The sequence below is a fragment of the Salvia splendens genome, chromosome 20 (assembly GCF_004379255.2).
Source record: "Salvia splendens isolate huo1 chromosome 20, SspV2, whole genome shotgun sequence".
Classification (NCBI taxonomy): domain Eukaryota; kingdom Viridiplantae; phylum Streptophyta; class Magnoliopsida; order Lamiales; family Lamiaceae; genus Salvia; species Salvia splendens.
The window spans coordinates 23,086,453-23,227,596 of NC_056051.1; the positions used below are offsets into that span (position 1 = coordinate 23,086,453).

Genomic DNA, 141,144 nt, shown 5'->3' on the forward strand with positions numbered 1-141,144 from the left:
AGTCTGATTCCTGAAAACTGGGATCACATCCTTCGCACCTGCAGACAACGTCACTATGATGACGATGGTGATGGAGATCGTTGAGAGATATGCATTTTTGCGAAAGCTCAGCTTCTACTGTGCAGAACGGTTCGCTGCTTCTCAGGTATACTTTGCTTGCATTGTAGCAGATATATTGTGAGTGATTGGTGGTTGTGGTTGTGGTTGTGGAATTAAAAATAGATGAGATTGTTGATAGTGATAATGGGAGCAGAAGCACGAGTTAGTGCTCCTAATAGGAATTCAATTCAAGAATCGTTTCGCCGCTTCCAGATTAGTTGCCCAGCTATAATTTGCAGGAGAGATGATTCAACAGAAATGTTCCATTTTTTGAATGAGAAAATGTGAATCAGAATCCACTTTGTGATGAAATATGTGGCTGTGGTGGCAGCTACTGCTTCAATATCACTCTCTCTCTCTCTCTGTCATGAATATTCAATTGGCTCCACCTTCAATTTGTGACAAGCATACAAAGAATTGTACCCTTTGGATGCTTGAACTAATAACGGCAGTGACATCATTTCTTCACCGTCTTTTTCACACTGCCACTCACTGTTTTCTACCAACTGAAATCATCCAAAACATCAGTTTCTTTACATCTAGTCTTTACCAAACAACCACTAATGCTAAACGTGATACTATATCACAAACTTTGTGGGATGAAAGGAAATAAAAATATGAGACAAAATTTCTGGTACAAATGGATAAGTATTATCTTGGATGATAGTATAAATTAACTAACAATGACAATCAATCACTAGAATTATGAAAATTAGATTTTGGATGGATATAAATTAACCAACAATGAGAATCAATCACTACAACTATGAAATAAGTATTAGTTAAAGAGGGGGAGTGGCGTGTCGCATTTTGCTTCATATTCTAATCCACATTGCTCTTTTGATAATTTTTCTAAATTAACCAACAATGACAATCAATCACTAGAATTATGAAGATTAGATTTTAGGAAACAAATTCAAAATAGTATAGTAGCTTATGGAACTAAGTCAAATATACAATAGAAAGTATACTACTAGGTTATGGAATTACCAAACATAGTATGAGCTTTTTTAGGTTATTTCCAAACTAAACTCAAAATCACATGTTAATTTGTCATAAAAGTTTCATTAATCTATTTTATACCAATAATATACTTATTAATAAATTAATTTGTATAAATTTAATTTAATTTAGTTTATAATATAAGGGCAATATGTACATATACATTTATATTAATTAACGATGAGTGTATATTTATAGCAGAAAAAGAGGGGTAATAGCTATCTCATGACTTAATAATTATACGAATTTTTTCTCAAAAAAAATAATTATACTCCATGACTTAAATAATAATGTCATGGTGTAAGTTGTTATTCATGGAAATTTGAGTTGAATCCACATCAAACAAAATTAGGTACACGATGGTACGTACGATTCAAAGGTGTGGGGATGGACTAAATGTCCAAATTTGCATACCTCATTCTCTCATCAATCATTAATATTATGAAAAACATTTACTTTTCTTAATGTCGCGTTTGTGCTGCAAAATGGATTATGACATATGCATAATTAAGAAAATGGGCACCACCATTTTCTTCTTCTTTCTATAAAGAAGCTTGTTTTTCTTGATTGATTTACGCCATTTTTAGGTCTTGGTTTTGTGCCTTTTTTTCTTGGGAAAATATCATGCTTCTTTTTTCTTTAATTAAATCAAACAGTTTTGTTCGATTCAGTATTCGTACTCAAATTTTGATATTTGAATACTAAAATCTAAAATAGAATTTTAATTGATATTCAAATTATTATAAACTTTAAGAGTATTTGATATTTATGGAATCGAATACAACGACGATATAAGAACAATTTAGCTATACAAATAAAAATATTATTTGCTTCTTTGACATATCTAGTTTTGCAGAGTTTATGTCAGAAAACGTGAAATCAAACTTCATTTTGTCCATGTGAAAAAATAGATTGATGCATCAAAGAATGATTATATAATTGACTCTTAAATGAAATTAATTTGAAAATTGGAATTTTCTTTTAAGCAACAAATTTTATTGACAAATATATTTTCATATTAAATAGTCAAAATTTTATTCAAGAGGTTCGAAACCATTATAAGATATACATATAATATATGTATAACGTAAATTTTGGTCAAGAGATTCGAGACCTTCATCCCATGTTATCTGTATACGTGTTTAATATTAATAAACGAAACCCTTCTTATTTTATACAATATTATACGATACACTTCAAATAATATTCTACTCAAAAATAAGTAAAGTACAAAAATATCTCTTCTCTTTGAATCATTTTTTGAACAACGAAATCCCTAATGCTAAAAAACGGATTCTATCTGCTTTTTTTCTTTGTCCCCCAACCCAAGAATCTTTTTCTTTTTCTCAAATTCGAATATGTAATATCATAATAATAATGGTATAATTTTCATTCTTTTTTTGTTTTGTTGTTCTATACAAAACCCTATGACCTTAATAAGTCTAAATGACAGAATTTCGTTTCTAGGATTGTTTTATTAATTCATTTCCATTTTGATCTATTGAAACTTCTGATTTAAGTGGAAAATTCTCTTTATTTCTTCGTTCATACGTAGTTCAGACGTTTCATTTCAAATATGAGGTTGGGTCAAATTTCATGTGATTCAGTAAACAGAATAGAAATTCCATCGGTGCTAGACCGTCGATCTAATTCGATGAAGAATGTACTTAATAATATAATTCGAATTTAATGGGATTTTTTTATAAAAGGGAAATTCAAAATGCTCGGGGATGCAAACGAGACAATGTCTACAATACCTGGATTTAATCAGATACAGTTTGAAGGGTTTTGTAGGTTCATCAATCAGGATTTGGCAGAAGAACTTTATCAGTTTCCAAAAATTGAAGATACAGATCATGAAATCGAATTTCAATTCTTTTTGGAAAGATATCAATTGGTAGAACCCTCAATAAAGGAAAGAAATGTTGTGTATGAATCACTCACATATTCTTCTGAATTATATGTATCCGCAGATTAATTCGAAAACAGTAGAAATATGCAAGAACAAACTATTTTAATTGGAAACATTCTTCTAATGAATTCCCTAGGAACTTCTATAGTAAATGGAATATATAGAATTGTGATCAATCAAATACTGCAAAGTCCCGGTATTTATTACCGGTCAGAATTGGACCATAACAGAATTTCGGTCTATACCGGCACCATAATATCAGATTGGGGAGGAAGATTAGAATTAGAGATTGAAAGAAAAGCAAGGATATGGGCTCGCGTGGGTAGGAAACAAAAAATATCTATTCTAGTTCTATTATCAGCTATGGGTTCAAATCTAAGAGAAATTTTAGACAATGTTTATTATCCTGAAATTTTTTTGTCTTTTCTGAATGATAAGGAGAGAAAAAAAATTGGATCAAAAGAAAATGTCATTTTGGAGTTTTATCAACAATTTGCTTGTGTAGGCGGGGATCCGGTATTTTCCGAATCCTTATGTAAGGAATTACAATTTGCTCGCACTTTTCTTTTTATGTCGTAAATTTTGGATTGATTTTTTTGTCGTATAATATAAGTAGTTTGACAAGAATCGAAACAGTAAAGTGCAATTAATATGTGACAGATGGAATATAATAGATTCGAGAAAAATGGGGTACTATATAATATTTTGCTCAAAGCACTAAGCATATATGTACAAGTGGAGATATCTAGACTTTAGAGATTTAAGGACTTTTAATAAATTTAATTAATCCAACGTCAGAAACAGAAAGTAACTCAATCTTTTAAAGCAAGTAGTATAATAAAAGGTATGAAAAATATCATAATTTTTAGACTAAAGTCCAATTTTGGTCCCTTACATTTGCCCTAAAATTCTTTTTGATTCCTTACATTAAGTTTGTGACCTTTTAGTCTCTTACGTATTGGTTTGGTACATTTTGGTCCCAAACAAGATTACGAACTTAATGTATGGGACACGAAAAGAATTTTATGGAAAATATAGGGGACCGAAATTGGACTCTAGTCCTAGATTATAATTAAGTTATTAAATTGATCAAACATTTTGACTATTAATTTTAACATAAAATGATTATTTTGGATCAAAACAATATGTTTGGGACCAAAAGATACAAAAATAATATGTTAGGGACCAAAAAGTCACAAACTTAATGTAAGGGACCAAAATTGGACTTTAGTCTAATTTTTAATTTAAAATATCCAAATATGTTTGGGTGAAACTTCTTATATTAACTCGTGAAAAATAGATGATAATAGTGAACAATATAAAAGTAATCTTACTTGAAATAATTGTAATGTTGGGAACGTGGATGATTTCAATCTCAGTGAAATCTAATTATAACACCATTGTCTGTGATGACTATGGAGCAATTAGTATAAAAATCTGGCGTCCCATTGATTAAATCAACTATGAATGTTGAATTTTGACCAAATATTTTGGTCATGAACGCATGATCACTTTGCGAAAATAATGAGTGTGACACGTTTAATGTAAAGATATTATTATTTAGATAGTAATAAAAAGAATAAAAGTTGGAGTTGCTTTACATTTACGTATAAGTGAATATTAATGTATCAATCCACAATTACTACTAATATAAAGTAATCTTGGTCCCTTAAAATTTGGGTACGTGACACGTCTATAAAAGTTTCGAATTAGGTTCTTTTGCTCCCTTAAATATTGATCATCATTTCCCCATTTTTAGTACTATATTTTCCTCAAAAACATTGTCCATTTGATTTTTAGTAACTAGTCTACCACCACCCTTTACATAAATATTTACTACTCTTAATTAAATACTACTACTATAATTCATCAACTATAACTTATGAAAAAACAAATGATCCTTTATTTGAGGTACGAATAAGTGATAGCACTACAGTATATGCTTATTTTGTAGTAATTCGTATGTTCTAAATATGCAAACTCATTTTCATAAACAGTAATGTACTACTAATAAACTTAATTAATGATATTTCCTTATATAACTATTAGATTAACTCTTTAATATTAATTGATCTATCATCAAAACAAATATAAACATTAAAAAACTGTAACAAGATTTTTTTTCAATTTATTGAGAAAATTTCTGTCAACATATATTAATATAATTGGGAGGAAGAAATAAAAAAGTCACTTAGTCTAGTTGATAAGCATCCATATGCACTGCTAGCTGTAGTCTCCATCTTAATTGACTTAGAACATGAAAGTTAAATTAGATCATTCTCATTACTACAACCTCTCCTCCTCGAATAAAATTCAGTAGTCCGAACAAATTATCACAGGGTGTATCTAACTAATCACAATTGCATAAACCACTTCTCTCATCTCTTTGAGTCGTATGAGCATCCATCATTTGCCAAATTATCACAGGGTGTATCTAACTAATCACAATTGCATAAACCACTTCTCTCATCTCTTTCAGTCGTATGAGCATCCATCATTTGCCAAATTAGTTAGACACACACGTGACAATATGTCCAGACTCATCATCTATCTCACTTGTAGGTGCGTCTCCCATTTGCTGATTAATTAACTTAGCAACTCAATCTGAAAGAGTAGGGTCCCATTAATTATTTATCTTACTTTAAACTCTTCTGTAACACACCAATGCAAAACCAATTTAGTGACGATTTCACTTTCACTAAGCACTACCACACTCACGCATGTGCCCGATTTAACAACGCTTTTCTCATCAAATCACACTAATCTCTGACTCCAAATGTACAAATTATATACATACACTCTATCTCCTCTTAAAATAAAATAGTAGTACTAATATTTCTACACAATTCCTTTTTCGTTTCTTTCTTCCTGCTCCCAATTCTTTAATCCTAGAAAACATCTGCATTTTTATACCAATATTTTTTCACACAGTAAAGAAATCTTTATTGCGTGGGATCCCACAATGCAAGGTCAGATAGAACTACTGCAATTCCTCTTTTTTGAGCTTTCTTTCTTTAATGGCACTTGACACATAGTGGGTAGATGGGAATGCATACATTACATACATATCTTTTTGGCATGTTCGTAAATAAGAGTATGTTCATTTTTATTAAAAATGTTAATAGACATACTACATTGTACTAACTCATTCTATTCTTATTTAATTTAAAATGAATAGAAGTACATAAGTGAGATCCATAATTCACTGATTTTTTTCATCTATTTTTCTTTTTTTTTTTACTTTCTTAAAATCGTGTTAGAAAAAAATGAGATTCTTAATGGTGGACGGATATAGTATATATCTACGCATCCGCATACATATACAAGCTCCACCAAAGAAATCCATGACATAGCTTTTTGCATCATATTATAATGCTTTTGCTTACGTAAGATATAAGCGCACTCACTGCACCGATATGCAGTGCTAATGCTTAGATTTGCTTTCTTCATTTTCAGTCATTTCCAAGAATTTAATGAAATCTAACTCTAATAAAAAAATAAACCTAACAAATCATGTCCACAAATGACCCTTTGTCATCGTCAAGGATCAAGACAACCTATTACGTCAGTGTTTTAAAAACCGGACCAGACCAGATTACACAGTTCGCTTACCGGTCTGGTTTTTTAAAACCTTGCTTTACATAAACCCCTTCTTCTCATTCAACAACCTCACAATCTCCCCCTTGCTCAAGCTCTCCAAGCTTCAGTAATGGCAACTACCACCACCACCACTACCTCCAAATACGAACACGAACGCGCCAGGGACATGTGGCGGCGCTGTTTGGCGTCGGCCTTCCGCACGGCGCTGGCGTGCACCATAGTGGGCGTGGCCACCCTCTACGGCCCTGCCTACATCAGCCGCCACGTGTCATTCCCGGCCTTCTCCTACGTCACCGTCATCCTCATCGTCACCGACGCCACGCTGGGCGACACGCTGCGCGGCTGCTGGCTGGCGCTCTACGCCACCGCTCTCGGTGTCTTCCCGGCCATCCTCAGCCTCTGGCTCATCGGCCCCGGACGCCTCACCACCACCACCACCACCACCTCCGCGGTCGTCGCGGTCAGCGCCTTCGTCGTGGCGCTGCCCGAGAGCACCCACCTCGTCGCCAAGCGGATAGCCCTCGGCCAGATTGTTCTAGTGTACGTCATTGCTTTCGTCATTGGTGGCCGCACCGAGCCCGTCATGCACCCGCTCCACCTAGCCGCCAGCACCGCCCTCGGCACGGCTGCCTGCGTTTTGGCCCTCCTGCTGCCCGTCCCTTGCCTCGCGTACCGGCAGGTAGCGCCATGCATGACAATTGCATGAAAAAAAAAATCACGATAAAAAATTCTGTAGTCAGAACATTTTGGCTTTGGCTTGTGGTATGTCCAGGTCCAGTCAATTACAATTTAAGAAATATAGCGAATATTTCTGCAATTGTGATTGACTGGTCACACCATAAAGCAATATATTCAGACTGCTGAAATTTTTATTCGAAAATCACATGCACAAACGATCAAATGTTGAATAGTTATATATATTTATTGAATTTCAGGTGACAGAAAACTGCAAGCTGTATATAGATAATGCGTCGAAGAGATTGAAACTGTTCATCACGGCATTCTCTGCAGACGACAAGGCATCGCCCAAGATGTTGATATGTCAAGCCAAATCTCTTACCAAGCCAGCAAATAAATTTCTTCATTGCATCAAATCCAAAGAAGTACGTGTATTAGTCTAGTAGTTGAGTGGTTAATGTCCGAGTCCAGTCTTTAAAGTTTCTATTTATTGATGACAACTGATTATTTGAGCAGGAAAGCATGCAGTGGGAGAGAGAGCCAATCAAGTTTCTGAAATCATACAAGAAGAATCCAGGAGAGCCATTGCAAGGCCTCGAAACAATCCTGAGAGGAATGGAAAACGCTCTCGAAAACTGCTCCGAGTTCCCAGTCGCATTCATGAACGACGACGCACAACTCAAACACGACTTATCGTGCATCGAAGAGAAAATCATGAACCAAGTGAGCAACATGGCCTTACAAAACTCAGTCCTCCCACAACCCGACGACGACGAAGAACAGAACAAGTTCCTCCAAACACTTCAGCCCTCATCACTAAGTCTTAACGACTTGCCCTCTTTGTTCTTCGTCTTCTGCCTCAAGCTCCTTCACTCCAAACCATCGCCAAATCAGACTAAAACACCGAAAGAGTCAGACAAAGAGAATCAGCCCTTCCTGGTCAAGCTGTGGAATACCAAACCAACTCTGATAAACAGAGGAAGATTAATGCCAGCACTAAAATGCTCGTTATCGTTAGGATTGGCAGTGTTTTTCGGGCTGTTATACAGCAAGGAAAACGGATTCTGGTCGGGGCTGCCAGTGGCGATAAGCCTCGCCTCATCAAGGGAGGCGACGTTCAAAGTCGCAAACATCAAAGCCCAGGGGACAGTTTTTGGAACAGTGTATGGAGTGATAGGCTGCTTCGTGTTCGAAAGCTATGTGAAGATAAGGTTCGTCTCTCTGCTTCCGTGGTTCATCTTCAGCTCTTTCCTGCGGCAGAGCAGGATGTACGGCCAGGCCGGGGGAGTCTCTGCCATCATCGGAGCCTTGTTGATTCTTGGGAGGAAAAACTTTGGCACTCCTAGCGAATTCGCCATCGCTAGGATCACTGAGACGTTTATCGGGCTGTCATGTTCGATAATGGTGGATATTCTTCTGCAGCCCACCAGGGCTTCTGCCCTGGCGAAGGTGCAGTTATCTGCGAGCCTGCGCTCGTTGCATGAGGCCGTGGAGGCTGTTAGCGTGGAGTACTTGTCGGGATTGGAGGAGAGGCTGAGGAAGCTGAGGGTGGATGTGATTGAGTTTGGGAAGTTGATTGAGGAAGCGCAGGCCGAGCCGAACTTCTGGTTCTTGCCATTTCATGGCGCTTGCTATGCGAAGCTGAATGTGTCTCTGTTGAAAATGGTGGATTACTTGTATTTCGGGAGCCAAGCGCTTGGATATTTCGAGGAGGAATGCAGAGATTTGAGTAGTAAGACAAAGGTGGAGTCTGAACTAAAGGTATTCAAGGATGTTGTTTGTTGTGGGGTGAAGTGTCTTGAGGAGGTTATTTTGGTAAAATCGGTGGCGGGGCTCGTGGGGGAGGGCGGGGTTGATCTGGAGATGGGGAGGCCGGGAAGGGACGACGAGGAGATGATTAAGAGGGCGGTGTCAATTGTTAGGGAGGGGGAGAGTGGGGAGTTTTTGAGTTTGGGGGCATTGGTTTATTGCATGGATGGGATGTTGAAAGAGAGCAAAGAGATTGAGAAGGGGATCAAAGAGGTTGTACAGTGGGAGAAGATTTGAATACAATTGTGTGTAAATTAGGAGCTTTGAAGAAAAGTGTAACAAGTTGAAATGGCAATTCATATTTGACAGCATTTGCCAATAATAGTACATTACATTTAACCTTTAATGATTAATGCACACAATTTCGTAATTGCACTTGCAAGTAATGAAAGATGAACTCTGTATCTAACTATGTAGCAATGGCCTTCTTCAATGTATAGTTCTAAATCCGACTCATCCATCCATACAACAAGAGGTTATGGTTTCGAATAACTCTCTACTTCGACTATGAGTTTCTCTCATGATCCACAAGATGGAGTGAGATGAGTTTGTGGTCGTTGGATCAACTAGTAGTTAGTTCTTTTTTTTCTGGTTAAATAGTTAGTTTTCTTGGAGATTAGTTGGTTTTGTTAGTTGAGTTGTTTGTGCATGAGATGTAGCCATCCACAATAGTGGATGATCGAATCGTCCGAGCTATCATCCACTATTGCAGCTCCTCGCCCCAACCCCTCGCCCAGTCCCCAGACACCTGCCCTCCACCAAGGTCGCGCCTTAAGGCCGGCCGATAGGTTTTCCGGGCTATCGTCCGTTATTGCGAGCACCTGGACGATGAATTTTGTGTTTTTTTTTTCATTTTTCACTTTATATATAAATCTCATTTTCACCTTCATTTCTCACTCCTTTTAATGTTTGTTGTTTTGATATTCTATTTTATTTAGTAATATTGAAATTTTTAAAAAGATAAAATAGTGGTGAAGTGAAAAATAGGGATAGGGACGGTGTATGGTCCGGGCTATCACAGGTATATGAGTTGGAAGATAAAATACTGACTTTGCAGAGAAAAAATGGAGATAGGATAGTGTAAAGACTATTGTAAATGCCCTAAGAGCAAATTAAATCTCACTTGAATAAGTACCACTAATAGCTATGTAATGAATTCTTAAATATATCGGAATCTATAAGCTGGTCGATCAGTGATTCAGTATACAGAAATATATTAAGATGATTTTATGAGTTTTGAGTTCTAAAAATTGTTGAATAAATTAATACACTTGCAAAAAAACATAGCAAAACGATTTCATCCAACATAACATAGCACCAATATATCATGAATCATCAATCATGATATATCAAAATAATTCGATGAATATCTAACACTATTGATTTTATGGTTTGGGCATGAAATCAGAGATTCGGTCCTTATTTACATTAATGGAGCAAATAATTCCAATTTCATTACTACCTAGCGCGTTGAACGTTAGAATTAGTATACAAGATCACAAATAATTGTTTATATTATTGAAAATCAATTTGAACTCATCTTATGATCCTATCTATATGCGCAGAAAAAAAATCAGTACATTTACAAAATGCGTAGAAAATTGCTTTCCCATATTTTTTGTCCAAACAAAGGGATGTCATGCGATTAGAACTTATAATTTGATCTTATTATATTCCTTCCTTCCGTTCCATTATAAGTAATTCATATTCCATTTAAAGTGATGAATTTCAATTTTTGTTTTTGGCAAAAATACACACATCTAATAATACTTCTCAAAACAAAAGTAAACAAGAATAAATACAAATGGCAAAGTTGGTTGGAATGGTATGAAGAGATATAATACATGTAACGATTTCCTATAGTTTGGAGCATTTCTGAAAAAATGATGCGTCGTTAGGTAATTGTCATTTAGTATCTATTGTTTATTTTTTAGAATAAAATGTCACGTAGAACTTCATGCAATCGGAATATTGACGTGGCAGCCAAAATTTTACATCAATTAACCATATTACAAGTTGATTGTCTAAATTTACACATTCAATATCCAAATTATACGTGGAGTTGTAGATTATCCAAAATTGCACATGGATTATTCTATTGAAGTGTAATCTCGACTTATCTTAGCTTTTAAGATTTTTATCGAAATAAGGAGTGCATGCCACTTTCTAGTTACCTACAAGATACAAGCTATTTACGATTTGATTTCAAGTAAACGAGATACAATGTAGTAACATTCCAAGCATGCCAACAACCCTCCCTCCAATGACTACCACCTACAAGATACAAACAAAGCTAATAAATCAAATCGCCCGCACGGGCTTAACTCAGTTGGTTCCTGGGTGGTAGATTGTCCCTAAGCAGACAGGATCGAATGCTGGCAGCCGCAGTGTGGGAGTTTCACCACTGTGGTGGCTCCTTGTGTGCTGGTTACCAGTGTAAGTTCCTCCCACCTAATGAGCCGCTGAGGTACCGTGTTTGAACCCCTCCATAGCGATGTCGGGCCGGGTTATGGGGGCGCCTGGGGTGAGCGAATCACCTTTTGTCCCTAAGCTAATAAATCAAATGAGGTACCAGAGGCTAGAAACCAAGTTAAGTAAGAGTAGGGGACAACTGCACTCCCACAACCGAAAGTTGCATAAGAAAGACAAGGCCATTAATTATTCCATGAAACAAGCCAAATTGCAGTTAAAGTTTGCTGAGAGGATTTGCTGCAAGAAGAGAACAAAGTACTAATACAACAGCTCCATTTAATTCCTAGAGTACACCCCTATACTACCCCAAGAGAACAACCAACATATAGCAAAGTAACAGATTCACTCCTGCACACAATCTGCTTTACAGATTTTTTTTTCAGTTACAAAACCTCTATATATGTATGCCCCCACCCAATACCACTCCTTTACCTCAACACTGCAGTCAGAAACCGAGAGAGAGAGTGAGTTTGTGTGAAAGGGGCAGTGAATGGACTAAACTAGCAAGAGCACATCAATTTCTCTTCCAGTTTCATCACCACAGCAGGTAACTCACACAAAACCCTCCTTGTAACTCATTTTCACCCATGTAGAACGATAGCATCTATCTCATGACACGATTTTTGAACCCTTATACATGAACCATAGAGCTTTAGTTCACTTCTAATAAACACCACCATACCCTCTACATCATATAGATCAAGTAGAGAGCACAAGAACATAGAGTTCCAATAGGATCCTCACATCAACATTAGCAAATCCATCCAAATCCTTCCACAGTAATTCATGTATAGGGTGAGAACTCACCACAGTGCGCTACACGCTCCCAAAGGAAAATCAAAACTTTAATACTAATAGCCATCATCGATGAAACCTTGTGACCAAAACAATAAGAACAAACTCTTCCCCAAGATCAAAACTTTAGAATACTCAATACCCCAACACCACATGGATACTGCCATAACTTATAGAAATTGAGTGAAAAGGGAAAGGGGGAAGAGGACTTAGCTTAGGCGACGGGATGTCCGGCGTCGAGCAAGCGCGAAGCGGCGGAGGTAGCGCAGGCAGCGACTCTGCTCGCCGAGACTGACTGCGCGACGGAGCGCGCGGCGCTGCTGTTCGCCGAGGATGTTCCTACCGTTGCGAGAAGTTCCCACTGTCGAGGGAGAAAACTCGACGGGGACAGGGACCCGCATCCGGTGGCGGTGCTGCGATCGCCGGAAAAGAGGGGTTTGGCGGAGGAGAAACCGCCGCTGTTTCGTTCAATTTGGGAATCCCAAAATTGGAAATTGGGGATCTTCTAATTTTCGCTAAGAGTGAGAAATAGAGAAGGGAGAGAGACGCCGGAGGGTGTGAACGGCGGTGGCGATTTCGCCGAGAAGAAGGTGAGAGAGATTGGAAATGCGAGGCTGTTTTTCTTTTAGGTCAGGTTTGGTTGCCAGGATTCTGTCTGGGAAAGTAATCTGATTCCTTAAATTTTAAATTCTTGTGTTTGTTTCTGTTTTTAATCAAACTGAGAAAGTAATCAAAATTCTGAAACAATAAAAGTTAGTACAACTTTCCAGGATTCTGAATCCTAACCCTTCTTAGTTATTCTTTTTCCCAGTTTTAGGATTCTTACATATTTAATGCAATATAGTATAGTGTTATTATTATTATTATTATTATTATTATTATTATTATTATTATTATTATTATCATTATTATTTTTATTATTTTTATTATTATTATTATTTATAATGTTTTAAAAATAATTTAAAAGTATAAACCATACTTAATTTCAGGATAATAAATAACAATAATTCAAATTATAATAATTATAACTATATTATTAATATTTATATTTAATTTTTATTATCATAATAATATAATAATTATTACTTTATAAATTAGTAATTAACAATAAAATTGAAGTAAAATTTTAAATTATAAAATTTATTCAATTAAAAATTAATTAAATATAATAATAATAATAATAATAATAATAATCTTTTATTATTATATTATTATATATTATGATGTATAATCCATATTTAAACTATCCATCGTAATAATAAATAAAATAATATAATTATTATCATTTGTAATTAATAATTTATTAAATAATATGTATTATTATTTTTTATAAATAAAAAATGATAAGTATATTTTTAGTTTAGTGTTTAAATCAAATATAAACTTTAAAATCTTGATATTTTCCAAACACGGGAAAGTAAAGTTATTAGAAATCAAATTCCCAGGATTCATTTTCTCAGGAATCATTTTCCTTGCCAACTTTACTTTCCCGCCAACCAAACATGGCATAAGGGATTTCAATTGGTGAGGAATGTGAATTTGAGAGAGAAGCGCCGATGGATTAAAGTCAAAGGAGAAGGAAATGAGGCTATTTTTTTAATTATTGGGCCATAGTGATGAAATAAGACAAGTGGGCTGTCTCCATTTTATGTTCGAATGGGGCCAATTAATTAAAGTATGGGATGTTTTAATTAATGAGTTGAGCCTTTTAATTAGTTGGGAATTTGGGCTATAATGTAATTGAAGAAGAGTGCTTGTTTGGACCAAGATTTAATTTGGAATTAATTTAAAGAAATTGAGCTTGAAGCTTGATTAATTTCCGGATAATTTATTTAATTTCTGAAGATGGAAGATATTTAAGTTGGAGGCACGAAGGGCAGACCGGCGTCACCCTGCGACGCCATGGGTGGCCTTAAGAAAATTTAAAGGAGATAATTTTAATGGATTTTTCCAAGAATCCATATTTAAAAAAAAAGAGTGCACAAGAAATTGTGTTAGAGAAAATAGAATTTCTCCAGATTTAATTAAAGTAAATAATTAAATTCTGCAAAGTAGTAAAGCCGAGGTAGGATTAAGAAAAATCCTATAAGACTAGACTAAGATATAAGTGCTATCCAATAGGATGCATGCATTCTTTTCTAAAAAAAATAGTTCAAGTACTAATTAGCGTACTCCGCTATTTATTTTCAAAGGATAAATTGCTCAAGGGCAAATGAGGCCAAAACGAGTAATTGAGTTGAGGATGGTGGGCATTCTTTTAAAAAATGTGATTTTTAGCATGAATATGTGAAAATTTCTGTACATGTTTGTCATGTCATGTTTTGATCTTTTATGAATACCTATCTGTTTGGTTATGCCAATTATGTTAAATCGAATTCGAGTCCCAATAGGGCCGAAAACCCTACTTGGACTAGTGTACACATATGGGGATCATGAGCTAGCTTTCGAGTTGGCTGGTCCAGTGACTGTCGTGGAATGTGTCCACATTCCCGGTTCACACACGTTTCAGATATGGTATCTATGTTTATGTGATTGAGCAATCAATATTATGAACTAAAGGCATATTTTAGTGACGCGAGCCCTTTTTAAGTAAAACCTTGTGTTCACTCAACTGTGGCTAATAAAACTTTAATGGAACGTATGACTTTTGGCAATATGTCCACTGAGTATATCAAATACTCAGCCCTGCATGTTTCTTTTCTAATGTACAGGTTGAACGTGAAGGAGGAGCCGAAGGTGCTGAGAAGCGGTAATAATAAGTAGCACTAGGTAGCCCAAAGAAGTGTGTCTTCACACATACTTCTTTGTCTTAGTCTCTTCCGCTACATTAGGAATTTTGTATTAGGAGCTTATAAACCTAATTAACGTACTCTGATTTTTTTTTGTTTTGCCATGTATCACTTTCGCTTTACGAACCTAATGTTTGAACTTGACCTCCCATTTATGCTTACCTCTTTTATCTTCAAGTTTATTTAGTCACGCTCACTATCACTAGTAAGATGTGGTCGTGACAGTTTGATCGCCCAAAATATATTGTACTATGACATATTCCTAAAAATAAATATATAATTACTACCAAATAGTTAAATATTTTCCAATAAATATTTTAAATAATAGGACAAAATCGACCATTTATCTTTTTATAGCTACCAATAATATGTTTTGCTATTATTCATATTTTTTTTATCATTTTTAATGATGAGGTACATATAGCTATTCCGTCTGATCTAAGTTTAGTTATTTTATTTTTAGCTATTCCATCTAATCCATGAGTTTATTCATTACTTTAATTTATATAGTATTCTTTTCATTCCAAATTATTTAAGACATTTTTGATGCACAATATTTAAGAAGTTAAGTGAAAAAAGTACAACTAAATTAAAGAAAGTAAAGTACTAGGAAAAAAACATAGATGAGAAAAATTTGTCAAAAAAAATTTGTATTAGGACAATTAGAAACGAAATACGCAACATTGGAAAAAAGGAAAGTAGAAGTGTAGAACTACATCGACTCTTTAGTAACAAATCACATACCCACTTGCCACTTGCCACTTGCCACTTGCCACTTGCAATGACTCAGATTTCTATAAACTAAAATACAGTTTGTCACCTGGTATATCATATATTTAAGGATTAAATTTGTTCTCACTACAAAAATGAATAAGATTTCTTGTCTTTTTTTTTTTCCTTTGTCGAGAACAAAGTACCATTTTTGCTTGATAGTAGTACATGTTAATATGTTATTGCTTGAAATGTAGGGATTTGAATTCTAAGAAATTTTCAAATTTGATTAATAGACAAAATGTTTATGTCAAATCATATGGCGAATAAGATGCGTTAATTCATGATTGTACTCATATCCAAATTCAAGTTCTTATTCAAAAACATATTGAGCTCAAATCCAAAGTCAGTGTATTATAAATTTATACTCCCTATAATTGGATGTTATATAGTACTCCCTCTGTCCATGAAAAATAGAGTGCATTTATCATGTTTGGTTGTTCATGAAAAATAGAGCACATTTAAAAAAAAGTTTTCAACAACTTCTCTCTTACTTTTTCCATTCTCTCTTGTTACTAAGAGCTTCAGCAGTGGCGCGGAATTCCCAAAAACACCTTTTGCCACGTCATACGGACTTCCCACTGCACTGCCACGTCATAAGGACTTCCCACTGCACAGTGGCAGACATCCCGAAGGACTTCCCACAATTAAAAAAACCACAAATTCACAAATTAAACAATTTCCGGAATTAAAATTTCGACACAAATAGGGGAAAAAATTCCATCAAATAAAAAAGTCTGAAAAGTACATTTCACCAAATTAAAAAAAAAACATTTCAATAATTTAAAACTACATCAACGACGACCCCTCCATTGCCATACTTCTTCAATAATATCGTTCTGGAGCCGAGCATGGGCTTCTCTTTGGCGCATGTCGGCAAATGCACGGACTCGATCGACATCGTCATGGGGTATCCCCATGCGTACATTGCTAGTGGCCACGCCGTGGCTGGGGGATTCAGACGCATCATGTGTTCATAATGCCCTCCACTACCACTACCACTACCACTACCACTACCACTACCAGCCATTCCAGATATATAAAAGAAATGTAGAGAGAGATACTCGTTAATACAAGTGGTGCGAATGAAATAAAGTTCAACGGGACGTATTTATAGAAATTAAAAAAAAACATTTAATGCAATAAACGGGAATTCTGCGCGGACGTCCGTGGGAGTCAACGCAATGGCGAACGTCCGCGCGGCGTCGCGACGGAATTCCGCGTAAACGCCGCGAAACTGCGGTGTCCTCGGCGGAATTTCGTATCTGTGCATACCATGCATAATGGCGGACGTCCGCCGCGGAATTCCGGCACGCAGATCGGAATTCTGCTGGGACGGGCGCCATTGCTGATGCTCTAATAATATGGACCCCACTTCTACTAACACTATTTCTCTCTTACTTTTTCCCATTTTCTCTTACTTTTTCCCTTATCTCTTACTTATAATATGGACCCCACATTCCACTAACACTACTTTTCTGTTACTTTTTTCCCTTCTATCTTACTTTACCAATTTCACATTATAGTGAACTACATAAATGATACATGATCTTTCACTTTCGCACATAAATGGTACCTGATTTTAATTTTTTATCGTTTTTGGTACCTAGTGACAAAAATAACCTTAGGTACCAAATATGTGATTTTTTTGTTATATGAGATATTTTTGGAAATTTTCAATTAAATAGTACCTAACATGTGATTTCTTTTTTCTTCATTTTTTATTTCTTTTTTTCGTCTTTAGTTTCTTCTTCTTTCTTTTTTCTTCATTTCTTCTTTCTTTTTAGTAATTTATCTTCCTTTCTTCTTTCTTTTTTTCTTAGTTTATGTTTCCTTTTTTCTTTTCTCTTTTTTTTTCTTCTTTCTTTTTAGTGTTTTATACCTACATCTAATTGCATTCACAATATAAATCAAGAACAAAGTACCTAATTAAATTAATTATTTAAACTAATTAAATTAATTGAATATTGAAGTGAGGAATTTTGCACGTGTGTCGTGTGCACGTGTTCCCCCTTTCAACAAGATTTATAATTTTCCCACTAATGCAACAAATATTACGAAGTATAAGCGGCAAGAACGGGGTCGAACCACTGAGACTAGGGACCTACTCGAGATTGTTTCTACGACACATTCAGAAAAGTGATCGGCTGTTGCCACGCAACGAGAGGGTTGAGTTTTAACTCCTAGACCTGGGAAATTAAACCTAATCTATTCTATCTACTGGGTCCAGAGAATGGAAATTGCTTGAAATATAAATGTATACATGATTCGAAACTGAATTTAACTTTGGAACATTCACCGAATTTCCTGGGTCAAGCAAATAAATTTCCTAAAATAGCCAGACAACAGATTGTAAGAAAAGCAGCAGAACAGATTTTCCTAAATAGCCTGACAAAAACTGTAAAAGCAAAAAGCAAAAGCAAAGCAGATCTGATTCTCTAACCAACTTCCCACTTCATCTTCTTCATGTAACTAAGCTAAAACAGAGTGAAAACAGAGCATTGAACACCATTGACGAAATAAAACAGAGCATGCTTCAAAACCTCTCGTAAACACGAAATTCAAGCTAGAACTAACAGATCTACTTTCCTGGGTCAAGCGGAAAGCAGAATAAACACAGATATATCTTGCATGCATCACCTAAACTAACAGATCTCAGAAATCGAGCACGAGAACAACTAGATCTCAACCTCTAAACTACTGGAAATCATGTAAACATCATGGATCTAAACATCTAAGTCATCAATTGCGAAAAGCATCCAAGAAACATAAGTAAAAACATCATCAACATGAAAGTAAACACCAAAGCTTAATAAAACCAGAAATAAGTCGAGATCCAAAGGCGGAGTCGTCAATTCCTCCTATGAAACTCGAGATCTTACTACATCGTCTCAAAAACGCTAAAGAAAGCAAGGATCCAACGTTGGAGGCGTCAATTCCACCGTCGAAACCATTGAACTAAGCTAAGAAATCAGCAACCAAACTAAACTAAGCTAAGAGAGCAGTGGCGTTAAGCGCCTATGAGAGTTTTCTACCTAAACTACAATATATCAATTTTGGTTTATTTGTCTCAATGTACATTTCCTGGAATCAGAAGTTTTTATTGATAATTGTTTCTCTTGCTGTATTTTAATAGGTCCCAAAGTTCTAGCTATGGTCTCTTCTTGCTTAAAAGAGGATGGAGATCTATCGTACTCTAAGGATATTAGTGGCAACAATTTCCCAAGTTTTCAAGTGTTAAATGAGATCTTAATCGGCTTGGCACATTGTGTAGCTTGCTGTGGGAGTGCTACTGCTGAGGTAAGCTGATCTTTGGGAAATAGTATACTATTCTAAAGCTGCACGATAAGAAACTAGATTATTGGATATTCACTGCTCACCTGGTTATCATCTGACCAGTTATTTGACTCTGCTTGGTGGGTGCTTTTGTTCTCCTTGCTGCATGCGGTTTAGATTTATCAGAATGAACAGTTCGGTCTCCTAACCTGTACTTTTAATTGATCATATATCTAAATTCTGCTTAACTTTCAGGAAATGAAGCTTCGAAGAAATGCTATATCTTTTCTAGCTTTACTAGGTTCGTCAGGAAAATCCGGATTTGAGATTTTACTAAATCATAGGCTCCCAAAGGGCTCCAATTTCCTTGCCGTCATTATGCAAAGCATATTATCAGATTTGGACCTTCAGGAATCAAAGTCTGCTAGAAGATCCAGCATTGTCCTGGAACAGTAAGTTTCTGTATTCAACCAAGTACAACTATATTTATTAATTCCATCAGGAATTCTTTTTTATGTTTTCTGACTGTAAATTGTAGCCTCTATAATTCATATTTGTACGTTTAATACAGTCTATTATTCACTGATGTTTTGTCACCATAATATGCTGATTTAGGGCTCAAAGAACTTGTTCTGCCAGTGCTTTATTGAGGATGGTCTCCTTTTTCTGATGTCAAGTTCTTTTGTTTACCTTTCATCTGTCATGTATAATATTTTTGTTGGTTGCAAGTCCAATTGCTCTTTGGTCATCTTACATAAAAGGAACATATTCTTAGCTTCCAGTACCAGGATCATAATTTTTTGAAGTTCCGTAAGAATAAGCAACTCCTCAGAGTTCATAATATTTTAAGTTTGTGTAGTCTTTTACTCCTACTATTTATTACGAACTATGTTTGTGACAAGTTGCTTATGCTTTTCGACTAAATCCTTCCGTTTTGCGACTGAATTTTCATTTCTGCAGAAGTTTGGTGATACGAGAGGCGCTGATCCTCTTGAATAGACTTGTGTCCCATCCTCAATATTCCATCTCGGTTCTGAATGCCCTGACAGCAACGAGAGACGCAGCAAGCATGGCCGTGGAGTTTGGTAACCGGTTAACCCATAAAGGCAAGTTACTGTGGCAGGAGGATAACACTACGAAGCAAACTAGAGAATCTGAAATTTTGGAGTTGGCTCGCGTCTTCAAAACAAGAGTTTTCATTTTTTTAGGAGATAGTGTTTGTGATGGATGAAACATGAAATTGCAGTTGTAGATATCTTTTTTGGCAGATGAGGGCAAATGTTATCCTTTGCCCTTAAATGTACGAGGCTTTTATTATATGATCACCCACGGCCATTTTCCCATCGGCTTGGCTTGCTACTCCTTTTTTGTCGGCTGTTTATAACTCGAGCTTCTTGTCATATTCTTATGCCTCATCTTGCTTGGCTATTCAAACCTTGTGGAAATACTATTACTAGATTGAAATTTTGGCAGCCTGGTGTTCGATTTTTTTACTATTCGATTTTCTGTGTTCAACTTGGTCACCGAAGTAGGTCGCTGACCGTCTAGTGCTATGTTTAAAAAAATAATACGACTCAACTATATTTGATGGAATAACTTGATTATTTTTTTGAACTCGTAATTGGATTTATAATAACGGTAAAAAAGTCAGCTTTGGATTTTATCTACATTGTTATTCGATATTTAAAAAAAATCTTAGTAGGAAGAAAAAAGTGGTCAAAACGGCATTATTAAAACTCATTTCATTAGAGAGAGAATTTATTACAAATAAATAGAGATTAATTTTCAAATAAAAACCAAGTAGAATAACAAGACTTTTTTTTGAACAGACAGTGCTACTAATTTTAAATTTCGTTTTAAAGCGAGAAAATGCAATAACATAAATATAGCAGTAGCTGATATTGACCTATATTTCCTATTTCTATAATTTTTCTAATCAGATTTTAAGTGCTAGAAAATTTATTTGCTAATTAGTTAAATTCGAGTTGAATATATGCAGGAATTGAGTTAATTCCAAAATATGCATAATATTTCCATTTTGTCCCGCCTCGCAATAAAGAAGCACATTCACGACTGTCACTTCTCTCTTTCTCTCATTCTCTCGCTTTACATCAAGACATCTTTCCTAATTTACTACTCCTTGGGAGTTTAGGCGCGCAGTAAGAGTCGGTGGCTATGAATCGGGGAAACGATCCCAATCCGTTTGATGAGGAAGAACCTGAAGTCAATCCATTTTCGGTAACCGCATTTCCAAATTATTCGGATCTGCCTAAATATAACATTACATTCGTCAATTTCTTCAATGTTGCTTATTTCTAGTGTTTGTAGAAGTTGTGATTATTTGGTTCAGATCCGATGCCTACGGCTCTATTCGTTCGGTTAAATTTGAATTAAATTGGAGGAGTGACTCTATAAGAAATTAATATGAATGCTGTTTTTGTTATCATTATTTCTAATCAACGGTTGCGTAAATCGATTTTGGATTTATCGCTAATTAATTCTTATATGGTTTTTTAGTGTAAGGTAGCATATGACACTGAATTTGATTAGAAATGGTTTTAATTCTCAAAATTTTGCACATCTTTAAAACGGATGGAAACATCTTGGCCTAAATTCTGATAACATATCTCAATATCGCTAATAAAACGTTTAAATTTCTTTTCCTATCTCCTAAGAGAAATAGAAAAGACTAGACCACAACAAAAGTAAGGTATCTTTTGACTGCATTTCTCATGTTCTTAAGCAGTCTAATTCTTACAAATGAGAAGAATGATGTAGTATGACATATTTTCCATTTGTTTGATTCCAAAACCGAGTTTCTCAATGGTGAAAGGTGCTTCTAAAATATAAAATGCAAGGCAAGTATTTGGTTGGTGATGCTTCGGCTGACCCAGGCACCCTCTGGATCCGCCAGTGAGCTTGACAGAGTCTCATTTTACGTGATGCATACCATAAATATTTATGACTTCTTGTGGTTGATTTGAAATGTTTGTTGATACTCATTACAAACTTCTCCAGTTATCCATGTGGCTCGACCAACTAATATGTTTTTTTTCTTTTTCTCCAGAATGGCGACAAGTCAAAATCTCGCATTCCCAATGTGGTTTCAAGTGCGCTCGGTTTTGGTCAGAAACATGAAGCCACTGTAGATATACCATTAGATGCTATGAATGTAATCTTTTTTAGAAGTATACGTTTACCCATGTCTTCACTGTCATTTTGAATTTTTATCATAACTCTGTTGCCTAATATTTCAGGATTCAAAGAAAAAGGAGAACGAACTTGCCGCATGGGAAGCAGATTTAAAGAAAAAAGAGAGGGTAAGTTTATATTACAGCAAGCAGATTCCAAATGTTTCAGAAACCTTCTGATCATTTTTATTATGTTGCCCAATTTTGGCCATACATACTATGTATATTAGGGTTGTAACATCAGTAGTCTATTTGCATTACATCAGATTTTATGCAATATTTGTATCTGACTAAAAATACCCAACGTGATCTGTCTTTTCTATACAAGAAAATGAACTAAACTGACAATTCATGATGACTATCCATTTAACTGATGTAGGTAGTTATAAATGTCAAGAGTATTATTTTGGCCATAGACTTTACTTCTTGAACTGGATGACTCTTAATCTGCAAAAGCCATTGACTTGAGCTCTTTATTTCGGGTGTTTGTGTGCTGCCATATCTTTACGCCATTGTAATCATGCAAATAAAAAAAGTACTTATTGGCTTTTGTCCTGCAGGAGATTAAACGGAGAGAAGATGCTGTTAACAATGGTAATCTATAAGACCAGGGCTAACAGACTTGTTATTTTTTTGTTCTTATGTTTCTAATACATTTAGCAACACTTCCATTCAGCTGGTGTTCCTGTCGACGATAGAAACTGGCCTCCATTTTTTCCCATTATCCATCATGATATAGCCAATGAGATACCAGTTCATGCTCAGAAGTTACAGTATCTGGCTTTTGCAAGTTGGTTAGGTGGGTATGCTCTTCTTGTTATCAAATGACACATTCTATTAAAGTGTGGTATGGGTGCAATTTGTATCCTTGCAAATAGTTTGGTTGAACTGCACCATAGTTTGGCTTAGACTTTTAAAATAATTGAATTATACCGTTGTTTCAAATACACCAAGTACCTTGTTTTCAGGATAAAGTGTAGCTGTCTGTTGGTAACTTCATTTGGCTCATGTAGCTTGCTCATTATTAGTTTCTTGTTTTCTAAAAAGAACTGATCAGCTCAATGTTATTCCATATCCTATTGTTTGACTTTGGTTTTCAACTCTGATTTTTGCTGGAGTAATTACCTTATCTTTGTGCATTTTTGTTACAGGGATTGTACTTTGCCTTTTATTTAATGTTGTTGCAGTCACCATTTGCTGGATAAAGGGTGGTGGTAAGTGTGTGTTGTGTGCTTTAACTTTGTTGGTTGCCAATTTGGAGGTTATAGTCTAATGTAAGAAATGTCATTTACTGTCTGCAGGGGTCAAAATCTTTTTACTTGCCATAATCTATGCCCTAATGGGATGCCCGCTCTCATATGTGCTCTGGTACAGGCCTTTGTATCGTGCAATGAGGTACTTGAAACCTGTTTTTTTATTACTCTCTGCAGACTCATAGCATATTGGAATTAATTTCTCTTGTCATACTTCTGGTTCCCATCCTCAGGACTGATAGTGCACTGAAGTTTGGGTGGTTTTTCATGTGCTATATGGTATGCTTGGATGTTGCACCTTGATATTATGTGTATATGTCTATATGATGGTAGATTGTCCATATTGATGATCTTTGATTCCATTACTTTACAGTTTCACATTGGTTTCTGCATTGTTGCTGCAATTGCACCTCCAATCGTCTTTCAAGGGCAATCATTAACGTAAGCAATTTCAATTTTCTTGTAAATCTTTCATCTGAAGCAGAGCTTATTATAGCATTTATTTATTTGTTTTCCCTTATTCTTTTGTTTGCTGTCTCTCTCAGTGGCATCCTTGCAGCTGTTGATGTGTTTTCGGACCATGTCTTAGTTGGGGTGAGTTTTCCTTTGCTACTTGTGAGTTGTACGACTTGTGAGTCCTGTATAATTTTCTGCATTCTCAAAGATGTTATAATTAACTTAGTGGTCATTCCTTGTGCATTCTCATTGAGATGTTATAATTCTCTGCATTCTCATAGAGATGTTAATTTTGGACAGAATTAATTCCAATTTATGATTGCCTGTAACATTAGCATGGCAGGATTTCCCCATTGTTATATTTCTTTTACTTTTGCTGAAGAAGAGAGGAAGACGGCGAGGGAGAAAAACAGTTAGATTTACATACGGATAGTAACTATTCCGAACTTCTTCTTGGATATGATGCACGAGCAAGTGACGGCTAAAGTCATGCATATTATATAATGTTACCTTCGTCGTGCTTGCAATTTCTTTAGGAATCAATCTGTTTATACTTTATGCTTTTTCCCAAACTAGTTTCTTTGTATTAAAGATGATAAGGAGATAATAGATATAGAGAAGAATCTCAAGTTACTGGCAGAAGAAATCTCCATTTCCTAGATTCACTTAACGATCGTTGTGTATCATTTTATGTGTCACAGTCCTAATTATTTAATGATCCATTCTGTTGCAGATCTTTTACCTGATTGGGTTTGCATTCTTTTGCTTGGAAACACTGCTCAGCTTATGGGTACTCCAGGTAAGACTCATGCTATATTTTTATGAATTTCTGTGATACAACCGAATTTCATTAACGCAGGACGATGTATATTAATTCGATGATTCCACTATATATATATATATGTTGAGTGTGTGTCCTCTTAGTATTACTTGCATGATGCAATGAAATCTGAACTCTTCTACAAATAGCGAATAGAGACGTTTGTCGTCTGTAACCATTTATTGATCTCTCTCTTCTCCACCTTGCAGAAAATATATGCATATTTCCGGGGACAGAAATGATAGTAGTACTATATCGGAAGTCATCCAAGGGCTGTATCCCTGCTTGGTTGATTCCACCATTTTTGTATCAGATTCTATTACTCCTACGATGTAGAGAAACTACAGTAAAAGTTGATTTCAATATAAATCTTTTATGCTACTCTCCACAAATTTTATACCGGTAATGTATTTATTTCGGTTTTACTACTACTTTTAGAGTTTTTTTTTAATAGTAAGACCTATCAATTCTAATCGTAGATTAGAAAATCAACAAAATGCAAATCAGAACTTACTCTCTGTCCATGAAAAACGGGTAAAGAAGTGATGACGGACTTGTTTAATAAAATTTTACTAGATTTTTGTTGGAGTATTATTTATGTACATAACAGTAAGGAATAAGTTCTAGTAGTAAATGAGGCATATTACGACGGACATGAAAATATGAGATAAATATTCACGGAAGAGAATATTGTATTATAGTAAACCACATAAATTAAACTGCATATACATAGTAGAAACAATGTTGAAATTCAGATGGAAGTGGGATCATAAAAGGTCCATACTCCCCATATCCTCACACCCCTCATACCTTTGCAACCCATCACCTCATCGCCACGTGGCACCCAAATATCCGAACTTCAAGATATCACCATTCCTACATTTATCACAAATATTAAAATTCAAAACAATTGCCCAGGTAGTAAATTTGAGAAATGACAAATTGACAAAAAAACACCCCAAGAGAAATCAACACTTCCCACCACAAGAACACCATCCCCTCCCTATATATCTCCCATTTTTTCATGTAAACCAAGAAAGAGGAGAACCATTAGCAATGGCAGTCTCCACTATATACTCACTCAACTCAATCTCCACACCACCAAAACCCCACTCCCCCTTCTTCCCCCAAAAACACATCCTCTTCTTCACCACCACCACAAAAAGACCACCCCTCAGAGGTCGGCGCTCCGCTCTGATATCATGCTCTGCCGAGGAGAAGACCGTCGTGATCGGCCTAGCCGCCGACTCGGGGTGCGGGAAGTCCACCTTCATGCGGCGGCTGACCTCCGTCTTCGGCGGAGCAGCCGAGCCCCCGAAAGGCGGGAACCCGGACTCGAACACGCTGATAAGCGACACGACGACAGTGATATGCCTGGACGACTACCACTCACTGGACAGAACCGGACGGAAGGAGAAGGGCGTAACCGCACTGGATCCCAGAGCGAATGACTTCGATCTAATGTATGAGCAAGTCAAGGCGTTGAAGGATGGGACGGCTGTTGATAAGCCAATTTACAACCACGTTAGTGGTCTACTGGACCCGCCGGAGGTAATCAAGCCTCCCAAGATCCTCGTTATCGAAGGCTTACACCCAATGTGAGTATTCCTTATCCATAATTCTATGGTTTAGGAATTTTGCTTTTGTCCATGTCAGCATATCTGCTGCTGACCCCATGCACTCTTTATCAACGATAAATCCAATCTTATCATTTTCTCCCCTTTAACTATTTATCATCATTTTTATAAAATGAGTACATAAAATTAAAAGTGATTACTAATGTGGTATGGAGAGAATAGTCGACTAAATCATAAAATTTCATTTTGTTCAATTTCGTAAGAAAAGAAAATGGAAAGTTAAATAAAGAAATTTCATTTTTTCCTTTACTGTCACATTTCTGTATAAAAAGATGTCTTTTGGTAATGCATAAACAAGGTCGTTTCAATAAACTAATTCTTTATATTTTCCTTTCTTTATGTATTCTATCTTATTTTAAAAAAATCGCTATTTGAAATATCACCAAAATATTTATGATTTGATATTTCACTTTCATATTTTGTTAGACAGGTCAAAATTTTATCAAATTTATAATTAAAATGACTAGTATTTTTTGAATGAAAAAACTAATACTCCCTCCGTCCCATGCTACTCGCACTTTTCATTTTAGGCCGTAAATTTGGGATTGATTTTTTTGTGTAATTAAAAAAGAATTTTAGGTGTAATGAGACATCACTTAATAAAAGAGCTCTTAACTTAAACTAACATATTAATTAAATGCATTAATTCTAACTTAAATTATAAATAGTGTAAGGACTTTGTGACGAGCCGAAAAGCAAACGTGCGAGTAGCACGGGACGGAGGGAGTACGTTTTTGAGTTGTGATCAAAATAAAATTAAGAGGGAACCTCTTTTTTAGTACACCAACCGTCCCAAATGAGCAAATTTGATCTGTAACACTTCATAATATCTTTTAAGGTCCATCAACTATAAGTTAATATCAATTCAACTACTTTTTGGCTATTTCCAATATTTTCATGACCAAAGTATCCTTAAGGCAATTAAGGGCAATTCAATCTATTTATTCATCCACTTTTTTCTTTTTTTCTAATTTATTTGGGATTAACTTTAATAGATCTTATACTATTATTACTAATATATACCATACCTTATTTGAATACTATGATAGTACTTTCTAGTGCTAGTTAGTACTTTTATATGATTACATTCTCAATTATTTAAATAAAACTAAGATAAATATTTTATTTTAATTAATCTCGTAATTTTATTAAACTGAAAATTTAAGTTAATCATAATATATAATATATACTACGTTGAAATAAAAATTTAATAAAGTAGAAAAAATATGATTCACGAATAGTAAAGGGAATAGATATGGGAATTATGAACAGTTTCATGATGTTGTAAATGACCTAATGATAATATTAAGACGCGACATTGTGATATTAAACAATTGATAGCAACTATTGATTTTTTATTTAATTAAACAATCATAAATTTAAATTAATCATATATTCAACTAAGAATGTCATTGTCTTTTTTATTAAATTGATTATTGATAATTTCAACTATTTTTTTAGACTACAATTACTACTTAAGAGTAGATAAAATAAAACTTAGTTCTTTGAATTATTTAAGATTCTATGTATGTTAATAAATTTTATTTTATTTTTAATTATCAATTTTGTATTGTACTTAAAAATAACATATTCTATGTATAGCTTTAAGATTGAAAAATTAATATTCCATCTAATAAATTGAACTACTTTTATATACAAATATTGTATAAGTATAATGTTTACATATATTTATATCTAAGTTATTTCACTATTAATATTAAATATAGTACAATGATTTAAAATATTACAAATAAGTAAAACTAAACGTAAATAATTAAAAGTAATGGAATATTACTATCATTAAGATATTTTTATATTGAAATTAAAATTAGAGGGAACATCTTTTTTGGTACATCAACTATCCCAAATTACATACTACTACTTTAATGAAAATGAGAGGGTAAATAGATTGAATTGCCCTCATTGGCCTTAAGGGTACTTTGGTCATGAAAATATTGAAAATAGCCAAAAAGTAGTTGAATTGATATTAACTTATAGTTGATGGACCTTAAAAGATATTATGAAATGTTACGGACCAAATTTACCCATTTGAGATAGTTGGTGTACTAAAAAAGAGGTTCCTCTAAAATTAATTCCTAATGCAAAATTGCAGAACCAAAACAGGAAAGTTACTTTTCAGAATCATTTTAGTCCATTTAGAAAATTCGAATTAGAAAAACATGAGGTGATCATATCAAAGTATAAGTTTCTTAAATGAGCAAAAAAAATGTTATCTAAAAATGACCTCAATGATCTCCATGTTTTATAAATTAGAATTTTCTAAAATGAATTTAAGATTGAATTTTACATATATCATAATCCTATATTTTTTTGTGTACTAGTCTTCAAAAATTAGTTTTATATCATAATCCTATACGTATTTTTTTTGTGTACAAGTCTTCTAAAATTAGTTTTATGTTATGTGTGAAGGTACGATGAACGTGTTAGAGACCTCTTGGACTTCAGTATTTACCTTGACATCAGCAATGAAGTCAAATTTGCATGGAAAATTCAGGTAATTTCCCCTAAATAGGAAAAAAAAGCAAACCTTGATCATAATTTTCAAGTAGGTAATTTTGGGCATGATGAATGGTGCAGAGGGACATGGCTGAAAGAGGGCACAGCCTTGAAAGCATCAAGGCCAGCATTGAAGCCCGAAAACCGGACTTCGATGCTTACATCGGTAAATAACCCTAACAACTTCCTCTGCATCTTCACAAAACACACATTCAATAGATGGTGATGTTGATGATGATCTTGAACTAAAATGCAGATCCACAGAAGCAGTTCGCGGACGCTGTGATCGAAGTGTTGCCAACGCAGCTGATCCCGGACGACAACGAGGGCAAAGTTTTGAGAGTGAGACTTATAATGAAGGAAGGTGTCAAGTTCTTCAACCCTGTCTACCTCTTTGATGAAGGCTCCACCATTTCTTGGATTCCCTGTGGAAGGAAGCTCACTTGCTCCTACCCCGGCATCAAATTCTCCTACGGCCCCGACACTTACTACGGCCAAGAGGTATGTATGTATCCCTTCATTTCCAACCTTGTTTCATCTCATAAATACCATTGAAATCTTATGTTTGTATTGAAATTTGTAGGTTTCTGTGCTGGAAATGGATGGGCAGTTTGACAGACTGGATGAGTTGATCTATGTGGAGAGCCATTTGAGCAACCTTTCGACCAAGTTCTATGGAGAAGTGACGCAGCAGATGTTGAAGCATGCGGATTTCCCTGGGAGCAACAATGGGACGGGGCTTTTCCAGACGATCGTTGGGTTGAAGATCAGAGACCTCTTCGAGCAGATTGTGGCGACCAGGGCGGCTGCTCCCCTCGCAGCTACAAAGGCATGACGAGTTGAGATAAGTGTTGGTGTTGTCTGTTTGTATTTATTATCTGAGTTCAAACTCTGTGGAGGCTTGTACCATAGAGAAACGACTTTTGCACATATTTGAAATGGAGGAATCCTATAATCATCATAAACACATCAAATCAAAATATTGATTTTTATCAAAAGAGTTCAATAGATTGGGAGAAGCAGCCTTAGATCAAAATAAAGAGTATAAACAGCAATCAACACAAAAGTTTAACCTTCCGACAATTATAACAAACAAACAAACTAATTCATCATCATTCAGATTTATACCTACAACAGGATTGACGCCAGAATCATTCCCACCCTAAAACAAAGATTCGAAATCGACTGACGCAGGTACCAAGTCGCCGAGGTCGATCCATCTCCCGATTCTGCAGATTTCACCACTGACCTTTTCTTCAGATGCGATTTGTTTGGAACAACGACCCGGAATTTCGATCCGAGAATTAGGGTTCATCGCGATTTCTCTGAGAAAATGCCATTCCTGGACATGGGGTGAAGAGAAAATGGTGGCGATTGGGGCGAAGAAGAGAGGGAAATGGAGGAAGTTGCAGACACAGTTTATTCCCGGGAATTTTTTCTTTTTAAATTTACAGTTTTGTTCGTTGCTTTTGTGGGTCCCTTCACTGGAGTATTAAACTCTGCTACTCGGCAATTTTTTTTAGAATGTCTATTTCATTTTTAAATAACTATTATCTCGTTATACTATTGAATCTTTTTTAGGTTTAGAACAAAAGTGCCAATTAGTTAAAAAAAAGCGTTTTTTTTCTACCAAGATTATGATTATCGTTAACTACGTGACTGATATTGGCTCCTAAATAAAAAATAAGCATGCACAATCCTTCCTATTGTTTTTTAAATTTTATTTAAATTATAAAATTATCACTTTTTTATGCTTGTATGATTATTTAATTGTTTTTATATATATAACTCGTGTAATTCTCTAAAAAAATACTTGGTGCTTGTAATTTGAAAATCACAGTGTATGCTAGCTTCAAATTTCGTACTAGAATTTTGTTAATTATCAAAGAAGTATCTTCTCTGCAATAAAAAAAAATATCTTCTCTAAATGTTGATCACCAAACTGTTTGACATGATCATTCGACTCATAACTCATTCCCTAACAAAGTAAAATTTACAATCAACACATATTCTAAGATATAAGTAAAACATGATTAGATACAATATTACATATACATACTATAGTTAAAGAATCATATTGACTAAGATTACGGGTTTTTTTTTCCAATTATTGAACTCTATATGCCAATTCTTAAAAAAGAATAAAATAAATAAGAGTCGTCGTTACGTGTGGACACAGTATGCATACAAGTTTATTTAGGTTTTATGAATGTGGTGTGCTAATTTCGATGCAAATATTATAGTTTGATGCGTAGATTAAGGGATACCTAATATAGATTATTCCTCACACTCTGTAAATTACAGTATATACATAGGACTCATTTGGTCGTGGTTGCGTTAGTGTACTAACTAATTTATAATAATAACTAATAATTTTTAATTTTTTGTATTAAAATTATCAACACAAAGATATAATTATCCATACAACATGTAAATTTAAATATTAACATAAAGACATAAGTTTATCAACACAAAAAGATTGATAAATTTATATCTTTGTGTTGATATTTTTAACATACAAAATTGATATTTAGTTATTAGTTATTACTATAAAAACACACACTATAATTGATTAATTGTTTTATGTCCAACTTTCAAGGGTCCACTATAATTGATTAATTGTTTTAAAATAATACTCCATGAGCAACTTGCATAAATTACTAAAAGAGAATAGAATTAATACCTCACGTTATGTTGCTTTTGGTAGAAAAAAAATAAACATTCCACTTTGCAAGTTCAATGATGTCTTTATATCTCTCTTTTTTTCCATTCCTTTTACCTTTCTCATTTGAATACATAAAAAATGACAACTTTCTAGGCTTTTGTTATACAAAAGAACATCCTATTATAAAATAATCATGTGTTAGTTGTTACAGAATTGATTTTTTTTTTAATGAAAATGAACTTAAAAAATATTCCAGATAAGCTTTGGGATCATGAGCTAATCTAAACTACGTTAACTCATAGTCAACCAAGCTTTGTCATCTGCAATAACCCAAAATCGCGGCGAACAATCAGCGATTTGCCATGATCAACCACCGCCTCCCCGCGGCGGAGCACCGCCAGAAAATCAAGAAACCCACTCCCCAAAAAAAAAGAAGAAAAGAACCTTTTCACACTTTGTCAACTCTACAAACCCAGAAATCATTGCGCCACCTCCACTAATAAACAAGGCACAATCACGAGCACAAACCAAAACCAGACATTTCCAATCCCCATCTTCTAAAATTCTTCTCTCTCAGTTACCAAATCCAAAAGCAACAAAAAAATTCGTCACTGGTCCCAATATTCCACACGACACATAAGCATGAGCAAATTTCTATATACTAATAATATTCCACCTAAAAATAAACTAGCCATTACCCATCATGACCCACTACTACTATAATCAATGTGCACAGATTGTATACATCCCATTAACTAGCCCTTTTCCAGAGCATAAAGACAAGGAAACAAGCCACCAAAAACACAATTTTTTCAGCAAATGAGGTGTTGTAGTTTTGTGATTGTGCCAATTAACAGCAATGGATAACCAAAACAGCATCTTTCATTTGCTACACTTTTGATAAAGTTCTGTTACATGACCTTTCTACTAACTACCTACTTTTCTTCTACTTCCTTCCTTTCCCTTTTCAAAAGATCACTTTTTTTTGTGTGTGTGTTTGAGTTGAGGAAATGGCGAGTCTTGGGGATATAGGGGTGTCGGCGCTGATCAACATAATCGGCGCCTTCACATTCTTGCTGGCCTTTGCCTTGTTGAGAATCCAGCCAATCAACGACAGAGTTTACTTTCCCAAATGGTACATTGCTGGGAAGAGGACCAGCCCCAGGAGCTGGGGTGGGGTGGTGGGCAAATTTGTCAATTTGAATATCATGACTTACTTCACCTTTCTCAACTGGATGCCTCAGGCGCTAAAGATGAGTGAGTCTGAGCTTATTAGCCATGCTGGGCTGGATTCTGCTGTTTTCTTGAGGATTTACACTCTTGGGTACTTGCAATTTTCCTTCTTTTCTGATTACTAGATTCTTGTGATGAAGTTTTCCAATGATGAAATTTGTAATCTTGAGTTGAATTTTGTGTTTTTATGGTTTCGATCTGTGGTCTTGCCAAAGTTTTCATCTTTTTTGTGTGCTCTGGAGTGGCGAGACTTTTTTACTTCATATCAGAAATGTATGATTTCTGGTATAAAAATTTCTTCTTTTTACAATTTTTGTAATTTAATGGTTTATATACCTGGTGGCTTAGTGCATCTTCAGAATTCAAGAAGAAGCTCATATGATTTTGAGGATTGATTCTTAAGATTCTTTTTGAAGTTGATTTTTACTTCATATAGTATGTAGGAAAGATTCCCATACCAGTACAATGTACAATGTATGTTGTTACACAGTTTCTAAACTCAGCTAATTTCATTTAAGAACATCACTTCAAATAGGCATCCTTGTACATACATTTTGTAACATTTCTAGGATGAAATGAGATACAAATTAGTGTTCGTAGTTGGTGGGATTCTTTTGACTGACTGTTTAAAAGGAAAAAAGCTCTTGAAAGTTTTTTTTAGAAAATCAGCAAATGTCCTGTTTTGGGGTCCAAGCATATTTTGATCAAATTTTGGTGTTTGCTAATAATGTTTTGATTTGTGTCCTTTTTACCTCTATCAGGTTGAAAATATTTGCACCAATAGCAACTGTGGCACTCTTAATTCTGATTCCAGTGAATGTATCTGATGGAATTCTATTTTTCTTGAGCCGCGACTTGGTTGTCAATGACATCGACAAGCTTTCAATCTCAAACGTTCGCCCCAAGTCTTATAAGTAAGTTTGTGGCCCTCTTCCCCCCCAAAAATGTCTTGACCTACTAAATAATTTCAAGTACATTTTGCATGAAACATAAAGCATAGTGTTTGGTGATGTCCATTTTTGCTTACAGTCTATTTCCTTTTCTTTTTTTACCTCACCTCACGATTTCAAGGCCGAGGAGATGAATTTGGTTGTTGAATCTCAGGTTTTTTGTCCACATATCGATGGAGTACTTGTTTACTTTCTGGATATGTTACATGCTTTATAAGGAATACAGTATAGTTGCTTCAATGCGGCTTAAATTTTTGGCTTCTCAAGAAAGGCGTGCTGAGCAGTTCACGGTTAGTTGTGTGGTCTTTTCTGTAACTCGAAACGTGATACTTGATCAAGAGTCAATCTGATGATATCATATAGATATAGGATATGCTGTATCATGAGACATTTACTTATCGAAGTTATTTAATAATCCACAGGTTCTTGTAAGAAACGTACCACATATTTCAGGACGCTCGATATCTGACAGTGTTCAAACCTTCTTCCAGAGAAACCATCCAGATCATTACCTATGTCACCAGGTGCTAGAATCTCTCATACAAATTTTCTTCTGAGCAACAGACTCTTGTTCATTACCTTTCATGTGCTGTTACCAGGCTGTGTACAATGCTAATAAGTTTGCCAGGCTCGTTAGACAAAGACACCGTCTTCAGAACTGGCTCGACTATCACCAGCTGAAGTTTGAGAGGCATCCAGACAAGAGGCCTAAGACGAAGGTACAATTCGTAAAAACAAGTTTCTCTGGCTTAAGACTTAGTCGAGCTTTACTGGTTTTTATCGTGTAGAGAGGCTGCCTCGGGCTATGGGGTAAAAGAGTGGATGCAATCGACTACTATAAGGGGCAAATAAATTATCTTGACAAAAAAGTAAGTCTGAACACTAAGCTAAGCTTGATCAACAACTTATTTCATCTTGTCCTGACAAGATACGAATTTTCATGCCTTGCTCTTAGTTGACGATGGAACGCCAGAAGATTCTAAAAGATCCTAAAACCATAACACCGGCTGCATTTGTGTCGTTTAGTTCAAGATGGGGAGCGGCTGTTTGTGCGCAGACACAACAGAGCAAGAACCCCACACTATGGCTGACAAATTGGGCACCTGAGCCTCGTGATGTATACTGGAGGAACGTTACCATACCATTTGTTTCACTCAGCATCCGACATCTAGTGATATCGTTGTCTGTGTTTGCATTGGTCTTCTTCTACATGATACCTATTGCTTTTGTTCAGTCCCTAGCCAATCTGGAGGGCTTGGAGAGAGTTGCACCTTTCCTCGAGCCATTAATTGAATGGTAAGTGTCGTTTTCCACATCAAAGCATATAATTTACTTCGTGTGCAGTTTAGTTTCTACACGAAAACGACATCTGTATGTCGATTTGCAGGAGTTTTGTGAAGTCATTCCTACAAGGTTTCCTTCCAGGTCTTATTCTTAAGATCTTTTTATACTATCTCCCTGCGATCCTAATGGTAATGTCGAAGATAGAGGGGCACATAGCATTTTCCGTGTTGGAACGAAGGACTGCTGCAAAATACTACTACTTCATGCTTGTCAACGTGTTTCTAGGCAGCATCGTGGCAGGAACTGCGTTCCAGCAACTTGATGCTTTCATTCACCAATCTGCTGAGCAGTAATGTTCCTTCCTTGATTCTCTCGTTGTTTCGTGTTGGAGGCTTCAGACTAATTTAGACTCGTTTTGGTTGCAGAATCCCGAGAAATATTGGTGTATCAATACCAATGAAGGCTACTTTCTTCATCACATACATAATGGTCGATGGCTGGGCTGGGATCGCTTGTGAAATACTCCGGTTTAGGCCTTTGGTGATTTTCCACTTGAAGAACATGTTCATTGTGAAAACCGAGAGGGACATGGAGTTGGCGATGGACCCTGGAGGTGTCGATCTCCCAGAGGCTTTACCGAGCCTTCAGCTGTATTTCCTTCTAGGCATTGTTTACATGGTCGTTACGCCAATCCTCCTTCCATTCATCCTCGTCTTCTTCGCCTTGGCATACTTTGTCTATCGCCATCAGGTGATCAATGTGTATCACCAGCAATACGAGAGTGCTGCTGCGTTCTGGCCTCATGTTCACGGCCGCATTGTAGCAAGCTTGCTCATTTCACAGCTCCTCCTGTTGGGCCTATTGAGCACGAAAGAGGCTGCAAACTCGACTCCGTTGCTAGTGATGCTGCCCGTGCTGACCCTGTCGTTCCACAAATACTGCAAGAATCGCTTTGAGCCTGCGTTCCGGAAGTACCCTCTTGAGGTAATCTGATTGAACTTACTTCAGGATCAAGAAATGTGGTAGTGTCAAATCGGGTTGTGATATATGCAAAACTCAATCTTAATAACAAACTACAGAATCAACACAAAGGTCATTATTGGTCAAATTTTTAGTTCATTTTAGAAAGGATGACCTAAAATGATCTAAAATGACCTCCGTATTTATAAAATCTGGATATTCTAATCAACTAAAAATAACCTCCGTATTATCCAAAAACGACAGTTGTGCAGTTTTTGCATTGGGAATTAGTTCTATTTTGATCACAGTCCGTGTCAAATATAACTTCAGGAAGCCATGTCGAAGGACACACAAGACGGTGCCTCTGCATCTGACGTGGACGTGAAATCCTACCTGGCAGACGCGTACCTACACCCCATCTTCCGGTCATTCGAAGAGGTGGATCTCGTGGAAGTGAAGGTCGACACGGATCCAACCCCGACCAAGGAAGCCAGCCCTTCTCCGAGCGAGCCCAGTTCGCCCTCCCCTGCTCATCATGAGCACAAAAAGGAAGAAGAAGACGAAGACGAAGACGAAGAAGAAGAGGTGTCGCACACTGTGCAGCACCATGAATTCGGACAGCCTCACGGCGCGTACCAGTATGAACTGGATCAGCATCATCAGGTGTATCAGTATGAGCTCCAACAGCCTCCTTACAATGGCTATCACTATCATCATGAAGTGGAATCACCCACCAATGTACATAGATATGATGAGAGTAGTGAGCCTCACTATCACTACTATCACTATTGAGGTATGGTTTCTGTGTAATGGTTTGGTTTTCAAATGTAAAGAAAGCTCTTATCAGAAAATAACTACCATCTGCAGTTACATATGTAAATGAGTTGTTCAATTTAATTACTCCATCCGTCAATAATCATCCCAATTTACCATTTTTGTCCATCCGTGAATAATTGTCTCTTTTTTGACTAACTTTATTTTACTCATATTTTATTATAAAACTAATATATAAAAATATGATTCCGTGATTTAGAATGAATGACTATTTTCTCATCATATGGACATAGTAATTTAACAAGGCACGCAAGATACAATTTATTTTATTATTGGGCCTTTATCGGCATACATTAGAAGCAATACTTGGCATCAGATCCAACACTTTATTCAACGTAACTTTAAAATTAAATAAGGAAAAAGGAAAGTTGGATTTGACGCCAGACTCCAAAAGATATAATTTTTAAGTGATGAAGGGAGTGCGAAGGACGTATCCACATTCATCAACCCAAACCCAGACGCGATCACAGCGGAAATCCTTGGTGACGGGAGTTCCGTCTAACAGGATTATCGCATGCACAAACGGATTCTCACTCTCTATCACAACGGCCGCCTCTTCGCCCTTCTTCCCCACTAGCTCTGGCCATGAATCCTTCCCTGTACATAGGCAAAGCCAATATTTCATCTCAAGTGATATACTACATAAAGACATATTTAATGAAAACGAAATGAAGAGAGAGTTAGGTGGTACTTGCCTAGACACTGTGATACATCCACAATTGATTCCATGATTATTTTTGTTGAGTTAAGTAGATGATTGTTGATGATATGTTTGCACAAACTTCAATCCATATTTATATAAAGAAATGCACACGTGTTTGAAAGTAATTTTTTTTGAAATTGGTAGAGACAAAGAGTATATGTATCACGTTTACAATGAAGTTTGGACAGTTGTTGATTTCAGTTGTTATGTAGTATTTGTGAGGAGATAGATGATGGTCCAAACTTTCACCCTTCTATCCATCACACACACAACTTTGATCTTATCCTTTTTCTATAAAATATCAAGATTAATTGGTAGTACTAATTGTTTTTTTATTTTTTTTATTTTGTTACTACAATTTTAGTTTTATATTTCAATTTTCAATATTCAGTTTTCGTTTTTCCGATTTCAATTTTATTTTAATTTATTCAGTTTAAATTTTTCTAAAAAAAATTGTTTCCAGCTCCACTACAAAAAAAAGTGTTAAATAGTAACGGAAATTAGTGATGGCGGTTGCTAGCTCAACAACTAGTGACGCCTATGTTTCCGTCAAGGGGTGGATAGTAACTTTAGTGCGGAAAATTATGTCACTAATATTTTTTGATAAAAAATTTTTAATGACGGTTTTGTGGAAACTTACTCTGTCACTAATTTGTTAAGTGAGGAAATTTTACTTATTAGTGATGGATAATTTCGTCACTAAATAGCGAGTTTATTGTAGTGTCTCCTTGTAATTTTTGAAAAAAAGTGAATCGAGATGAAGGGACTTCGATAAGGAACAACAATGAGACTAATTTGCGAAATAGTGTTATTTTTTGGAACATTTTGGGACGGTTTAAAAAAAACTAGAACTAATTTAATGGAATGGTCAAATAACTTTTTTTCCCAAAATGATAAAGTAAATGTCAATCCAAAAAAAAGTTAAACACGTTTATTAAGTCCATTAAATAGAATCCGACAGAGTCAAAGCCCTTAAGTTGTTCAGAGATTTAATTAGTAAGAAAATAAAATATATATCTTGTACTCCAGCAAAAATATTACAACTCCATCCATCAAAATATTATCTATTTATATTGTTTTATTTATATATTTTTATTTTGTTTTACCGCCTCTATGCTGTTCTTCCCCACCAACTATGGCCACGAATCCTTCCCTATATATACACACATACATTTATTAATAAAACTACAACTCAAAGTGATATATAGACCTATTCAATGAAAACAAGATGTAAAGAGAATTAAATAAGGAGATCTTGCCTTGACATTCATTTATTATCGATTGCATTTTTAATTCCTGCTTAGTGAAGTAGATGATTGGTGATGCAAGATTGGCATAGACTTCACACCATATTTATATATAGAGAGAGATATGATTATATGAACACGTTTATAATGAATTTTTTTAAAATGCGTAGATAATGAGAGTACATATTTCACGTTTAGAATGAAGGTAGGACAGTTGTTGATTGGTATTTTTATTTGCAATTTTGGTTGTTAGGGGTGTGATCAAATACTAACTTTTTACAGTAATAACTAATAACTAAATATCAATTTTGTATGTTAAAAATATCAACACAAAGACATAAATTTATCAATCTTTCTTGTGTTGAAAAATTATGTCTTTGTATTGATATTTAAATTTACATGTTGTATTGATATAATTATGTCTTTGTGTTGATAATTTTAATATACAGAATTGAAAGTTATTAGTTATTACTATAAATTAGTTAGCACACTACTAACGCAATCCTTGGTTGGTTGTTATGATGAATTTTGGTTGTTATTTGCAAAATTTGATCATATCACATTTCTAAGTAGCATTCTCCCCTTCAAACAAACAACTTTAATATATCATTTCCTTGCTATTCCATCTGTCCCTGAAAGTACTGTATTATAAATTTTAGATTGAAGTAAGTGAGGCCGGAAGAGAAAATATAATGAAAGTAGTGCTATAACGTTAGTGTAGAATGGAATCTACATTATTAGTAATGTAATTGAATTTTCAAAATTATACTTTATTATATTTTTCAGGAACGGACAAAGAAATAGTTCATACTTCTCATTTACGAATGGAATATGACTTAGCACATTTTTTATAAATATTTTTATCATACATATTTGTTGGTCTCTGTATTAATAGATAACTCTTCCCATCCTAGAAGTGAAAATATAATTATAATTTAAACATCTTGACATAGGTATACGCACCACTAAATATGTAGTACTAGTATCAACGTTTAAATGTGATTTTGTAACTAGTTTACGCAAGTATTTGATTTAACGCATTATTTTCTTGAATATATATATTATATACATGTAGAAATGTGATTTTGTCACTAGTTTATCCCGTATTAGATTAACGCAATATTTTCTTGAATTGTTTAGTGAATACAAATTGAAAACTTTACTTCTCACACAAAACATTTTTTTTTCTATCAGAATATATTCCTGAAAAAATGAATTCCTCGGTTTATGCCCATCCCCTTATAATTAAGAATACATAATAAAATCCACATTTTTTTAAATTAACGTCAATTTTGCAAAAAAAATATGCAATTCTCTCTATCTAGAAAGGCTCTACCCACTATAAAACTGAAAATATGATTAAAATTCAAAAATTTTAGCTTATATATACGCACCATTGTATATTTTCTTATAATTTTGTAATTAGTTTATCCAATATTACACTTAACGCAATATTTTCTGGAAATATTTACTGATTATAAATAGAAAATGTCATTTCTCACAACACTTGACATACATTAGGAGCAATACTTGACATCAGATCCAACACTTTATTCGATATAACTTTAAAATAAAAAAAGGAAAAGGAAACGATGGATTTGAAACCGACTCCAATGATATATGATTGTAGCTTTAAGTGATGATGGGAGTGCGAAGGACGTATCCACATTTATCAACCCAAACCCTGACGCGATCGCAGCGGAAATCCAAGGTGAAGGGAGTTCCGTCTAATATGATTATTGCATTCACAAACGGATTCTCACTCTCTATCACAATGGCCGCCTCTTCCCCCTTCTTCCCCACTAGTTCTGGCCATGAATCCTTCCATGTACATAATCAAAGTCAATATTTCATCTCAGGTGATATACTCCCTCTGTCTCATAGTAGGAGTCACTCTTATTATAGGCACGAGTTTTAATAAATGTAAGGCACGAGTTTTAATAAATGTAAAGAACAGTTGGTTGGAAAAGTTAACGGAATATGAGACTCACTTTTCATATTAGTTTTATAATAAAATATGAGTGAAGTGAGTTAGTGAAATATGAGACATACTTACCTTTCATGGTAAAAATGAAGTGTGACTCTTATTATGGGACGACCAAAATAACAAAGTGTGACTCTTATTATGGGATGGAGAGAGAATTAAGGTGGTACTTGCCTAGACAGTTTGACGCATCCACTATTGATGGTATCAGAGCGGGACGATTCGGGCTTGAGACTCAGAGCAATATCATCACCGTCTCAAGTACCTTTCCCGACCATTTGAACCTGCAAACACCAACCAAAAAAAAGAACCATGTCAGAATCCAATAACCCACCAATTACACTCTCAGCCGAACAATTCGCTGAGTTTATGAGATTGAGCATGTCTCAAAAAACCCAAAATCCACAGCCTTCATCAAACGAATCACTAGGCGAAGTACGTCTAGCCGAGAAGCTCAACGGAGATAATTATCCGTTATGGGCTAAACTGATGAGTCGGGGGATCCGAGGGAAGGGTCTGGCATCTCACATTACTGGAGTTACAGACCCTCCCTCTCCGACAGATCCAGACTACAACCGATGGCAGCAGAGAGACGATTGTTGCTTCAATTGGATCATAAGCAATATCGACGCCAGCCTCGTGAATGAGGTTTCCCAATACGAGACGGCTTACGACTTGTGGGATAGTCTAGCCACAACGTATGGAAGCGGCGCCGATCAATTCCAGATATCAGACCTGCACAGACAGGCATACAGTATCAAACAAGGGGACTTAACCCTAGAACAACTATGGCAGAAACTCCAGGATCTCTGGATATCAATCGATACCAGAGACCCAAACCCGATGGATACTCCGGCGAGCATAGAGAAGTACAATCAACACACTCAAAGACACCGATTGTACCAGTTTATGTGGGCACTGGATGATCACAAATACAGCAAAATCAAGAGGGAAATCCTTAACATGGATCCCATTCCAACCGCAAGGAAGGCATACGGATTGGTCAGGAGGGAATCCGTCAATGAAAAACTACTCAATCCAGATACACAGGAGCCTGGAATAGGAGCGGGTCTTGCGGTAGTCGATCGGAACAGAGCACAAACATCACAACAATATCAATCACCGAGGAACCCTAGCTACCACAAGGAGGATGATAAAAGTAAACTAACATGCAGCCATTGTGGAGGAAGAAAACACACCAGAGATACGTGTTTCCACATCCACGGGTTCCCCGAGTGGTGGGAAGAAATGAAAAGGGCGAGGCAGGCCCGAAATGGAGGACGAACCGGAGGAGGCAGAGGAGGCGGCAGGGCATCAGCCGCCGTCGCTCATAACCGCGCCACCAACGTCGAGGGCCCGACGGGCGGCAGCGGAGGCACCAGCACCAGCAGTAGCGGTGGCGAGGTCAAAACCGAGGAGAAACCACCCAAAATCGGCTCCGTGTCCGTCGCAAGGACTTGGTTCGAAGGTAAATCGGCAACCAATGGTGACTTCGCCGGGGTTACCGGCGGAGAAAGAGGAGGAGAAGGAGCTAGGGTTCCCACAGGCGACGAAGGGGGAGCGGCTAGGGTTTCCGAAATAAGCCATTTATCTACCCAATTTCCCCAAATCTCAAACCAGCCCCAAAACCCTTCCTTATCCCGGGAAAAACCCCACCCGGAAATTACCTCTCACAACCCACCCCTAAAATCTCCTATATTCCGTAATCTACCCCACCAAAATAATTCACTTCAATTTCAGCCCCACAGAAAACCACAATTCAGAATTAACCACCACAAAACACGAAAATTACACACAGACCCCTCCTTTGCAAAAACTTTGCAGATTACACCCCAGCCTTTGAAACACCTCGAAAACAACCCCACAATACCCTGCCAGAACTCTTTTGATGCCTTAGCCTGTTCCTCCACATCCACTTCCGACCAAAAAGACCCTCACTGGATTTTTGACTGCGGGGCAACCGATACAATTTCATTCGAAGCCTCAGATTTTGTATCCATTGCCAAATCAAAAAAATCGTATGTACAAACCGCCAGTGGGGACCTAGCAAAAGTCATGGGGGCTGGCACCATCAATATTTCGCCGACTCTGTGCCTCTCAAATTGCCTTTTTGTCCCATCTCTGTCACATAAACTGTTATCAATTAGTCACGTGACTAAAGAACTGAACTGCAAGTTACTAATGCAACCTCGCTTTTGCATGTTACAGGATATCAAGACGGGGACGATAGTTGGGCGTGGCACTGAGCGAAACGGACTGTATTATGTGGACGAGATAGCCCAACAGAGTGCTGCATTGATGTTGACTCCCGGACCAACTGACAGACAGGCTTGGCTGTGGCATCGTCGGTTAGGACACCCATCTTTAGGATATTTTCGTCTTCTTTTTCCTAATTTAGCTAGATCTTTAAACTCTTTTCATTGTGATACTTGTGTGCTAGCTAAAAACCATAGACATTCATTCAAGCTAAACAATACAAGAATGAAATCACCTTTTGCTTTAATCCATTCTGATGTTTGGGGTCCGGCACCCATTGCTGGGGGCCAAGGTTTCCGTTATTTTGTTCTCTTTATTGATGACTACTCCCGCATGACCTGGATTTATTTTCTAAAAAATAAACATGACGTGTTTGATAAGTTCGTAGATTTCTATACCCTTATTCAAACTCAATATAAACACACTATCCAGATCCTTAGGTCCGATAATGGGGGGGAATTCATAAATCAGAAAATGCAAGAATTTTTTAGGAGTAAAGGCCTAGTTCACCAAACCTCATGCACCTATAATCCGGAACAGAATGGGGTAGCTGAACGAAAAAACCGTTATATCCTCGAAATTACACGCGCCCTTTTGATTGAGTCCAAAATACCAAAATCCTTCTGGCCCGAAGCTGTCGCCACTGCCGTATACCTCATAAACCGTCTCCCAACTGGCATACTCCAGTTTAAAACTCCCCTAGATATTTTTTCCCAACATTTTGAAATCCCTTCATCCCTCTCTCTCGAACCTAGAGTCTTCGGCTGCTCGGTCTTTGTTCATATTCCTAAACAAGATCGCTCCAAATTCGACCCATGTGCCCTCAAATGTGTATTCCTAGGCTACGGAAAAAATCAGAAAGGTTATCGATGCTATGACCCAAAAACCCGTAGGATACACACCACCATGAATTGCGATTTTGTGGAGGGGGAATATTTTTACACCCAATCTAGTAGTCAGGGGGAGACACAAACCTCGGACAATAGCCCTCACAGTGACTTCCTAGATTGGCTGCCTAGTATTCAAAACCATCACTTAGGGGGAGAGCCTCAGACTGGGGATCCACAGACAGGGGGAGATCCACAGACAAGCCATGTCATAGACGTTGGTCCACCTGAGGCAGCTAGCAACACCGCCGGGCCGTCAAGTCCTGTAATACAAGACGAAGAACAAAGTGACATTGCCCGGCCGTCAACCCCGCCTTCGAATCCCGAGGTAATTAGTTCAGATATTGAGACTAACCTTGATAGGAACAATGAGGACGGTGGAACTAGTGGAGATACACGAGATCCATACGAGCTGCCCCCAAGAAGAACCAGAGGAATACCTCCCAGACGCTACTCACCAGACTGGAAAGGGAGAAAGGCAAAATACGCAGTATCCAATATTGCGCAAGGCCACCTATCAGAGATGGCTCGAGCCTTTGAAGCTGCGTTATATGAAGAAGAAGATATCCCACAGACATTTGAGGAGGCAAATAAACATAAGCACTGGAGAGAAGCCATGAAAAAAGAGATAGATGCCCTTGTGAAGAATGGCACTTGGGAGAAATGCACATTACCAACAGGAAAGAAACCAGTTGGATGCCGATGGATATTCACAATAAAAAGAAGAGCAGATGGTTCAATCGAGAGATACAAAGCAAGACTCGTGGCAAAAGGATACACACAGGTATATGGAGTGGACTATGAAGAGACATTCTCCCCAGTAGCTAAGATGGAGACTGTGCGGGCACTGTTATCTGTGGCAGCTTGCAAAGACTGGACGCTACACCAGTTTGATGTAACTAACGCCTTCCTTCATGGGGAACTAGAAGAAAACAAGGAAGTGTACATGGAAGTTCCACCGGGTTTTTCCGAGGAATTTAGCAAAGGAGAGGGATGCCGACTACGGAGAACTTTGTACGGGTTGAAGCAGTCACCTCGGATCTGGTTCGGAAGATTCTGCCAAGCCATGCTCAAACACGGGTTCCACCAAAGTCACTCCGATCACACACTCTTCACAAAAAGGAGGGATAACAAGGTGACGTGTCTGATTATATACGTTGATGATATGATTATCACCGGAGATGACGTAGAGGAAATCCAGAGATTAAAGGATAACCTATTCAAAGAATTTGAGATGAAAGACCTAGGGGCATTGAAATACTTCTTAGGAATAGAAGTGTTGAGATCCAAACACGGAATATTCCTAAGGCAGAAAAAGTACGTCTTAGACCTATTGACAGAGACCGGACTCCTCGAGTGCAAGCCGGCTAACACTCCAATGATTCCCAACCATGGTTTAAAGATCGAGGAAGGAGCAGAACTCGCAGACAGAGAAAGATACCAACGACTTGTCGGGAAACTCATATACCTTTCACATACGAGACCTGACATTGCATACGCCGTAGGTATTGTGAGTCAGTTCATGCACCAACCCCAAACAACTCATATGGAGGCAGCATTGAGGATCGTGCGGTACTTGAAAGGCACTATAGGATACGGAGTGTTCCTAGCAAAGAGAGAAGACTTGGAGATTGATGGGTACACCGATGCCGACTGGGCAAGCAATCCCGTAGACAGAAAATCTACGGGAGGTTACTTTACCTTCATCGGAGGAAATTTGATTACGTGGAGGAGCAAGAAACAAAAGGTGGTAGCTCTATCTAGCGCCGAGGCAGAGTTCCGAGGAATGAAAAGTGGACTCATGGAAATCCTTTGGCTAAGAAGGCTACTCACGGAGATTGGTTTCCCACCTACTCGGAAGAGTCAGTTGTTTTGCGACAACAAGGCTGCCATCAGCATCTCGGAAAACCCAGTACAACACGACAGAACCAAGCATGTAGAAGTGGATCGGCACTTTATCAAAGAAAAACTGGAAGGAGGTATTGTTGAATTTCCATTTGTCCGGTCTGAAGAACAACTTGCAGATATACTAACCAAAGCAGTCCATCCGAAGGTCTTCAAGGAAGTCTTGGACAAGTTAAGCATTGGGGATACCATTGCTCAACTTGAGGGGGAGTGTCAAACAGTTAAACATACCAAACTTGAGGAATTACCAAAGCAAAGGCATAATTGAAGGAGGAAGATTTGTAATTGATATGAATTTAATTTGTAGTACATTGCCTTAGAATAGGCTGATTCTTTTCCTAAAATACAGTGTACTCTTCCCTACTAAAGGGAGAGAAATCGATGTAATTCATACACAAGAAATAATACAAACTCTTCACTCCAGATTCTGCACTTTCAATATGCATAGCCATTCCGATTCTCTCGATTACCATCGATAAGAATTCCATGATTTATTTTTGTTGAGTGAAGTAGATTATTTTTTATGCTAGACTTGCCCAAACTTCACACCATATTTATAGAGAGAAATGCACACATGTTTAAAGTGAATTTCTTGTAAAATAGGTAGAGACAAAGATATTGAGAGTATAATTCACGTTTAGAATGAAGTTTGGCCAGTTGTTGATTGGTGTTTTTAATTTTTTTTTCTAATTTCTGTTGTTAAGTAGTAGTATGTATTTTTGAGGAGATAGATGATGGTCCAAACGTACACCCTTCTCTCCATCACACACACAACTTTGATATTATTTCTACAAAATATCAAAAGATTAATTGGTAGTACTAAACTACTAATTGTTTTGGCATTAGTTGACTTTGAATGTTAAACTGTTATAAAATCTTAGTTTCATTCACAGTTAACAGTCTTTAAAATATTAACACAGTATATCAAATTGAGGATTATGATAGTTTTAAAGTTATCTTGTCATTTGCTTTGATGTCGTGTGATGAGTTGTATTGCATCATCTTTTACCTTTGAAGAAAGTAGGATATTTGTGTGTTTTCTTTCAAATTTTTTATTTTTTGGATTTTGTTAGTACTCCTAAAAGAAAGTATGATATTTGTGTGTTTTCTTTCAAATTTTTTATTTTTTGGATTTTGTTAGTACTCCCTCTGTTCCTTCTTAGTTGAGGTGAAACTTTTTGGCACGAAGTTTAAGAAAGAAATGTTGAGTGTGTTAAATAAATCGATTAAAAAAGTAGGAGAGAGAAAAAAGTAGAGAGAATAAAGTAAAAAAAATGAATAAATTAGAGAGAATAAAGTAAGAGAGATAAAAAGATTACTATATATGGAAAAAAAACTCAACTATGAAGGAACTTTCTGAAATAGAAAAATGACTCAACTATAAGGGAACGGAGGGAGTATTCCTACAATTTTAGTTTTTTTTTTCAATTTTCAATATTCGGTTTTCGTTTTTTCTGTTTCAATTTTATTTGAATATCTTCAGTTTTATTTTTTTAAAAAGATTGTTTACAGTTCCTTACAATTTTTGAAAAAAAAAATGTATCGAAATCCGAATGCCAATACAATTGGTGAAGGGACATCGATAAGGGACAACAATGAGACTAATTTGCGTTAATTAGTTCTTTTTTTTTCGCAGACAAACATTTTGGGACGGTTTCAACTTTCAACAAAACTAGAATGGAATGTAGATATATACTTAGATTAAATGTCAAACAAACTTTTTTTCCCAAAATGGTTAAGTAGACTTCAATTAAAAAAAATAGTTAAACTGGTTTATAAGTCCACTAAATAGAATGGAAAGTAGATACATACTTAAGTATATTTCTTACTCGACTTCTGATGAATGTAAATCATGTAACAATGTAACTATATACTTCATCTGCCATGAAAAATAGTTCCCATTTTATCATTTTAATGTTTTTATGATATAAAAACTTTCTCTCATATTTAATCCAATTTTTCCCCTCTTTTCTCTTTTTTTCTTTCTTTCTCCTACTTTATTTATTTTTTCTCCAATCTCTTGTACTTTACCAATTTCTTATTAAAATTCATGTTGTCCACAAATAGAACTATTTTTTCGTAGACACATGGAGTACTAATGTTACACAACAGATGGATACTTTAATTGCCATGACTGTATTTTCGTAGGTTTAAATGCACATGGATATAAATTTTTTTCTACATACTTGTATGCTTACCTCTAATTATATGGTAGTACTAATATAGATGAGTCAAAATACTACTCTTTGATGATGAGACTACGAATTCCGGATTACATGTAAGCTATTAATAACACTTCGTAGCAGATTTATGTAAAATAAAAATTATATTATGATTTGTTCAAATATTACAATGATTCCAAAAAATCTTTCAATAGCCACCTCTATATAACTGTACTACAACTCACGCATTGGTACGATTTGTACAACAAATCTCTTGAAAAAGAGAAATTTTGAATTCTCAACTTTGATGCCTTGATGGTGCGTGAATATATATAGTTTTAGATTTACAAGAACAATTTCTTATTAAATCTAAACGCCAAATTTATTTCCCAATATCATTCACAATGTATTATAACAAGACATGCAAGATGCAATTTATTTATTGGACATTTCTCGCCCTACATTAAGAGCAACACTTTATGTAACAATACTTAAAATAAAAAAGGGAAAGTTGAATTTGAAGCCGTCTCCAAAGTTATGGAGTATAATAAAATATTCAAGTAATGATCGGAGTGCGAACAACATATCCACAATCATCAACCCAAACACAGACGCTATCGCAGCAGAAATCCTTGGTAATAGTAGTTCCGTCTTTCAGGACTATAGCCTTCACATATGGATTCTCACTCTCGATCACGATAGCCGCCTCTTCGCCCTTCTTCCCCACCAACTCCAGCCACGAATCCTTCCCTGTACATACACACATAAATTCATAGATATCAAATGATATAAAAGACATATTTAATGAAAGCAAGATGAACAAGGTGGTACTTGCCTAGACACCTCGACATATAAAAAATTATTGCATGCTTGATTCCTGACGAGTGAAGTAGATTATAGTTAATGATGGATTTACACACTTCACACCATATTTATAGAGATAGATTGAAAGAAAGAGATTCACACGTTTAAAATAAAAAAAAAATTAAAATGAAGAGAAATAGTGATACTTGGAGAGTACATCTTTCACATTTTTGAACAATTATTGATTGTTTATTTTTATTTACAATTCTTCCTCTTATGAATTTATGAGGAGACATATATATGGTTCAAACTTTCACTCTTCTCTCCTTCACACACACAGCTTTGATAATTGATAACAACTAGAGACAATTTTACTCACATTCAAAATACAAGTTATATATCATAAATTGATCAAATATTACTAAGATTTCTAACAATCTTTAAAATATCCAAGTTATTTAAATTAGACCACCTCTAAATAAAATTGTAATACAAAAAACCTCTTAATAAAGAGAATATTGAGTGTATGTGTTCGATTTCCTTTTCTTTTCTGCCCAAATTTTCTTGAAGAAAACATCTTCCAGGCTATAAATAGTCTGGGCTGGAGAATGTCTGAAGACAGTGAGCCCAAATTATAATTAATGTCACTTTAATCCAATAAGATATTGTCAATTACGTACCTCCACACCATGCCCTCTATACTTGAGAGTATTTTGAGCCGAAAAATATCAAAAAGTTAGTATAACAATTCTATATATGTATCAAAAATATATTTATATATAAAATTATAAATGGCTTCATAAACATATGTAATGTAGAGACTTTTCATCTTCTCATATTTGTATACGTTAGTTTATGAATCATATTTTTTCTTTATTGGAATTTTTTTGTTCACGTTATTTATAATTTTTATATAAATATATTTTTTATAATTAATGTCCTATATATGTATTTTATTTTTAACTGTCTCATTTAGTTACAAGCCATTTATAATTAAATAAAAATAATCAAAATTAAATGTTGTAACATGACATCTTGATAATTAAATTTATGATTTCAATTTTATATTTAATACTATATTTAAGAATTTTATAATATTTTAATTTTAATTTTTTACTTTCTAAACTTTGAAGAGAAAGAATAAAATAGGATTTAATATAAAGTGATTGAAAAATATCAATTCAGGTAAGGAAGATTATTAGTATTGGACATATATGTTAGGTTTCACTCTTCCCGTGTGTATGTCGGCCTTAGAAATTCGCAGCCGTTAAAGTTTCCATCATTCTTCGATCTTCTCCCACTTTCTGCACTTTCAGCCACATATATTCATATCGTGATTTCCATCTTATTCTAGTTTTATTCCAAATTGCCTCGCGGATTTCAGGACACATAAAATTTTGATTGATAAAAATGCTGTCTTTACATTTTTGAGGAGATACGCATCACAAGTAGTGTGGGATTACATTTCATATCACCTTATTTTGTGGTGCTTTTCGCAGATTCCTTTGTACTCTTCTGGCGCTACTTTAAATAGCCAAGAAAAATATATGCTTGTCTTAATTTAAGCATTTTAGCCTTTGATCCTCTCTGGTCTCTCCATGGCTGCATTGTCGAAAGCCCATGTTGAGTTGAGTGATGGGATTAATGAAACAAGAAAGTTGACAGAATCCCATCCTTCTTGGTATTCACCTCAAACAGGGATATATTCCAGCAAATACCCTTCAATCAACCTCCCTTCTGAGCCTCTTCTTGATGTTGTTTCCTTCATTTTCTCACATAAACACAATGGCCTACATGCACTCGTTGATTCGGCATCTGGGCTTTCGGTTCCATACTCAAAGCTCTTACCTTTGGTGAAATCCATGGCTGCTGGCCTCCACCATTTGGGAGTGAAGCAAGGTGATGTAATCTTGATTTTGCTGCCCAATTCTGTTTGTTTCCCTATAGTTTTCTTGGGTGCTTTGAGTCTCGGTGCAGTTGTGACCACCATGAATCCCTTGAGTAGTTTGTTGGAGATAAAAAGACAGTTTCTTGATTGTAATGCATCTTTAGCATTTGCTGCCATTGGTAAAGTTGATGAGTTAGTTAATGCCTTAGGGGGTTGCCATGTAGTTGGAGTGCCCGAAGCTTTAGATGTCAACTCTCTGTCTAGTGATGATTCCGTTTTCCATAACCTGATTTCTAGTGATCCTGCAATGGCACCGAGGCCTAGAATTGTGCAGCAGGACACTGCCGCGATTTTGTACTCATCGGGCACTACTGGTAGGTCGAAAGGAGTTATGTTGAGTCATGGGAACTTCATAGCTATGATTGAGCTTTTTGTGAGATTTGAGGCCTCCCTTTATGACTATCCCAGTTCAGAGAATGTCTACCTTGCTGTTGTCCCAATGTTCCATGTGTATGGATTGTCTCTATTCGTTTTGGGATTGTTGTCGTTGGGGGGTACTATTGTCACTATGAAACGATTCAATGCTATTGAAATGGCGAGATCTATTGAGAAATATGGTGTCACTCACCTTCATTCTGTTCCACCTATACTGGTAGCATTGACAAAGAAAGCTAAGAAAGGTTGTGCCAGTAGTTTTCGGAGTTTGAAGCAGGTTTGCTGTGGGGCAGCTCCGTTGAGCGAGAAAAGCATCACTGAACTGGTTGAGTCACTCCCCTATGTTGATTTCATTCAGGTATTTCGTATGCAGATGGCTTTATCTTACTTAGTTTATGGCTAATCCCTTTGTGATGATTTAATGGTTAGAACCTGCATATACTATAAGTAGTTTGTTCCAAATATATCGAGAATGACAATGATTTTTTGCTCAGGGTTATGGTATGACAGAATCAACAGCTGTGGCAACTCGTGGCTACAATACCATCGGAGCTCACAGATATTCGTCTGCAGGACTTCTTTCGCCTAATGTTGAAGCTAAAGTGGTAGATTGGGTCAAAGGCGCTCACTTGCCTCCAGGTTCCGTTGGTGAGCTATGGTTGCGCTCACCTGGAAACATGAAAGGTAATTGATTTTCCTCTTTGTCGTTAACATCATAAACTCAAAGAAGTTCTGTAGATATTGATGTTCGGATCATGTTGCTACAGGGTACTTGAATAATATCGAAGCAACGATGGTTGCACTCGACAAAGACGGTTGGCTACATACGGGGGACATTGTTTATTTCGATCAAGAAGGATACTTGTATGTGATTGACCGCTTGAAAGAGGTCATCAAGTACAAAGGCTTCCAGGTTTTCCTCCGTCTGCGCTAATTAAGCAACTCCAGTTGCCTATATTCATGAACCATAAAAGTTTGATGTAGAATTACTGCACTGTGGTTATTGATTCTGGTTTGGTCATTCTGTTATATTCAGATTGCTCCTGCTGATTTAGAGGCAGTTTTGATGACACACCATGAAATTCTTGATGCGGCTGTTACAGGGTAAGAGCGAGTTGTTGAAAGATATTCTGTCCATTAATTGATATCTATATTACGTTAAAGTTTGACATGATCTTATAGCGATGAACCTACGAAACCTGGTGTTTTTCCCTACTGGTTTTATACTTGAATTTGTTGATTTTGTGAGGAATGTGTCAGTGCTGATACTTGATATGGATTAGTATTTGGATTCCAGGTCAGAATAAATTGATTTATGTCGAGTATCACACGGCATATTGCTATGCAGGTCTGCCTGTCGTTGAGTCCTAGTAATTCTTGCTTTTGAGACATGAGGAAGTTTATGTGTATAACAGATGCTGTTGTTTTGATTCAATTGCTTGAGGGGTCATTGCTAGTTCATCTTATGCTCTGAAACGAAAACTCATAAGGTCGGATGACTTAAATGGATCTCGCTCAGAGTATCGTTGATCAGTGAAGACTTATCCTTTCTATAACTTTTTCATAATGTAGATCTTAATTGCCTAGCCATCAAATTTTCAGAAATGCCAGTTTTGTTACCAGATGAAAGTGCAATAGTTATCTCAATTTCTCTAACACTGATCTGATCCTTATTTCGCCAAAAACTCGTCTTGAAAGTCTTGTCTCCTCATCATGAAAACTCCTAGTTAATCTGGCTGTTGCTTTATAGATTTGTGCATACTGCAAAACTGCTGGTTTGAGTAAACAATAGTAATTCATGTGTTCCTTTGGCATGGACATTGTTTTCAAGTGACTCTGTAATTTCTACTAGTTAATGAATTCTGACCAGGACATTTTGACCCTTCGTACGAAGCAGTATGAAGGACGAAGAAGCTGGAGAGATCCCCGTTGCATTTGTTGTTCCCAGAGAAGGGAGTTTCCTCACCGAAGCAGCTGTGATGAACTACGTGGCGAAGCAGGTCCCATTCTTGCTGCTTTCATCAGCTAACCGATACTGTTATAGCTTTCGTTGTATTGTTGTCACAATTTAGCGTCGTTTGATGCAGGTTGCACCTTATAAGAAAGTGAGGAAGGTCTACTTTCGCTCGTCTATACCGCGATCGCCTGCAGGAAAAATACTAAGGAGAGAGCTCAGGAACATGTTAATTTCCAAGCTTTAGGCCTATATACATTTATACACAGAAGCAGTCTACATATATGCTGTGAAAAGATTGTGACTGAAGCAGAAGAAGAAAATTGCATTCTTTCATGTGCATATTGGGATCACCTTCATGTTTTATCAACAAAATTTGTGCATTGATCTTTTCTTTTTGCCATTGCAATGAAATTAAGATCCCATTCAATGTATTAACCAACAAATAGATATTTATGCAGTATTATAAAAGTCTATACAAGTTATTGCTCATAATCACTATTTTTAATATGCACTAGATAAATTTCCTATCGTGAAATAGTCCATAAATCACAAAAAGTACTACTATTTTGTAATTAATGTACATACCGCCTTCGTCCAAAAAAAATAAAATTTTAAAAATATTATAAATGTTAATGTAAAATTAATTAAGTAAGAAAACAAAAAATAACTTAAAATATTTTTTCATGTAAACCGAGACCAACACATTAGAGGATAACTTACTAAGTTACTATATATAGATAATGATTAATTTTGGTAAACTGCCCAAAATAGAAAATTATTTATTGTCGTGAATAAAAATACTTCATCCGTTTCACTGAAGATGACTCACTTTTTTTTGATTTATCAGAATCAAGATGACTTATTACTAAATATGGAACATCTTTATCTCTACCTTATTTTATACTCCCTCCGTCCCGGATAATTTGTCCCATTTTTCCATATCGGTCCGTCCCACATAATTTGTCCCATTTCACTTTTACTATTTTTGGTAGTGGACATCATATTCCACTAACTCATTTCTACTCACATTTTACTATAAAATTAATATATAAAAGTAGGACCCACATTCCATTAACTTTTTCAACTCACTTTTCATTACATTTCTTAAAACCCGTGCCCGGTCAAAGTGAGACGAATTATCCGGGACGGAGGGAGTATTTCTTACTTTAGTCCCTCTAATTTACACACAAAATAAAAAAAAACTGCATAAAATCTCGTGTTGTCAGGTATTTTCATTTTGATAGAAGTAGTAATAAATAAGGAGCTAAAGTTGGCCTAAGAATGGTCATCAGTCAAAGTCAAAATCAATATCGATTCGACATTATATATTTCTACATAACATGAATTGGAAAAGGTCAAAATTAACGAGTGTTTAAAGACTGTTCAATTAAATTAATATGTTTATGATATTGTATTGTCCCCCCTTGAAATTCAAAACAATAAAAACATTCCACTCCCATCTAAATATATAAATAAGGTCGATTTACACGAAATTCTCTATATAATATCAACAAACATAGTAAACAAGTAATCATAATGCACACAACAAATTAGATTACAAACAGCACCAAGTCCAAAACCACCGCCGCGAATGCAAAAAAAGCCCACGCACGTAACCCCGCCGCCGCACTATCAGGCGGCGGTGCCGGCTGCTCCGCCGCTGCATCAGGCCGCGCGAGAAACATGGACCTGTCGACGTCAACTATGTCTCCATCGGACTCCAGCCTCCAGCCCGACAAAACCCGCGCCGGGGACCCGGGAAACGGCAGCACCGTGAACATAACATACTCCTCCTCCTCCTCCGCAGTGAAGTTGAAGTTAAAGTTAAACACATCGCGCCCGATACCCACATTCTCGAACTCCGCCCGCGACTGCCCCGCCTCGTCGCGGTAGTATTTCAGCTCGCCGCTCCTCCATATAGCCGCCCCGCGCCTCCTCACCACCAAATTCCTCGAGCTCGAATCCCACTCCATAGAGTAAGCTCCCGGGGCCGGATCGTTCTCGGCGGCCCAAGAAGTCAGTGTCCAGTTCCTCTTGATGCTTCGTTCAACGCCGAGCCTACAAAATAAAAAAAAGAATGGCTAAGAAATTATTTTAATCCAATTAAAGGCGTCAATTTATGTTTATAATTATACCACCGACGTTCGTCTTTATTTTTGTGTTTCAACTAAATTTAGGGAAGACAAATGAAACATCCCAAAAAACAAAAAGAGTACTACTCCTAGTTTTTAATGATTTAGTTAAATAATAGGGTCCACTTACTTACCTAAAATGGGGAAAAAATGAAATTTTAAATCGCATAAGTAAAGCCTTTCTATAAAGTGGAGTAATTTTTCAACATAAGTGAGTACGTCTCTGTTTTTGTGTAAATACTACTAGTAAGTTTTCGTAGTACCTCATCCCTCCGAGGAGGGTGTCGGAAGGCTGGTCGAAGCTGTGCCAGAAGAGGCCGGCTGGCCCGTTCGAGTTCACCAGGAAGTTCCCCGTGTCGGTGAGTGTGGCCGTGACGTTTTCCACCTCGGATGATCGGCCAGCGTAGAGATCGATCGGCGCGCCGCCGTCGTCGTGGGTGATGGTGAGCTGGCCTCTGGCGCCGAGTGTTAAGGTGGGGTTTGAGTTGGTAGGGATAGGATTTCGTCGGTTTCCGATCCAGACGGGGGAAGAAAGCCTGGATCTACCGGTGAACCAGAGGGCTAAGTAGGTGGAGTTGGAGTTTGGTGGAGTGTAGAAGCGGAGGGAGAAGGCGCCATTGTTGGAGATGAGTTGGGATGTTGAGTTGAGATTCTCTCCTTGTCTGAGAGTGTCGATGGAGGAGACTTGGATGGCTAAGCAGTGGAGAGAGATTAATAGGAGAGTTGATGCTAATGAAACTTTAGGAGATTGCATGGTTGGAAAGAGATGGTTTGAGTGAGATTGAAAGGGGGCTTGCCATCCCTTTTTATAGGGTTCATAGTTGGATGAGTCGGTTATCTTGTTTGAATTTTTAGTTTGAATATGTCTCAGTAGAAATGTCAAATATATCAATCTTTTACAAACTCAAGCCATGCTATATTATTTAGACGTGTTGAAAGTCAAATTCACCACGACCGTACATAATGCGATCGATAAGTATGCAACTCAGTCTCGGTGTAGTTGTTTCTTAGTAGGTCGCTTGATTGATTAAGTCGGTTATATAATTATAAAAGATTATCATCATTAGCACTGTACAATATGCCGAGCCTTGAAATTATATAATTTCAGAATGAGTTTTATTTGTGATTAAAATAATCATAAGATAGTATGAGATTGGTTGAAATGAGTTTTATTTGTGATTAACTTAGTATTGGATTTTATGTCTTTTTGGTTGCCCAAATTATGTGTAATATTTATACTTTTAGTAAAGTGATTGGTAAACGTAATAACAAGATTAAAGAGTATTAGTTTCAATTTACTTAATACTATAAATTTTATTATACTCGCTCATATATTTGGGATGCCACTTATTTTATGCATAATTTGTAAAATAATGAAGAATGGGGCTCACTCCATTCGAAAGAAGAAGAAGTTACCAAAAGAAAAAAGTTTATTCATATGGAATGAACCAAAATGGAAAAAATCTATTTTTATAGAATGGGGAGAGTATTAGTTGATAGAATGAATATTAATAAATTTTATTTAATTATTGTGAAACAATAAATAATCGGTCAATAATAGCCCTAGCTACTAATTTTATTTTTTCTCATTTAGAAAGAATCAAAATTATCTACTATGAGCTCAATAATCGATAACAATAACAATAACATCGATGCTCAATACTAATATATTTTGTGTTGTGAATTATTAATGTATTAGAAAACTGAAATGATTTTCAATTCTCAAAGTTTTTACGAAAACCACCTATATTTGATTTCATGTTTTACTGAGGTCAACTAGAATCACATATAAGTGAAGCGTGTTGTGGCCTCACAACTAGAGTTGTTTTGATGTTACTCAAACCTCACAAAAAATGAAAAAACACTAATCCCCATCGTTTCCAAACACCGATGAGTGTGACTCCTTCAATTTTGCAGTGGATATGCATCACAATGTGTCTCGGCATCAAAGCAGTTTCCTCCATCGGCACAAGGAGACTATCTCGACTCGTCGTCTCAGCTAGACTCCCCCAACGGCCTCTTCACGCTACGCTTCTACGCCCCTGAATCCAACCAATCCACACCTCAAGATTTACTTAGCAATCGTCTTCAACAGCAAAGCAATCTGGATCGCCAACCGCGACAACCCCGTTCTCAAAAACTCCGACCCCCTGCTGACCCTCGGCTCCCGAGGCGACCTCACCATCACCCGAGATGGCGCCCATCCCATCCCCCTCTACACCGCCCGAGGACCAAACACCACTACAACTAACATAACCGTCACACTCCTCGACACCGGGATTTTCATCGTTCGCTCGAATCATGAACCACAACAAGTGTTATGGCAGAGCTACGATCACCCCACCAACACTCTTCTCTCATGAATGAAACTATCAGCAAACACCAAGATCACTTCATGGCTCACGCCGTCTAATCCTACGCCCGGCCCTTTCACTCTGGAGTGGGATCCGAGTCCAGGTTGATAGAAATCCGCATGGTTCCATCCTCAAACTTTTTCAGTTTCAGCCAGCGACCCGTTCTGATACTATGATAAAAAAAAATAATTCATATGGTTACACTAATATGGGATTCTTAAAGATGGTAATCGAGCGATGCGAGATTCATGAGGCTAGATTCAGAAGTAGAAGATGATTTGTATTTCTTTGTTATGTTTACAATAGAATTCAACACCTCAGTATATAGGTGTGATTATTTCCTATATATGGAAAATGCAATCAATCTATTCTAGGACAATATGTAATTGTATCAATCCTAGTCAATCAATTATTCTTCACAATCAATCTGCAATCTTCTCTCCTCTTGATATGTTTTGACCCTCCCCCTAAAGTTGAGCAATGGTATCTCTGATGCTTAACTTGCCCAATATTTCTTTGAAGACCTTTGGATGAACAGCTTTGGTGAGTATATCCGCAAGTTGCTCCTCTGAGCGGACAAATGGGAATTCAATGATGCCTCCTTCCAATTTTTCTTTAATGAAGTGGCGATCAACTTCCACATGCTTCGTCTTGTCGTGTTGCATTGGATTTTCTGAGATACTAATAGCCGCCTTGTTGTCGCAGAACAATTGGCTTTTCCGAGTAGGTGGAAAACCAATTTCTGTCAACAATCCCCTCAACCATAGGATCTCCATAAGTCCACTATTTATATATTTCGTTTCAATTGCCAACACAGGCGAGCTGGTCATCAGACGGCGGGGGATGGCGTACTGGAGGAGTGGACGCCTCGTGGACTTTCACGACGACGATTTGGGGAATGTCAAGAATTTCGAGAATTTCTATATGAGGCCTGATCACGACAACTTCAAGTATAAATTAACTAGCGGGGGAGACTACTTCATGTACACAGTGATCCAGGGCGGGACGTTGGAGAGCCGAAAGGCGACTTCAGGGTGGTTGCTGGACGAGACAGAGAACGTGTCGACCATCGATAAGGGTGTGAGCTGTGGGAGCTGCCCAAGTATAGGAACAGGAATCAGGTGTTTGATCGGCAGTCGGGAGATTTCAGGGACGTAAGAGGGAGATCGGTTATGCCAACTATCGATGGAAACGGGAGCCTTATCCTGAGTGACTGCATGGATAGCAGGATGGAGTGATTGTGAATGCCCGGGCTATGCGAATGATATGGGGCAAGACTATGGGTGCAGCTATTGGATTGGGGGAGATTTGGAGTGGCTGCAGGATAATTCTGGTGCCGATGACAAGATATATGTTCTTCAATCTCCACCAAAAGGTACATTGCTATATGCATATCATAACATTATAATTCTACTTCATTAGTTGTTCTGATACCATGATAAAATATATATATATATATATATAATCCTGAATAAGCTAACTTACAAAAGTGAAATTGTTTATAGGAATAATCCTTGGTGATAGGAGGAGTGTCTCGTTGGATTTATATACCCCTCCTTCTCATAATAGATGACACACTTAGGAATTGACACGAGATTTTAGGTGATGTTGTTTTGTGTATTAGGTAGGTGGAAAGAAAAAATAATATATTTATATTAATGTGAGAGAGAGTTTTTTCCAAAAAAAAAAGAAATGTGACATCTTCTGTGAGACAAACTAAAAAGGAAAGTGTGACATATATTATGGGACGGAGGGAGTACTAATTTCAGTTTTCTATTGACACGGATGGAAAGAAAGAGTGAGTTAATTATTACTTCATTTTCTTTCCTAGTTAGAGTTTGGAGGAGTGTAGAAACGGAGGGAGGCGCAATTGTTGGAGATGAGTTGAGATAGTTGAAAAATAGAATTGAATTGTTGAAATATAAATACTATGTCTTTTCTATATTATTTTTATTCTTACTTTATCATTTCTCCGCTTTAACTATTTATTACTACCTCCGTCCACCAAAATTCGTCCCAGTTTGACCGGACACGGGTTTTAAGAAATGTAATGGAAAGTGGGTTGAAAAAGTTATTGGAATGTGGGCTTGACTTTTATATATTAGTTTTATAATAAAATGTGAGTAGGAATGAGTTAGTGGAATGTGGGGTCCACTACCAAAAATGGTAAAAGTGAAATGGGACAAATTTTGAGGGACGGACGAAAAAGGAAAGTTGGGACAAATTTTTAGGGACGGAGGGAGTATCATTTTTATATGGTTGGATTGTGTTGAAAGAGATGATTTGACTGAGATTGAAAGGAGGCATGGAATACCTTTCTATAGCAGTAGGCTGAGTCGGCTATCTTGTTTGAATTTTAAGTTTGAATATTCCCAGGAGAAATTTATGTTGGTGCGGCCATTTCAATATCAATACCATTTTTAGAGTCTCACGCGCATGACTGTTGCATATATTGACTGTTGAAAGTCAGATCCCCTCTGGCCCATATCACAACCTTTATATAATTATAAAAGATCCTGATTATTAGCATTTAGCAGTTAGCAACATACATTATGTTGAGACTTAGAAATACATATATAGGAAAAATTGAAATAAATTTTATTAATACGTAGTATATCTATTTTAACCAAACCGGATCAATGAATTCTACTACTGTGGTAAAGAAATTAAGTCAATTAAAATGACTTAGAGAAGAGTATATGTGTAATGCACAATTGTCCGTTATTAACAAATCTTATGGACTATAAGAATATGGTTTGTGATTCATTGAGATTTTTTAGCCTAATTGAGAATTGGTATGATTTATCAACCACTCATTTTTGTTAAATGAGTGGTCCAGAATTTGTCACATGAAAAATATTTTTAGATTAATTAATTATGAAAGGGCATAATGATAATTTCATGGTACATTTTATTTAATAAATAATTTTTTTTAAATTTTTTTTAAATTTTTTTCCCACTATATATACAATTCATGTCAACTACACAAATATAATGTCAACTACATATATAATTCATGCCAACTACACAAATATAATGTTAACTACATATACAATTCAGGTCAGCCATACACATATAATGTCAACTATAAGTTGTTGACATTTGATGTGCAGCCTATTGACAATAATATCCCGAGTTGACATAATCTACTTGCAGTTGACATTTTGAAAATGTTGTAAATGAGTGGCTGAAAATGTATCTCAATTCTCAATTAAGCTAAAAAATCTCAATCTAACAGGACCCTACAACAATATTTGATTTAAGTTAAAAAAATAACATAGTAATAAATGATAGTACTGTATTGCAACAATCAACGTGGCAATAGTCAATATATATTTATGCATTATGATTTATGAGTAAAATTCAAACATAAATTGATGCATATAACATAAATTTATTTGGAGTATTTACCTATAGTTTACGTGGCACAATAACAAAATTTGCAGAGATGTACATCAGCTGATATTTAGTATACATGCTAATATGATATACATTAAGGCCATGTTTGGTTGGCGGGAAAGTAAAGTTGGCAAGGAAAATGATTCCTGGAAAAATGAATCCCGGGAATATGATTTCTAATAACTTTACTTTCCCGTGTTTGGAAAATATCAAGATTTGAAAGTATATATTTGATTTAAACACTAAACTAAAAATATACTTATCATTTTTTATTTATAACAAATAATAATACATATTATTTAATAATTATTAATTATAAATGCTAATAATTATATTATTTTATTTATTATTACGATGGATAGTTTAAATATGGATTATAATCATAATATATAATAATAAATAAGATTATTATTATTATTATCATTATATTTACTTAATTTTTAATTGAATAAATTTTATAATTTAAAATTTCACTACAATTTTATTGTTAATTACTAATTTATAAATTAATAATTATTATATTATTATATAATTATATAATTATAATTATATTTAATTATTTAATAAATTATTAGTATTATTATGATAATAAAAATAAATATTAATAATATAGTTATAATTATGATAATTTGAATTATAGTTATTTATTATCCTGAAATTAAGTATGGTTTATACTTTTAAATTATTTTTAAAACATTGTAATAAATAATAACGATGATGATGATGATGATGATGATGATGATAATAAACTGTACTATATTGGCATTAATATGTAAGAATCCTAAAACTGGGAAAAATAATACCTAAGAAAAGTTAGGATTCAGAATCCTGGAAAGTTGTATTAACTTTCCTTGTTTCAGGATTTTGATTACTTTCCCAGTTTGATTAAAAACTGAAACAAACACAGGAATTTAAAATTTAAGGAATCAGATTACTTTGCCAGACAGAATCCTGACAACCAAACATGGCCTAAGTACTAATATTACTCTTATATTTACTATTGTTATTCATCATTTCTTTTTTCGCCAGTAGGATGAGTCGGTTATCCGGTTTTAAACGTATTCTTCTTATACTTTCCAACCATACGAAGTGTGTTTGAAAAATAGACTACGTATTTTTGTTTCTTTTTTTAGTCGCTTAATATTAATTATATATAATCCGATATACAAGTACTAATTTGATTGCATCTTTCGTGTACTTTCTTATTTTTGGGTTGTTGAAGTTGACGTATGGCAATCTTATTATGAGTAGACCTAACCAAATTAAGCTGCTTGATTAGTTCCGTGTTGATTCTGTTTAATCAAGCATTTTGTCCATCTATGTTAGAAATGTCAAAGAAAGGAAGAATTAAAAGACCTTAAACTTTGTATTGCTTCGACACGTTACTAATCTCCATCCCCGTCCATCTATATATCCAACTGCTGATGATCATAAACATCCAAACCCTCATGATGCAGACTCCCAAAGCTTCATCCTTGAGATCAATTTTGCAGTGTTTATGTGTGTTGCTCTGTTTCAGCATCAAATCAGTTTCCTCCATCGATACTCTGAAACAAGGAGACAATCTGACCTCGTCGTCTCAACTCGATTCCCCCAACGGCCTCTTCACCTTACGCTTCTACACACCTGAATCCAATCAATCCACAGGCAACCTGTACATAGCTATTGTGTTCAACCGCGGCGACTCCGCTCACAAAGCTGTGTGGATTGCCAACCGAGACGACCCTCTCTCAAATGAATCCTCCCCCGAGCTGACCCTCGGCACCAGAGGCGACCTCACCATCACCCGCGATGGAGGCGATCCCATCCAAGTCTACACCGCCCGGGAATCCCAAACCACTACATCTAACATAACCGCCACACTCACGGATACAGGCAATTTCATACTTCTCTCAAATGGTACTCAAGTGTTATGGCAGAGCTACGATCACCCCACCGACACCCTTCTCTCTGGAATGAAACTATCAGCAAACACCAAGATCACTTCATGGCTCACGCCGTCTAATCCTGCGCCCGGCCCTTTCACTCTGGAGTGGGATCCGAGCCAAGGCGAGCTGGTCATTAGACGGCGTGGGATGGCCTACTGGAGGAGCGGACGCCTCGTGGATTATCACGACGACGATTTGGGGAATGTCAAGAATTTTGAGCATTTCTATATCAGCCCTGATCCTGACAACTTCAACTATAACTTAACAAGCCAAGGAGACTACTTCATGTATACAGTGATCCAAGTTGAAGGGCGGACGGTGGACAGCCGGAAGGTTACTTCAGGGTGGCTGCTGGACGAGGCGGGGAACATAACGACCATCGATGACAGGGGTATCACCCTGGTTATGGCCAGCGTTTGCTATGGTTACAACTCTGGTGATGATTTATACGACAAAGGGTGTGAGTTGTGGGAGCAGCCAAAGTGCTTGAAACGGCGTCAGTTGGTTGATCTGAGGTCGGGATACTTTACGCATGCCAACACGACACCAGTGGAACGAACATCTGACAGCAATGCAAGCCTTAGTCTGAGTGACTGCAGGGATGCCTGCTGGAAATGGAGTGATTGTGAATGCGCGGGGTATGCGAATTATATAGGACGAGACTCAGGGTGCAGCTATTGGATTGGTAGAGATTTGGAGTGGGTGCAGAATAGTGCAGGTTCCGATGAGAAGATATATGTTCTTCAATCTCCACCAAAAGGTATGTTTGATAATATTCTCACATGAAATGATCAGTTGACATCATAAAACATATCAGCTCGCTGACACATGAATATTAGTTACTACATTAGCGAGTTGATATGATTTTCAACTCTCAGAGTTCTCCTTTTAACAAAGTTATCAAGAGAACCAATCGATATAAACCAGTTACTTAATCCTGAATGAGCTAACTTGAAATTTTTGTGACAGCAAAAGCGAAATCGTATATAGGAATAATCCTGGGTGTAGTAAGTGCAGTTGTACTGCTTATGTTGGCAGTTGTTGTTTTGATCATGCGAAATCGTAAGGGTGAGCATGACATGTTTGTATTTCTTTCTTTCATTACCTCGAACTCAGTAATCTCAATTCTCATCCTATATTTGGATGGATGGTCATCAGTGAAAAGGGAGGAAGAATTACATGAACTCCTGACAATGGAGGGATACACAGGAAGTTACGAGCTCGATAACAATGGTCACCAACTTAAGCTTTTCACTTACTCATCCGTCATCTCTGCCACAGACAACTTCTCCTCCAACAACAAACTGGGAGAGGGTGGTTTTGGCCCTGTTTATAAGGTCAGATCATTCACATTTTAATGCACCAATTCTTGTCTACTTTGTGAAACATCCAGTAGTACTCCATAAACATTACTACTAATGTACAGGGTAGAACAGGAGAAGGCCAAGACATAGCAGTGAAGCTTCTTTCGCGAAAGTCGGGACAAGGCTTGCTGAGTTCAAAAATGAGCTCATACTCATCTCTGAGCTGCAGCATGTCAACCTTGTCAAGCTTGTAGGATTTGCATTCACAAAGATGACAAAATGATTATATATGACTACATGCCTAACAAAAGTTTGGATTGCTTTCTCTTCGGTAAGTCTCCTCATCCACATTTCATTCATCAAATAGACAAAGGTTAGTTTAGTGAATACAAATTTGCACAAACACAGGTCCATCCGGGAGGGAGCAGTTAGATTGGGAGAAACGGTTCAACATCATCGAGGGGACTGCTCAAGGGCTTCTTTATCTTCATAAGCACTCCCGCCTCAAAATCATCCATCGAGACATGAAACCAAACAACATACTACTTGATCAAAACATGACTCCCAAGATCTCTGATTTCGGCCTTGCAAGAATCTTCAAAGAAGCCGCTAGTGAAGTCAACACAAACAGACGCGTTGGGACTTAGTAAGTCACAGTATATGATTAACTCCTACACACCTTGATGCATAATTATTCCGAACTAACAAAATCAGTGTAATGTGTCGCAGTGGTTACATGGCCCCTGAGTATGCAATGCAAGGCATATTCTCAGTCAAATCCGACGTGTATAGCTATGGAGTTTTAGTACTAGAGATTGTGAGCGGTAGGAGAAACGGAAGCTTCCATGAGATTGAAGGCCCTTTGAGCATCGTGGAATACGTGAGTTTCGTATGATTTCATTACCTCTCATCAATTTGTGTCGAACTCTTGGAAACGAACGTGTTTAATTGCAGGCATGGGAGCTGTGGAGAAAAGATAGTGCACTCGAACTCATGGATTCCGATGTTGAGGAGGAGCATGTGTGTTTAGAGCAGCGCAGAAATGCTTTTCACATTGGGACTTCTGTGTGTTGAAAATGCATGCAGTGGATCACCAACCATTGAAGATGTTTTATCCATGCTCAAAATGAGAACACAACCCTGCCAATGCGCAATAAATCGCATCATTCATACCAGAAATAGTGTGTTTCAACAAAGCTGACAAGCTACACGCAGCAGTCGTCAGAAACATCAAGTCACACTTTCTCAGATGCCAAGGAAGATAGAACAAGAATAATTGTCCATTTTGGTGTATGTTGTATTATTTGTCTTCCAAAGTTATGGAACTAGCAAAGTCAGCTTCTTATTCTCTCCAATAATGTTGATATGGTTTGCTACCATTGTCTCAATTGTTGTTTACAACATCATCAACTATAATCCATCCATCCATCCATCCATCCTCAAAGCTATCTCACCACACTATATTGTCAAATTCTTCATGGCCAACACTAAGACAGCCTGGGATCTCCTCGGAACCGTTTTCTTGAGCATCACAGGTGCGTCTGCCTCGTGTTAGAAAACATTTGGTAGGATAGATAACTCATTTATTTTGGAGTTATATGACCAAAAATAAATCCAAAATATAGTACGTTCTTATTATGTTTTGTTTATTTATCGACCCTACCAAACTGAGTAATTTTTATCTATATAGGAGCTGATGCCATGTTTGCGGATTTGGGCCACTTCAATAAAAGGGGTATCCAGGTTGGTAACAATCACCTCTCATCCGTGCTTAGATTTCAATCATCTAATGGATTGTTTCTCCTTGTAGTTGGGCTTCTCTTTCGTAGTTTATCCGTCGTTGATAGTGACGTGCACGGGCCAAACGGCTTACCTATTGAAGCACCCTGAAAACATCGTCGACGCCTACTATAGCTCTATTCCGAGTCAGGTTTACTCGCCGATGTTCGTTATCTCCACGCTAGCTGCAGTTGTTGCGAGCCAATCTATGATCTACGCATGCTTCTCCATCTTGAAGCAGTCGCTCGCGCTCGACTGTTTCCCTAGGGTTAGCATAATTCATACATCCTCTAAACACCATGGACAAGTTTACTGCCCTGAGATCAACTATATTCTCTTGTTCCTGACTGTGGGGCTCGTTGTCGGATTCAAAGGCGGAGTCGAGCTCGCCAATGCGTACGGTGTGGTAGTGATATGGGTTATGATCATAACCACGTTTCTTACAAGTCTGGTGATGCTGGTGATCTGGAAAATGAATGTGGTTGTCGTGCTAGGGTTCTTTGTTCCGTACACTGTAATAGAGGGGGCGTTCATGACGTCGTTGCTCCAGAAGATCCCACAAGGGGGGTGGGTGCCGTTTGCCATTTCATGATCGTGATGATGTTGTGGACGTATGGAAGGAGCAAGAAGACGATGTACGAGGCCGAGAACAAGATGAGTGTGACGAAGCTAGACGATGCTTTGTCAGGAAGCAACGGCTTTTGCCGGACTCCAGGAGTTTGCTTTTTCTTTACGGATCTCATGTAGGCATCCCGCCCATCATCCGCCACTACATCCAACAAACGAACTCGGTGCGCGAGATCATGGTCCTTGTCACCATCAGGACTATGCCAATCAAAACCACCACGCCAATAGAGCGTCTCTATGTCCGGAAGCTACGACACCAGGGGGTGTATCAGTGTTTGATTCAGTTCGGATATAAGGATGTGGAGAACATGAACAGAGTTGAATATGCTGACATAATTGTCACGCCCGCATTTTCTAAGGATAGAAAACACGGTTGATCGCGACTAGGGGAGGGTTAAAGAAGCGGGGAAGAAAGGGGAAATCAACACAACTCAACCATAGCCCGAAACAAATGGGAATAGCTCGAATAAAATCAGAGTATCTCAACAATCAACAACTCAAAAGAAACAATATTTAGCGATACAAGAACTCAAAAGAAAGACAGCTACTTAGCGGAAGCATTTCGAGAGAAGGAATATGCCACGTGTGAAGACATGACACATTCTAAACACTTAATTTCTTCAACGTCTTGCTCAACACCCACCGCACCCGTCACGCTCAACCTGCAATTTTTAAAAGAAAAGCAGGGCTGAGTACTTGATGCACTCAATGGACTCATGCCGAAAACATTTTATAAAAAGTATTTATCATGCCACCATTGAGTGACCTTGGGGTTTTTAACTTTAGAAGTCGCCCAAGAACTAAAATCATTTCCATTGTAAAATTCGGTTGATCAACCATTTTCCCATAGCTATCTACCATATCTGATCTTATTGATACAAGGAATGTGGCCACATCCCAAGTCACTAGACCGGCCGACCCAAAAGACGGCTCACGATCTCCATAGGTGTACACTAAGCCTGAATAGGGACTCACTCCCTAGACAGACCCGAATTCGATTATCCATTGATGGCAAAAGCCACATCAGATAGGTTCCATAGAATAAAACAAAACACGGCATGACAAATATTCATATCATTTTCACATAAAAAATATACTTTGGGCATTGCCCTTATTTAAAAAGAAAGCCCACCTCATTCGTTTAAAGCCTTAACTTGTGTTCCGTTCTGTTCTCGAAAAGCGTGTGTGAAAAGTCTTCGTCACCATGAGTGCTCCACTTAGCCCATCTCTTTTTAAAATAGCCATATCATCCATTTTTTTTTAATTGAGGCCCAATCTTTTAGAATACCCATAGGCCCAAATCCTTATTTTCTTCCCCCATTGTACACGCCCATCTTCTTCTCTCCCAATCTCTCTCTATTTCTCTCTCTCCCGTCTCCATCTATCTCTCGACACCACGTCTCGAATTTCTCCCAACCCGTCGCTCCTCCAACTCCGCAGCCACCGCTGTCGATTCGTACTCGGCGTCCAGCCACCGCCCCGTTGCGGTCTGCACAGGGTCGTCGCTGCTTCTCGCCGCCATCACCGTCTGCACAGAGCCGTCGGCTGCTGTTCGCCGCTGCTCGTCTATCTGTCGTCGTCCAGCTGATCTCTCCCTCCATCTCCGTGCACTCTCTCTCGTCGACAAATTGAACAGTTTCTCCCAAATTTTCCGTCGCTCCGATTTGCCGCCGTCTGTCTTCACTGTTGGAGCGGAGGTGACCAGCCGTCGCGTTCACGCTGCTGCTGCCGCTGGTTGCCGTAGATGCGGTGTCTCAGCCGCCAGACTCTCCGACCTCGGTACGTGCCGACGGGAAGTCATCCAGGCACGCCGGCTCTGTTCCTCCGTCATCACTCGACTGCTCGCACAGGCGACTTGTTCGGCAACCACCGTTTCTCATCGCTTCAGCCTCGAAACAACTCCGAACAACTCTCGAAATTCTTTGTTCAAAGAGTTGCCGGAAAATAATTTGGGGAACTCTCGGCTCTCTTCTATAACTATTTCTTCTCAACTTTGTGGAAGGAAGAAAATACGGCAGAATGGATGTTGAATTCGCAGTGTGCCTCTTTGTTTGTTTTGGAGGAGATGAAAACTGTATTGTGTGGTTGAAGTAAAATATACGGACATATTTTGGTTGGAGATTTTGCTGGGATGTGGGCATGCATCTTTAAACGTGGGAAAAAAAAGGGGTGGGATATGGCTGGGTAGTTAGTTTCAATCAATATTAATTATGATTGATAACGTTTATTTATATATTTTTATTTATTTCATTTATAGATTACGGAGAATGAAATCTCTGCAGAATCTTTAATTAGAATTTAAATTAATACAGCTTGGTGACTAAGTCAACAAAATCAAATATTTAATTAGATTAATTTAACTTTTCTTTTCTCTTTTTTTCCGGGTGTTACAATAATAGTGGCAAAGCTCATTGAGCTGATCGATGACCCCAACGAGGCGCAGAAGATTCAATGCGCAGTGAGAAGAGGGATCGTGTTGGTGACCGGAAGGACTATTCTCAAGGTGAACAAGAAGAGCGGGATGCTTGCACGGTTCACCATAGATTATCTGTATAGGTTTCTGCAGAAGAACAGCAGGCCCGCGTTTCCCATGCTTCAAACCCCGTCCCCGGCAACGATGCAAGTTGGAATGTTGTATGAAATCTAAAGCCAGACTTCAGTATGGACCAAAAAGGTTATTAGCTCCATGATATAATAAAAGTTCTCATCTTTTAAATTCCGAAACAAATTTGCAGCAAAAGAAATTAAATGACAAGCACACGATTTTACTTATAGAAACGCATTGATAGATAAAATACACATACAAACAGTTTAAAGCAATGTGTCTGGTCATTTTAGTCCAAATTTAGGACTTGAAAGATAGATTAGACCGATTGATACATAATAAAAATGTAGAAAGTAAAATGTTCAAAGGTAAACGGGCCAACCACTCGTCCACACAAAGTTAGCCCATGGCGTATTTCTGAGTCCAGCTCCTTGCAGTGGTCTCGTACTTGGTCCTGTCAGTTTTATACATATGGGCAATCTCGGGAACCAACGGATCATCGGGATTCGGGTCTGTCAGCAAGGAGCATATGGAAAGCAACACCTGAAGCACAAACAAACACCAACTCTTTCAGCAATTTGGATTTATGAGCAAGAGATTGTGTTAAAAGTAGATATATAAACATACTAACCTTAGAGATGGTTAGGGCTGGGCTCCACTGCTCCTTCAGTATGTCGAGACATATGCTTCCGTTGCTGTTTATGTTTGGGTGGAAAACTTTGGTCCTGAAAGCAACCTGCAGAATTCATCGAACAGAATATGTCAGACACCACAAGGAGTATCAAGTGAGATATGACACTTCAGAAATAATCGATGAACCTAAGAAATGTGGACGTAAACAATACCTTAGGAGGCTTGAAAGGGTAGTCTGGAGGGAAATGGATGGTAACTAAGAAAACCCCTCCTGAGTAAGGACTATCCGGAGGACCCATGATTGTAGCTTGCCAATGAAACATGTCCTCAGCAACAGGACCTGCCAATTACAAAGAATGGGACAAATCGAACCTCACATTTAGAAATTTTGAGGTTGAATTTGAAGTTTCAAGTGTGAAAACTAGCAAGTGAAACATTAGCAAAACTATAAAGGAGGTTGGAGAGGATGCAAGACAACGTAGGTGGTTCAAAGGCTGAGGAACAAAAAGGCATTTATCCAATGCTGGTCCACCTTCTTTACTTGGACAGATTGGACGAATAGCAACGGAAAATAAGTCCACGACCATACAAAGAACAGATTTTGCATAAGGATCAGATATCTCTTCCGCACTCCTTAAAGACTATAGCCTTGTTACAATCCAATCCAAATCAAATTGATGCTAAACTAAAGGATACCATCAGCAAATGGTGCCAGCTACTGCATCAATTGATCAGGAAAGTGCTAATTCACCTAATTAAAACTTGTTAAGAACTCAATATCTTGTATGTGGCATGGCACAGATGGCCAACCACACAAATCAGTTAACATATTGTTATACACACAAACTTTGTGTGAATTAGACATGTCATTCATTAAATGCAAACACTCCAGTGCAAACAGAAGAAACAATGGGCCATCCACATACATTTTCATCTTCATGCAGCTTCCTAAAGCTTAACCACAAGAAACCTCTGTTTAGAGAGAGGCCTCAACCATCCCTCAAGGCAAAAAAACTCCTAAACTTGGGTAAAATTTCACAATCAAACAGAACAAGAAATCATATCAATCTCAAACTGAAAAACATATGCACTAAGAAGAACCAGTCAACCACCAAAATTGCCTTAAAAAGAACCACTAAAATCCCACAATAAGAAAATGAAACAAAACACCTCAATGATTAATTGATTACATAAGGCCACAAAAAAAAATCAAACAAATTACTAGAACCCCAAAACAGGGTAGATATCAAAATCAAAATCAAAAACAAAAATGAAAAACACATTCATGTACAGAAATTAAAAATCGAATCTTTTTTATGTGAATGGGTTTAAAATGTAAAATTTTGACGAAATTTAGTTACAATTACCAGCACTGCAAGAGGTAGGAGGATCCTTTTGGAGATCCTTGAGCTCCTTCAAGATCCGCTTTGAAGCCATAAGCGATTCCTGTGATCCCCAAAAAACAAGCAGATCTAATTTTTCTTGCGGAATTCCTCGAAAGTAATGGAAAGAATTAGACAGAAATGGGTTGGAATTGTACCTGAGAGAAAGATTGGATCCTCCTGCCTGCGTAATTCGAGGGAAAGTTTTTAGTATTACTTTTTCACAGAAAAGTGGACGACGAAAATGAAATTGCAGAGGAGATATTTGTTGAGTGAGAAATGAGTTTTATAGGAAGAAAGAAACTCATAAATGATTAATTAATCAATTATTCATGTTTGTTTTAATTTTTTCTAGGTTCTTTGTCATCAATGAATTTCATAATGTTGACATTGGGATGACTCCATTTGTCAAGTGGCTCCTTTTTTCTTTACTTTTTTGGGTAAATTAAGTATAGATTCTATGTATCTGTTTTATTTTCTAGCGAAAGTAAGAACAAATAAAAGGAGAAATTTCAGGAATAGTGAGGTAATATTTAATCAGTCAAATTATTTCAACAAAGATCGTTACCATTTTATTTATCGAATCATGTATGAATATATGATGGGGGAAAAGTCTATGTGAGAAAATTATTGCTCTTAGTAATTCTGAAATCCCACTTGTGGAAAGAGTTTATCCAAAGCTAAACTTTTATAGTAATGGTGAAAATAAGCCAAACTTTCATCTTTTATTATAATAATGCTAAATGTTAAAAAAATAAATGTGGATAGAAGGTGGGATAACCAAGTTGATTATGGGTTCGGATTGATCAACAAGGGCGGCTAATTCTGAGTTTTTGAGTAAAATGGAAGTTTTAATAGTTTATGTATTACTCTTAACCCTCGAAAAAAGAGAGTATAATTACTCTATTATTTTTCAATAATATTAAAAAATATTATATTTTATTTTATTACAATGTATTCAAGTGGGGTACGTACTGGTTCCTTGCTGGAATCTTGCTGGATTTGAAACAAATCACTTGATAAGATTGTGACAGAATCTATGAATCGATGATGATATAATAATACAAGAGTATTCAAATTGGGTTGTTGGGTTTCCAATACGATGATGATATAATATAATCAATGGCGGATCCAGAAATCGAAATTCGTGGGTCGGACATAATGAATAATATTATTATTATTTTTTGACTTTCATCGTCGTCGTAAATACATTTCCATGCTTGAATATGTTGTCGAAATAAGTAGTTTAGAAATCACAATTCGCCTTAAACAATATGCATCCCTTTTTTACTTCATTGACAAAAATTTTAATTGTTAAATTCCATAATTTGATAATAAGTCTTTTAGACAAAGAGTAATAAAATGGATAAATAATTCGTCATTGAAAATAGATACTATTTGACATTTAAATAAAATTATATAAAAATACTACTCCTGATGGTCTCATAATTTATTAAAAATTTACGAAATTATTAAACACAATTTTTTTATATTTTGAAATGATCTATTTTTATTACTTTTTATTAAAATAAGATAAATATGTACATATAATTACCAATCCATTATTTTGAAAAAAATAGTTACAGTATTAAATTTTATAGGTATTAATTTAATATTAACAACCACTACAGTTCATTAATTACTTTAGTTACTAGTAATATTCATTTATTAGTGACCACAATGTGAAAAGTTAATTAAATGAATTATCAAAATTGAAAATTAAAACTATTATATTAATTTTCAGTAATTTAATACGTAATTATCAAAAATTATAACGTGATTTAAATAACCAAACGTGTGGGTCCCACAATGAGTCTTTTTTCCTTTTCATCTCCTTTTCTTTCCCTCTTCTCGCCTGTAACTATTTTAATTCTCTGCATATCAAATTTTTCAAATTCTTCCCCTCATTTAGTATTAAGAACAGTGACAACACTCTTTCCTGCTCCGGCTGGGGTTGACGGTGACTTCAAAGGGCGGAGCTAATGGAGTTCTGTTGGCCGACGGTGGGGTCGGTCGACCCCGCCCGACCCCACCTGGATCCGCCATTGAATATAATAATAGTAGTAGTAATATTTATTTGTATGTTTGAATTCGAATATCTTTTGAATATTGAAAATTTAATTCGGGATATAATACGGTTACTGTAAGTTAATTAAATTGTAAGTCAATGTGTAATAATTTTAGGCATGTCAATTGTCAATCTCATAATATATTGAAAGGGGTGAAATTGTATTCAACTTAGACTGCGTTACTTTTCAAAATTGATCTTTCAAATATTTCTTCAATTAGAATAATGATTGCTTCATTTTTTTTATGAGTAGATAAATTGACAAAAATTGTATATACAAATGCCCTTCAAATTTGAAATAGGATATGATTATAATTATTTTGAATTAATAGCATCATTAATTACATACTTCTATGACTAATTTGACCCTATTTACAATTATAGGAGGAAAATTATACTATCACAAGTTTTTCTTATTTATATTATTTTTAAAAATATGTAATTAATTTTATTCTTGAAAATATCTATATTTATTTAAAAGATTCACAATAAAATTTAGATAGAATAATCATTCATAGTATTTTAATGGAATAGATTTTTTATTCATTTTATTTGAACCATCACAATGACATGAAGATAAATAAATTGTTCCTTTTTCTACAAAGGTAAAATTGGGAAAAATACTTTTTTTATTTCAAATTTCTCTCGTATTATGCCATATATATTTTAAAACTACTGATAATTTTTTTAAATTTCTAAATTTTAATTTTGCAAGTATTTTAGTAAATATTGGTAGATATTTCAAAAGAGAACAAAATTTGTGTTTGCAACAAAAATATTTCATTTAAACTTCTTTAATATATTTCTTTGTAATAATTTTTTTATCCTTCATAATTATTACTATTTTGCTAGTATATAATATTTTATGTATTTTATATAGTGTAATATCTATTGATAAGATTTCAAAATGAAAATTTTATATAATTAAGAAACTATTATTGTTGAATGATATTATGTGGATGTATGACATTGCTATAATTTGTTATTAAAAATATAATTGGGTCGGATGATGAGAGATTGTTTGAATAACTACATATAAAACAAAGTTCTAATGTATATATCGTGCTGCACAAATTGTTAAGTTCATGAAAAGTTGAAATTATATGATAAATCACTATAATTTCTATATTTAACTGAAATATTTTAATATAAATTTTATAATTATTTTCGTAGTACGTTAAATAATATCATTATAGGGATGATCTGATGATAGCATCCTATGACATAACATATGACATATCCTTTATTTGTATGACTACCAGATAAATTGATAGAGTAAATTATACCTTATAATTTTTTAACTCATATTATAAAATTATTTTGTGATTAGCATAATAGAGGTAATTCAATTTTTGAGATTGTCATACTCATCGAACCCATATGCTCGTAATACATTCTTCAAGTGTAATTAATTATGTATTCAAAGTATATAGTACTAGATAATTAAATCTTCGTTTCATGTAATTTTGACAATAGTACCAAATGATAATATATTGAAATTTTTTGCATATTTCTCCATGTATTGTATAATATACAGAAAATATTGAAATCATAAGCATCAAATTATATCCAAATCACAAATATTAAAATAGGTGAAGAAAGTGAAATAAAATACAATGTACATACGAGATCCAAATTAAAAAATGCTCTGTATATAATAAATTCTGGAATAAAAAGATAACTTAAATAAATTTATGAAAATAAGTTTATAAAAATTATTATTTTATAATTAAAAACGTTAAGTATTGAAGGAAAGTGGAAATATTGGAGTAATATACTATCAAAATTAATCTTCAAATAATATTATAATATAATATATTATTATCTTATTTTTTATATTAAATTTTATTTAATCATTATTAGTTTAATTATCAATATATTTACTGTTTTTTTTCTTTTGACTCATTTTCATATTTTTTGTTAAAACTATAAAAAACATGATGTAAAATATATTTTTTAATTCTGAAAATTAAATATTTTTATTAAAAATTTAAGTATTTTCTATTTGATGTTTGGTTTAATTTATAGTCAATTTCTTAATTGACATGGTGGCTATAATGTAAAATTAAAGTATAGTTAAAATAAGTAACTTAACATTGCAAATGATAGCAAATGATAGATATATCCCAACTTTGTATACTTTTTGTTAATTTATCACTACCTTTTTTTTTATATAAACGAGAATACTGATTGATCGCTTAACATCTTTAGATCATTTTCAACGACTTCAAATACTTTAGCTACAAACTAATAACAATATATCTACTCCACTTAGCTATACTATTTACATAAAAAAATCGGGTAATAATACATCATTTTGCATCGCATTCTTTTCCTATTTCACAACAATGGTCAATAATTCTATGTTTATTACAAAGCCATTAAAAATTCAAAATATGCTGTAAAAATGAATAAGAGCATATAATTTTTTTATTAATTTATTAATAAAACATAAATAATAAATTTAAAGACCAACTCGAATCTCAGATCTCTTTGGCGAAGTGGAGTGAAAAGTGTTGGAAATCCATCGAGTGAAGACCCATCGATCCAGCCGCAACCTCGACTTCCTTGTCTTCATCTTCATCTCCATCTCCATCTCCATCTCCCCCGCCGGCAAAACGTGTGCGGCAGAGCTACTCGGAAGCGGCTCAGCGTGGCGGCTGACCAGAGTCCTGGGAGAGGCTGAAGCAGGGCTGCCGGAGGTGGTGGTGGTGGAGCCGCCGCTCGGAGTCCTCGAGTGGTCGTGAAAGAGTTCCCACAGCTCTTGTTTCCTCACCGCAGCTCTCACCAATCTCTCCCAATCTTCATAGACTTTAGTCATCCCTTTTCACATTCACACTATATAATTCTTCCTCACTCTATATTTTATATACACAATGCAGAGTAGATGGTAGTTGGCTAGTTGCCTTTATTTCCATTGAAATTTCGATGCAATTTCAATGTCAATAAAAGCTTCACCGACACATCTAAAGCTAAAGGTCCTAATTTAACAAAAAAAGGTTATGAAATGAAACAGTCGAAGAAATATTATATTATGATCCAAAATTTTCAAAATATAGTAAAAGTTACATGAAAAAGTTTTGGAAAAATACACTCACTATTACTAGTTTAAACAAATAAACACCAAATCTTGAGAGGAAAAATATGGTCTTTTTTATTTGTTAATAATAACTCGAACCTCATGCGAAGCGACCAATCAATCGTCAACCTCAGCTCTGATTTCCTTGACAAGCTCATCCTTGTAGTCTTCAAATGAATCAGGGAAAGCCTCAACAGTTCCGTTTTCCACCACCCATATCTGGCTCCTTTCTTCATCTTGACACACGCGGGATATAAGCCTAGAGTCATGGCTGACGAGGACGACGCCTCCTGTGAACTCATCCAGTGCATCTGCCAATGCATCGATACTCTGCATATCTAAATGATTGGTCGGCTCATCCAACAGTAGAATGTGCGGCTTAGACATGGATATGGAAGTGAAAACCACGCGCGCCTTCTGCCCTCCGGATAGTTTTGCAATAGGAGTCAGATGGTTGTGGCTGGGAAGTCCAAACTTGCCCAGCTTTGCCCGGACGGCCTCCTGCTTGCTGAGCCCTTCTTGCTCTGGATGTAACCGAAGCAGATACTGAACCGGCGTTTCATCCATTATCAGGAGATCCACAAAGTGCTGCGAGTATCTGCCTATCCTTAGTTTCTGGCTTCTCCTCACCTCACCCTCTGTTGGAACTATATCACCTGCAAGAAGGTTGAGCAAGGTTGATTTTCCAGCTCCATTGGGTCCGACAATTGCTACACGAGTCCCCATATCAATGCCCACATCCACATTAGACAGCCTGAAGTCCTCGCGATTTGGGTAGCTAAAGCTAACTTCGAGTAGTTGCAAAAGTGGTGGTGTTAGCTCAGTAGGCTCAGGGAAATGGAATTCCACTGTGTAATCTTTCCATTTCCGTGGTGCCTCTGCTACAGGCTCATCCTCATCAACCTTACCCTTACTCTTGCTCTTCGACGCTTCTTTGGCAGCATTAAATTTGGCTCGATCCTTGACCTTCTCCTGCTGAGTTCGACTGCCAGATCTCTTAGCATTTCTCAGCTGTTTTTCATAAGCCTCGCTCTTCTTATTCGCCTCTTTGCGGCGCTGCTCATATCCACCTTCGAAATCATCAAAATTTCCACGATAAAGGTGAAGCTTCAAATCATGGAGATGGATAATCTCGTTGCAAACGGTATTTAGAAAATCTCTGTCATGTGAGACAACAATTAGAGTTTTCTTCCACCTGCATAAGTATTCTTCCAACCAGAGAACAGCCCTGAGGTCGAGATGATTTGTAGGCTCATCCAACAGCAACAAAGTAGGCTGAACAAAAAGTGCTCTGGCCAATGATATTCTCATCCTCCAACCACCACTAAAGGACCGTGTTGCTCGACCCTGCATATCTTTAGTAAAACCCAACCCAGCAAGAATTTTAGACGCTTGAGCCTCAGCAGCATCTGATCCCATCAACTGCAACTTCTCATATAACTCACTCAGCTTCTCTCCCACGTCATTCCCTTCATCATCATCTTCCTCACTGTCACCAGTGGACATAGTGGATGCATCCTGCAGAGTAGCAACTTCTTCTCTAAGTTTGACAAGTTCTTCGTTGGCTGAAACAACTGCTTCAAGAGCTGTTCTATCATCACCAACGACTTCTTGTTCAACCAAAAGTACATCAATATTTTTGGGCACGGGTATCTTTCTCCAAGCAAGAAGCTTTAACAGGGTAGATTTACCCATTCCATTAGGCCCTACCAATCCATATCTCTTCCCATGAGAGATTTTCACAGAAGTATTCTTCAAGAGTTCTTTCCCTCGAGCAGCAACAGAGAAGTTTTCAACTGTTATATCTTTGACATTGGCATCAGCATCGTTTTCACCATCAAGTACAGACGCCCGGCTACCAATTACAACAGTAAACGCATCACGATCATCCCTGAGTGCCTCCTTTTTGGCTACCTCTGCCGCCTGAGCCACAAGCACATCCTTCTTTCCACGCTTCTTCAACTCTTTGTCGGTGAGACCTGTGTCAATAGGCTTTGCAATATTTCTGCGGCTGTTTACCTCAATCAGATGTGCCTCCTCCTCTGAGCCCAATTCCTCTTCCTCTTCATCAGATGAAGGAAGATCTATACCGTCAATATAAGACGAGGCTTTAGGAGCAGGTTTTGGCTTGGGTTTACTAGTGGAGGCGCTTGTTTTCTTCGGCTTTTCAGGTTTTGCATCCATGCTCGCGAGTAATTCAGTCACTGAGAACTTCTCCTTCCCACCCTGCTTCGACTTTGTACCAGCACCAGCTTCATCTGATTTCTTCTTACCCATTTCCACAATACCTAATCAACCAAAGTTAAAAAACAACCAATGAAGTTTAATCAGCAAGGAACTAATCATACAATTAGAAGCATGATGAGAACCATATATTGTTCGTACAATCAACTTGACTAAATTTACCAAATTAACGCCTCACATTTCAAACTAAATACTAGTTCTCAAACAGCTAATTTACCAAATTAAAGCACCAATCAGGCAATCAACCAGGGGATAAATCTCCGGGGGAAAACACAAATTCATCAGATCCAATTCAGTTCAAATTAAGCTAAGTTAACATCGAATTCGCATCAAAACGACAACTTCACAACAAAATTAAGAAGCGCCAACAAAAATACCGTCAAATCCAACGAAGAATTATTCAAATAAATAAAAAACAGATTTACGAGAAATTCTCACAGTTTACAATCCAGTAGCTGGAGCCTAGATCGCAGGCGATATTCGGATCTAGAAACGAGATTCCGATAAATCGGTAGCTCAAGCTGAGAAAAAACGGCACCGATAGCTAAAGATCCCTAGACTGCCTCTGTAGAGAGGATTATTTTATTTTGCGAAATACCAAAAGCAATTGGTATTTTCTCAATATTCCTTATTTTTATAAAAATAGATATAGATATTAATGTTTGTAGATTTACAATAATAAATATTAATGTTTGAAAGATTTACACTTACAAAATGATAAGTATTGTGTAAATTTTGTGTTTGTAAGAAACTGAAATTCCGACCATGGGTATTTTTTAAAAATTAAATCAGAAAATGGGCTTATAAGGCTGTAGTTATTTGATATGAGTGATTAACCTTGGGCTGAAATGAGGCCCATTCTAAGATTTTATTAAATACTAGTACATTTTACAAAAAATGACGTTAATTATATTTTCTATCCTTAGCTTCTACAAGGATTTTTTAGATTGTTTGGTAAGCCATTTTAATTATAAGGTTTGGTTAAATCAAATAATTAAAATGCAATTTTTTATTGTCAAATCCAAGTATAAAATTGCAAATATTTTCTAAACATGAGTAACCCTATAAATAATTGGACTTAAACAAAATTATCTACCTCAACGCAAAAGTAAGTTCATTTAAGATTTACAAAATAGGGGTAGCAAGTAATCAAAACTAAAAGACCAAATGTATCAGTTGACTTTTCACAAACTTTACTACTACTACTACTACTATACTTAGTATTTAATCTTTAAAACAAACTAGCCTTTTGACTTTGGGTTAACCTTGGTAGCTTAACAACATCCTAAACCACCCCCCTCTCTCCACTCCCAAACATAAACTAACAACATCAACCTAATCCAATCACAAAATCATTTGGCACCATTACTTTGTCAAATGGGACAAACAATAATTCTTAGCAAACAAAACCATATTCAATAAAAAATATATTTAAAAAAAAAAACTACAATTCTTGGAACTAAACCAAATTACCAAGAATCTAGTTTGTAGTCGAAGAGGATCCAATCTCACTCACACGCGGTATAATATTCGGACTCGAAGACCTTGTCCCACCACGTGAGCTATTCCTCGTGGCCGTGGCCGGGGCCGGGGCCGGGACAACAATCCTAATCTCCTCCACCATCTTCACCACCTGCTCCATTTTCGGCCTTTGCTCGGGCATCCGCGCCACGCAACTCAACCCTATTTGCAACATCGACACCATCTCCTCCTCCACGTGCGGGTACCTCAGGAGCTCCAAGTCGAACACCTCACCCGTCCACTCCTCCCGGACCACGGAGTTCACCCACCTCACGAGATGAATGACCTCCTCCCCTCCGAGGCGTGGACAGGGGACTTCCCCGTGAGAAGCTCCAGCAGGAAAACCCCGTAGCTGTACACATCGGACGCCTGCAGCGCTTTCCTCGAGTCCATCACCTCCGGGGCACGATACCCAGAGCGGACTACGGGCGGCGAGGCGGGGCTCATCAGCGTTGCTAGCCCGAGATCGCTCACGCAGCCGTACTGTTGGGTGTTGAGGAAAATATTCGAAGATTTTATGTTGCCGTGCACGAGCTTCCCCCCACATTGTGTGTGGATGTGTGCAAGGCCTCGCGCTGCGCCAGTGGCGATCTTTAACCGCGTTTCCCAGTCGAGACGACACAGGTTTTCGCCTCTTCTCGCTGCAAAAATGTGGCAAAACTCATCAAATTTGAGGCCAAAGGCAACCAGCAATACAAAAGCTCAACCTTTTTTCATGATCAAGATAAAGTTTGTGTACTAATAAAACACAGTTCACTACAAGAACTATAGAACAACACAATACAGAAGAGTGCAACTCCACTAAAATCAAGAAAGGCCGATTCGCAGATCACAAACAACAACGACACAGAAACAGCGATGTATGCATAAGTAGTAACATACCGTGGAGCAGCATTGAGACGCTTCCCTGACTATAGAAATCGTACACCATTAGCTTTTCATCCTTGGAGTAGTAATAAGCCCTCAAAGGAGCAACGTTCGTGTGCCTAATATTCCCAACGACCTCCATCTGCTGCTCAAAATCCTTTCTCCCAACAATGACTTCCTTCAATCTCTTAACCGCAACTGTAGTCGCATCCTCTAGAGCCGCCTTATACGTAGCCCCAAACGTCCCCTTCCCGAGCACCTCAGCAGAGGCCCTCAGCAAATCCTCAAGGTCGAAAGCAAGATTACACCCCTCAAAAAATATCATCCCCGCATCCCCTTCCTGCACGTGCTGCGACCCCATCCGCCTTGTTGACTTCTCCGCCTTCTGAAGCGGCCCACTCTCGCCGCCTTTCTTCCTTCTGCTTGTGACAAACAGCAGCAAGGCGATCGCCACAAAGGCTGCCACGGAACTGCCAATGACAATTGCAAGAATGGTATGGTGGCTAAATTTAGGCGAATGCTTCTTTCGTGTAGCTTCAGGTGAAGTAGCAGAAGATGGCTGGAACGTAAGATTGTTGCCCAGAAAGGCTGAGCTAGGAAACCTTCCAAGATATCGAGACACATCTCCGGTGAGATTGTTGTTGGACAAATCCAACACTTGCAGAGTTTCAATATCGAGATCAGGAACATCACCGGAGAGAGAGTTATTAGCAAGATCCAAGGCTACCAAATGAGTCAGATTTGAGATTGAAGATGGGATCCTCCCATTAAACCTATTATTCGACAAGTTCAACACCGAGAGATTTTCCCAGACAGATAAGTCCAATGGCAATGGACCCTCAAAATGATTAAACTCAAGATACAAACTAGACAAATTCCAAAGCTTCAAAATATCAGAAGGGAAAGGACCACTCATACCATTAGATCTCAAACTCAAGATCTGAAGGGCGGATAAACGGCCAAGAGTGTTCGTAGGAACTCCGCCTTTCAATCCAACAGCAGGCAGTCTAACTGCTATAACTCTTGAACTATCATGATTGCAAGTGACTCCAGTCCAGCTATGGCAAACAGAAGTCCTCTCATCCCAATTCAAACTCTGGGAATGGTTCACGTATCTAATGAAATCGAGCAAAGCAAACTTATCCTCGACCGGTTCTGCACTAGCTAATGAGAAGAGAGTGCCACACACTAGCACTGCTGAAAGGATCAACTTGATTCCCATCTCTCCAATCAAGAACCTTAAAACCCTCAAACACTAATGCAGACTCTCCCCCATCCCTACAGATCATGAAAAACCAAAACAAGCTTGAGTTTAAGATGAAACAGTAATCATGTTTATTTAAGATACTACTTATCAATGATTGGTGACATTTGTTTGAACATGGTAAACAATGTTAGGTAAACAACCAAATCGAATACTTTTAAAACACAAAGAAACAATATTATTAGCCAATATAGAAGCCTTTTTCCTCCCACCTTCATTGACTCTGATCAATCACCTCTGTATTTTCAAACATTGCAAACAACACTAATTTCAATAGGGGTTTTCCTAATTCTTCACTGTTTCAAAGAATCATGCATCAAACATTAACATCTCATCTAATAAAAAATGAATTCAGCTGAAAAATGTAGTCTTGCCTCTGGAAAAGAGATCAGAAACTTCCAATCTCAGCTACCCAACAACCAAGAATTCTGCAGGAAACAGAGTCAGAGTTTCTGTTACAGAAATTCAAAATGAGAAAAGAAAGAGCAGAGACAAAAAAATGCAATATTTAATGAAAAAAAAGTGGGAAGAATCCAAACACAAACTGAGGCAGCGGTTGGTGGCAGTGTGATGAATGGGAAAAAGGAGATTTCTTGCTTGAGGCAACGGAAATGTGAATTGTGAAGGGAACAGAAGAATTAATGATGGGAAAAGTTGGTTTCTTTTTCTTCTTTACTGAATTTCCATGGCGCGGGAAGAGTGGGATCTGCACGTGCTGTAGCGTTAAAGATGGCTGCGGCTGCAGCTGCAGATTAAACAACAAAATTGATTGAATCATGTTGAAATTTGTGAGAAAGAGCAAGTGATGAATGTCTACTCTGAAGAATTGTTTACATTTAATGAAAATCACATTTTGATGATATATTCACTTTCTTCTTTTAATCAGATTTATTAACTCTTCAATAGTGTACATAATTATATTTAAAAATATACTAAAGGAAAGGGATTAGGTGTAATATTTACTTAATTGTAGAAAAAAAAATTGAACGTGTTATGGAATTAGGAAACGCTGCCTTCTATAAAATTTATTTTGGAAAGATGCCTTAAATTAAAATATTAATTTTGACTTAACTATTTAATTTGTTCATTGTTGTTATTGAGACCCCATAAGGCAATAAAGTAATAATTGGAGTTAAATTTTTTATTATTTAAATGGTAATATAATTTCCCAAAAAGGAATATGTTTAATTATTGGAGTGATGGTTTAGAGGTGGATTAGGGAGTTAAGTCATGTAAATGGCACCTCTTTTGCACGATTTTCCCAACACTAACAGAAATATGTGCAGTTTAAATTCCTCATAATTTTATAATAAATCAATATTTTCCCATTATTATAATGAGAATAGTCTTTTTTGTTGGTTATATAAATTGGACGGTGGTGGTTATCACTTATGAGTATGAATAATTAATACATGTAAAGTGTCTAATATATACCGTTACAAAAATTCGGATTTCAATCGGTAGAAATTATGATTTATTACCTGAATATAAATTCATGATAGTTTAACTTTTACCGTTAAAAAACACCATTAATATATATGGTCAATGCATAAAGCTTAGGGTCTTGTAATAAATCTAAGAATGACGATAAATTAATACAATCATTAAAAACATAATGTTTATATATAAAATGAAAAATGAACAGTAAAGGTTCTATTATAACTATTCACGTGCCTAAAGATTCATAATGATTAAAGCTTTGCTGGATTTATCATCTTACACCACAACCAAACAACGATGATTTAATTAATTTGAATTATGTACAATGCACCAAAATGTATTTTTCCATGGCAACTGCTGAAGTATGCAAGTTGCGGTTTTCTTTCATCTTTTTCCTTGCTTCATTCTTTGTTTATGTTCTTTATTTTCAAATGAGGAAGCTGTTTTGGACATTTTAGGTACTTCAAATCTAAAAAACCAACATCCATGTTTTTAGCTTGTAATATATTCTATACAAGATTCTATTCGTCATGAATATAATGCCCTAAACTGATGTTGGAAGTTGAACCAAGCACAGGTAAGATGAAAGAGGAAAGAAAATGGTTATCACTCAAAAAGGGGTCTATTACATTCATAGAATGATCAAACACACTAAATTCAAGCTAAAACTTTACTAGGATTGTCTCCATAATTTGCAACAGCAAGTGGTACAGCCTCCTGCTGAGGCCGGCTGCTATGTATCTGCTTGCCACGGGATCAGCAGCCGGTCCCTGAATTCAACAGCAGATTCATGTCAATATCAACGGGTTATTTCTTTTGTTGTTCTAGACTACAATTAACATTCCATAAGTGTACTATACTTTTTTTTGTTTCTGCTTTGGGGGAGACGCATGAGGGTCATGCGTCTCCCTTTAATGAAACGCATGACGGAGATGCGTCTTTGGGTAAGACGCATGAGTGAGATGCGTCGTTTTTTTTTTTAAAGACGCATAAGCGTCATGCATCGTAGTGAGAGACGCATCCTGCACATGCGTCACCTTTTGTTTTAATTTTATTAGACGAAGCAGGAGCGTCATGCGTCTTAGGGAGAGACGCATGAGGATCACGCGTCTCTAATTTGTGGTTTTTAAGCTTGTATTTTAATTATTTCAGCAACTTGTGGATGGATTATGTAGAGCATGCAGCACTGTTGACCGTAGGCCGGGTGAGAAGCGGCGGAGGAGGCGGATGGAGCCCTGCCGTAAGGCGGCGTGTTGGAATTTCACAACAATTCCAAGTTGAAAAGCAATTACATATAACAAACATAACAATTCCAAGCTGAAAATCAATTACATATGACAAACACAAAACTTGTTATAAAGTACTCCGCCGTTCCTTACTAATTGAGTGTCTTTTTATGTCTTTTTTTATTTTGAAAGGTTCCAAGATAATCGAGTCATTTCTATTTTGACAAAAAGGAAAACCCTCTCCTACTTTATTCAACTACATCTCTCTTACTTTATTCACCATTCATTTAATACATTATTCCTAATAGAGGTGCCGCAAAAAGATATCTCAATTAACAAGAAACGGAATTAGCTTGTAATGATCAAGATTTTAAATTGTTTTATATTTACCACTGGTCGGCAGCTTCTTGGGAGTTTCAACAAACGATATAGTAAGTCAAAATTTGAGTGCAAAAAGTTGGGGAAGAGAAATTCACAATCACAGCACATGGAAAGGGTGAGTCATAAACAAAAGCTTGGATTAAATTAAATACTAGCAATTATTATCTCTTAGAAATTTGTGAGTATGATTTGATGAGGAATCTGACTTTATGAATAACGTTAAAAACGTAGGTTTTAATCTGTCGCTGTTATTATCATTAAACATCATCACTGACTCAGTGCAGTATATTGTTTCCACAAAATTAATGACGTACATAAAAGAAATTCATTCAGATTTTTGAAACATAAATTTGGAATGACCAATTTGAGTGTTGATGCTTAGTTGTAATTGTTTATAAAAAAGATCTAATAACTAAAACATAAAAAGTCTTGCCATAAAACAGCACCAATCTTTTTAGAACAAATATTCATTTTAAGTGTTTCTGAATTATCTTAGTATACTATTTGATTGAAAATTGTTATTACTGCATGTATAGATGTAAAACTATTTTGGAAGTACAATTTTCAGGATAAAAAATAAATTTGATTAAAATCACTAAATATCGTCAGCACTATTTATCCCAAACTTAAATCGACTCAAAACAACAAATCACCAGAGACAAAGGGGCACAAACAAACCAAGACTAACTACGAGTAATTAACAAGCTAATAGGAATACATGTCAAATCACCAGAGAAAGCACAAAACAGACATCAACACAGCAGAAAATTTTAAAGTAAAGAAGAAGAGTTCGACGTAATTCACAATGAAAAGAAAGTCGAGCAATAGTCTATCATTTAATCAATACAAAATTATTGAGAGATCAAATTACTTGTCCTTTGTAATTGGATTTTAATATGTACTCTAATGGGTAATTTGAATAATTTCATTATAATTATTTGGAAGAAATAGTCAAATAGTGCCTACCTCACTTTTAGAAAAGAAATAACGTAATGTGATTAGGAAAGCAAGAAAAGGAAAGAAATTAATTGTATGATAATCGAGACATTCGAAGATAGATTCTTGGATAGCCAGCAATCTCTTATTAATTAGAAGTCAACTATTTAATAGATCGACTCGGATATGTGAAATTAGATTATAAAATTCACAAAAAAATGAAGTTCCTATCACTACTTTTAGGTGGCGTTCGGTTGCCATGACTAATATCATGAGACTATCCATCAGGATTAAGTTGTGGGATTATTTTAGTTGGAGGGGGGAGGCTATGACTAATTATCATGAGACTATCCATCTAGGATTAAGTTGTAGGGTTCAATCTTATGAACCAAACATGATACATATTTAATCATGAGATTTAATCTTGGCAACCGAACACCTCTTATAGTACTACTCGTACAATTTTAGAACACATTATATTCAATACTTTATATTAGTAAGTGTCAACAACCGCGCATGTGTTGGCGAGCATGTTTGTCTTTCTTTGGATGAAAATATATTACTTTTAATTCTCAACTATAGTTAGAGAGCAAATTTTGCATTTTCTTCTTCTTTTTTTTTGTTGTTATTTGCCTTTCACGACAAAAATATTCAATATTTGGTTGGTATTCCGGATTTATCACTACTGTATTTTCTCCGAAAGGCAAGCTACAAGACAAAGAATTACACAAAAATCGTGGACCACGTTTTCTCTTAGCCAGTTTTAAATATCTAATGATAAGACGTTTTCTCATTTCTCAGCAAAGATTCATTTTTTTTGCTATACTATCGACAGAGTTTGCATAGGTTACGGAAACTGCCGAACTCCACAAGCTGAAAATGAAACAACCCAAATAAATTTCGTTTTTTAGCATTAGTATATTCGAAATTTATCTCATCAAAAAGCCAGGCAACACTTGTCGAGCGGTGAGAGGCGTGAGCAATGACGCTCTTCTTATTCACACACATATACATACTCTTCCCTGATTTTTGATTGTCTGATAACGCTTCACAAATAGCAGAATCTTTGCCATTTACAACGACTTAATTCTTGAATCTTGAAATTTATTGCTTTCTTATGTGAAACCAACATTATCTCGGGAGGAGTTGCTACAGCTCCGAAGCCGCTGGGATTTGTCTGGTTAGTCTCTGCATCCCATTATCTCTCTCCCTCTCTCTCTATTAATCTTTTTTGTATTCTTTTTCCTGTTTTTTGATATAGTATAATACTAATATTTAATGCTATACACATATTCATCACTTGTTTATTTCTGATTCCTTTGTCAGCGGCTGCCCTTTCCCTTTTTGAGCATATGCGTTTAAATATGGAAACGGTCATGATCCATGCATTTTTGATGTATATGTACTATTTAATTAATATACTACTATATCTATGCATGTCTCCATTTGAGACTGTTTATTGTCAAGCATTGGATGATTTACACTTCTTTAAGGCTCAAGGTCTTTGTTTATTTACTTTCCACTCTCCTTTGTTCATTTGTGTTTGTTGTGAGCATTAAATCTCTCTCCCTGGCTTTAATTTCATCTGTCAAGAGTAATGATACAGCTGGAAGTTCCTAGTGACTGATGAGGTTCTCACTGAATTCACCTTTTCTTGCCTTGTCTGAGGTTGTAATAGTTGATGTTTAGTGTAAACCTTAGTTGGTGATCAAGTGAAAATTAGCAATTTAAACTTATCATTGTTGATTTTCTATTGCTCAATGATGCTTTTGCTGATGTGCATTAGCTATTTGGTGTGAAATGCAGGTCTGGTGTGAATAGGAAGGGGGAGAAATGGGGAGTCTGTGGAGTGTGTTTTGTGGCGAACACGACTGTGCAGGTGGCGGAGGAGACGGAGACGGAGTATCTTGTAGTGCAGATTTGAGTTTTGTGACACAACCTTCTTCCTGCAGCAATCATGTCTTGATAATCTGTTTTGATGTTTTGCTCCTGGTGATGTTCTGCTTCACTGTATTTTTTAAGAAACCGTTCAAATCTTCGCGTGTGGCTGCATCTTTTCGATCAAATTTGCAGCTAGCATCAGCAATTTATAATGGTTTTCTGGGATTGGCCTATTTGTGTGTTGGAGTCTGGATTTTGGAAGAGAAGTTGCGAAAATCGGATTCTGTTTTGCCCCTGCATTGGTGGATGCTATACTTGTTTCATGGATTAGTATGGCTGCTGGTGGGGTTAGTTGTTAGCCTCAGGGGGCATCGTTTTTCAAGAACTCCGTTGAGGTTGTTATCCGGTCTTGCGTTCCTCTTCGCTGCAATCACATGTGGAATATCGGTTTTCACAGCCATTCTTCATAAAGAGATGTCAGTTGAGATCATTTTAGACATATTATCATTTGTTGGATCAAGTATGTTGATCTTGTGTGTGTACAAAGGTTACCGGTATCAAGAGGATGATGATGGCGAGAATGGTGTTAGTGATCCGTTGCTCGGGGCTGTTGCCAATGGCAGCGGTAAAATTTCATCTCATGAACATGTGACACCGTTTGCAGAAGCTGGTTTTTTGAACAAGCTTACCTTTTGGTGGCTGAATCCATTGATGAAGAGAGGGAAGGAGAAAACTCTTGAGGATGAAGATATGCCCAAGCTTCGTGAGGATGACCGCGCAGAGTCATGCTACTTGCTTTTTTCGGAGATATATAACAAGCAGAAAGAATCTAGTCGTTCCACCCCTCCCTCCATCTTGAAGACTATTCTGATGTGCCACTGGAAAGAGATCCTTGTGTCGGGGTTGTACGCGTGCTTGAAGGTGATCGCACTCTCTCTTGGCCCGGTGCTCCTCAAAGCCTTCATCAATGTTGCAGAAGGCAATGCTAGATCAGAGTACGAGAAATACGTGCTGGTTGCAGCACTTTTCCTAACTAAGACGACTGAATCTTTAGCGGAACAACAGTGGAACTTTAGATCCAGGCTAATCGGTCTTAAGCTGAGATCATTACTTACTGCAGCCGTTTATCAGAAACAGCTGAAGTTATCCAACGCTGCTCGGCTAACGCACTCCAGTGGTGAGATAATGAGCTATGTAACCATTGATGCTTACAGAATCGGAGAGTTCCCCTTCTGGTTCCATCAGATATGGACCACGTGTCTCCAGCTCTGCCTTGCGGTCATCATCCTCTTCGATGCTGTTGGACTAGCAACGTTTGCATCTATTGTTGTTATCCTTCTATCTGTTCTGTGCAACATGCCTCTTGCGAAATTGCAGCATAAGTTCCAGTCGAGGCTCATGGTGGCGCAGGATGGGAGGTTGAAGGCCATGAGCGAGGCTCTTGTGAATATGAAGGTGCTGAAGTTATACGCGTGGGAGACTCATTTCAGGCACGTCGTAGAGAATCTGAGAAAGATCGAAGAAAAATGCCTTTCGGCTGTTCAGCTGAGTAAAGCATACAATTCCTACCTTTTCTGGTCTTCTCCTGTTTTAGTCTCTGCAGCTACCTTTGGTGCATGCTATGTCCTTGGCGTTCCGTTGTCTTCTAGCAATGTCTTCACTTTTGTGGCAACGCTACGCCTCGTTCAGGGTCCCATCAGAACGATTCCTGATGTTCTTGCAGTGTTCATCCAAGCTAATGTCGCATTTGTCAGGATAGTGAAATTTCTCGAAGCACCTGAGCTGGAAGCTTCAAATGTCAGGGCCAAGTCTCGACCAAATGGTGAAGTTTCCAGTGTTTGTTTCAAATCGGCTGATCTGTCGTGGGATGAGGATCCGTCGAAGCCAACACTTCGTAACATCAACTTGGAAGTCAGACAAGGTGAAAAGATTGCTATTTGTGGAGAAGTGGGCTCTGGCAAGTCCACCCTTCTCGCTGCAGTTCTTCGAGAGGTTCCAATAACCCGAGGAACAGTGAGTTACTGAACATGAATGTTTGTTTTCGGCTTGACTAATTCTGTTTTAACACACATTGATCTCATGTTTTCAGGTTCAAGTACAAGGATCCATTGCCTATGTCTCACAATCAGCATGGATACGGACAGGGAGTATCCGAGAGAACATTCTTTTCGGGTCAGCCATGGACAGCAAGAGATATCAAGATACGTTGGAGAGATGTTCGCTCGTGAAGGATCTTGAGCTGCTGCCTTATGGTGATCTCACTGAGATAGGGGAGCGAGGTATTAATCTTAGTGGTGGTCAGAAGCAGAGGATCCAGCTCGCCCGAGCTCTCTACAAGAATGCCGATGTATACCTATTGGACGACCCCTTTAGCGCTGTTGATGCGCACACGGACGCAAGCCTGTTTAATGTGAGTGTATCTACTTATTTTATGAACTTGTAACTTTCGCGACTGTTAAGTAACACGCTCATATCGAATGGACAGGAATACATCGTGGGCGCCCTCTCCGGGAAGACAGTTTTACTCGTGACTCATCAAGTTGATTTTCTTCCAGCATTTGATTCTGTTTTGGTGAGTTTTGGACAAAGATATTCAGTTTGGGCAGAGATTTGACATTCGGTTTTCATGAAGTTTTCACTTTCTTTGACAGTTGATGTCGGATGGTGAGATTTTGTGTGCGGCTCCATATTCTCAATTGCTGGAATCGAGCAAAGAGTTTCAGGAACTTATCCATGCTCACAGAGAAACTGCTGGTTCTGAAGGGCTCTCGGAGATGACTGAGAGCCGAACAAGTGAAGCTTCTTCAAGAGAGATTCGGAGGAGTTATGCCGAGCAGAAGGCGCCAGCGGTTGGGGTTGATCAGTTGATAAAAAAAGAAGAGAGGGAGGTCGGAGATACTGGATTCAAGCCGTATCTCCTGTATCTAAAGCAGAACAAGGGATTCTTGACGTTTGGCGTGGCTGCTCTCTGTCATGTATGGTTTATCGTTGGTCAGATACTGCAAAACTCATGGATGGCAGCAAATGTTGATGATCCGAATTTTGACAGCTTGAGACTGATCCTCGTATACTTGCTGATCGGGTTCGTCTCAACAGTGTTTCTCCTTGGTAGAGATCTAACTACCGTTGTCATGGGCGTACAGTCGTCACGAGCATTGTTTTCACAGCTGCTGATATCTTTGTTCCGTGCACCAATGGCGTTTTGTGACTCTACGCCTTTGGGACGAATACTGAGCCGGGTAAATTTCCAACCTGAATCTCTGATCATTTCACATGATATCATTATAACTAAATTTATGTACATGATTGTGATTGTTTTGGCACAGGTCTCTGCTGACTTGAGTATAGTTGATCTTGATCTCCCCTTAAACTTGATATTCACGGTTGGATCGACTACGAATTGTTACGCTAACCTTGCTGTTTTAGCCATTATAACATGGCAAGTTTTGTTTGTTTCCATACCAATGATCATTCTGGCCATTCGACTACAGGTATCTGTTTCGTTTTATTCTCCATGCATACCGATTTTGTAGGTGTTGTCGATGTTTACACGATTATTCTGAAACAAATTTCTGTATCCACAGAGCTACTACTACTGCTCTGCGAAAGAGCTGATGAGGATCAACGGAACCACAAAATCTCTTGTAGCTAACCATCTTGCTGAATCTGTAGCTGGAGTCACCACAATACGAGCTTTCAACGAGGAAGACCGGTTCTTTGCCAAGAATCTTGAACTGATCGACACAAATGGCAGTCCTTACTTCAGCTACTTTTCAGCGAACGAGTGGCTGATTCAGAGGCTGGAAATCATCAGTGCAACAGTTCTCGCCTTTGCAGGACTTTGCATGGTTTTACTTCCTACCGGAACTTTCAGCTCTGGTGCATGATAGTACTAATAAATACACCGTGGCTTTCATTCATCTCGTGTTTCTCACACGACCTTCATTTGTCGTTGCAGGATTCATTGGAATGGCTCTGTCATATGGTCTCTCACTAAATATGTCCCTCGTGTACTCCATTAACAGCCAGTGTATGTTGTCAAACTACATAATTTCTGTAGAGCGACTCGACCAGTATATGCACATACCTAGTGAGGCACCGGAGGTGGTAGAAGAGAGTCGACCCCCGACCATGTGGCCAAGTGAGGGTAGAGTAGAGATTCATGACCTGAAGGTAACTTTCTTTGCCTTATTTCTCAGCTCTCGGGCTTAATCCCAAACTCATGCATAACAAGTCATTTTGATTTAAACAGATCAGATATAGAGCAAATGCACCACTTGTTTTACGCGGGATCAGCTGCACGTTCGAGGGAGGACATAAGATTGGCATTGTTGGTAGAACTGGCAGTGGGAAAACTACCCTCATCAGTGCCCTCTTCCGTCTGGTGGAGCCCGCAGGAGGGAGGATCGTTGTAGATGGAGTTGATATCTCGAGCATCGGCTTCATGACCTGAGGTCTCACTTTGGGATCATACCTCAAGACCCTACTCTTTTCACCGGCACTGTTAGATACAATTTGGATCCATTAGGCCAGCATAGTGACATGGAAATATGGGAGGTAAATATTCCAAGAAATTAGTCTTTTATAATCTATGAAGATTTGAGTGTAGTGCTATTAATGAGTGGTTTTCTTTGTTGAAACTAAAGGTTTTAGGGAAGTGTCAGCTCAAAGAGGTTGTTCAAGAAAAAGAAGAGGGGTTAAATGCACCTGGTAATTAATTCTTCAATTACATTTCTTGAATATATATATGTGTGGATTGAGTTGTAGTTGACAAAAAAATGTGATCACAGTTGTGGAAGATGGATCGAACTGGAGTATGGGGCAGCGTCAGCTATTCTGTTTGGGGCGCGCGCTGTTGAGACGAAGCAAGGTTCTGGTACTAGACGAAGCAACTGCTTCGATTGACAATGCAACCGACACAATCTTGCAGAAGACTATAAGGACAGAGTTTGCAGATTGCACCGTGATCACCGTGGCTCACAGAATACCCACGGTGATGGACTCAACGATGGTTCTCGCCATCAGCGATGGTGAGTGTCTCGTGTTTAAGACATAGTATGTGACATGATTCTGTAAATGACTGATTTTTTTAAATGATAAAACAGGGAAATTGGTGGAGTATGATGAAGCAATGAAGCTGATGAAGAGAGAAGATTCATTATTTGGTCAGCTAGTGAAGGAGTATTGGTCACATAATAATCAGGCTGTGCAATCACAGTAAATCCAACTGCAGAAGTTGAGATGATTAATTGATCCATGATTATGAATCAGTTCTAGTCCTGACATGCAACCAAGTAGTAGAACATGTACAAGCAAGTTGCACTTGCTCATAACTTCGGAAAGTTTGTAGTAATAAATAGTTATAGTAAGAATAATGTATATGAGACTCTCTTCTACATTATTCTATCTCTTACTTTACTTATTCTTCATTTCTTAAAACTTGTGTCGAGTTAAATGGTGCCAAATTTAAGGAACACAGAGAGTATTATTTTTTCAAAATATGAGCAAATTTCTAATGGGACATAGGGGTATTTAATACTAATAGTGATTAATTGTAAATTTGATCTTAATCTTATTCGGTCCATCAGCAGACACCATGATCTCAGCTCCCATAGTCCCACCACCGGTTGTGGGTGGGTGGTCCTGGCGAAAACAGACCTATCAAGTGCCAAACTGTATAAGCCCTAAGTGATTTTGTAGGCTTCGGCCACGATTTCCCGCTTATGCACCAACACCGGCCAACCTCGTAGAAATAATCACGGTTGATTGAAAAACTATGAGTTTGTAATGTGCCTCGTCTAGCTGAAAAGCCAAGGTATGACTCGAGTGAATCTATCTATACTAATATAAAGTGTCAGTGTGGTGAAATTACTGTTTTGCCCTTTTGGGCGGGAAATATGGAGTTGAATGTGTAGTTATTTTTTTTATTTCTCTTTCTGTTATATTATTATGTCAGCATCTTGGCTTAACTTTTCTGAGCTTAATGTAAAATCGTTCCCAATGCCCTTTGTCCACGAAAAAAAAATTCTTGATATATTAGCATTCATGTTTAAAAGCTTTGATGACTATAAACACAAATATCTATAAAGAAATCGGGAAAAGACACTATCGACGAGTCAGTGACAATCTTTTTTAACTTGTTATAACTTGCTTATTTTGAGCTAAGATGATGATAAGACAACAACGACCTTCACTATATCTGATCTCACGAATTCCATTTCCTAGATAATCATGACACTTATACACAAGTACAACTTCACACACAACGGAAGCACCAAAACAAAGAATCATCAACATCAATTTATTTCTTGGTCAATAATTTAATTAGTGGTCATTAGAATAATTTTCAGTCTCAATGTCTAACAAAACAGTTCAAACCTTTAGATTCATTAATTGAAGAAGCAACTAATTTTTGCCACATATAGTCCACCACGCAATAAAGTGTAGACAAGGCGACAAAACGAATAAAATAATTATAAGTAAGTTAGAATATATATTGGAATGTGGAGGAGAATATTATTTGTAATATTCTCTCTATATTTGCCAAAAATTAATCAATGGTTCTCTCTCAATTCTCATGAACTGATTTTTGAGGAAAAGTGAACTTTTGATACTTCTCATGAACTGATTTTTGAGGGAAAAGTGAACTTTTGAGGGTACATCCAGTGTGATTTAAATAAATTATACAACGAATTCAGTAATTTTATAATTGTGGTATAATAATATAAACGAGATTCACATACTTGCAAATAAAAAGGAGACTAGTAATAACAAATTATATGTAATTCTATATACTACTAGCTACTTTCTACATACGGCCCGCGATAATAGAGTGCTATATTATTTTGGGACATTCTTACATAATTTATTTCTAATTTTAGCAAAAAATAATATACACTCTCATACTTTATTCTTTTTTATCTCTCTTAATTTTCTTCCAGCTTAACCTATTAAACATTTATTTCTTAATCTCCATAACAAAAAATAAAAGTAAAACAATGGTAATGAAATTAGGAATTAAATTAGGCATGCAGCAATAAATATATTCTAGTATTATTTTGAGATTTTCTCTTTCTTTGCTGATTAGCTGGTAATTAATCGGTAAACCGCAGTTTCTAATCCCAATAATGGAATTTAATAGTAAGTGGAAAATATTTGTCAACCTATAACTTAATATTGTGATTGGGTCCAACTAATTGTAGGATTCCACTATCGCTGAGCTGTGTCGGTTTTATTCGCATCTTTTTATTTTTAGAAATTATTCATACATGATGTAACACACATGTGTACGTAGTCTCATTATTTACTAATTATTATGCTATTATGAAATACCAATAATTTGCACTTTTCTTTAAATAAATACAATTGATAATTTCCAACTTTTATTTGTCCTATTTAAAATGCCTCTCGTCAAAGGACAGTGGTAATTGTTTGCTAATGCAATGTTTTATCAGTAGATTAAATTCATTATTTTATTAAATTAATTAGATAGATAGCCTAGGTCTGAAGATGATATAACATCGGTCCATAGATAAATAAAATAGAAATAGACATGTCTACAGCTACATTATACATATATAGTACACGCATGAACAATTCACTGTTATTAATATCTGTATTTAGAATTTAATTATATTCGTGACACATTATATTACGTTCTCAATTATGTCATTTACATGTCAGATTTATTTGGCTGTGTTTGCACGTGTGAAGGCATTCATTCTATCACCTCTACCACGTGCAACTTCAAATCACACGTGCAATTAGCAAACCCCCACCTTAGCTTTTTCTCTCTCTCTTGGGAAAATGTACTCCCTCCGTCTCGGACTACTTGCACTTATTTCCTTTCTGGGCATCCCAAGTTATTTGCACTCTTTCCATTTTTAGTAAAAATTATCACCTACAACCATTATTGTTGACTTTGCTATACACTCATTCCTTAATCTCCGTGCCGAAAAGGAAATGTGCGAGTAGTCCGGGACGGAGGGAGTACTTAAATACGCTTATGTACTACTTGGAATGGAGGGGAAATGGAATGATATTTATACCTCTATTCTATTTTTCTTGCTAGATATTTTTCTTTATTAGGAATCTGAACCACCCTTCCATTTCATGTGGAAATAACCATTCATTATTTCATTCCATTTAGCCTAAGGAATGATGATTCCATTTCATTATCCTTTCTTCTTATTTTATATTTAAATAACATTATATGACATATTATCTTATGTTATATTTAAATTTAAAATTTTTAATAATTGAAAAACACACCCACAACACCACACGTACACATACAACACCACATACACATACACACATGATAAAATAATTAAACTAATACTTAGTTAGACAAATTGAAATACAATAACATATTTTAAATAAATATTTTTTTGGAAGAATTAAACATATAATTATTTATATTTCATTCCTATGTTATTTGTAGTTACCAAGCATATGAATGGAATCAATCAAGGAATAATAATTTTATTCCCTTTGTATTCCCTGTGTTTTCTAAGGAATACATCATTCCATTCTCATCTCCATTCCATTCCATCATACCAATAAGTCTCTTAATATCGTGATTTTCGATATGATATACCACCGTATTAGATAACGGAAATAATATGTAATTTTGTATATTGTGGTATACCAAAAATCTCGTAATATGTTACTCCCTCTGTCTCATAGTAGATGTCACACTTTTCTTTTTAGTTTGTCCCACAAAAGATGTCACATTTCCTCTTTTGGAAAAAATCCATTCTCACATCAATTATAAAATAATATTTTCTCTCACCACTTAATACACAAAATAATAGTATCTCCTAAAATCTCTTGCCATCTCTCAAGTGTGACATCTACTATGGAACGGAGGGAGTACTTTTTGGCATACCATGCGATCAGTGTATATTGTCGACATATAATATTTTTGCACCATACCGAATATGCATATAGTATGAAACAAGATTTTGATATAATAGTACTCTGGCGTCGTACTGAAATCCAATATATCATAAAATTTAATAATTTAACAAAATGATATTTACTCATATCGACAATCTTTTAATAAAGTATTTGTTGTGAGTCGTATGACCATTTCGATAAATTATACTCTCTCCATCCCATTAAACTAAGGATATTTTCCTTTTGGGATGTCTCATAAAAATATCTCCATCTATTTTTGGTAACTTCCTTTTCCCTAATAAGGCGGGTCTCATTCTCTACTAACAATATTATAATTACTTTTTCTCTGTATATATCTCTTACTTTACTAATTGTGCATTAACTCTTGGGCCCTTCCAAATATCCATATCTTTATGAGGCAGAGGGAGTATTATACCACCTCTATCTTTTTTCAATGCTAATTAAAATGATTACACTGGCACATTTTTATTCAATTAAGTGCATATATACCATTTGACTTATATTTGAACAAACAAAAATCCTTTCGTCCTTAAAATATGATTGAACCATTATGATCAATTTTGATTTAACAACGCAGGGTGGTAAGTAGTGATTATATGATTAAATTATCATAATTTAAAATACCTTAAATGCTCATAATTAACAAAATATTCAAGACACTTATATTACTCCTATTCTAGTGTTTTAGTAACTCTTTTGAATATGTTTTAGTTTAGAATTATATTTTTTACATATTTCTGACTTCATGAGTGATGACATCATCGCTTTTCCCGGTGGAACATTGGATTTAACGTGAGGATGCCCGCGGAGGATCGAAGATGCCCCACCTAACGTGCGCTTATCTCTTAACATGCGCATCCTGTTCCACTATTAATTTCCAGCTCCTTCACTACTAATTTGCTTCTATCGTTTTTGTCTCTTCTCAATTGCTCTCAGATTTCGCTGCCATCTCCATAAACCCTACTCTCCTGCACCCCTGCAAATCGCCGCTCCAATTCTGTCCAATTTTCTTCGGTAATTCCTCATTTCTGCTGTGAATTTTATGCTTCATTATACCGTTGTTTGAATTTGATTTCGATTTTTTGTTACTCGGTTAGTGATTGAGAGTTGGTGTCGTTGTTTAGAGGAGAGATTGCGTATTCCGGAATTATTGAATGATAGGGGAGAAAGACCTTCTGAAACTGATTATTTAATATCTGCTCCTTTTTCCTATATAGATTGGAAAGCAAATGCCTCTTATATGAAAGAGGTGGTTTTGTTGAATTATGGATGTTTTTCTGCGTATGTATATGTGTAATCATGATTTTGCCCCTTTTAATCTCTCTAGTTGAAACAGGAGATCCTCTGTATGAAAAAAAGAGAATTTCCCTTCCATAGCAGGAAACAAAATTGAAAGTAATGAAGTTAGATCCCTCCCCCTCATTCTGTTTAAGCTGTAGGTTGTAGAGTTAATTTGTTCTCTTATAAAGACTCGCAGAAATCTACATGTGCATATTTTCACAACCAATGCTTATTCCAGCCTCTTTTGTGTTGCCTTGAACATACTTACATGTACCAATAGTTGTATTGAGTCGCATAGATGGCCGTCTTTCAGTGATACAAATATAAGTAGATACCATTTCTTATGAGATATAGTAAACTAGTCGTAATGTTTTTTTACACGTAATCCCCTGATATAGAAAATTACACGTAATCCACAAGCTAGGAAAACACTCCTCTAGGTATATTAATTGATCAATTATGCATTTCATTTTATTTTAACAATCGTATGTTTTCCGGAAAGCCCTCTGTTCGTGGTTATATAGGATTAGTTCATTTCTCAAGCTTTCCTAGTTTATATCTCTAGAAACTGTGAAGTGATAACGAATTTGCCTTGTTTGTTTGAAACAGGATGTCAGTTCTAAGTTTCTTTCAGTCGCAGATGTGAATGCATCTAATATTTTGTCGCAACTTTTGAAGTGCTCAATCAGCTTCCTTAGCTCCTAAAATGGATCGCAAGGACACATCTGGCTTTGTTAGGGGGGCTGCTTCATCAGAAGCTTTGTCGCAATTTCTAGCCATTAGAGTCTTTCATGCCCTTTTCTACCGTGTACCTCAGATATCCAAAATTCTATTCTTATCATTCATTTCTTGTTCATATAAATTTTCTTTTACTTGGGTTGGATAAAATTACAATTTTATTGCATGGATGGAACCCTTGGCAATAATATCACTTTCGCCTCTGCATCAAACGATCAGGGCAAAGTTGTGGACAGCTTTATATGTGACCTGGGCTTTCATTCACCTGGGGCATTAGGATCTTTTGTTTCCAAGGGAAGCAAGAGAAAATATAATTCCAGCAATCAGCCTATTAAATTCAAAGATGGATCTTCATTGGTTCTTGAGTTGGGACTTCCATCCAGTTCCTGCACTACGATATGCTCGGGAAAGGAGGCAGAAGAGGAGTCTTCTCTGGATCTTGGTTTAAGTATGAACCTGAATGTGGGAGCTAACATGATATCGAATCTAAAGAAGGTCTCTGGTGGGAAGTTAAATGCAGTGAAGATGCGGAGTCCCGTTATTGATCTGCAATTAAGTCTGTCCACTGAAACTGCTGAATCTGATGTAACCTCCGTGACCCAAGAATTCATCCCTTGTCAGAATTACTATGAGTCGCTAGTTTTAGCCCGACAGTTGAACAGCCAAGAGATGAAGGATCAACATCTGCTCGATGGAAAAACAATCCTTTTGTTCCTCCCGTGAAATGTCAGCAAGAGATTACTATTCCTTATGACCAAGGCCATGGCAGTAACAACCCTACTACTGTGGACCTGAATATCTCTCCGTCTCCAATGACCCCCCAAGTTCTATTGGAACCATTTCTACTCCAGTAAAACAACGGAAAACTAGTGTAAAAACATGCCTGTTTGAAGATTGTGCCAGGGGAGCCAGAGGTGCTTCTGGTCTGTGTATTGCCCACGGAGGTGGCCGGAGGTGCCAGAAAGCTGGCTGCCAGAAGGGAGCTGAAGGTAAGACTGTTTTCTGCAAGGCACATGGTGGTGGTCGGCGTTGCCAGCATCTTGGGTGTACTAAAAGTGCAGAAGGTCGTACTGACCATTGCATACGCCATGGTGGTGGTAGGCGGTGCAGTCATGACGATTGCACTCGGGCATCAAGAGGCAGGTCTGGTCTGTGCATCCGTCATGGAGGTGGGAAAAGATGCAAAATAGAAAATTGCGCTAAAAGTGCGAGGGCATTGCTGGCCTCTGCATATCTCATGGGGGTGGGCGGCGCTGTCAATACGCCGAATGTACAAAGGGTGCTCAGGGAAGCACAGTGTTCTGCAAAGCTCATGGCGGTGGCAGAAGGTGCACGTATTTGGGATGCACGAAAGGGGCTGAAGGGAGCACTCCGTTTTGTAAAGGCCATGGTGGTGGGAAACGATGCACATCAGAAGGATGCAGCAAGAGTGTTCACGGGGTACTCTATTTTGCGTTAACCATGGCGGGGTAAGAGGTGTGCAGTGCCTGAATGTACCAAAAGTGCGAGGGGACGCACAAATCATTGCGTCAGGCATGGTGGTGGTAAAAGGTGCAAGTTTGAAGGATGCCCGAAGAGTGCACAGGGAAGTACAGATTTTTGCAAGGCACACGGTGGAGGAAAAAGATGCTCTTGGGGACACCTGGGCTCAGGTCTCGGCAGTCACGACGCTGTTCCATGTGATAAGTTTGCAAGGGGAAAGTCTGGCCTCTGTGTTGCCCATAGTGCACAAGTGCAAGAAGAAAAAACCCATGGTGACTTTGCATTGGGTTCGGCAACGCAGGGCCCCAGTTTTAGTACATCTACACAGATGAATGGCGTTTTTGCACCTGGAGCTGGAATTTCCTATCATGGAAGCACTGGAGCACCGTCAATAGGTTTTGGGCACGTCCAGGCATCTCTGCCATTTGCAGTTGGAAATATTTGCTGGGATCAGATGTCTCTTCCGGAAGGCAGGGTCCATGGAGGTGGCCTGATGGCAATGCTTGGTGGACGCACAATCGCTGCAACGGCGGATAGGATTAAAGAAAGCAGTGGCTGATTAGGGAATCTGGGAATCATCTGCATCTGATTTGGCTGGTAGGTATGGATTATATTAAAGTATGTGCAAGTATATCATGTTTGAATTTAGGCGGTAATGGGTATGATTATGATTATGATTATGGTGGTTAAAGATTATCACTAGTGTATATACTGAGGTCAAGCGTCGTCCTAGTTAGATAGCTTTGGTTTTACGTTTTAGTTAGACTGCCAGTAGATATATATTCAAGTTATGAACATATTTGCTGTAACTATTTTTGTCTTCATGTTTTGATATTGGGTCCTAGTTTAAATGGATGTCAGTCTGCGTTTATCTTTTTTATTCTTGCTTCTCCCTTTTCCCAGCTAGTTTTGTAACAATTATAAAACCATCATTTTGTGACGCAAAATTCTTCTCGTGGTATTCTGTTGAATAAAAATAGGAACGCTCAAAAATTCCGATTCAACTTGTCAGATAGGTGTGGTGGAAGGGCAGGGCCGGAGTAAACCGAGTAATGTGAAATTTCGGTTAATCTTATTTACAAAATGAATAACATGATAGATTTTCTATAAATATTATTTTTAAAATTAATTAAATCTCAAGTATGTTATTTTAAGAGAAAATAGCCATAAAAATCATGAACAAAATGCACCGTTTATAAAATAAAAATTTACATTTTACAATCATTTTTAAAATCGTCATTTATTAGGGCATTTTTTATCTTCAAAACGATGATGTTTTCTTATTTTAAAAATGGTGCATTTTTTTCACTTTCTGGGGGTTAAACATAGGACATCCGGCGAGCCACATTTATTAAAAATGGGCTGGAAAATTATTTTAAGGGATATTGACACATTGTCCAAGTTCATAGTATTTTCCATCACTTTTAAAGTTCGTGAAAAATACTGGATTCTTAAGAAAGTTTATGATTTTTATGACTATTCCTTTAACGAGAAAAATATGACAAACAAAACTTCATATATGTATTTAAACCTAGTTCAAAGAAAAATTATAAAATATTCGTTGATTTACAAACATAATTACTTAAAAAAATATAAATTCCAGCATATTGTGTAAATGGATTTTCTATGCCTAACGAAATGTTTAAATGTTCATGTTCATGCAAAAATTCAGAGGTTCACGCGGTTGCACAAATTGAGTGATTTTGTGCACAATAATACATGTAAGTTCATAAGTCAAAATGAAAGGTTCATTCAAAACCAATGTTTCATGTGATCACGCGAACCAAGCTAGTAGTATTTTGCATGATGCTAAAAATTCATACAAAACTCAGATTCACATGATTGCATAAAACAAACAAAAAGGTTTCATTTGAAATCAAAGTTCATGCAATATCTGGAAATTGAACAATTTATTGTTGTAATACAACGTTCAAACAATCACAATCAAATGATTTTGTGTGAAGCTTTAACCTTAATTGTTCTGGTAATATAAATTGCTAGGGGCTTCTTGCTAAAAATTTATACTCCATTTGGTTCATATTTTAAACTTTGATCTATATTTATGCATTAATTAAACAAAATAGCTATTGTAATTTTTTAACTTTCATAAACACAGTATTCAATAGATATTTGATGAGAAAAGAGGGAACATATATTTAAAACTCAATGTATAATATTAATTCATTAACTTTCATTCAACTAGAATACTGGTACAAGTTAAAAAAATATCACGAATAATTGATGATCAAAATAATATTCAAATTCAAAAAACAAATTTACAACATGCCAATGTACTTATCACTCCACACTACAATACTTACCAGCTAAATAAATCCATCACTTCACACTATAGTACTTACCAGCTAAATAAATCCATCCATGATGGTGGTGAAGAAGAGCTGAATTCAGCTTGAAATGATCATCCCTCTCAAGCATGCCGACATATGCAAACAACTCTCTCAAGAATGCCAACATATGTTTGAAATTAGCATCCCTCTTCAACGCGACAACAAAAGCAGTGGGCCAGCAGTGACAACAATTGTCATGAGGAAGCTTTCAATTTACGAGCTCAAAGGTGTGAGGAATGCCGAGATGAGTAGATAGATTTCACTTCTCATTTTAAAATGTCATAGATATTTATAACTAATCTTTCACAGATTAACAAATTAATATTTTAATATTTTGTTACTAGTTTTTTTTTTTACATTTTCCCACCTATATATATTTATTCAAATGTATACAACACATTTTTATAGGTCTTATTTCAATTTTATAGAATTTTCTAGGTTTGTTTTATATATCTAACTTTTTCTCTATAAAATTCTAGATATTGTTACTATAAAATCTAATATTTCAACTCTAAATATCTCAATATGTTTACTATATCAAGTTTGTTTGTTTATTTCAACAAAGTCACTAAATATAATAATTTGTTTTATAGTTAAATTTTTGGATATTGACCATTAAGTAATTAATTTATCAATTCGTTTTTATATAAAATAATTGTACTCCTAATTATGAATTATAAATAATCGTACTCCATCTATCTCATTCTACTTGCAACATTTCTTTTTGGTTTGTATATTAAGGACGGAGTAATTGGTGTAAGTAAATTAGTATTGTCAATATCTCCATGACACTTTGTCAAGTATACCTCCATGACACTTTGTCAATATCTTAAATTAAATTAAATAATATAATATAATATAAGATTTATTAATTACTCCCTCCGTCTCGGCTAAGATGACACAATCCTTAGCCGGCACGGGATTTTAGGAGTTATTGGTTAATGTGTTTAATTGGAGAGATAAAAGGTGGGTGCAAGTATTAAAATAGAGAGATAAAGAAAGATGAATATTTTAATAGGGGTGGAAAAAAGTGGTTGGGTGTATTAATTGGAAAAAGAAAGTTTCTAAAAAAAGAAATATGTCATCTTAGTTGGGACAAATTAAAAAGGAAAATGTGTCATCTTAAGTGGGACGGAGGGAGTAATACAACTAAATACGCAATCTATTATTCATTGAATAATAAATTATAAAATTTAGAAAATTTAAATAAAATGATCTATATAATAAAATTGGGTTTTTGGTGGAATAAAGTGACGGCTCATTCTTAGTAAATAATAGTAGATTATTTTCCAATATATGAAAATATAATACTAATATGGGCCAGCCACTATTTAATAACTAAATCAAATATATAAGATGATTAGGTTATTTATAACTTCTTCTCCCCTGTAAGTTTTTTTTTCACTGCTATTTTAATTTCTCTTCTTCTATTTTGTATTTAATTTCTCATCTTCTATTTTGATAAATATGAATGATTTGGACGTGAATGAAATAACTCAAACTATGAAAAGTTTTTGATATACTTTTAGTGCCAAACCTAAAAATAGTATTTTTTCTTCAAAAACCTATAATAGGATTTGATTATTGCAGTATTGTTGAGATATTATTCTACTGCATTTTAGATTTTGCAGTACTGTTGGAGATGGTCTTATCTACTACTCAGCAAATAAAAATAATAGAATCAAAATGTATACCCTCAAATTTTGCTTCTCCGGACATTGGTTTCTGTAACTTCTCTCAAACAATAAAACTATGTAGTCACATTATGGATTGTTACACAAATTTTCTTATCAATATTCATAAAAATAATAATACAATAAATTAATATTATTAATATGTCTATACTGTGTATTGCCAAGTATCAAACAAAAAAAAAGAAATAAGTACTATGATATATTTGATGAGACCCCCTACAGAGTGATCAGAGAACCCAGTCAAGAAGATCAAGTTGGATGCCATCTACTGTTTGACGATCCCTTATGAACTCTCATCACTCAAACTTTTTCTCACTTGAATTTGTGGTCTGAAAATGGACATTGTAGAAAGACGCGTGGAATTCTCTGATTCAACAAGTGCAACACCAGGCCGCCCAGGAGAATGCGGCACGCTTTGCGGAGGAGGCGGAGAAGGCGGAGGCTGCGATCCCTCGTGCCGATACTCTCGGCGGACCATCCAACGAGACCACGTCAGTGCGCACCCAGCTCTAATGCCTGATTACTTTGTGGATAACCCCCGTTATCCACGTAGGGGAGGCGGCGCAGTGTGAACACCTTGTGATTTACACTAGATTAAATTTTCGTTGTATAATTTTTTCTGTACTTTAATACGACGAAAATTTAGTGTTTAATTTTAATTATTCACGTATAACCGTTTTCTTCTAATTACGTATACTCGATAAATTTAATTATAATTGAATTAACATAAATGAAAAAAAAAGATTGGGGCTATTGGAAGTGTCCAAATTTTGGGACTGTGGACAATAATTTTGGGGCTGTGGACAAAAATTGGGGCGGATTATATAAGTCAAAGTCAACATACCTGAAATGAGTAGAAAGAGACATCTACATAATTAAAAGCTATATTAAAAACCTGCATTATGAAATGAGTAGAAAGAGATATCTACCCTAATTAAAAGCTATATTAAAAAGTTAATACTTAGAATTTTGGGCTTCTACATGACTAATTTAATGTGTATGGCTATCTTTTAGTTGCTCAATTAAGTGATCCTATAAACATTAAAGTTTGGCTAAAATGTATTTATTAGTTATGGAAATAAATGTAGATACCATTTGTGATTTCTATTTGTTGAGGGACCGAATAGAAGAACGATTCGATATCTTTGTACTCCCTCTACAGACTATTGTGAAGAACGTCTTTGATAGTTTGGAAGATCCATAGCCGCTGCCAAAGCAATTCCGCCTTTCAATTCGTTATGGATCAAGGTACGTTTCCCGCTCTACAGTTCATGCTCCTTCTCCGTCATTCTCAGGTTATCATCATAGAGAGCTTTATGTAATTGTTCATTTAATTATTTCAAAGTACCTTGATGGATATGGCATTATCGATTCTTTTTGTTTATTCTCATCTTGGCTATACCCACTATCCCATTGGCTCAAATCAGTATTTTAATAAATAGTGATTAAGAATGAGTGATGTAATTTTATTGTGAGAGATTGTTCAATGCCAATTTAAAAATATAGTATTTCATTTATTAGAACGTGATGATACTCCATACCTTGAAAATTCCAGCCAGCATTTACTTTCAATGGGATTGGATCCCTCAAAACAAAATCAATATTGTACATTTTACATTTAATATGAAGATGTGATTCAAAGACCATTTTAAATAATGAAATTTGATTAAAAAATATTAGGGGCCTCAATTCTCTATATGTCTTTCATATGCTAGAGTGAAATTGACTTGCAAATTGTTACTTGAAAGTTTGGGTTCTGGTTCCTAAAGGTGAAAGTTGCTTCATAAATGTATGGCTACGAATTTCAAATAAAATTTAAATTGTCTAGTATATTTATTTGTGGCAATGTCAACTCTAACAATTTCATAAGGAAAGTGCAAGGTGTCCCTGTCCCCTCATTGCAATCACCTCTCACTTTCGGCTTATTAATAAGGTGAATTTTGGAGTATAATATTGTCAACCACATGAACATTAAATGCGTGACAAAAATCAATTGTCAAATATACTATAATGCTGACATATAGAGATGCATTATCAACATAACTTAAAAAGGAAATTATCTGGAAAGAAAATGAAAGCCACCCAACTTAGACTTCTTCAACATTCCAAAAAGGGAAAGAAAAAAAAAAAGAAAAAGGAAACAAACCTCTCAAAACTATTTCTAGTAGTATGATTTAAAATGAATCATATTCCCATTTGAAGGAATGAATTAATCTCAAGACTCATAAACATTTTAAAAATTAAGATTGATTGATATACTGTTACTATAATAATGTTATTTGCACCTTTTCAATGAAAATGGTGAAAAAATATTGCATATATTTACTCTCAATTCTTCATTAGTAAACAATATGTAAAATTGAAAAAATAGGAAATAGATAGAGAGAAAAGTAATCGTAGGATTGTTCATGTGATCTGGACTAATTAATGTCGACTAAACTAAAAAACTTGACTATTTTATGGATGCACTGACAAATAGTTTATTTTGTGATTTGTTTGGAAAGAAAGGGCATTGCTTTACTTTGTCCAGATTTAATTCACATTAAAAGAAAAATTTAATTACAACAAAAAGTTGAATAAAGAAGTGTCAAATTGTAAACTTTACATTGTAAATATATCTGATGTATGATGCTCAGCCAATACCTTCACAGAGATCAAAGAAGTAAACTGGTAAGTTCATCTCATATTTCTATTTCTCTCCCCTCAAATTCCACAGCTACACCTCACACAAAACACAAATATATATGGATTAGTGGATGGCTGAGGATTTTTTTGGGTATTTGGATATTGGGCTGGCTTTATTTTTTCAATTTTTTAGTTATGAACATTTTATGACTGTGAATGATGAATCGATTGTTTTGTTTGTGGTCTGATTATTACCATATTTGACTATTGTCTTATGTTTCCGGGTCCAACTTTTTAAGTAGCAAGAGGCTGCTACCTTATTGGTGATCATTGAAAAAGTTGTCTTTTTTTAACAGTCTATGAGATTTATTGTCAAGAACTACTTTTTCTTCTTTTTTTTTTTTTTTCTGTTTTCACGATTTGGGACTCTTTATTTTATTGATAATGATTTGCTGAATGATTCAGATATTGATTAGTTATTGGGATCTCAACTGATTAGAAGTGCAGATCTTTATCTTTTGAAGTCATTTGATCTTACTTTGTTGAAAGCTCAAGATTTCTATGAGATTATGAATGATGATTTTTCTACAAATGCTACAGTTTTGTTTGAACTCTTGAAGTTGAATCTGTATAAGCTTTTCCTGCAGTTGGAATTTTTAAGTCCTCGTCAACATTATGAAGTCGATAACTAGCTGCTTTTGCTTGTCGAAAGCTAACATGCTGCAGGGTTCGATAACCACACAGTTCTTGCTTCTGAGACGGCTTGTGAGTCTAAAATTTTTCAAATTATTTCACCCTCACATTCTTGATCCAATGCATTCATAACTGATTGGTAATGGTTGCAGTTAACATGAACGAAGTAGAGGCGCTCCAATCCCTGTTCGAGCAACTGAGCAGTTCAATTATTGATGATGGCCGAATTCACAGGTAAGTTTCATTTCTTCGTTCATTCACAACGAGATCAATGTGTTTTAGGTCTAACAGTTCGTTTTGTTACAGGAAGAATTCTTGCTTGCACTTTTCAACTGCAGCAGCACCAAGAACATCCTAGCAGAAAGGGTTCGTATATTTTGTCATTCATCTTTCCGGACAGACAGAAAAGAATATTATGGTCTATGACGAAAATTTTCATAAAATCGATGATGTTTCTGCAGCTGTTTACTCTGTTTGATCTAAAGAAAAAATGGGGTGATAGAATTTGGGGAGTTTGTTAGAACACTAAACATCTTTCACCCAGACACTCCACAGCAAGATAAAATAGCATGTAAGTATAATTCTCCCCGAATGACTGAGGATTTCGTATTTTCGTTGCAGTTGCATTACAAATAGTTTGTTCTTAAACTCACGCAAAATGTTCCATTGCAGTCGCATTCAATCTGTACGATCTCAGGCACACTGGATATATAGAACGAGAAGAGGTGAACACTTAATCGCAATAATATAGTACATCGCTTGGGAAATGTTGTTATTTGCAATCACTGACTCACAACTCTTCTCTACAATCTCTAGTTGAAGGACATGGTGCTGGCTACTCTCAGAGAATCGGAATTGTCACTTTCAGAAGATGACGTTGAAGCAATAGTCGACAAGGTAAAGATCGGGTTTTTCCTTTTTATTTCTTTCTGATATCAGAAGCTTACTTCATTACTAATTTTTCCCACAGACACTTCAAGAGGCAGATTTGAATGGAGATGGGAAAATAGACCTAGAAGAGTGGAAAAAATTGGTAGCCAAGTATCCGTCCCTTACAAAGAACATGACTCTCCCACATCTAAGGTTAGTCGTCCACCTCACTAAGATTCTCAATCTGACATGGTAACGAGCTGAATCTAACGATACCTTAATATTTTTGGTCCAAATCACAGGGAGATAACTCTAGCATTTCCAAATTTTGTCATGGAGACGGAAGTAGTCGACTCAGAACTGGTCTGTTGAAACCAAAAACCTATTTCTTTAGATAATTTTTGCAGTTTCACGGATGAAAAGGAAGATTTTCACTGGAGCAGCAGCAATATGTTGAGGTTGAATGTATAATACTGTGTTTCTCAACACCAGGCTATTGCAATTTGCAAAGTGTGATTCATGTTGTAAACTAAACCAATTTCATTTCTCAATGAATTGTAATACAAATGCTTTTTCTACTGCCTTTTCACAATAGTTTGTTCTTCTATGATCTGTACTTACAAAAAGAAAAGAAATTCTCTAGAATCGAGTGAAGTATCTACCATGCCTGTTTTGAGGGATCAATCGTTGGCATTTTGAGCTACCATCTCCTGCAAATTCATGGGGTAGCACATGTTGACATGGAGGCCAGACCAGATATTATCAGCAAGGATCTCGTTGACAGCTCCCGTTGGATGAAACTGATCCCACCATATATGACCAGAGGCGTTCGAGCAAGCCATGTCAGAAGATATGCAAAGTATCCAACCTTTATACTGGCCTAGGCCGCAGCATGCATCACTCGTGACATTAAACCCTGGAAATGAAACCGGGAATCTAGAATTAGACGCAAGTTCTCCTAGCAGGATATGAAACAGAGCGATTAACATTCTCACCGTAACGATCAGAGTTCTTCATTATGTCCATTGAGCCTTCAAATGCATCGCAGAAGACAATGTTGGCCCCTTCAAGCTTGTGGTTGAGTTCTTCGACCATGTATCTCATAGCATAGTTGAACTCCACTATCATGTCATTTATCATCTCTACACACTCTCCATTCTCGCTCTCATACAGCCATAAGTAATAAGGGGCACATCCCAAAGGAGCTAGTCCCATTACAACCACGTTTCTCACATTTGCAGTGTACAGATTCTGCAATACAAGTATAGCAACAATCTTTAATAACAAGTTCGATATTCAATTTCGATATTTCCTTCATTACCTAAGTAAAGACACTCACTTAAACATAGGAAAAATCACAACAACATGGAAGAAAAAGTTCCAAAAGAAATGAAGAGTAAGAAACGACAGAGCATAATCCTTGCAGGTTACCATAGACTAGTCTATCTCAATAATATGTGGATGCAGAAGCAGAAAGGGCAGACGAAGATTCATTACCTGAATCTCGAGCTTCATCGCCCGGGCTAGGAACTGGTTGAATCTCCAAGGCAGGTACAAGGATTGCACTTTGGATTCATTTAGGAGATAGTAGTGTATGTAGTCATTGCTGCCAATCGAAATGTAGAATATGGAGTTGGAAATAAGATTTTTTGCTGCAACCTCTCCCATGGTGATAATGAACTGCTGAAATGTGTCCATCACCTGCTGGATCTGCTGAGTGAGAGAAATATGTTGCCCCTACATAAAATTTCGAAACAAGATGTTACTATGTAACGCAGGAAACAAATGCAATCCACAAATTTAGCATTTGAAGCACTAGAAACTTTCTTTACCAATTCAGAGCCACTCGACAGGATTATCCCAGCACCAGCAGAAGCATAGTTGACTCCTCGAATCATGTCATCGACCGAGCCAGTCTGCGCTAGGAAACTCGGCACAAACGGCAGCCCAAGCTGAAGCGCTGTTCAAACCATCGATTCATGCATTTATTCATCAAAAAGGAAGATCAAGAATAGAGCCATTGGAAATCCAAGAATTCATCTTTGCCTATTCAATAATTCAATGCTGATAAACACAATACTATCCTCAAGATAAGAACCTAACTTAAGAAATTAAAAGCCCTTTCTGTAGAAAAACATATTACCAACCAATCAAGAACCCTAGTTTTTACCTTCCAAAACATCAATTAGTCCAAAAAGGCATTAAATCAGAGAAAAGGAAACTTCAAGATTGCAATCACCAGCAAGTAAGATGACAATAAACTTTCAAAAATTGAGATTCACATTCACAAAAAAGCCCCAAAAAGTGAAATTACCAATATAATCAACAGGGATTCTTCCATTGCAGAAGCGGCCGGTGGGCTGATGGGTGTCGAAATCTCTGCCGTAGGGGGGGCGATCGGCGCGGGCGAAGGTGCCGAGGAAATTGTTGGTGCCGCTGTCGACGGAAGAATCGCCGATTATAAACAAGGCGGGAACGCGCGGCGAAGAAATGGGCGCCGGCGCTTGTGCTGGAGAGGAAGAATGAGTGTGATTGGAGAGCTGAGCGGTGACTTCTTGAGGGAATTGGAGGGGCGTGGTGCCGTCAAGAAACAAGACTGTGAGGAGAAGAAAGCAGCTCAGAGGTGAGAAGTCCATGAATTTCAGCATGGGAGAGAGAGGGAGAAAGAGATGGGTGTGCAATGCCAATGGCGGGATATCTTAAGCAGTTTGAATAAAGATGGAAGCCCGGAAATGCCCTTGCTGGAGTGTAGGTGCCATGGCCGCGTGAGATCAAATCATCTCGAGCTTGTTTCAGAGTTATTATGCCTTATTTTTTCACATCGATTTGGCTTGTGTCAGTGCCATAGATCTAGAAATCCTCCTTTACATACTCAATTATTTTATGTATATTTGGCTTACATTTTTCATACTACAAAGCATAAATGGTCGATTTTGTCACATCGTTTGAACCGTTATTGAAAATGTTCCACCGTTTAGATAATTACCATGCACTAACTATCATTTCATTTTCTAGAATAAATTGTCCTTAAAAAAATCCTTAGCCGAAATTACACGTTGATGTGTAATTTTGGTTAATTACGTCGATGTCCACTTTTGGTTGTCACGTCAATTCCGATGACCATAAAATTTTTTCAAGACATATCAAATCCACAAAGGAAAGATTAATATCAAATGACAATAACCTAAACAATAAAATATTTCTAGATAAACGCTACAAACAATGAGATAAAATTAATCATATTTTTTTCTAATATTTATTTGAATTCCTATCAAGCTACCCATGATTCATCATTGTATCTTTTGGTACCCCAGTAATTTTGATTTAAAGAAATTCCCACACGATAAAAGTTGGAATAAATAAAAAATAATTATAGAAAAAATATCTTACAAAAAAATATTTTCAAAGACGCCTTCATATTATGTTTGACTAAATTAATCACTTGTGAAAATTAACAATAAATATATATAACTAAATTTTGTACAACCAAAAAATTAGTTTATTTGAGAAACAAACTAGTTTATTTATGCATTTAATTAAAATATATGGACACATATATAGTACATGGAATGTGCATAATATTATGGTCATATATTAATGATTTGTGTATAATTTTTTTTACTTTTTGAAACCATAAAATGTAACTAATGCATACTTTAATTTAAATTTGAAATTTTGAAAAGCAATATAGAGACAATTCAAATATAAAAATTGAAAATGAGGCTGAAGACTAATAAAGTCTTTTTAACTTGTTATATTTATTATTTTAATATATAATTAATATATTAAAGTGGTGTTCGGTTTCAAAGATAAAATAATACTAATATATAATCTAAGATTGAGTTATGAGGTTATTTTAGTCATAGTGGGTGAGCTATGACTAATTATCCTATGAATATACATCTAAGATTGATGTGTGAGATTGAATCTCATGAAGCAAACACACTACAAATTTAATCTCGGAATACAATCTTGCAAACCGAACATCCCCTAAAATTACTAGTATAATCTTATTTTGGTGTTACAAACTTTACTCGAAAATTAATACTCCCGTTTACAAAATGACTCATATCCCAAAAAAGAAAAAAAACATTAAAATTGATGACACATTGGCAACTTTACAGTCGCAACTGTCACTGACTTCCCCACACAGCAAATCTGAAACAAAATGACTCCGTGAAATCAAACGCCTGTGGTGGGAGCAAAGAAACCCTTGCAAAAATTAGTGGGCTGTGGTCCGAGAATCCGACTCCTCAGTATCAGTGGTACTTGATCTGCCCCAGGTGTAATGCCAGAAGCTGCCGCCGCAAGCAGTCCCACACCAATACTAACCCCGATCGCTACTTCTACTCTTGCCCCGATGTCACTCCTCTCATTCCTCTTCATCCCATTTTCCATCTTCCTTCTTGAAAGATTTTACTAACTTAGCCCCTTTTCTTGTCTTTATTGTGATTTGTAGGTCAATTTTTCAAGTGGGAGGACGATGTGAAGCCCCATGAATGGACCAGAGTGCCTTGCTGCGGGGGCTGTAGCGCCGGAGTTTGCCGGGTTAGTAGGGAGGTTTTCGGACCCAATGCGGGTCGGGTCATGTTCATGTGCAGAGTAAAGGAGGTATCTTTTTTCCCCAATTACTATTCAAGAATAGTAATTGGATGGTGGTGATGATGAATTGATGATGTTCCCTCTTTGTTTGTTAAATCTTGAATTTTGATCATATGTCATTGGTTGCTTAGTGAACTAGAAGCTGAGCTCAGACTCTCTCTGAATTTAGATAAATGTTCAAAATAATTGGATGATGCTGATGCTGATGGTGGTGATCATGATGATGATCCCTCTTTGTTTGTTCAATCTTGAATTTTGATCATATAATCATTGGGTACTTAGTGAACTAGAAGCTGAGCTCAGATTGTGTCTGAATTTGGATAAATTTTCAAAATTTGGTATTCTTTTTCCTTCGTAGATTGCTGGCTTAATGTGCTTGATTTGCTCTGTGACTCTGTCAACTGATTTGTTCAATACTTGAGTAGTCTTTGATGTGCAATGGGGAGTAGATTATATCTTGCGGCATGAGTATTGATCAGATTTATATTTTGTAGAATTACTGACTAACTGCACTGAATTATGTATTATTGTATTTTATACTTTGAAATCATATACAGGGAGAAGGTTCGTGTGGGTATAGAGTTTGGCTAGACGAGCTGGAAATGATGGAAGCTCGTCAAACAGAGGAAAGGATGATTCCGTCTCTATCAGGAAGGGTAGATTGCAACGGTGGAGTCACTGATGTTGTCGAGAACGACAGCAAGCAGAGGGATGGAGGGACAGATCATGTTTCACCTTTGGTTGAACCTTCAGATGATCTCGTGTGTCGTGAAGTAGAAGTAACCCCTCGGAGGATGGATCAGTTGAAATGCCTGGAAGAAAGATCTAATTCGACTTCAAGGAGACCTCACAAACGGTCACGTTGTGGAGGTATAATAGGTGATAAATCTATCCTTAGTTCTTTATGTCGAGAGTGTGTAAGTCTACGAACTAGGAAAGAAATTGATAATGGATTTTGGAAAGATACTAGTGTTCATACAGTATATCGAGGGAAATATCATTCGAGAAATAGAGTACTTCAGTTTCTCATCTTTTTTCGTTTCTCTTATTTGAAATACTCTTGCAGCTTCCGGTTTTCCAAATTATGCTAGCTTTGCGACAGTACGTGTAGCACTGAAATCTACTTCAACTAGACACTGTTGGATGGCGGATGCAATCCGTGGGAATCTAAGCACTGAACTCAATGGCTGGTGGGGAAGGCTTGTTTTCCATCCGAAGCGCTGCTTGATGAGTTATGAACTGAAACCATCCACCACGTGTAAGTGGGAACCGCCCTCTTTTTCTTTCGGATTTTATTGTTGTGTCTTGCAAATATTTTCACTGTCTAATGGTTCCAAAACTGATAATAACAAGCAGTGTGCCTTACTGTCTTGAGCTTGAGCAGCAGGCGTTGGTTGTGTTTCGTTCTAACCCTTAGTTTCCGTCTGATTGCTCTCTTTGTAGCTGTTTCCAATCCTCTAGAGTTTGTGGTGCAAGACATTTTGGTGAACCTTAGTGGTTCAATCACCCCGGGAAGAAATGCAAAGGCAGTCGAAGGCTATAGAATGCTTTCGTTCAATCTGGAACAGCATCATAGTCCTATAATCTAGAATGCCTCCAGTATGAGCTTCTTGCCCGTCTGGAGACAATGGATGTTAAAGACCACGCTGCCATGACTCAGGAGGCGGAAGCTACGTTTGCTGCTCTAGATTGCTTGCTTTTCGATTACAAAGATTTCAAAAGGCACGTGGATGAACTGATCCGCTGTGCTTCACAGTTGTTTGAGATTGACCGAGCTATTCCCACGGCTGATTCTAATCAGAAGTTGATTGAGATCTGTTCTACAGAGAGAGAGGCTAGATGAGATCAACCGCGTGCATGCTGAGGCGCTCGAAGCCTTGATCGACAGCAAGAATCACATAAAAGTTTTGCAAGAAGAGATCTCTTCTGCCCTTGACCGGCTGTTCCAGATTGAAGCCGATGTATCTTGTTGTGAGGTTGAGATGAGGTGTTTGGAGATCGAGCTCGAGAAAACATCTCAAAACAAGGAGGCGTTGGAGGGCAAGTACTTGATTGCATCTAAAGAACTGGAAGAGTCTCAGAAACTCATCAAACACAGTGAAGCAGAACGAAATGCTGCAAAGGCTGCATTCGACCGGGCAAGAGCATTGCTACGAGGATAGAATAGCACACGAGCTGTCTCATTGTTCATGTAACGTATCTAGGCGTATCTAGGATCAAAATAATGCCTATTCTAATCTGTAATCTATCCTTGTAATATGATACCTCTTGTTATAGATTGTGGTTTTGGTGTATGACAATGTTAACTATATTGAAGCTAAATAAAAGAATGCAGATTATAGTAAAAAGTGATAGTATCCAGCATTTTATTAAGTTTAGGGAGTTTGAGTTTGGAAACATACAGCATTCACACTCTCATAATAAACACACTGTGCCGGAGATTACTGGTACAAAAGCTACCTATTACAGCACACACCTTCACTTGGCTGGTTCATAACCATAGGGATTCTTGCTGGCCCAGTTCCACTGATCCCGACACATCTCGTCGATCCCAAATTTCGCCCTGAAATGGAAAGCAAAACTAGCTCAACAAACTACAACTCTAAGCAGTAAAATATGGCAACCAAATAGTCACACTTACTTCCATTTCAACTCCTTTTCAGCTTTGTCCGTCTCTGCATACACGATCTCCGCATCACCCGGTCGTCGATCAGCCATCACCAACGGAAGTTTCTGCAACATCACAACAAGAGTTTTATCTATTTAATTGTCCAAATATGATATGATGTATATATACAGCACCATGTGGCATTTATTTCAACGAATTAATCATCGAATGAGAGTAAATATATATGCTTCAAGAACTTACCTTCCCAGATGCTTTCTCAAAGGATGCTACCATTTCCAATACAGATGTGCCCTTCCCTGTCCCAAGATTGTACACCTCACAGCCTGCAGGTCACGTGCATTATCGAAAATCAAGACTCAAAACATAACTAATCAATTACAGTCGATAAACTATCTGAGTCCTTATAGCTTAGGATAAGGAATTATTGGCATAAAATTATATTCTAGTTGATCAAATTTACCAAAAAAAAGTGTATAGATGAAGATGATATGGACAGTCAAGTTTTCCAATATAAATAGAACACGGGCAAAATAAGTAATTAGGAAAATAAAAAAAAAATTATCAAGATGAAACTTAACCGTCGTAAACAAAGTATCGGTGTGCAAGATATATACTAGTGCAATAATCTATGAGCTGACACCACAAAAAAGTAACAATAATTATAAGAATGACTACACCCGACTCAGAGCACATACCTACAGAAGTATCAGAGAGTTTGTTCAAAGCAGCAATATGGCCATCTGCTAGATCCACAACATGGATATAATCACGCACCTGAATATCACATATACAGCTGCAATTTAATAAACATCTTCTACTTAATTCAGATAAATTTACAACAACTATGCAAATATCAAGCTTATGCTCGAATACATCTGAATATTATGTATATTAACTATTTAACCCCCACCAACCTTTCCACTCCAACAGTCCACAATAGACTATGTTGCTTGTGGAAATCCAAGTATATTTTAACATCATTAACTAACGAACAAGAGTTCTAGCATGTCATACGTAATACTGAGTCTATAAACTGAAAAAATTGGCCCTGGAGATTTTCAAAATGGTTCGCTATATGTATCTGTGCACAAAGACAACATGAGTTAAGACAAAGGTACTTACTCCCGTTCCATCCTTTGTCGCGTAGTCAGTTCCATAAACTGTGAGTGCAGGTCGCCTTCCAACGGCTACTTGTTGCACAAAGGGCATAAGGTTGTTTGGAATTCCTCTTGGATCTTCGCCAATATAGCCGCTGGGATGTGCACCAACTGGGTTGAAGTACCTTAGTAAAATGATCTTCCATGTGGGGTCTGACTGGTAAAGATCACGGCATATCTCTTCGATGAAAAGCTGAAATAAAGACCGTAAAATTTCAAGTGATTTTGCTAATAGTACAAAATAACAACTCACAAATACACAGTAATGTAACATATAAACACAGCACATATGTACACAACCAAGACAAATGTTAAACTTATTTTCTATTCTTGCCAATATCTTAGATTAGATTCATTTCTCAAATTCCATTAAGATGAATTTGTAAGTTACCTTTGTCCTTCCATAAGGATTCAGAGCACTAACGGGAAACTCCTCTGTGCATGGGACCGTTTTTGGTGAACCATACACGGTAGCAGAGGATGAAAACACTAGCTGAAATGTGAGAATGAGTATAATCAGCACGAAGAGAATGAAATAAGTATTAAGTATGTGGGGTGGTAGCAAAATCGGGCTAGTTACCCTTTTACATCCATGTGCAGCCATGACCTCTAACAGAACAATTGTACCAATGAGGTTGTTGTTATAATACAGCAAGGGTTTTTGCACACTTTCTCCAACTGCTTTCAATCCGGCAAAGTGAATAACAGCATCAAACCTTCATAAGGTGAGAACGAGGTGTCGAAGATGTTACATAAGAAATTCTGGATACACATGTATACATAAAGTAACTTCACTATATACTAATCTAGTAGTATCATATAAAATGCACTGTTTGTATACTAAGATAATTAAATTCTAGGAGAACAAAAAAGTACATACGATAACATTGTATCAGGTAAATCCTTTGTATATACAAAGAAAATATAAAAGAATGAAGTGTCTTGAAAAGGTTGAAGCTTAGTATTATTTGACAATAAATATGATCACTGTAGCCAGTGGATGAGAATCTTGAAGAAATAACAATCAACGACCAGGCATCCATCTATTTCTCTAAATAGAAATCAGCATACAGGAAAGAGCATATGGCACTTAGGATTTTTTACACTAACAATAACATAATTTTGATTTATTTGACGGTCGAGAACAACTAAACCACAAAACTTAAGAAGACTTACTTTTGGGAAGCAAAAAGCTCCTCAAGTGCAGGCTTGTCCCGAAGATCAATCTGCATCCAACCAAAAAATGGAGAAGATAGTAAGCTAAACATTGTCTCACACAACTACAGCTGCATTAGAAACGAACAATCATATCAAGCAAAATATTCTAACAGAATATCTATTAATTATTACTATAACATCAGCCCGATCTAGTGCATCAAAGTCATTATCAGTTCAAACAATGCTAAGGAAAGATCCTCCCCCCCCCCCCGACGTGGCATATTATTCACGTATTTCCACACAACAAAGCCAAAACTCTGAAAGGGTGGCATAACATAATCAGCACTAAAAAGTAAACTTTATTATATTTATACCACAGAACTCTCTACTTCAAATTGATCACACACCAGTGGAAACCAACTAATAAGGTGATGGATCAAACTTTACTTCAAGCATAGAATTGCAGACCAACCATTAAATTCATTAATAAACACTTTGCAAACTATTGACTCTAGTTGACCACTCCTAAAGCCGGATCTCTCCACTTCCAAAGCCAAAATCATCCGGAGAAACCAAGAACAGCACAGATCACAGAAAACACCAAGAACAATACAGATCAATCGCAAAACAAAAAGCCCTCGTAGAATCCAAGTGCACCACAACTAAAGCACAAGTCAATCCCACCAACCCCCAAATCACATCACAACTCAAAACACCAAAAAACTCACTCAAAATCCAAAACCCAAAACCCAAAAAAGTTATGGAATAAAAAAGCAGTCTTGACAAGTAAAAAACCTTATGAAAAGTGAGATTGGAGCCCTGCTCCCCAGCAAGTTCCCGGACCCTCTTGAGGGAAATTTCCGACGAATTGTCAAGATTATCCACCACCACAGCCTTGTAACCGCCGAGCAACAGCTGCAGCACGGTGTGACTGCCAATGTAGCCGGCGCCGCCAGTCACCAGAATAGTCGAAGACATGCTTCCCAACTACTTCACCCAAAACTATGAATTTGTCGAGTAAATTGATAAGAGAACCAGCTGAGATCAGAGTATGAGTAAAGTAAACAGTGTATATATATACCACTGAGATCGAATAAGGGCACTGCAATTAGAGGCTCGAAATAATTAATTCTGTGATTTTATACAATAAATAAATACTAGTACTATGAAAACTGTACCTTTCGCTGATTGGATGATCCCTGAAAATTATACTTATGGAGAAAAAGGGAGATGGGTCAGGTTAATCAATGTCAATATCAGATGTAGAGATTCTCGTCTCGTTGTCGATAAAGTTCTGCCTTTTATAGAATTCCCAGAAATAATTTTGAAGGTTTTATATTTCTGGGAATCAATTTGAAGTTTCTTAGAACTTTAAACTTTTGAAAAGTTGGCATTTTGTCAAAGTAGTAGAATTCAAGAATCGGATACAGCGCTTTCTTGGCCGGCTTATCGAATTCAAGAATCGGATCCTCAAATATTCATATCCAGAATCTATCGATTTTAATTCTAAAATGAAATGCATATTTTAGTATAAATAAAAATATTCATTTTAATTCAATGTGTAATTAAAAAATTGTGTTTTCTTTTAGTGAATTTTTAGGTGGAAATATGTTAGCTCTGTGATTATGTAATTTTATGAATGAAATTAAAATGTTTCCAAAAATTTTTATCATGGTAGGTTTAGCCAAAGCGATTAGGGGACCTATTTTAATGAAACTTTTATTAATGCTTATTAAAAGTTAGTGTTACTATAATTTATAGTATGATTAAAGAGGCGTGCTCAAATATAAAACTGACCTAACTTTGTTCTATAAAATAAAGTATTAAAGTATAAACCGACAAGAAAATTTTATGACTCTACCAGACATATTTCATAGTGTAATTCTATGTTTTTCAGTTTTTGTTTGAATATTGTTCGGTAATTTCTCCCTATTAATCGAAATGGGGATTTTTGTGAGATTAATTTGAGTATCAACATATATTTTGCGGGATTAAATTTACATTTTTCTGAAATTTTAATACTAGTAATAAGTTATTTCTATTTTGTGATTGCACAATATGTTATTGCATAAATTAGATAGATGAGCAATAATTAATTTTTTCAAACTATCTATTGGTTAATTATCATGAGATTACTTTAGATAAAATTCTCGGAAATTCAGCAAGCATAAAAAGCAAGGGATCTTTCAACTTTACCATATTCCACTATCATTTTTCATTTGCATAAACAATGTCAACCTTTTCATCTCTTAAACTTAAGTATAAAAATAATATTTATATGACAGTCTAGGTGTTTATGTAACTTAAAAGTGACATTGAAAATAAAAGAAACAATATTCAATATTCAAAATATAATAATGAAATGTGAATCATGAGGTCTTTTCCAATTATCACCAATCAACATTGCTTGAATCTACGGCAATTCCGGTAAGACCTAATTGTGATGGTTTGTGAGACCAAATTTATAAATAAATTCTTTCAGAATGATTATTAATTAACCAAGCCTTTTTTCATATATGGCTCCACACAAATTTGGTACCACCAGCTCTAATTTTATATCATAGTCCAAAAAGGTTTATCTGATAAAGATGAGCACACAATGGTGTAACATTAAAGGATAAATAAATTTTCATTTACATTCGTCCATTTTTACAATGTATAGCTAGAGATTAATTCCTAAGAAAAATAAATGTCAAAATATCCCATCCTCAACCACAAGAGATGGAACACATTATGCTGTCTTACTCCATTGTGTAGATTAATGGAGCATATTTTCTCATATTATTATGAGAAAAAAATCATAAAATCGACACACTTTAGCAATCATAACTAGCCGGCCTCGAACGTCTCTTGCACAACTTGGATTGCTTAGAGTGATTAACCTCGAACCTGTACAAAATGGATGCCAAGCCCGCACCCCATCTTATTCACCGACTACCTGTCTGAAATCTGGTCGGCAGGAAGAGGCTCGGAACTAAGAAGTCGTTCAGCTTCATCGTTTGCCTCAGCTTGCAGTCTCCATTTCTGCAATGACACAAACATAAATGTCACATACAATAAGCAATTTCAGTTTTTCTAGTTTCGCAAATTGAATACGACAACATGCCTCTTCGAGATTCTCAAGTTCCATGATTTGCTCTATCTGCTGAGCAATGTTTTCCTGCCAAAAAAAACAACACAATGGAATCTGTTCATTAAGATTGTTTTTGTATGATAGAAGCTGTTGAGTAGGCAGTTTCTACTTTCTATGTCTTAAACCACAGAAAGAAGACGACATACCACATTGCTGACTGCTTCCGCAGCAACCACATCCACGTCCAGTTCTACCTCAATTTCAATCATTGAAGATATCTGAAAATGGTAAACCATAACCATGTGCTGTTCATAACTTAAATCTCCAAATAATTTAAACAAGCATCATTTTTCTGGAACAATTACATACTCTTGCATAGCTCTCGATCAGTTCAATCCGAGTCTTGAGAGAACTCTCCAAGCCTTCACGCACCCTTTTGACTCTATTTCTTCGAGCACTAAAATAAAAGATAAATTCCAGTTAACGAGCAATTCCACAGATCGAACCCAAATATTTCAAGTTGAGAGAGTGGTCATGAGAGAGGTAGAAATTAGACACAAACCGATAAGAAGGTTCTCCAACAGCATAAATTTTGTTCTCCAACTGGCACATGCGAGCAAGCATCCAGACCTTAAGGACAATATATTGAGTAAACGTAATTAAGAGAGATGGCCCTTGTCCAATCCTATAAGTGCATTAGCATATACAGGCACATAGATGAATTGCAAATGTTTCTTTAATTAGTATATTTTCAAACAATTTAAAATAAATGGGATGAACAATCAGTAACCAGCAATCAGTATTAGTATTCCTGGGCAGAACCTCATTTTCAGCCGCTTTCTTCAATTCCTTGATGCGAGACTGAAGTACGTCATACTGAGATAACAGCTGCTGCCTTATGGATGTTACATCCACTAGTCTTTGTGGAAGCTGGCAACGGAAAAGACATAAACAGGTAAGCATGACTGTGGAAGACACTTACTCAAGGTTTGAGAAAAAATGTATATTAAGTAGCTAAACTGTTGAGGAAGTCGCAGTTGGGATTAAAATTAGAACATAATACTTCCTTTCAATTGTCACTTGATATTTACAGAATAGCATCGTGACATTAGAAGATAGAGACGCAATAAGCTATAGGCTTTTAACATACTGGGAGGTAAAAATCACATGATTAGTTGCCCGTGAGACATATGTGTGATGTGACATTATTGACTCAAAATGAAATCTGGGAAAAATAAACATAATCGCGTGCACAAAGCATCTGATCCTAGCTACTCAGCCAAAAATCTATATGTATGTAGAAGCTAGAAAATATTTATAGATACGGAAAACTTTTAACGACCATCATAACAGTTCAAGAGTAGAACAATTCTATGAATGATAAGTTTTCAAGCAGAAACTGAATGCTGCAGGGGCAGTAGTTTATCAGAGAGACTTGCCTTGTTAAGCTGAGGAAGAACCACACTGCTAAAAGTTGCACCTACAGCCACCGAAGAAAATGCAGCAGCTGCAATCAACGGAGGCAAGCTAGGATCAAGCATTCCAGAGGCTGCGTCACCAGTAGCAAGCACCACAAGAGTGGGGAATAAAATAGATGGACTCAGCATGGATCTGGTCGCATCTTTTCGAGGGGCTCTTAATAATCGTGATTCTCTACCATCTTTATGATTGGTCAGGCACATGGGCTCACCAGGGTAGAAATTTGGAACTCTTGCACTCAGCTTTATAGGACCAACCTCTCTGTAAACACTTAATGGAGCTGCTATGGCAACAGTAACTCTTTCTCCTTCCTGAGCAGGGAGATCGACCGTTTCAGTGGCAAACCTGTGTGTTCTTGCTAAGCCGGAAGGGGTCTCCACCTGCAGGGGGCATGAGTGATTGATCTAGTAAAGCTTGTCATCATTATATAAAAAAGCAAAGTGGTAATATAACAGAACTGCAGACTTTCAGATAGGAACTTCAAAGCAAATGGGTGTCAAGTTCTCCAAAGGGGTTTCCGTAGGTGTAAAGAGTAGTTTTAAATTTTAAAACTTCACTTGACATCACATCAAAATCTAGGAACAAAAGCATTCAAACTTGATGTATCATATACCCACAAATGAAAAATAAATTTATAAAATTATTACCACAATGGAGTGAACAGCAGCTGGAATATCTTGTTTCGTAATTTGCAAGAATTGTAGCGCTCGTTTCCATGCAGGGACATCCATGCTGCGTTCGGCAGTAGGAGGTCCTTAGAACAAGTGAATATCCCAGGATCAACACCATGTGCATTTACACTTTCTTATTTATTGGCTAAAGTAAACAACAAATAAAACAAGCATCTTGTCACTGAGAGGCGTGTGGTGATTTTAGACTTGTCTGTCACTTACTAAAGAAAATGCCTTCACATGTCAAGAAAGACAAGGAACTTAAAGAGTGCATCTACAGGAAATGAGAATAATGTACCTAATTTCTTCAGATTCAATGCTCAGGATGTTCCCTGAAACTAGTTCATACTGATAACGACACTTTGAACATGATACGACCTGAAAATGAAGCGTGCATATTAACAACTAAACAGAGAATTTGCAACTACCACGATCTAAAAAGAATGTCCTAAAGAAAATGAGACAACAATTGATCAATTTCTTCAATGAATCTTAGGCATACGTGTGGCCCTAAGAACTTCTTTTGATTGCTATAGTTTGCATCCTTTATTGGTCTGACCCTATTTTGGGCAACAGATCGTGGCCACTCACTCAGTCACTCATAAGGAGTACTATAGAGAAATAAGGCAAAATCATGAAATTCCTTTTGCTAATGAACCACAAAATTCGATGGTACACACTCACTTAAGGAACCATTTACGATGATCCAATTGACTCACTAACCGGTGTAGAATAAAATGACAGTGCTGGATCGATAGCCACTAACACGGACTGGTAACTGAAAAATTAACTGTAAAATCGAGATTGTATGCACATACCTGAATGCCTTGCTGTGGTTGAGCGACAGAAACAGCTATCATACAACTGGGGCATCTCACCACCTTACCGAAAGGAACCTGAAAAAAATTATTACAGTTTCTTGGTAAGGAACATCTTCTGCCCATGTTAGTTTTGTTCTGGAAAGCATGCTTAAAATTTCAGACATAATCTCACAAATCACAATAATTAGGAAAGCCTGGAAGGCGGCTGTTGATAAAGCAATTTCATAAAATTTGCAATCTTATACCCACCAAGCACCAAGATAAATTTCAAAGTTTAAAGGATCCAAAAAGTGTTATATCGGCAAATTGTCTACTACTATAAGATAACAATAAGAAAGTAAAAAAGAGAATCTACTTCAAATGAAAGATGAATCTGCACAAATTGCAATACTATTATGATGGCCGTGAACTGTTTATCATTTCAGAAGCCGGTTACTAGCTATAATCATCACTCATCAAGCTTGTACAACCAGATAATAAGATCTACAGTATGCGAAATGCGTAGATATGGAACTTAACCCTTGAGATATTCATACTCGACAAAATGGTTACATTTTCTCCCAATATCAGCAATCATGACATACAATTAACACCATACACAAAAAGGAAAAGGAATTGCCAAGGAGAGACTTTGAGGAGACTTAATGCAACAAAGATCAATGATTTTCCAAGTTTCATTAAAAAAATTGATCACACAACTACAAGAAAGTACAAACGTCGTAATTAAGCGATAAATAGATACCTCTTCACAGGGAGACACTCCCACTCGGCAAACACAGTCAACCACCCTAAGGGCATCTGAAACCCTTAGTAATGCAGCAAGGCCCTTCACTAGCAAGGTATACGTATCTACATCCGGCCTTGACCACTTCAATCTCTCCACTGAAGTAGCATTCTTCCCCCAACCTGTTCAACGAAAGTGTTAAACCCCAATGGCAAAAGTTGAATCACAATAGCATTACCAAAACAAGTAAAAATGAATCCAACATAAATTTCAGAGAAAAAAAGACAACATTTGCGAGTTTTTCATTACCAGAACCAAAGGTAGAGCGCATGGCGGAGAATACGGAGAGGGACAAGTCAGCATTGCCACGATCAAGGGCGGCAGAGATAATCAAGCGGCAATCTGAAGCAGTGACAAGGCCGGCGCTGCCTCGCTCCTCCGAAATCAAACGCAGGGCCTCGGCGGCGTCAGGGGCGGCGGAGACACGGCCAAGCAACACTTGGTCGAAGAGGTCCGAGGCCAGCTTGCTCCCTTCCTCCGGCGAGGAAAAGACCTGGCTGTTGGCGTTGGAGGCGGCAGCGGTCTGTTTGGGAATGGGAAACAAGTAATGCTTTTTCTTGGCGGGAAAGAGGAAGCAGAAGTGGGTGGTGGTGGTGTGTCTGGGTGGGTGGTGAGTTGGGAGTGGGAGCAAAGGGGAGGAGCACCACCACCACTGAAGATTCATGTGCTTGATGAGATTTTCGGAAAGAAACAAATTTCAAGCGTAAATTGTGGGATTTTTTGGAGAGAGAGAGAAATGCCGAATTCGGAGGTGTGAAGTTGGGGATGATGGATGAGAGGCCGTGCACAACTGATAAAAATCCAATCTTTTTGGGAAAAATGATAAAATAAAATCTTTATCGAAAAAAGATCAACAAAGTAATTAATAAAGAAAAATTGGAGGTGCGGGGAATCGAACCCCGTGCCTCTCGCATGCGAAGCGAGCGCTCTACCATATGAGCTACACCCCCATTCATGCTAATCAATACGTTGTTAAGTAAATAAAATATATAAAGTTGTTAATTTGATTAGGCCAATTTCTACTTTCTATTGCAATGTTTGGATTTCATAGTTCTTCATCACCAGATCTATACCTATTTCAACATAGTTCATGATTAATAATTTAAGGATTACAAGTGAAGTGTACATACTTCAACATAGTTCATCACTTTTTTAAGTTTAGAACATAACAACTTCGTTTTTTATGCCATCCCATTTCATTTTCTAAAAAGTGTGACAACGTAGCATATACACCCTCCGTCCCACAAGAATATACACTCTTCCCTTTTTAGTCCGTCCCATAAGAATATATACTTTTCAATTTTGAAAACTCTTTTCACTCTCATGAGGTGAGACTCATTCTCCACTAACAATACTTTAATTACCTTTTCTCTCAACCTCTCTCTTACTTTCCCAATTTTGCATTAAAACTCGTGTCAGATCCAAAGTGCATATTCTTTGGGAATGGAAGGAATAATATGCATGCAAAATAGTTTTGATACGAAGTCAATAGTTTTAGGTTGATTCAACATTTCTTGTAGTTCAATATATATATTCCGTAAAATGGGGGTTTAGTTGAGGGTAATAAAATGCACAAAATCCATCCAAACCGGAAAGCATCCTCAAATAGGACATATAATTAATGATAAGATCCAAAAATGCATAGAGCCAAAGTGGCTAAACAGAGGTTAAATAATACATTATTGCAGCAGTTGATTTCAGCTGGTTTGTTACTTGCCTATAGGAAGCTTATTGTTCTCATCTTTTTGCTTCCACTAATCAATAATCATCACACTCCACACCTGAATCCAGGTGCTTTTAGTTATCAAGTAACAAAATTTAAGGCCACTAGTTGTCGCCGTAGAGCCACTTCTCTGAATTGCTTGTGTAGCTCACCAACTCATCAGGTTTAAACCATAGGTTGATTTCATCCTTGGCTGTCTCAGGGCCATCACTACCATGAATTATGTTCCTTCAAAATAAAACATATTTCGACGTCAGAACAAAACAGATGAGTAAGTAAGTTTCATGGCATCCAGCTAGGAAGCATACCTTCCAACTACAACGGCAAGATCTCCTCTGATGGTTCCGGGCTCTGATTTCTGAGGGTCTGTGGCACCAATGAGTTTACGGCCATACTTGATCACTCCTTCACCTTCCCAGACCTGAAGGAGCACGAGGATAGAGAGAGTAACAAGTTAAGTTAACTCTAAGCTTTCTTGCAAATAAATGATATGAGAGGTGAGCTCTTCTAACCATGGCAATGACAGGTCCTGAGCTGAGGAAATCGCACAGCCCATTGAAGAAGGGTCTTTCCTTGAGGTCGTGGTAATGCTTCTCGGCGAAGCCCTTTGAAGGAACCACTATCTTGATGGCCACAAGCTTGAATCCTTTTCGCTCAAAGCGGGAAACAATTTCTGAGATCTGAATTCAACAGAGAGTCAGAGACATTGCCAAAATGTATGAAGCATGCAGCAGGATCAAACAGTTACCCTATATAAAGTAATGGTGGCCTGGTAGGGGTGGGGTGTATATGCATATAAGTTCTTGTGTTTCTTCAATTCAAATGTAAAGTGAACTCTGCCTTTCGTATAGGGAAAAAAATGAACCATAAAAACTCCAATACTTTACTTATCAAGCCTTAACCTTATATGATAGAACCCTAAAACAGAGAAAGTGTGAGAGTGGATACCAGTCCTCTTTGCACTCCATCCGGCTTGATGGCAATGAAAGTTCGCTCCATCTAACGGAAAAACAGAAGAAACGGAATGCCAGTCAGCATAGTGGCAAAAAATAATAAGACAGGGAAATATCAGAATACGTACTGCAGCAGCATGCGCCTCCTGCTCTTGTAGCATGAAAGCTGTAGCACAACAAAAAATGAAACAAAGCTGAATGAGTAATGGCCTTCAAAAATGCTCACATGTACATCTTGAGAAACTTAGACTAGGTGATATTAGCCCTCTATTAGTAGTTAGAACTAAATCACCGATACTTGCTAGACTCAAGCATACATAATTTTAGCATTAATTAATTCCCTAGTCAAGAATTGAGCACATATATGGGTAGCTGCCTGACTGATAAATTCATTAAAGGAAAAAAGTACAGTTAGTGTTCTAATATCTATCATCTTTCCTACAAATTATACCATATACACGATAGGTACTATTTCAAAACACTGTGAAAAAAAGGAGGGTTCTACAGACCTGCCGCTGGAAGGGCAAGGGCACTCGAAATCCATCCCATGTATGCATTTCCTGAGTTAGATGCACCAAATGAAGCTGCCCTTCCTCGGCTTGAAACTACCGCCGCAGAAGCTGCTGCTCTCCCTCCTGAAATACAACTTTTTTCTTAGTTTCTCATTATTTGGTTCGGCACAGACTACAGTCCTGTCATATCCGGAACACGGATGAATCAAAACAATTCAATGTGGATTTATTGAAAAAACATAAAATAGTCTGCTAGGATCGGACAAAATCAAGATCCTTCTGACAAGCTCATTGAAAAACAGTTACCTTTATCAGTTTCTCGGAAGCAAAAATAAGGGATTACACGAGAAAATGGAAAAAAAAATAGACTAAAACCTTCAGATCAGTCATTCCACATCATATAATCACAAACAAGAGCATACACAGAAAGACAAACTTTTCCAGAGTCAAAATTATTACTTTCCACTAAAAAACAGTTACTTCCTTCACAAATTTCATCCAAAAAAACAATCTTCGACATAGCACCAACCGACATCTCAACAATTAGTCAACAATCAACAGTTGATTTAACAAGCTCCATGATGCACGCGATTAGATTAAACCTAATAGCTCTAGCTACATCAAATAAGCACCAACCATTACGCGTATTTCACCATAACCAATTTAAAGCTGGATGTCACAATTGTATAATTTGGTGATAAAAATAGCAGTAGAATTTACCCGAAAATGAATTGTATAATTTGGTGATAAAAATAGCAGTAGAATTTACCCGAAAATGAACGAGAGGACTGCTTAGAAGCAGCGGAGACGAAAGATCTGGCAGATCTGAGAATCTGAGACCTCATTTCTGGAAAATGTTGATCTAGATTTGGGTGAGATAAGAAACTCAAAGCGGTAGTTGTGCTGAGGGAGAGAGTGAGGAAGTTCCAAGAATAGTGATGGGGTTTTCTTTATACTACTATGTGGCTTTCCGAATAACACCGTGTTTGGTAGCAAAGTTGAAAATTTAATTTCTTCGTATGGGAATTAATTTCTCTTCGATTCTACTATATGTTTTTTTATTATTGGAAAATAAATTGAAATTTTAAAAGCTTTATTACAATGGACTTGAACTCGAGCTGAGATATTTGGTAAATAGACAATGACCACTCTTTGATGCTATATTCCTTTTCGACCAAACCCACCAAGCCTAATGGCTACTGAGAAATTAGAGAAGTAAAAGGTAAAATAGTTGAATGTGTTCAAGAGAAAAAGATTAATAGCTTATTGTTATTTCTCGTTTTGAGTTAATTGAGATATTGGTGCAATAATAACTATACCTAGTTAGTAGCTGAAGTTTCACGCCTTTCAAGAAATGTTTAAAGTTAGTTAAGATTTAGTTGTTTGCGGAAAAAGTTAAAATCCAAACTATAAAAAAATCCTAGCTGACCCATATCTTATTCTCTCGAGCAGGTGGTAGAATGAGGATTCCTTGATTTTGTGCTCCAAATTCCACCGATTCCTTCCTAGAGTTTTCCACCCTTAGGTAGTCCTTTGATTCTAGAGATGAGCTCAAAACCTAAGGCTCTGAATCAATGTCGTTCACCTTCTCCAAATTACAGTTATGCGGTAAAGGTATGGATAGCTCCAGCTCCTCTGTTTTCTGTCGTGGAGTCAGCATTACCTCCAATTGATGATGATAAGTGATGTTGCAACTCAAGAACAACTCCCCAATAGGCTCTCCTTCTTTCTCATGTGATTCATGGCTATCGGCGTGTTCATTTGTCGTTGATGTTGATCGTTGCACAATCCATTCTCCATCGTGAGATTCAAGGCTGACGGATCCCTGGCCTTCGACTTGGGGCAGAGGTACGAACGTATGAGGGTCAGTGTCCGCCATTCGCTCGTGAAATCGAGCCTCCGATTGTTGCCGCCCTCGCCTCGTACTGCAGATCTACTTCTTCCACAGGTGATTCAAAGTTGAATTCCTTATCCGCCACTGCAACTCCTCCACTCGGCTTTGGAACAATCATATCTCGGAGTTGTTGCATCATTTTCTCCCATCGAACCTCGAATTGATGTGATTCCAGCTTCCGCTGCCCCCATCGACTCTCCCACTCCAATTCTCTCTTCTCCGGCTCTGCCAATGGCGTCAGCGACATCATTGTCCGAGGAATGTTAGCTCTAGATACCATTTGTTGCATCCTTTTGTGGTATCAGAGACGACACCACACGAAGAGCTCCAATCGATCACTATCTCCATGATTTGATGCAACTTAAACCAAAATCAAATACACAAATCGATAGAACGGATGAGTAGGAACTGCATTGATGATGAGTATTGTACAAATGGAACTTCAAATGTAAATGGAAACAAAAGATACAATGATAAAATGAACGCGATACATTCAACGGAGAATCACCGGATTCTCACGATGAAAGCTCACACACTATTTTCACGACTCTGTTGAAAAAGAGAGTCTTTGCATTTATACCCAATTTATTTCTCTACTCTCTCGTTTGCATTTAGACCCTTCAACTTTCTTCTCTCCCATTTTCTGTTTAGGCTGATGTGACCCTAGCTGACATATCAATTAAGTTAATTGAGTTTGAGTTCTTTTCCCCTCTTTCGTTTGTGACGTAACAACTTCGGCATTTCTACGTTTCGTTATTGATTTTTCTTTCGTCTGTTGCTTGGTCCAATCGATAATTCCAGCTGGTTAGCTTTTTTGGGCTCCCGGAGTGTGAACAGAGCAAGGCCTGGACCTCGTTAACAATTAAGTTCGTTTTCGACAAGTTGTAGATATGCCCAAGAGTTGGAGACACAAATCGCACAAACAGAGCAAACGCAGCTCAAGGGATTATTCGGACTCCGAAGAGGATGTCATGTCATGAAGATGAAAGAGAAAAGTAGTAAAGATGATTCTGGTCGGGTTCATCGGGATTCAGCATCTGGTGAAAAGAGAAAGGTTTCATCCCAGCTGCGGGAATGCAAGGACAGTAAAGATCTGAGCGGTCATGGGAATGGCGATGCCTTGGAGGAGTATGTTTCATCCAAACGGCGGAAGGAGAAAACTGATGTTGCTATTGGTGGTGATCGTTGGAATGGGGGTGGAGATGAGAGAGGGGATGGTGACAGGAATGTGGAGAAGGATAATCATAAAGGTGAGAACTTGAAAGTTGATAGTAAAGGAAAGGAAAATAGCGGTAAAGGTGAGAGCTTCAGAGTTGATTCGAAGAGTAAGAGTAAACGCAATGAGAGTGGAAATTCCGGTGAGAGGAAAGAAGACATTTTGACATCTTCATTAGTGGACAGGGAGGAGAGTAAGAGCAAAGGGGAATCAAAGCGGAAATCTGAGAGGGATTCTTCTGCTCGTAAAGAAGGGTTGAAGGACAAGGAGAAAAGTGGTGGTCAGGAGACCAAGAGTAGTGATGCTGAGGTGAAAATAGTGGAATTGAATATTGGGAAAAAGCAAGGGCCTCTGCCTGGTGATTTTATTGAGGAGAGACAGGGCACTCGTGCTCGAGAAAATACTGGTAAGGTAACTTTGTTAATGGTATTAGCATGGATACTGGTGATTTATCTTTGTTAATGTGACCAAAAATCTCAAGGATTTGATATTTATGATCTTTTTAAGTTCCCACTTCCTTTTTTATCATGCTTCCCCTTAACTAATGATTTTTTTACCAATATGCTATTTTCTGAATGCGTTAGCTTTCTTACTGATTGAGTCATTGATTCATGGCATCAAACTTTCTATTTTGATTCTTGCATGATCTGTTTTTTGGTGAAGTAGTGTCTTAAGAATGATGACCTCAAGCCTCAACATCTGATTTTCTCTTATGTGTCTCCAAGGTATGGACCATATGGTTGATTTGTTTGAGTCAAACCTTGAAATTTGTATGAAGAGTGTCTAGAACCGCCATTTTGTTTTGTGCATGTAATCAATTGATTATAAGTAAAAGAACGGAATCAAATAAGCTGTTTAGATCAGTTGCTCAGAAGTATAACAAGATAGTATTCCTAATATTATGATCCTGCTCATGTTTAGTTATCCTGAGAAAATTGGATTGCTTCTAGACTGACAGTGTGATTTGATTGATTTTTATCTTTCACTTGGTCGTTGTCTTCTTCCTCCACATTCCTGAGTCATTCTGGATGTTGCCATGGTTACTCTTTGTTCATAAATTTTAGACTACTTTGCCCCCTACCTTTTAAGAATCAAATAGGTTGTTTTGTTAAATTGTACTTATCTGATAAATTAGAAAGGATGCTTAGGCTTGATAATTCTATAAACTCCACTAAATGTTGCAACACAAATTGTTAGAATCTGCTTTGTGAAATCTGGTGTAAAGATTTTTCGAGTTGAATGGTTGTTCAATCGCCATCTCTTTTTGCTACCTCTTTGTTTCATCATAAAAGTAGTGTCTGGCACGCCTAATTTTCCCATTCATTTCAGCAGAACCTTTACTGGATGAGGTGCGGTGTCCTGAGTTGGAGAAGGACATCGAGAAAAGGATACGCAGAAAAAGAGAAGGTTCTAGTGAAAGAGAGAAACATTATGATGATGCTAAAGAAGGTGGTGAGAGACGATCATCATCAAAAGGTGATCGTACCAAGGACATAAAATATAGAGATGACAAGCACAAGGATGGAGCATATACTGATAAGTATCAAGATGATGGCTACAAAGAAGACAGGTGGAGGGATGAGAAGTACCATGAAGAAGCTGATAAGGAGTATAAATATCAAGATGACAAGTATCGAGAAGATGGTGAGAAGGATTCTCGACGTAGAGATGATAGACATCGTGAAAGTGATAGGGACATTAGACGCAAGGAGGAAAAACGTCGTGAGGATGGAGAGCGGGATAGTAGGGCGGAAGGATGAAAAGTATCGTGAAGGCACTGAAAGAGATGGCCGTCAGGATGATAAGTATTATGAGGATGGTGATAGAGACCGCCGACGTAAGGATGATCACTATCATGAAGATGATGACAAGGATAGTAGGCGTGGGGATGAGAGGTATAATGAGGACAGTGATAGAGATGATAGGCGCAGAGAAAATACTTACAGGGAAGATGTTGATAATGATATTAGGCACAAAGAAGAAAAATATCTAGAAGACACTGAAAGAGACTCCCGCCATAAGGATAGTAAGCAAGGGGATGGATATGATAGAGATAAAAGAACAAGAGACATTAAGTATAGGGATGAACGGACAACACGAGATAGGTCTGGTGATAAGTTGGACCTTAAGCATTCGAGGGACGATAGCTCTGCTGGTGATCATTATGTGAGAAAATCAAGTGCATATGATGATAGTCCAACCCATGATGATCGAGCAGCCAGGTACCGAGATGATCAAGGCAGGAGAAGAACTAACGAAAAAAGAGGATTATAGCGATATTAAATCTCGAGTTACAAAGGATCAAAGATCCGATGCTGAAAGGAAGAGTACAAGCAGTGCAAGAATGGATTTGGCTACTGATAGAGTTCGGTCTGCTTCCAGAAATGCTGATTTGGAACTTACATCTAGCCATGGTAGACGGTGGAGTTCACCCCCATCAAATTCTCATACACCTAGGGATCACCACAGGTACTTGTATGCTTGCAATTATGTTCTAACAACTTGAGTGGGTGCTTAAGGGTAAGGGTGAATTTTGGTGAGCAGGGGAGGGAGGTTGTTGTCAAGGGAAAAATATATTCTTTGTAATTTGTAGCAACTACTCTACAGGGAAGAAATTTTCATTTTCTTAGATGAGGAAGCATGGTATTGACACTGAATTTTGTGTGTGATATATAGTTCTCCTGAGGCCTGAGTCTTATATTTTTTTACAATTCAACCAATAATCAAGTTGATGATGACTTGCTTTTTTATCACTAAAATTCAAAGAATTTCTTTTCAAGTTTCTGAATATAGTTGCATGTCTACAAGAACTATCTTGGGGTTGCAAACTTGCAAATGCCAGTGATATTAGATGAATGTGAGGTTTGGCTTTGCTGCAATTGTTGAACTCTAAGGCAGTAGTAGCGCGAATTAATATAAGGGATTTGTATATCAGAGCTGAGTGCATTGTTTGCCTACTGAAATCTCTTGCGTCATTTGTTTGACCGATATTGTATTGTTCTTGAAATTAAGGTTCCCTTATTTGTATTCATGCTTTCCTTTTGAGATTGATGTCAGGCATATACTTACTTTCTGTTCCACAGCTTTGTATTATGTAAATTTCCTTAAAACATTAATATAACATCATGCATGAGCAGCTGCACTTGGAACATGTATTTACATGTCTATTAAATTTACAGGAGCCTGAGGCAAGATGATTCCAAATATAGAGATTACAATTATGAAGAGAGAATTCGACCTTCAACAAGAGATCATGCTGGTGCTGCTGGAGGGTCTGAGAAGACTTCATCTCAATCAGTTGAGAAGCTTGGTCAAAAGGATGATGGCCATTTTGGAGAGATTTATGCTGAAAGGCGTCTCAAGTCTGATATTCGATCTTCACCCTTGCAGCTAGCAGATAAATCTCCAACATCGAGTGGTGACAGGAGACAGTTCAGCAGGCCTGATGTCAGACGAAGTTTTGATATTGAAGAATCAACACAGAGAAGTGGTGGTTCTCGAGAATGGGAAGAGTACAATGGTAAAGATGTAAGGGGAACTCGAGATGCCATGGAAGTATTTCCTGGAGAGGATTTTTTACAAGGGGGTGCGGATACTTTATCTATTTCTTCGCCTTTCACAAGAACTGGCCATTTTTTCCAGCAGTTCTAAGCCAATGTTACCACCTCCACTCTTTAGGACAGGTGTAGATAGTCCTTTGGGGTCAGGCCCAGGTGATGATGATGGTAGAGGTAAGTCCAACTTGCGTCATAGGAGGGATGGTGATCCCAACATGGGTAACATGGGTAGAATTCAAGGAAGTCCTTGGAGAGGTGTTCCGAGCTGGCCTTCTCCTGTGGCAAATGGTTTCTTGCCTTTCCCACATGGTCCGCCTCCTGTAGGTTTTCATTCAGTTATGCAGCCATTTCCTGCCCCACCAATGTTTGGAGTCAGGCCTTCGATAGAGTTAAACCATCCTGGTGCTTACCATATGTCTGAAGCTGATAGGTTTTCTGGTCCTGGGCGTCCAATGGGATGGCGCAATCAGGTGGATGATTCCTGCCATCCATTACATGCTTGGGATGCTAGTAATGTCGTGTTTGGGGATGAGTCTCACATTTATGGGAGATCAGATTGGGATCATTCAAGGAACTTACCTGGTACTCGAAGCTGGGATGCCAGTGGAGATTTTTGGAAGGGTCCCAATAGAACTGGAAGCATGGAGGTCCCGTCTACTGATAAAGAGAATAACTCTGTTCGAAGTGGCGATGAGGCTTTGGAAAGTCAGTCTACTCAGGCAGCTATGAATGAGCAAAACCAAGTTGATCAGCAAGCAGATAGCAGTGATGTTAGGCAGCAAATAAAGAGCCCCAAAAAGAATGAAACTGTGGGTAGTCTGGAGGATACTGGTGATATTGATAAAATGTTGAGAAAGGATGATGCACGATGGCATGTTTACCTTTCCAAACTTGATATTTCTGCTGATCTTTCTGAACCCAATTTACTTGATAAGTGCAAAGTCATGATTGGTAATGAGCATAGTATATCTTCTGATGTAGGCGACTCTGAAATTTTATATATTGAGGTAAAGGTTACACCAGATTATGCGCTTCATTGCCCTGGCCTAGATAATATTTGACTCTAGTCTTGATATTATTTTCCTTTTTGCATGACAGGATTTGGAAGCCGAGGTGGTATCTCACAGACTTCTGAATTATGTACTATTTGGATCTAATGATGATTCTGTTTTCCAGGTACATTGTTATGCACCTACAATACATCAATGACTCAACTTTGTTCTTATTTTACTGATACGTGGATTAAAACTGTTTGCACTTCTTTTGCCGTGCACTGCATATCTGCCAAATATTTCTCATGACAACTTATTGCTATGTAATTTTATAGTAGCTTGTTTCCTTGGTGTGCTCATGTTTTCCAGATGTTTTACTTGATTGTTAATTTATGTCCTGCATATTTATTCTGACTAATTGATACCATTCATCCATTTGTGAACTATTAGTCCCCATATTTTGTTGTAGCTTGTTTAGTTTTCTGGGATAGCTAGGAGGTCTTTATCTAACTAATCAGTGTGTTGAGTAAAATCAAATTTTCAATAACAGAGCAAAGACAGTTTGTTACTGAATGCATGTAATGCTTAGCGTAGCTCACATTTTCTAAATGTCTCTGCTCGCTCTGATTGTCTGATTTTATCCGCCTTTTCCATTCCACCTGAGTTTTGTTGTTTCTTAAACCGGTCGTTTACAAGTATGATGCTTGATTTACTTTCGTAGGTAGACATTCCCTGATTTGTGCTTGCTTGGTTTCTTTCTTTGCAACTGCAGAAATCTATGTCCCTCTACAAGAGGCAGAAAACAGAACATTTTCAGGCTGAACATGCTGAGAAAATCAAAGCCTTGAGTGATTTTGTTCCGGATTCCAATCAGAGAAAGTGAATGTAGATGACAAAATTGAGGAGCTACCTCCATCTGAAAACATGCAAGGTGGGGAGGATGCTCTTCCATACTCTGAAATCCAGGAAGATCCCAAAAATGGTACGAAGAATGATGAAGGGCATGCAGTATCCGACATACCTCTTGGCGCTTTGAGTGAAAAATGGAGGACTCTGTTTCTGCCTCAGAACCTACCAACTTGGAGATGCCTTGGCTGCTGAAGATGTTGAAGGTTCGAGTGCTGCTCCGCTACTATCATCAGAAACAAAAGACTTGGCTGCAGAATCTGGTAGTAACAATGAGGAAGTGAATTTGGTAGATACTAGTACTAAGTGTGATCCCTTGCTTAGTTCTGATATGTTCTCAGAGGCATCTGAGGCTATGATGCCAGAGTCGGTCAATGTGTGTCGGATACATCATTCTCCTGAAAGTACACATTGAGACGATTTATTTTTCTGAGGTTTTTGAAATGACTTTGGTGGTAATTTCTTAATCTTCGTTTCGATGTGGTTGCTGCTAGTTAATCAATAAAACTCTGGTTTGTCTATTGTTTTTCTGCTCTCCAAGTTTCTCATTCTAGGTTGGAGATGCGGTTTTTCGTTCCTCCTGGAGTGTCTGGTCTTTGTCTCTTTGTGAGGGATAAATGGGGAAAATGTTTGTATGTTATATACAATGGGTTTTCCTTTTCCTCACCAAGATCCCAAGATTCAGACATACTTCAGCTTCACCAGAATAGGCTTCTGCCGATGTGGTTGTGATCTGCCTCAGCAAATCTTCACATGATATAAGGTACATGTTTAAATCCTGGACAAATATGCCTAATTGCTTCTGAATTCTATATTTGGAATTTTAGATATTTGAGTATTTTGCTTTTTGGTTAAGAAAATCGGCTCTTGCACAGTCAAAGTGAACAATCAACTTTTTTATTTTATTTCAAAGATATAGAAAACATGGAAATATTGGCTCTCAATCGGTTTATTTCCCCCTTATTTTGAAATGATACCCATCTTACTTTTATTCGAGTCAATCCCTTTTTTTACCTCTATAATAATAAAGTATTTAATCTTTTTCTTATTCTTCATTTTCCCTCTAAGTAGGAGATGATAATATTATTACACCAACAGCTCATGAAACTAGTGATTAAAAATAGAAAACACTCAAAAAAGGAAGCGACGAAAATATCGAGCTAGTGCAAATAGTGACTTGTTTTTTCATTATATTTTAGATTTTTGATCTAAAAAATACTAGTTCCTCCGTCCCACAAGAATATGTACTTTCCAATTTTGGAAACTCTTTTCACTCTAATGAGTTGGACCAATTATCCACTAACAATACTTTAATTACTTTTTCTCTCCACCACTCTCTTATATTCTCAATTCTATATTAAAACCCGTGCCGAACCTAAAGTGCATATTCTTGGGGACGGAGGGAGTAGTATTTATGTATTGATTTTCTTTGGGGACGGAGGGAGTGGTATTTCTGTATTGATTTGTACTATTTCTCAATACATTTTTCCGTGGAAGTGTTTAAAATCCACACCAGCATGAAACTCTAAGACAATCTAGTTAGTTTTCGTTGATTCAAACATAACGTTATGATTATCATAATTCGTAACGTTTTCATTAAAAGATGAATATTGAAATACTGTAATTACCATTTTATATGTAAGCTCCAAATTTTGTCCCAAAAAATCTGAATAAGTTACACATTCCGGTCCTACATGAATTGTCCTGTAGTTTTTTCGAATTGTCATATATAACTTGACATGTTATTTTTACAATCACTTTGCGCTAACATTATGAGTCTCATAGTACATTTTTACTCTAATCTTACTCCTAAATAATTATGTCAAAAAAATAGGGCATCCAGATCCGTCATTTTTCAACTTCAACTTGATTCTCCTTCATTTGAAATACTTTCTCGATCCTATTAAAAATAAACATTGTTCTTTTTGGATTATCCCATTAAAAATAAAATGATTTCTAAAATAAAAATAACACTATCTATGTTTCTTCTCTCTCTTTTTCCTTATTCTTTCTTCGTTATCTCATAAAGCAAACTATAGAAAATCTTGTGCCAACATAAAAATGTATAAAGATATACTCCATCAATCCCAAGAGACATGATTTAAAATATTGATATTTAAGGTAAATGCAGAAAGAATTAAAGTAAAAGAGGATAAGAAAAGTTAAATTAGAAGTGAGAATAAAGTTTTTTTTAAGAATAGAAATGACTCAAATAATTAGGGATAATTTGAAATAGAAAACGACTCAAATAACGTAAGACGATTTGCTAATTTCTGCCTCAAATTTTCATTCTCCTGTAAAGATTGCATTTTATTCCACACACAATCTTATTTATACTTTTTTTGAGGTAAAGATATTGAAATTTTATCGGAATGTCCCACGGTATATGCAATCAATATCCAAATTCTTGGGGGGGTTTTCTAACAAAAATAAATGACTCATATTTTAGAACTAATAAAACTAGTGAAAATTTAACAAAAAGAGCAAATCAAAGGCAAGTACTAATAATAATAATTTTATATTATTGGTATTAATGTAAAAACTCGACTCACTAATTCTATTTATGCGTAATTTGGAGTATTTTTGTTCCAAGATCCATGAATATTCAATTGTAATTTTCCCATTTTGACTTCTACATATATTCACTAACATCTAGTTGATCTAGTCCCATTCTTTGAGGCTCACAAAAGTTGGGTTCTATACATGGATGGATGCCATGTGTTCTCAAATTATCCAAACACTTTTTTTCTTCTATTTACCTCATTGATGGCCCTAAATGTTTATGTATTGAATGGAGAGGAATCGTCTTCAACAATTAAGACGTGATTCATTTGAAGTAATGCGAACAAATAGCCCATTATTCCTCCAATATGAAAAAGCATTAATACTACAATATGTAAAACAATAACCATTTCTCTTGGGCATTCATGGGTGTTATTATTGGTACAAATTCAAGTACTAAGAAGAAGATAAGCATTTTGGTTTTGAGCACATTACAATTCAAATATCAAGGAAGTTAAGTGTATCTACTCAAATATACACTCATTTTGTTGATCACTCAAACAAGAGTTTCTTGCAACACAAAAAGGCCTCAATGTGAATCATTTTACTAGTTTGATGTTTTCCTCCACCACGTTAGAAACAGCCACCCAACTGCCAAACGGAACATATGTCAATTGATAAATATGCAAAAGAAAACTAGTGAACAACTTCAGAAATCCAAGAAACCAATGCATATGATCATCTCAAAGAATACCAGGGAATATGTCTAAGATATGCTATAAAAATTCAGTGGTCCAACATACCATGACAGCGTCAATCTCGTCTTGAGAAACAGGAGTTCTTTAGGCTGATCAGAAGCCTTCCCTCCCGATGCCGCAGATGGAGCCCTTGAGAAGAATTTCATAACAAGATCATCATTCTTGAGATCATGTGCAGACAAGCCATCGGCCTGGTTGGTTGTACCTGTAGGGGAATGAACTTTACCCTTTAGGTACTGCATTAGCAATGCCAGAAAATATACAGCTTCATCATGACATATGGTAGCAGACAAAGCAAGGACAGTCCACACCATCTGATATAGTAGAACATTCGAAGGATTCCAAAAGACAAACATGAAAACAATTTGATATTTAAGAGTTGAAAATTTCTCAGGCATCTCCATTACTTGAATAGTCCGGTAGTCCCTAATTCCATCGTCATCAGGGACCTACTAACCATGCATTAGTAATGGGACCGAACATATTCCTATATCTGTGTTTAATTTGTAGAAGGCTCTTGATAATTAAATGCTGCATAGTAATCTCAGACCTATTCTTACAAGTTGCCAATTTAGTTATCAGAATCCAAACGGCTTCTAATCCAAGGAAAAAAGCATATTCAAAACAGTTCATTGGTCATCAATATACTAGCGTATAAACACTATTTATCGTGGAGATATACATTAAGCGCTATGCGCCTGGATAGAAAATTGGATTTCCAACAATCCAAAGCCTTTCCCCCTTATAACTTATAAGCAAATTCTATATCTAAGGTAATCTAACTGATACCTATGCTTCTCACCCTTTTCAGAAAATATCAGCTCCCTGCCAATATTTTTGAAATGAAATGTGAATCAAACTCAAGCTGATTTAGTTCAGAAAA

At 36.8% G+C, this 141,144-nt stretch overlaps 15 protein-coding genes, 1 non-coding gene and 6 pseudogenes across 24 annotated transcripts; 13 read left to right on the top strand and 9 right to left on the bottom strand.

Annotated features, from left to right (window-relative positions):
* Positions 1-6,671: 6,671 nt before the first annotated feature.
* On the top strand, positions 6,672-9,453 carry LOC121780959. The gene is made up of 3 exons (XM_042178624.1): positions 6,672-7,292; positions 7,549-7,716; positions 7,808-9,453. Exons 1-3 carry the CDS (start codon positions 6,723-6,725, stop codon positions 9,335-9,337), a joined length of 2,268 nt encoding a protein of 755 aa, XP_042034558.1. The 5' UTR covers positions 6,672-6,722; the 3' UTR covers positions 9,338-9,453.
* An 11,788-nt stretch (positions 9,454-21,241) lies between these two features.
* Positions 21,242-25,320, top strand: LOC121780546 (secretory carrier-associated membrane protein 4-like). Its single transcript, XM_042178134.1, has 12 exons — positions 21,242-21,441; positions 22,271-22,375; positions 22,461-22,523; positions 22,955-22,988; positions 23,071-23,193; positions 23,546-23,608; positions 23,696-23,789; positions 23,881-23,926; positions 24,021-24,088; positions 24,193-24,241; positions 24,837-24,902; positions 25,133-25,320. The coding sequence occupies exons 1-12, from the start codon at positions 21,379-21,381 to the stop codon at positions 25,163-25,165; spliced, it is 807 nt and encodes a 268-aa protein (XP_042034068.1). The 5' UTR covers positions 21,242-21,378; the 3' UTR covers positions 25,166-25,320.
* A 539-nt stretch (positions 25,321-25,859) lies between these two features.
* On the top strand, positions 25,860-30,075 carry LOC121782667 (phosphoribulokinase, chloroplastic-like). The gene is made up of 5 exons (XM_042180617.1): positions 25,860-26,521; positions 28,991-29,075; positions 29,159-29,243; positions 29,334-29,578; positions 29,661-30,075. The coding sequence occupies exons 1-5, from the start codon at positions 25,980-25,982 to the stop codon at positions 29,910-29,912; spliced, it is 1,209 nt and encodes a 402-aa protein (XP_042036551.1). The 5' UTR covers positions 25,860-25,979; the 3' UTR covers positions 29,913-30,075.
* Positions 30,076-32,332: 2,257 nt separating this feature from the next.
* Positions 32,333-37,109, top strand: LOC121782923 (CSC1-like protein At1g32090). Its single transcript, XM_042180926.1, has 10 exons — positions 32,333-33,066; positions 33,737-33,889; positions 34,080-34,215; positions 34,348-34,449; positions 34,525-34,644; positions 34,714-34,794; positions 34,881-35,221; positions 35,313-35,558; positions 35,635-36,193; positions 36,500-37,109. Exons 1-10 carry the CDS (start codon positions 32,753-32,755, stop codon positions 36,959-36,961), a joined length of 2,514 nt encoding a protein of 837 aa, XP_042036860.1. The 5' UTR covers positions 32,333-32,752; the 3' UTR covers positions 36,962-37,109.
* Positions 37,110-50,248: 13,139 nt separating this feature from the next.
* On the top strand, positions 50,249-53,666 carry LOC121781968 (4-coumarate--CoA ligase-like 6). 2 transcript variants are annotated; one of them, XR_006046229.1, is made up of 6 exons: positions 50,249-51,632; positions 51,769-51,958; positions 52,042-52,187; positions 52,311-52,378; positions 53,145-53,274; positions 53,362-53,407. XR_006046229.1 is itself a non-coding variant. In XM_042179665.1 (6 exons), exons 1-6 carry the CDS (start codon positions 50,550-50,552, stop codon positions 53,473-53,475), a joined length of 1,704 nt encoding a protein of 567 aa, XP_042035599.1. In that variant the 5' UTR covers positions 50,251-50,549; the 3' UTR covers positions 53,476-53,666. The 2 variants fall into 2 exon arrangements, 1 of the variants encoding a protein (XP_042035599.1); XM_042179665.1 differs by having other exon boundaries at positions 50,251-51,632; positions 53,172-53,274; positions 53,362-53,666.
* Positions 53,667-54,655: 989 nt separating this feature from the next.
* LOC121781207 (G-type lectin S-receptor-like serine/threonine-protein kinase At1g67520) lies at positions 54,656-56,175 on the bottom strand. Its single transcript, XM_042178920.1, has 2 exons — positions 55,627-56,175; positions 54,656-55,289 (listed from the first exon to the last, which is right to left on the bottom strand). The coding sequence occupies exons 1-2, from the start codon at positions 56,115-56,117 to the stop codon at positions 54,782-54,784; spliced, it is 999 nt and encodes a 332-aa protein (XP_042034854.1). The 5' UTR covers positions 56,118-56,175; the 3' UTR covers positions 54,656-54,781.
* Positions 56,176-62,522: 6,347 nt separating this feature from the next.
* Positions 62,523-65,549, top strand: LOC121781694 (annotated as a pseudogene).
* A 141-nt stretch (positions 65,550-65,690) lies between these two features.
* LOC121781815 lies at positions 65,691-69,429 on the top strand (annotated as a pseudogene).
* An 88-nt stretch (positions 69,430-69,517) lies between these two features.
* LOC121781816 (ubiquitin-conjugating enzyme E2 28-like) lies at positions 69,518-71,625 on the bottom strand. The gene is made up of 5 exons (XM_042179516.1): positions 71,473-71,625; positions 71,300-71,378; positions 70,145-70,272; positions 69,931-70,035; positions 69,518-69,842 (listed from the first exon to the last, which is right to left on the bottom strand). The coding sequence occupies exons 2-5, from the start codon at positions 71,367-71,369 to the stop codon at positions 69,699-69,701; spliced, it is 447 nt and encodes a 148-aa protein (XP_042035450.1). The 5' UTR covers positions 71,370-71,378; positions 71,473-71,625; the 3' UTR covers positions 69,518-69,698.
* Positions 71,626-75,684: 4,059 nt separating this feature from the next.
* On the bottom strand, positions 75,685-79,329 carry LOC121781814 (ABC transporter F family member 4-like). 2 transcript variants are annotated; one of them, XM_042179515.1, is made up of 3 exons: positions 79,144-79,329; positions 76,561-78,749; positions 75,685-76,205 (listed from the first exon to the last, which is right to left on the bottom strand). In XM_042179515.1, exon 2 carries the CDS (start codon positions 78,736-78,738, stop codon positions 76,579-76,581), a length of 2,160 nt encoding a protein of 719 aa, XP_042035449.1. In that variant the 5' UTR covers positions 78,739-78,749; positions 79,144-79,329; the 3' UTR covers positions 75,685-76,205; positions 76,561-76,578. The 2 variants fall into 2 exon arrangements, with proteins under 2 accessions (XP_042035449.1, XP_042035448.1); XM_042179514.1 differs by lacking the exon at positions 75,685-76,205 and having other exon boundaries at positions 76,383-78,749.
* A 712-nt stretch (positions 79,330-80,041) lies between these two features.
* On the bottom strand, positions 80,042-83,202 carry LOC121782496 (annotated as a pseudogene).
* Positions 83,203-87,196: 3,994 nt separating this feature from the next.
* Positions 87,197-93,639, top strand: LOC121782494 (annotated as a pseudogene).
* Positions 93,640-99,946: 6,307 nt separating this feature from the next.
* Positions 99,947-101,504, top strand: LOC121781695 (annotated as a pseudogene).
* A 6,482-nt stretch (positions 101,505-107,986) lies between these two features.
* LOC121781103 lies at positions 107,987-109,463 on the top strand (annotated as a pseudogene).
* Positions 109,464-109,526: 63 nt separating this feature from the next.
* Positions 109,527-111,678, bottom strand: LOC121781308 (GDSL esterase/lipase 7-like). Its single transcript, XM_042179053.1, has 5 exons — positions 111,189-111,678; positions 110,707-110,834; positions 110,372-110,611; positions 109,870-110,125; positions 109,527-109,790 (listed from the first exon to the last, which is right to left on the bottom strand). Exons 1-5 carry the CDS (start codon positions 111,520-111,522, stop codon positions 109,555-109,557), a joined length of 1,194 nt encoding a protein of 397 aa, XP_042034987.1. The 5' UTR covers positions 111,523-111,678; the 3' UTR covers positions 109,527-109,554.
* Positions 111,679-113,016: 1,338 nt separating this feature from the next.
* Positions 113,017-115,730, top strand: LOC121782992. 5 transcript variants are annotated; one of them, XM_042181018.1, is made up of 5 exons: positions 113,017-113,236; positions 113,334-113,485; positions 114,034-114,355; positions 114,543-114,734; positions 114,920-115,720. In XM_042181018.1, exons 2-5 carry the CDS (start codon positions 113,462-113,464, stop codon positions 115,063-115,065), a joined length of 684 nt encoding a protein of 227 aa, XP_042036952.1. In that variant the 5' UTR covers positions 113,017-113,236; positions 113,334-113,461; the 3' UTR covers positions 115,066-115,720. The 5 variants fall into 5 exon arrangements, 3 of the variants coding, with proteins under 3 accessions (XP_042036952.1, XP_042036953.1, XP_042036951.1); XR_006046504.1 differs by having other exon boundaries at positions 113,017-113,485; positions 114,568-114,734; positions 114,920-115,723; XR_006046505.1 differs by having other exon boundaries at positions 113,017-113,485; positions 114,034-114,346; positions 114,568-114,734; positions 114,920-115,693.
* An 82-nt stretch (positions 115,731-115,812) lies between these two features.
* On the bottom strand, positions 115,813-119,875 carry LOC121782991 (UDP-glucose 4-epimerase GEPI48). Of its 2 annotated transcripts, XM_042181016.1 has the most exons (10): positions 119,599-119,875; positions 119,216-119,422; positions 118,439-118,488; positions 117,843-117,978; positions 117,654-117,755; positions 117,228-117,455; positions 116,801-116,879; positions 116,346-116,428; positions 116,118-116,209; positions 115,813-116,039 (listed from the first exon to the last, which is right to left on the bottom strand). In XM_042181016.1, exons 2-10 carry the CDS (start codon positions 119,396-119,398, stop codon positions 115,955-115,957), a joined length of 1,038 nt encoding a protein of 345 aa, XP_042036950.1. In that variant the 5' UTR covers positions 119,399-119,422; positions 119,599-119,875; the 3' UTR covers positions 115,813-115,954. The 2 variants fall into 2 exon arrangements, with proteins under 2 accessions (XP_042036950.1, XP_042036949.1); XM_042181015.1 differs by lacking the exon at positions 119,599-119,875 and having other exon boundaries at positions 119,216-119,491.
* A 1,150-nt stretch (positions 119,876-121,025) lies between these two features.
* Positions 121,026-126,055, bottom strand: LOC121782727. Its single transcript, XM_042180677.1, has 12 exons — positions 125,498-126,055; positions 125,207-125,370; positions 124,462-124,539; positions 123,942-124,021; positions 123,620-123,704; positions 122,933-123,352; positions 122,316-122,423; positions 122,056-122,123; positions 121,863-121,950; positions 121,700-121,771; positions 121,527-121,580; positions 121,026-121,444 (listed from the first exon to the last, which is right to left on the bottom strand). Exons 1-12 carry the CDS (start codon positions 125,910-125,912, stop codon positions 121,355-121,357), a joined length of 1,722 nt encoding a protein of 573 aa, XP_042036611.1. The 5' UTR covers positions 125,913-126,055; the 3' UTR covers positions 121,026-121,354.
* A 70-nt stretch (positions 126,056-126,125) lies between these two features.
* On the bottom strand, positions 126,126-126,198 carry TRNAA-CGC. The gene has a single exon. It is a non-coding gene; the product is annotated as a tRNA-Ala (tRNA).
* Positions 126,199-126,846: 648 nt separating this feature from the next.
* On the bottom strand, positions 126,847-129,372 carry LOC121780561 (nucleoside diphosphate kinase 3-like). Its single transcript, XM_042178159.1, has 7 exons — positions 129,206-129,372; positions 128,434-128,559; positions 128,053-128,090; positions 127,920-127,970; positions 127,484-127,651; positions 127,280-127,392; positions 126,847-127,199 (listed from the first exon to the last, which is right to left on the bottom strand). Exons 1-7 carry the CDS (start codon positions 129,279-129,281, stop codon positions 127,076-127,078), a joined length of 696 nt encoding a protein of 231 aa, XP_042034093.1. The 5' UTR covers positions 129,282-129,372; the 3' UTR covers positions 126,847-127,075.
* A 1,582-nt stretch (positions 129,373-130,954) lies between these two features.
* On the top strand, positions 130,955-133,804 carry LOC121780590 (ABC transporter F family member 4-like). Of its 2 annotated transcripts, none has more exons than XM_042178196.1 (2): positions 130,955-131,952; positions 132,876-133,804. In XM_042178196.1, the coding sequence occupies exons 1-2, from the start codon at positions 131,307-131,309 to the stop codon at positions 133,304-133,306; spliced, it is 1,077 nt and encodes a 358-aa protein (XP_042034130.1). In that variant the 5' UTR covers positions 130,955-131,306; the 3' UTR covers positions 133,307-133,804. The 2 variants fall into 2 exon arrangements, with proteins under 2 accessions (XP_042034130.1, XP_042034131.1); XM_042178197.1 differs by having other exon boundaries at positions 132,879-133,804.
* LOC121781696 lies at positions 133,333-137,733 on the top strand. The gene is made up of 9 exons (XM_042179400.1): positions 133,333-133,351; positions 133,408-133,712; positions 133,765-134,015; positions 134,726-135,066; positions 135,170-136,110; positions 136,202-136,279; positions 136,868-136,974; positions 137,164-137,367; positions 137,556-137,733. The coding sequence occupies exons 1-9, from the start codon at positions 133,333-133,335 to the stop codon at positions 137,731-137,733; spliced, it is 2,424 nt and encodes an 807-aa protein (XP_042035334.1).
* The last annotated feature ends 3,411 nt before the right edge of the window (positions 137,734-141,144 follow it).

Bases quoted from the DNA above. Each gene is read 5' to 3' on its own strand.
- LOC121780959 (XM_042178624.1), top strand. From the start codon at position 6,723: ATGGCAACTACCACCACCACCACTACCTCCAAATACGAACACGAACGC. The intron at 7,293-7,548 runs GTAGCGCCATGC...ATTGAATTTCAG, and splicing joins CTTGCCTCGCGTACCGGCAG to GTGACAGAAAACTGCAAGCT. The intron at 7,717-7,807 runs GTACGTGTATTA...TTATTTGAGCAG, and splicing joins ATTGCATCAAATCCAAAGAA to GAAAGCATGCAGTGGGAGAG.
- LOC121780546 (XM_042178134.1), top strand. From the start codon at position 21,379: ATGAATCGGGGAAACGATCCCAATCCGTTTGATGAGGAAGAACCTGAA. The intron at 23,927-24,020 runs GTATGCTTGGAT...ATTACTTTACAG, and splicing joins GGTTTTTCATGTGCTATATG to TTTCACATTGGTTTCTGCAT. The intron at 24,089-24,192 runs GTAAGCAATTTC...TGTCTCTCTCAG, and splicing joins TTTCAAGGGCAATCATTAAC to TGGCATCCTTGCAGCTGTTG.
- LOC121782667 (XM_042180617.1), top strand. From the start codon at position 25,980: ATGGCAGTCTCCACTATATACTCACTCAACTCAATCTCCACACCACCA. The intron at 29,076-29,158 runs GTAATTTCCCCT...TGAATGGTGCAG, and splicing joins AATTTGCATGGAAAATTCAG to AGGGACATGGCTGAAAGAGG. The intron at 29,244-29,333 runs GTAAATAACCCT...ACTAAAATGCAG, and splicing joins GGACTTCGATGCTTACATCG to ATCCACAGAAGCAGTTCGCG.
- LOC121782923 (XM_042180926.1), top strand. From the start codon at position 32,753: ATGGCGAGTCTTGGGGATATAGGGGTGTCGGCGCTGATCAACATAATC. The intron at 34,450-34,524 runs GTGCTAGAATCT...TGCTGTTACCAG, and splicing joins ATCATTACCTATGTCACCAG to GCTGTGTACAATGCTAATAA. The intron at 35,559-35,634 runs GTAATGTTCCTT...TTTTGGTTGCAG, and splicing joins ATTCACCAATCTGCTGAGCA to AATCCCGAGAAATATTGGTG.
- LOC121781968 (XM_042179665.1), top strand. From the start codon at position 50,550: ATGGCTGCATTGTCGAAAGCCCATGTTGAGTTGAGTGATGGGATTAAT. The intron at 51,633-51,768 runs GTATTTCGTATG...TTTTTTGCTCAG, and splicing joins CCTATGTTGATTTCATTCAG to GGTTATGGTATGACAGAATC. The intron at 52,188-52,310 runs GTTTTCCTCCGT...TGTTATATTCAG, and splicing joins TCAAGTACAAAGGCTTCCAG to ATTGCTCCTGCTGATTTAGA.
- LOC121781207 (XM_042178920.1), bottom strand. From the start codon at position 56,117: ATGCAATCTCCTAAAGTTTCATTAGCATCAACTCTCCTATTAATCTCT. The intron at 55,290-55,626 runs GTACTACGAAAA...TTTATTTTGTAG, and splicing joins ACCCTCCTCGGAGGGATGAG to GCTCGGCGTTGAACGAAGCA.
- LOC121781816 (XM_042179516.1), bottom strand. From the start codon at position 71,369: ATGGCTTCAAAGCGGATCTTGAAGGAGCTCAAGGATCTCCAAAAGGAT. The intron at 70,273-71,299 runs GTAATTGTAACT...TGTAATTGGCAG, and splicing joins TCCTACCTCTTGCAGTGCTG to GTCCTGTTGCTGAGGACATG. The intron at 70,036-70,144 runs GTATTGTTTACG...TGAATTCTGCAG, and splicing joins ACCCTTTCAAGCCTCCTAAG to GTTGCTTTCAGGACCAAAGT.
- LOC121781814 (XM_042179515.1), bottom strand. From the start codon at position 78,738: ATGGGTAAGAAGAAATCAGATGAAGCTGGTGCTGGTACAAAGTCGAAG.
- LOC121781308 (XM_042179053.1), bottom strand. From the start codon at position 111,522: ATGCTGAAATTCATGGACTTCTCACCTCTGAGCTGCTTTCTTCTCCTC. The intron at 110,835-111,188 runs GTAATTTCACTT...TGGTTTGAACAG, and splicing joins AATCCCTGTTGATTATATTG to CGCTTCAGCTTGGGCTGCCG. The intron at 110,126-110,371 runs GTAATGAATCTT...CTTGTATTGCAG, and splicing joins CGATGAAGCTCGAGATTCAG to AATCTGTACACTGCAAATGT.
- LOC121782992 (XM_042181017.1), top strand. From the start codon at position 113,462: ATGTTCATGTGCAGAGTAAAGGAG. The intron at 113,486-114,033 runs GTATCTTTTTTC...AATCATATACAG, and splicing joins TCATGTGCAGAGTAAAGGAG to GGAGAAGGTTCGTGTGGGTA. The intron at 114,356-114,542 runs GTGATAAATCTA...ATACTCTTGCAG, and splicing joins ACGTTGTGGAGGTATAATAG to CTTCCGGTTTTCCAAATTAT.
- LOC121782991 (XM_042181016.1), bottom strand. From the start codon at position 119,398: ATGTCTTCGACTATTCTGGTGACTGGCGGCGCCGGCTACATTGGCAGT. The intron at 117,756-117,842 runs GTAACTAGCCCG...CTCACATTTCAG, and splicing joins CTGCACATGGATGTAAAAGG to CTAGTGTTTTCATCCTCTGC. The intron at 116,429-116,800 runs GTATGTGCTCTG...CGTGACCTGCAG, and splicing joins ACTCTCTGATACTTCTGTAG to GCTGTGAGGTGTACAATCTT.
- LOC121782727 (XM_042180677.1), bottom strand. From the start codon at position 125,912: ATGAATCTTCAGTGGTGGTGGTGCTCCTCCCCTTTGCTCCCACTCCCA. The intron at 123,705-123,941 runs GTACATTATTCT...TGCCGAACGCAG, and splicing joins ATTGAATCTGAAGAAATTAG to CATGGATGTCCCTGCATGGA. The intron at 121,445-121,526 runs GCATGTTGTCGT...GTGTCATTGCAG, and splicing joins AACTTGAGAATCTCGAAGAG to AAATGGAGACTGCAAGCTGA.
- LOC121780561 (XM_042178159.1), bottom strand. From the start codon at position 129,281: ATGAGGTCTCAGATTCTCAGATCTGCCAGATCTTTCGTCTCCGCTGCT. The intron at 128,560-129,205 runs GTAAATTCTACT...GTTGTATTTCAG, and splicing joins GTCCTCTCGTTCATTTTCGG to GAGGGAGAGCAGCAGCTTCT. The intron at 127,971-128,052 runs GTACGTATTCTG...TTTTTCCGTTAG, and splicing joins AGGAGGCGCATGCTGCTGCA to ATGGAGCGAACTTTCATTGC.
- LOC121780590 (XM_042178196.1), top strand. From the start codon at position 131,307: ATGAAGATGAAAGAGAAAAGTAGTAAAGATGATTCTGGTCGGGTTCAT. The intron at 131,953-132,875 runs GTAAGGTAACTT...CATTCATTTCAG, and splicing joins TCGTGCTCGAGAAAATACTG to CAGAACCTTTACTGGATGAG.
- LOC121781696 (XM_042179400.1), top strand. The intron at 133,713-133,764 runs GTGAGAAAATCA...ATGATCGAGCAG, and splicing joins GCTCTGCTGGTGATCATTAT to CCAGGTACCGAGATGATCAA. The intron at 135,067-135,169 runs GTAAAGATGTAA...GCCTTTCACAAG, and splicing joins AGAATGGGAAGAGTACAATG to AACTGGCCATTTTTTCCAGC.